Raw genomic sequence first — 106,644 nt, 5'->3', positions numbered from 1 at the left:
TCTTTATTCACTGGTCCAATAGCTGAAGCTAACATCAATTCTGTTGAGACCAGATTAAAAAATATGAGAGCATCACACAGCCAGCCGCTCACATTGATTGTCTTCTCCATCCCCCAGTAATTCTGACATTCCAATTGAGTTTCTATTTTGGCAACACAGGAATTAAAGAAAAAAAAAAGCAGTTTGAGAAAATGTGTTTGATTGCATGCCCCTGCAAAGGAGCTGTGCGTGTAAGTTATTTTTAAAATTCAAAGCATTAATTAACAAGCAAGGCATTCTTAATTCTTTTGCACTGATGTTATGCATCTGGTGTGTGGGATAAGGCAGGCGTTACAATAAAATAGAGAATCACGATCTTTTTATAAACTTATTATTGGCTTTAATGCATTTTTTAATCCAGAAAAAACTTGTGCACAAAACATATACGCACACAGCGCATGCAAACACGCGCACACACACACAAATAAGAAACACGAAAGGTGTATGGACATTAAGCATACACATAACAAAACAGAAACATCACATAGTTAAATGTACATACGTAGAAGAGAAACCTTGTTCTCTGTGAGTGGGGAGAATAAAACCTGCTGCAGGCGAGGGGTGGAGAGGTGACAAATACACAGAATTAATGAATAATGTGTTGACCATGGGGCTTTGGCTTGCAAGGCAACCTCTTGGAAAATGCCATCGCAGAACATCTGCCATCGAGAGAACATCCTGGTGTGACAACGACATCCAGGAGATACAAACTGAAACTCTAGCAGTTTATGGCATTATCTATATTATATGTCGTGGTCTCAGTTAAGTAAAACCAGTGGCAACAATTTTTAATAGAGACCAAATTGTTGGAGGGGGCGGGGTGGAATAACAGAAAAATGCTGCTGCTGGGGGAAGGTGCAGAGACAAAAACGCACAAACCATACTGAACAAAGCCATAGAAAGATGAATAGGGACCATGCTGAGGAGGGAATGAGAGAGACATACACAAACATCCTTCTGTGTGAGTGTCTATGGATGTGTGTGTGGAGGAGTGAGGGTGACGAAGAGAGAGGCAGAGACAACCTGTTGGGGAGAAAGTGGGGTGAAAGAGGAGACCTCCAGATAAGGGTGGGGGGCACAAAATAAGCACAGAAAGTGGTGCTTCATCTGGAATATTACATTCTTTAATTTTTAATTTAAAAAAAATTCATTCATGGGATGCAGAGCCAGCATTTATTGCCCATCCTTAATTGCCCTTGAGAAGATGGTAGTGAGCCGCCTTCTTGAACCACTGCAGTCCGTGTGGTGAAGGTGCTCCCACAGTGCTGTTAGGGAGGGCGTTCCAGGATTTTGACCCAGCGAGAATGAAGGAACGGCGATATATTTCCAAGTCGGTAATGTATGACTGGGAGGGGAACGTGCAGGTTGTGCTGTTCCCATGCGCCTGCTGCCTTTGTCCTTGTCCTTCAAGGTGGTAGAGGTGGCGGGTTTGGGAGGCGCTGCTGAAGAATTAACCATTCTTTATTACTGATGGGATATTAATGAAAAATGGGGAACTGAGTGGTAAATTGAGTCAGAACACTGCCCTTTCAGCTCTGATATCTGGCTTTGAACCTAGCTCAAAACAAATGGGACCAAACTTTACTCTCTGCTGACTCGAATGGTACGAAATGCAGTGGCTTTGGATAGTCTGAACCCAGATCTCAGTGGTGACTTGGAGGGACAAAACATAAATTGTGATTAAATGTGACTAAATCATCAATTTGTTTCAGAAATGCCAGGAGGATGGGTAGTGTGAGAAATGGAAATTGCTGTGTTACGGGTGCAGTCTTGGAGTTCGGAGGGGACCAAGGCACATTGTTGGAGCAGTCATCATCATCATAGGCAGTCACTCGAAATCGAGGAAGACTTGCTTCCACTCTAAAAGTAAGTTCTCAAGTGACTGTACAGTTCAATACGGGAATCACAGTCACAGGGGGGACAGACAGTGGTTGAGGGAAGGGGTGGGTGGGACTGGTTTGCCGCACGCTCCTTCCGCTGCCTGCGCTTGCTTTCTGCATGCTCTCGGCGATGAGACTTGAGGTGCTTAGCGCCCTCCCGGATGCTCTTCCTCCACTTAGGGCAGTCTTTGGCCAGGGATTCCCAGGTGTCGGTGGGGATGTTGCACTTTATCAAGGAGGCTTTGAGGGTGTCCTTGAAACGTTTCCACCTGGGGCTCGCTTGCCATGTAGGAGGTCCGAGTAGGGCATTTGCTTTGGGAATCTTGTGTTGGGCATGCGGACGATGTGGCCCGCCCAACGGAGCTGGTCGAGTGTGGTCAGTGCTTCGATGCTGGGGATGTTGGCCTGATCGAGAACACTGATGGTCTCCTGCTGATTCTGTGAGCAAGTGTAACAATCCAGTTGTGGAGCCCACTGTCGGACACGTGGTGCGGGTAATGGCGGGGGTTGGAGCAGTGCAGAGGCAGCTACTGCACCCAACCATTAACCTTGAGAACACTTTGTGCAGCCACTTTGAGGTAAAGAGAGGTTAATGTTCCATTCACCAACAATGACAATCATATCATTAAAAAAAAGTAAATGCGTGAAAAAAAATGGAACCACTTCATATAAGTGCATAATTCAAATTATTGTCAAAATATGGAAATTGGTCAATAGAAAAGCGACCTTACAAGATTCATGAGATTCCCGTGAGCGGACACTGAAATTCAGCTGCTTCATGCAAGGTTTTCTGTTCAGTCATTTGTATCAAGATAGTAAGTAGATTCTTAAGAACATAAGTAATAGGAGCAGGAATAGGCCATATGACCTCTTGAGCCTGCTCCACCATTCAATAAGATCATGGTTGATCTGCTATATCTATTTCACTTTCCCCATTCCTTTGATTCCCTTAGTGCCCAAAAATCGATAGAATTCAGTCTTGAATATACTCAACGACAAAGCTGGGCTAGAGAATTCCAAAGACTCACAGCCCTTCTTGCATTACAGAAACACAACACAAGATGATCTTTACCTGGTCTGGGATACTCGCGAAAGATGCAAGGAATTCACAGGTGATTGATCAGCATGTGAAATAGAAAAATGGGTTAACATTTCAGATTCGTGAAGGAAGGGCTCTGCCAGAAACATCTTTCTCTTTCAGACACTGATTAACCTGGTCAATAAAAGCAAATGGATGAAATGCAGCACTAGCAAGCCTGAACATTCCGAATTTTATTATCTTTTCTACAATTGTAAAACGCGAAGCAGATCAATGAAAATTGCAATCCAAAGTAGTTTAACCCCCTCACCCTTCCCCCCGATCTTATGTAATTTTTTCTCTCTGTTTCCCATGGTAGCTGGTAATTATTCTGCCCTATCTAGACTAATTTTTTTCTAACTCCTGCCATTACCATCTCAAGTCGGCCCACCATCCCTTTGTCTCTCTAATCTCGCCTGTCTTCCACCCTTTCACAAACCTTCCCTTTTGTTCTTTCCTCCCCTCCCCCTTTCAGTGCTCCTTAAGAATCTGTTCATTTCGAACATTCGCCAGTTCTGACGAAGGGTCATCGAACAGAAACGTTACTTCTGTTTCTCTCTCCACAGATGCTACCTGACCGGCTGTGATTTCCAGCATTTTCTGTTTTTACTTCAGATTCTAGCATCCGCAGTATTTTGCTTTTGTAAAAAAAAAATTAACCTGGTGATATCATTCAGTCGATTTTCAATGTAAACCTGTACATTCTCGTTCTGCTCCATTTGCTTTTATTTGGGATTAGTCTTTTGAATGGAGGGGGTGGTGTGGGCAGAGATAATAAACATAACCTTCCTGGGAAAATAACGGCATGTTAACGATGCATGACGTCATCAATCCTTAAGTTGGCTAAAGTAGACTGGAAACACAGACTAAACGGTGGCACAATTGAGGAACAGTGGAGGACTTTTAAGGAGCTCTTTCACAGTGTTCAATAAAAATATATTCCAGTGAAAAAGAAGGGTGGTAAGAGAAGAGATAACCAGCCGTGGATAACCAAGGAAATAAAGGAGAGTATCAAATTAAAAACCAATGCGTATAAGGTGGCCAAGGTTAGTGGGAAACTAGAAGATTGGGAAAATTTTAGACGACAGCAAAGAATGACTAAGAAAACAATAAAGAAAGGAAAGATAGATTACGAAAGTAAACTTGCGCAAAACATAAAAACAGATAGTAAAAGCTTTTACTGATATATAAAACAGAAAAGAGTGACTAAAGTAAATGTTGGTCCCTTAGAAGATGAGAAGGGGGATTTAATAATGGGAAATGTGGAAATGGCTGAGACCTTAAACAATTATTTTGCTTCCATCTTCACAGTGGAAGACACAAAAACCATGCCAAAAATTGCTGGTCACGGGAATGTGGGAAGGGAGGACCTTGAGACAATCACTATCACTAGGGGGGTAGTGCTGGACAGGCTAATGGATCTCAAGGTAGACAAGTCCCCTGGTCCTGATGAAATGCATCCCAGGGTATTAAAAGAGATGGCGGAAGTTATAGCAGATGCATTCGTTATAATCTACCAAAATTCTCTGGACTCTGGGGAGGTACCAGCAGATTGGAATGCAGCTAATGTAACACCTCTGTTTAAAAAAGGGGGCAGACAAAAGGCAGGTAACTATAGGCCAGTTAGTTTAACATCTGTAGTGGGGAAAATGCTTGAAGTTATCATTAAGGAAGAAATAGCGGGACATATAGATAGGAATAGTGCAATCAAGCAGACACAACATGGATTCATGAAGGGGAAATCATGTTTAACTAATTTACTGGAATTCTTTGAGGATATAACGAGCATGGTGGATAGAGGTGTACCGATGGATGTGGTGTATTTAGATTTCCAAAAGTCATTCGATAAGGTGCCACACAAAAGGTTACTGCAGAAGATAAAGGTATGCGGAGTCAGAGGAAATGTATTAGCATGGATAGAGAATTGGCTGGCTAACAGAAAGCAGGGAGTTGGGATAAATGGGTCCTTTTTGGTTTGGAAATCGGTGGTTAGTGGTGTGCCACAGGGATCGGTGCTGGGACCACAACTGTTTACAATAACATAGATGACCTGGAAGAGGGGACAGAGTGTAGTGTAACAAAATTTGCAGATGACACAAAGATTAGTGGGAAAGCGGGTTGTGTAGAGGGCACAGAGAGGCTGCAAAGAGATTTAGATAGGTTAAGCGAATGGGCTAAGGTTTGGCAGATGGAATACAATGTCGGAAAATGTGAGGTCATCCACCTTGGGAAAAAAAACAGTAAACGGGAATATTATTTGAATGGGGAGAAATTACAACATGCTGCGGTGCAGAGGGACCTGGGGGTCCTTGTGCATGAAACCCAAAAAGTTAGTTTGCAGGTGCAGCAGGTAATCAGGAAGGCAAATGGAATGTTGGCCTTCATTGCGAGAGGGATGGAGTACGAAAGCAGGGAGGTCCTGCTGCAACTGTACAGGGTATTGGTGAGGCCGCGTGCAGTTTTGATCACCTAACTTAAGGAAGGATATACTAGCTTTGGAGGGGGTACAGAGACGATTCACTAGGCTGATTCCGGAGATGAGGGGGTTACCTTATGATGATAGATTGAGTAAACTGGGTCTTTACTCGTTGGAGTTCAGAAGGATGAGGGGTGATCTTATAGAAACATTTAAAATAATGAAAGGGATAGACAAGATAGAGGCAGAGAGGTTGTTTCCACTGGTCGGGGATACTAGAACTAGGGGGCACAGCCTCAAAATATGGGGTAGCCAATTTAAAACCGAGTTGAGAAGGAATTTCTTCTGCCAGAGGGTTGTGAATCTGTGGAATTCTCTGCCCAGGGAAGCAGTTGAGGCTAGCTCATTGAATGTATTCAAATCACAGATAGATAGATTTTTAACCAATAAGGGAATTAAGGGTTATGGGGAGCGGGTGGGTAAGTGGAGCTGAGTCCACGGCCAGATCAGCCATGATCTTGTTGCGTGGCGGAGCAGGCTCGAGGGGCTAGATGGTCTACTCCTGTTCCTAATTCTTATGTTCTTATGTTATGTTCTTAAATTAGCTTTTAAGCAGTCTTTAATTTGTTGATAGTAACTGGATATGAAATAATAAACAATAGGGAGTTGGATAGTAAAAGTAATTCGAACATGTCCTTTCACCTCTGTGACTTGAATTTGAATTCTCCCATCGTTAGTCCAAAACGCACACATTAAAACGAAGTAGTTGTGCTGAACACCGATCTGGAACAACCTCCATCTCCAGACAGACGTCAATGCGGTGTAGCGCGAGGGTAGAAATGTTTTATGGATCAGACATTAGTGAGCTCCAGCTAACTGCAAGTGCAAGCGGAAAGACTGCTCTGTTGATGTTTATACATGGGAGATTTGACGGCTATGGCAGTCGGATACATGCAGGAATTTGTGGAATTTATGAAACAGCTGGTTCAGATAAAGAGTACATCTGCTTTCTTTCATCCGTTGCCTCTTATCACGTTAATTAGGAAGAGTTTCGCTGAAATCCACCTTGGACACATGGGGTCCATTTGGGATCATTTGAAATTGAGCTGAAACAGAGCACTGGCAAAAGCTCAACTTTCAGACAATAAAGCAGCATGATATCCCTCATCTTGTGCGCAAAATTGAGTAGAATGGGCCTATACTCTGGAGTTTAGAAGAATGAGAGGTGAACTCATTGAAATGCATGAGATTCTGAGGGGAATTGACAGGGTTAATGCTGAAAGGTTTTTCCTGGCTGCAGAGTCTAGAACTAGGGGGCACAGTCTCAGGATAAAGGGTCGGCCATTTAAGACTGAGTTGAGGAGGAATTTCTTCATTCAGAAGGTTGTGAATCTTTGGCATTCTCTGTCCGAGAGGGCTGTGGATGCTGAATCAGTGAGTATATTCAAGGCTAAGAGAGGTAGATTTTTGGACTCTAGAGGAAACAAGGGATATGGGGATCAGGCAGGAAAGTGGAGTTGAGGTCAAAGATCAGCCAGATCTTACTGAATGGCGGAGCGGGCTCGAGGAGCCGTATGGTCTATTCCCGCACCGAATTCTTATCATCATCATCATAGGCAGTCTCTCGAAATCGAGGAAAACTTGCTTCCACTCTAAAAGTGAGTTCTTATGTGATTGAACCTGTCACAGGTGGGACAGACAGTCGTTGAAGGAAAGGGTGGGTGGGAAGACTGGTTTGCTGCATGCTTCTTCTGCTGCCTGTGTTTGCTTTCTGTATGCTCTCGGCGACCGAGACTCGAGGTGCTCACTCCCGGATGCACTTCCTCCACTTAGGGCGGTCTTTGGCCAGGGACTCCCAGGTGTCGGTGGGGATGTTGCATTTTATCAAGGAGGCTTTGAGGGTGTCCTTGAAACATTTCCTCTGCCCACCTGGGGCTCGCTTGCCGTGTAGTTCCGAGTCGAGAGCTTGCTTTGGGAGTCTTGTGTCAGGCATGCAAAAAATGTGGCCCGCCCAACGGAGCTGGTAGAGTGTGGTCAGTGCTTCGATGCTGGGGACGTTGGCCTGATCGCGGGCCTAACGTTGGTGCGTCTGTCCTCCCAGGGGATTTGCAAGATCTTGTGGAAACATCGGTGGTGGTATTTCTCCAGCGATTTGAGCTATCTACTGTATATGGTCCACGTCTCTGAGCCATACAGGAGGGCGGATATCACTACAACCCTATAGACCATGAGCTCGGTGCCAGATATGAGGGCCTGATCTTCGAACACTCTCTTTCTCAGGTGGCCAAAGGCTGCGCTGGCGCACTGGAGGCAGTGTTGAACCTCGTCGTCAATGTCTGCCCTTGCTGATAATAGGCTCCCGAGGTATGGAAAGTGGTCCACATTGTCCAGGGCTGCGCCGTGGATCTTGATGACTAGAAGGCAGTGCTGTGCGGTGGGTCAGGTTGGAGGAGGACCTTTGTCTTACGGATGTTTAGTGTAAGGCTCATGCTTTCGTATGCTTCAGTGAAGATGTTGACTATGATTTGGAGTTCAGTCTCTGAATGTGCGCAGACGCAAGCGCCATCTGCGTACTGTAGCTCGACGACAGAGGTTGGACCTGGCCTGGAGACGATGAAGGTTGAACAGGTTCCCACTGGTTCTGTAGTTTAGTTCCACTCCAGCGGGGAGCTTGTTGAGTGTCAGGTGGAGCATTGCAGCGAGGAAGATCGAGAAGAGGGTTGGCGCGATGACGCAGCCCTGCTAGACACTGGTCTGGATGTGGATATTCTTATGTAAAATGCAACAAAAAAATATATAATTTTAAAGGTCCTCTGCCACAATGGGTGAAGAAAGTACAAGACGGTAAAATAAAAACAGAAAATGCTGGAAATACTCTGCAGGTCAGGCAGCATCTGTGGAGAAGAAACAGAGCGAACATTACAGGTCGGTGCCCTTTCATCAGAACTGGAAAAGGCGAGTTTTAGACGATACCAGATCAAACACGAGAAGGGAAACAGAGAGCAATGAAAGTGAACAAGATAAAAGAGGCAAACAGAAATCCTGTCGGAGAGAAGAGCAGGACTTCTTCAAGGTGGGCATTCCTGGAAGAGAAGTGACAGTGTCAGGGTTACCGTTTCAGGTCGGTGACATAGAAACAAGATAGAAACTAGGTGCAGGAGTAGGCCCTTCGAGCCTGCACCACCATTCAATAAGATCATGGCTGATCATTTCCTCAGTACCCCTTTCCTGCTTTCTCTCCATATCCCTTGATCCCTTTAGCCTTAAGGGCCATATCTAATTCCCTCTTGACTATATCCAATGAACTGACATCAACAACTCTCTGTGGTAGAGAATTCCACAGGTTAACAACTCTCTGAGTGAAGAAGTTTCTCCTCATCTCAGTCCTAAATGGCTTACCCCTTATCCTTAAGACTGTGTCCCCTGGTTCTGAACTTCCCCAACATCGGGAACATTCTTCCTGCATCTAACCTGTCCAATCCCGTCAGAATTTTACATGTTTCTATGAGATCCCCTCTCATCCTTCTAAACTCCAGTGAATAAAGGCCCAGTTGATCCAGTCTCTCCTCATATGTCAGTCCAGCCATCCCGGGAATCAGTCTGGTGAACCTTCGCTGCACTCCCTCAATAGCAAGAACATCCTTCCTCAGATTAGGAGACCAAAACGGAACACAATATTCCAGATGAGGTCTCACCAAGGCCCGTACAACTGCAGTAAGACCTCCCTGCTCCTATACTCAAACCCCCAGCTATGAAGGCCAACATACCATTTGCCTTCTTCACCGCCTGCTGTACCTGCATGCCAACTTTCAATGACTGATGTACCATGACACCCAAGTCTCGTTGTACCTCCCCTTTTCCTAATCTGCCGCCATTCAGATAATATTCTACCTTCGTGTTTTTGCCCCCAAAGTGGATAACCTCACATTTATCCACATTATACTGCATCTGCCATGCATTTGCCCACTCACCTAACCTGTCCAAGTCACCCTGCAGCCTCTTAACGTTCTCCTCACAGCTCACACCGCCACCCAGTTTAGTGTCATCTGCAAACTTGGAGATATTACTCAATTCCTTCATCCAAATCATTAATGTATATTGTAAACAGCTGGGGTCCCAGCACTGAGCCCTGCGGCACCCCACTAGTCACTGCCTGCCATTCTGAAAAGGACCCGTTTATCCCGACTCTCTGCTTCCTGTCTGCCAACCAGTTCTCTATCCACGTCAGTACATTACCCCCAATACCATGTGCTTTAATTTTGCACACCAATCTCTTGTGTGGGACCTTGGAAAAAGCCTTTTGAGAGTCCAAATACTGGTTCTCCCTTGTCCACTCTACTAGTTACATTCTCAAAAAATTCCAGAAGATTTCATCAGAACTGCAAAATATTCGAGAGGTAAGTGAGTTTTAGTAGGCGGTAAACCGTTCTGCTTGCTGCTTGCAGTCTCCTTCTGACCCCATTTTCTGTTGCTAGTTTACCTCTTTCAATGAGGATCCCTGGATGTCTTCCGTGACTGTTGGTCTCTATCCGACAGACTTAGTATTATTTCTGCTAATTTTCCTGTTCTAATAAAATTTTTTGGTATTGTTTTAGAAAGAAAGAAATAATGTGCATTTATATAGTGCCTTTCACAACCTCAGGACATCCCAAAGAGATTTACAGCACTTTTAAAGTGTAGTCACTGTTGTAACGTAGGAATCATCATAGGCAGTCCCTCGGACTCGAAGAAGACTTGCTTCCACTCTTAAAATGAGTCCTTTGGTGGCTGAACTGTCCAATACGAGAGCCACAGTCCCTGTCACAGGTGGGACAGATAGTCGTTGAGGGAAGGGGTGGGTTGGACTGGTTTGCCGCATGCTCTTTCCGCTGCCTGCGCTTGATTTCTGCATGCTCTCGGCGATGAGACTCGAGGTGTCCAGCACCCTCCCGGATGCACTTCCTCCACGTAGGTTGGTCTTTGGCCAGGGACTCCCAGGTGTCGGTGGGGATGTTGCACTTTATCAGGGAGGCTTTGAGGGTGTCCTTGTAACGTTTCCGCTGCCCATCTTTGGTTCGTTTGCCGTGAAGGAGTTCCGAGTAGAGCGCTTGCTTTGGGAGTCTCGTGTCAGGCATGCAGACAATGTGGCCTGCCCAGCGGAGCTGATCAAGTGTGGTCAGTGCTACAGTGCTCCAATGTGGTAGCCACTCTTAAACAAACTCCCACAAACAGCAATGATAATGACCAGATAATCTGTTTTAGTGATGTTGGTTGAAGGATAAATAATGACTTTGACATCGGGGAGAATGCCCCTGTTTTTCTTTGAATAGTGCTGTGGGATCTTTTACGTCCACTTGAGAGAGAAGGCGAGGCCTCAGTTTAATGTATCATCTGGAAAAGGGCACCTCTGACACTGCAGAGCTCTGTCAGTGCTGCACTGAGATGCCAGCCTAGATTATGTACTCAAGTCTCTGGAATGAGAGTTGAACCCACAACCTTCTGGCTCAGAGGCAATAGTGCTACCCACTGAGCCACGGTCTTGGCCAATATCAAGCCACGCTCCGTGAAGAACACTAATGGTAAGGGATGGGAAACATTTGTAATTATTGGCATCCTCGCTGCAAGAGGAGGCAATTAATGATGTACCCCTGTAGGATTGTCCACTTAAAAATAGGATTTCCTTCAAGAGGTTATGACAAATTTGTAGAGATTATAAGAAACTTGTGCAAGGCAATGGTTAGACTCAGAATGCTGTGTGCAGTTTTGGAGGCTGCAATATAAAAAGGACTTCATAGCCATGGAGAGTGTACAGTGCAGATGTGCCAGAATGATGAGAAACTTGTTATGAGGAATTGAAATACTGGGCCATTATCCATTGGAGCAGGGAAGACTAAGATTTAATAGATGTTTTTAAAATGATTAAGAGTTTTGATAGGGAAAGAATTTTGAAGTATACGCAGCCAAAATGTCGATCGTCTGTCCTTGCCACAGGTGCGTAATGATCTGCTTTCAGATTGCCAGAATTTGCAGTATTTTGCTTTTTACTAAGACTACCTCCTCTGGCTGGAGAGTTCGCAACAAGTGGCCATCTTTTTGTATGTCTCTTGGGTTCGTTTTATGGTTGAGTATTACACGTTCTCTACTTTGTATGAAGGTTATGACCTGGAATGCCTGAAAGGGTAGTGGAAGCAGATTCAATAGTAATATAGGGCCCATGTTTCCACATGATTTGCGCCTGATTTTTAGGAGCAACTGGTGGAGAACGGACTATCTTAGAAATCGCAATTCTCCACATTTCTTTTTCTGCAGTTCTAGTCAGGTCGAACAGTTCTACTTTGGAACAGAATTTTTTCTTCAAAAGGGGGCGTGTCCGGCCACTGACGCCTGATTTGAAAGTTTCCACAGTGAAAATGTACTCCAAACTAACTTAGAATGGAGCAAGTGAAGATTTTTGTAGAACTGAAAAAACCTGTTCTACACATTAAAAAATCAGGTGCAGGTTACAAATTAGGCGTCCAGAACGAGGTGGGGGGAGGGGAAGGGAAGTCATTAAATTCTATAATAAATCCTTATTTATACTTCTACAAATATTATACAAATAAATCCAACCTGAATAAATATTTATAAGCAAAGAAAAGATTAAATAAACCATCTTCCTACCTGTGTGAAAGTGCTTCAGGCAGGCCTTTCGGGACCGAAGGCTGAGTCTTCGGGCAGGGCCCGTCCCCAGCACCAGATTTACAGGTAGGTGGCGTTGGGTCGGGTCGGGGGGAGGGAGGGAGAGAGAGGGGGGAGGGAGGGAGAGAGAGGGGGGAGGGAGGGAGAGAGAGGGGGGGAGGGAGGGAGAGAGAGGGTGGGAGGGAGGGAGGGAGAGAGGGGTAGGTCAGGTTGGGGAGGGGGAGGTCAGGTCGGGGAGGGGGAGGTCAGGTCGGGGAGGGGGAGGTCAGGTCGGGGAGGGGGAGGTCAGGTCGGGGAGGGGGAGGTCAAGTCGGATCCAGTCCGGGGCGGGGGAGCGGGAGTCGGGGGGGGGGGGGGGGAGCGGGCGCAGGAGCGTGGGTCGGGTCGGGTCCAGTCGGGGGGGGGGGGGGCGGAGCGGGAATCGGGTTGGGTCCAGTCCGGGGGGGGGGGGGGGGCGGGGAGCGGGTGTCGGGTCCGGTCCGGAGGAGGGGGGGTGGGGTGGGGAGCGGGTGTCGGGTCCGGTCCAGAGGAGGGGGGGGGGGGCGGGGAGCGGGTGTCGGGTCTGGTCGGGTGGGGGGGGGAGCAGGAGCTGGCCGTGGGAGGAGCTTTATTCACGCAGCCCCAGTGACGCCATTCGGCCAGGGCTAGGGGCTGCGTGCTTCGGGCCCCTCCCACACAGTTTCAGGCGCCTGGAGCTACTGCACTTGCGTGCCCACTGCAGCGCGCATGTGCAGAGGTCCCGGCACTGTTTTCAGCGCAGGGACCTGGCTCTGGCCCCCCACAGCTCGTGCTGCGCTGCGCCGAGGGCCAGAGGACCTGCAGGGAGGTGGGGAATACGGAGGATTTTTTTAGGCGCACTTTGTGGCGCGAAAAACGGGCGTCCAGGGCGGGACTGCGCCGTTCTAGGCGCGTGTGGAAACTTGGGCCCATAGAGTTGAAAGGGAAAAAAAATTGCAGGGCTGTGAGGAAAGATCAGGAGAGTGAAACTAACTGGATGGCTTTTGCAAAGAGCTGGCACAAACAGGATGGGCCAAAAGGCCTCCTTCTATGCTGTAAGATTCTATGATTTTAAAATTGTCAGCGGGGGACAGGTTAGGAGAAATTTCTTTAAGCACAACATTGTTAAGAGCATGGAATGCTTTGCCACACAAGAGTAGTTGAGGCAGAGACGGTTACATCTTTTATGATTAGATAAATAATTGAAGAGGAGGTACAGCACTATGGGGAGAGAGCAGGATAGTGGGATTAGTTCTGGATTGCTCTACCAAAGCTGGCACACACACACACACACACTGTAATGTATGCACCTGTGAGCATGCTCACAGGTTTGTGTGGAGCTGTTGCTGTCCACCGGTACGCTCGCGGCCTTCCGCGAGAGGTGGGTGCCGGAGGGACTGGAGTGTATTATAACCCCCGGCAACCAAATTTTAATTTGATTTTATTTATTTTACAGTTTAATTTGTTTTAATTGCCGGTTTTAGTGTCCCCCTCCCCTTTTATAGGGGGCACTTGTAAATTATATGATTTTAATGCCCCCAAAAAAATCACAAAAAGGAAAAAAACACAAAAAAAAAGAGGGCAGTTATAAGTGTCTGGAGTGTCCCCCAGATCGGGGCGCACTCGATCTAATGTTTATGTTGTCTCTCAAAAGAGTTGTGGAGCTGTTGCTACGTTCGCGCCAGGGTGTCCCTGGAGATGGAGCACGCGGTGTTAACCGGTACGCTCGCGGCCATCTGAGCGAGATAGGCACCGGAGGGACTGGAGTGCATCATTTCAACAGGGAACAAAATTTTAATTTAATTCGATTTGTAAGGTTCCCTTTAATGGTCATTGGTTAATTTGTGGATTTTTGTGCTCTTACAAAAGGGAGCACTTGATTTAAAGTTATGTTAAAATAGTTGTGGAGCTGTTGCACTGTGAGTGGCTTAGCCAGTCATATGATGTTCACAAGACTCAATAAAACCCCAGTTAATTGAGTTCAGGTTCTCCACGATGAGGTGTGCAGTTGTGAACCTGGTGGATGAACTGATGGGGTTCAGTTTGATTGTTAAACCTTTGCTAATAACCTAGCTAGTTCTTTACAGCAAATGCGTAGCTGTGAATTCTTAAGCAAAGAACCCATGAAGTAAATACACTACAGATATGATGGGCTGAATGGTAAACGTCTATGATTGTAAGGAGCAAAAATACGAACTTTCTTACACTCTTGCTAATTGTGGAGGCAGGAATCATGATTATAAAATGCTAATCTAGTCAGTGTCAGCCATGGTAACACACTTCGCCTCAGAGTCAGAAGGTTGTGGATTCAAGTCCCACTCAGGGACTGAGCACCTAAATCTAGGCTGACACTCACTCCAGTGCAATGCTGAGGGAGTGCTGCACTGTTGGAGTGTGACGTCTTTCGGATGAAACGTTAAACCAAGGCCCCTTCTGCCCTCTCAGGTGGACGTAAAAGATCCCATGGCATTATTTCGAACAAGAGCAGGGGAGTTATCCCCGGTGTCCGAGCCAATATTTATCCCTCAATCAACATCACTAAAATAGATTGTCTGGTCATTATCATACTGCTGTTTGTGGGAGCTTGCTGTGCACAAATTGGCTGCTGTGTTTCCTACAACAGTGACTACATTCCAAAAGTACTTAAGTATAAAGCGCTTTGAGACGTCTGGTAGTCGTGAAAGGTGCTATATAAATGCATATCAGTGTTTTTTTTTCTAATCTAGGGGAAAACACAGTTTTCGGGGTATCTTGTAGAAAATAGTATGCACCTTCACTTCTCCCAATTCAAGTTTCTCTTTGGAGCAGTTGCATTAACCATCATTTTCTGAACCAGGGTTCCTGGACCATTAGGCTATGGAAAATTGGTGACTTTCCATTGCCACCTTAGTAGAATTTGTGCAGGTTTTTGTGAGCTTCCAGCAAGGACCAGGGACAAATTCCTGTCACATTTTCTTCCAGCTGCGCCCTACTGCACCAAAATAACTGCATGTACAGTATACAATTCATTTCAGCTTGACTGGTGGGAACAGATTTGCCATGGGCTAGAAAGCAGCTAAGGGTCTAGTGCAGAGAGATAACACTCAACAGTGTGACAGTAATGTGATGTACTGTTAAATAGCAGGTCCCCTGTTCAATCTGTGCTCCATGTTGAGCCAGCTAATTTCAGTTGGCCTCAGCAATCCTGGGTTAAGGTAGGAAGGGATGGGAATCAGCCAGATTTTCAGGTCTTAGTCAATCCCTCCTGGAAGTGCGCGTATCTGGACTTCACATGAGGACAGAATTAGGCTCTTTCGGTTGAGAATTTAAACCGATGCCCTGTCGGCTCTCTCAGGTAGACGTAAAAGATCCCATGGCATTATTTTGAAGAAGAGTAGGGGAGTTATCCCCAGTGTTCAGGCCAATATTTATCCCTCAATCAACATCACTAAAACAGATTATCTGGTCATTTTCACATTGCTGTTTATGGGAGCTTGCTGTGTGCAAATTGGCTGCCGCGTTTCCTACATTACAACAGTGTCTACAATCCAAAAATACTTCATTGGCTGTAAAGTGCTTTGGGACGTTTTGAGATTGTGAAAGGCGCTATAGAAATGCAAGTCTTTCTTTCTTTCACACATTAAGAATGTTCACTTGGGCAAAGTACAGGAAGGAGCGTCGCCTGTGGGAATGTGCCCCAGTGAGGAGTTGATGCATTAAGCAGACGGAAGAAAATTGATGAGGGAACCAGAGACAAGAAGAAAGTAATTCCAGCATTCCGCTTCTCTTTTGGAACTCAGAGATTATTTATTTTTGCGAGACATTAAATATTTTCTCATTTCCCCCTTTGTTGGGACCCCTGATGCCATCCAAGCTGAGGGAATAGAAAGTTGATCAGGCAGCAAATAAGGATTATTTGTCTTTTCAACATGCACATTTGTACATCTGAGCAAATATTACAGAGTCTCTTTGTAAATTTGCATAGTGGCTTGTAAGTCTTGAAGCTGACAGTGATTGTATTAATAAAGTAACTTCTTGTTTTGCAAATTTTTGTCCCTCCTGAAAGCACGGTGATGTATGTTTCCACGGGAGCTTGTAAGCCTCTCTTACCTTGCTCAAGCGAACATTTTTGCACGTTAGCCTAGACAGTGAGTATATGCAAGTTATTTGACAATGTGGGGCATCTTTTTTTTTAAATTAATTCACGGGATGTGGGACCAGTACAAACCGGACGGTCTGCACCTGGGCAGGACCGGAACCAATGTCCTAGGGGGAGTGTTTGCTAGTGCTGTTGGGGAGGATTTAAACTGATATGGCACGGGGATGGGAACCAATGCAGGGAGACAGAGGGAAACAAAAAGGAGGCAAAAGCAAAAGACAGAAAGGAGATGAGGAAAAGTGGAGGGCAGAGAAACCCAAGGCAAAGAACAAAAAGGGCCACTGTACAGCAAAATTCTAAAAGGACAAAGGGTGTTAAAAGAACAAGCCTGAAGGCTTTGTGTCTTAATGCAAGGAGTATCCGCAATAAAGTGGATGAATTAACTGTGCAAATAGATGTTAACAAATATGATGTGATTGGGATTACGGAGACGTGGCTCCAGGATGATCAGGGCTGGGAACTCAACATCCAGGGGTATTCAACATTCAGGAAAGATAGAATAAAAGGAAAAGGAGGTGGGGTAGCATTGCTGGTTAAGGAGCAAATTAAGGCAATAGTTCGGAAGGACATTAGCTTGGATGATGTGGAATCTATATGGGTAGAGCTGCAGAATACCAAAGGACAAAAAACGTTAGTGGGAGTTGTGTACAGACCTCCAAACAGTAGTAGTGATGTTGGGGAGGGCATCAAACATGAAATTAGGGGTGCGTGCAATAAAGGTGCAGCAGTTATAATGGGTGACTTTAATATGCACATAGATTGGGTTAACCAAACTGGAAGCAATACGGTAGAGGAGGATTTCCTGGAGTGCATAAGGGATGGTTTTTTAGACCAATATGTCGAGGAACCAACTAGGGGGGAGGCCATCTTAGACTGGGTGTTGTGTAATGAGAGAGGATTAATTAGCAATCTCGTTGTGCGAGGCCCCTTGGGGAAGAGTGACCATAATATGGTGGAATTCTGCATTAGGATGGAGAATGAAACAGTTAATTCAGAGACCATGGTCCAGAACTTAAAGAAGGCTAACTTTGAAGGTATGAGGCGTCAATTGGCTAGGATAGATTGGCGAATGATACTGAAGGGGTTGACTGTGGATGGGCAATGGCAGACATTTAGAGACCGCATGGATGAACTACAACAATTGTACATTCCTGTCTGTCGTAAAAATAAAAAAGGGAAGGTGGCTCAACCGTGGCTATCAAGGGAAATCAGGGATAGCATTAAAGCCAAGGAAGTGGCATACAAATTGGCCAGAAATAGCAGAGAACCCGGGGACTGGGAGAAATTTAGAACTCAGCAGAGGAGGACAAAGGGTTTGATTAGGGCAGGGAAAATGGAGTACGAGAAGAAGCTTGCAGGGAACATTAAGACGGATTGCAAAAGTTTCTATAGATATGTAAAGAGAAAAAGGTTAGTAAAGACAAACGTAGGTCCCCTGCAGTCAGAATCAGGGGAAGTCATAACGGGGAACAAAGAAATGGCGGACCAATTGAACAAGTACTTTGGTTCGGTATTCACTGAGGAGGACACAAACAACCTTCCGGATATAAAAGGGGTCGGAAGGTCTAGTAAGGAGGAGGAACTGAGGGAAATCCTTATTAGTCGGAAAATTGTGTTGGGGAAATTGATGGGATTGAAGACCGATAAATCCCCAGGGCCTGATGGACTGCATCCCAGAGTACTTAAGGAGGTGGCCTTGGAAATAGTGGATGCATTGACAGTCATTTTCCAAAATTCCATTGACTCTGGATCAGTTCCTATGGAGTGGAGGGTAGCCAATGTAACCCCACTTTTTAAAAAAGGAGGGAGAGAGAAAACAGGGAATTACAGACCGGTCAGCCTGACATCGGTAGTGGGTAAAATGATGGAATCAATTATTAAGGATGTCATCGCAGTGCATTTGGAAAGAGGTAATATGATAGGTCCAAGTCAGCATGGATTTGTGAAAGGGAAATCATGCTTGACAAATCTTCTGGAATTTTTTGAGGATGTTTCCAGTAGAGTGGACAAGGGAGAACCAGTTGATGTGGTATATTTGGACTTTCAGAAGGCTTTCGACAAGGTCCCACACAAGAGATTAATGTGCAAAGTTAAAGCACATGGGATTGGGGGTAGTGTGCTGACATGGATTGAGAACTGGTTGTCAGACAGGAAGCAAAGAGTAGGAGTAAATGGGGACTTTTCAGAATGGCAGGCAGTGACTAGTGGGGTACCGCAAGGTTCTGTGCTGGGGCCCCAGCTGTTTACACTGTACATTAATGATTTAGACGAGGGGATTAAATGTAGTATCTCCAAATTTGCGGATGACACTAAGTTGGGTGGCAGTGTGAGCTGCAAGGAGGATTCTATGAGGCTGCAGAGCGACTTGGATAGGTTAGGTGAGTGGGCAAATGCATGGCAGATGAAGTATAATGTGGATAAATGTGAGGTTATCCACTTTGGTGGTAAAAACAGAGAGACAGACTATTATCTGAATGGTGACAGATTAGGAAAAGGGCAGGTGCAAAGAGACCTGGGTGTCATGGTACATCAGTCATTGAAGGTTGGCATGCAGGTACAGCAAGCGGTTAAGAAAGCAAATGGCATGTTGGCCTTCATAGCGAGGGGATTTGAGTACAAGGGCAGGGAGGTGTTGCTACAATTGTACAGGGCCTTGGTGAGGCCACACCTGGAGTATTGTGTACAGTTTTGGTCTCCTAACCTGAGGAAGGTCATTCTTGCTATTGAGGGAGTGCAGCGAAGGTTCACCAGACTGATTCCCGGGATGGCGGGACTGACCTATCAAGAAAGACTGGATCAACTGGGCTTGTATTCACTGGAGTTCAGAAGAATGAGAGGCGACCTCATAGAAACGTTTAAAATTCTGACGGGGTTAGACAGGTTAGATGCAGGAAGAATGTTCCCAATGTTGGGGAAGTCCAGAACCAGGGGACACAGTCTAAGGATAAGGGGGAAGCCATTTAGGACCGAGATGAGGAGGAATTTCTTCACCCAGAGAGTGGTGAACCTGTGGAATTCTCTACCACAGAAAGTTGTTGAGGCCAATTCACTAAATATATTCAAAAAGGAGTTAGATGAAGTCCTTACTACTAGGGGAATCAAGGGGTATGGTGAGAAAGCAGGAATGGGGTACTGAAGTTGCATGTTCAGCCATGAACTCATTGAATGGCGGTGCAGGCTGGAAGGGCCGAATGGCCTACTCCTGCACCTATTTTCTATGTTTCTATGTTTCTATGTTACTGGCAAGGTGGTGAGCCGTCTTCTTGAACCGCTGCAGTCCGTGTGGTGAAGGTGCTCCCACAGTGCTATTCAGGAGGGAGTTCCAGGATTTTGACCCAGCGACAATGATGGAAATGCAATATATTTCCAGGTCAGGATGGTGTGTAATTTGGAGGTGATGGTGTTCCCATGCGCCTGCTGCCCTTGTTCTTCTTAAGTGATAGAGGTTGTGGGTTTGGGAGGTGTTGCTGAAGAAGCTTGTAGATGGTACACACTGCAGCCACATTGTGATGGTGGTGGAGGGAGTGAATGTTTAAGGTGGTGGATGAGGGGCCAATCAAGCGGGCTGCTTTGTTCTGGATGGTGTTGAGCTTCTTAGGTTTCGCAACGTACACCAAAACTATTTCTTCTTTTTCTCAAACTAACCGCAGTCTCAAATCATGTGCAGACTTCAGACTTTGAATCTGGTTCGAACTATACAGATGTACCAGTTCCTGGCTGTTATTCCATCCTCTTTACCCTGCAGGGTGGATTCACTAGAGGAAGGGAGGGGAGGGAGATAACATGTCCGTGAAGGCAAAGGAAACGGTTGCACCCATGACTGTCACAGGAGTTTCAGCACAGAAGTAGCCTTTCACCGATCAGTCCTGCACTAGTGTGTAATCCAAACTGTAAATTACTTAATGCAGTTTCCCTGCCTTTTTCCCCCTTATTTGCAACTATTTATCTTCTTCCAGTGTTTTTTGGTTCCCAATCACATGTGATCGATTCCATTTCAATAGCAACTTTTTGTAACACATTCCATACTCCATCTGAAAAGATATTCTTCAAACCTTCCCCATTATGTTTCTAGTACTAATCCTGAATTTATGCCCCCTTGTTATCGATTCACCAATGAGTGGAAATAATCTTTCATTACCCTTACATCACAACCCCCCCTTTAACCTTCTCTGTCATTCATAAGGGCAGAGTTAGGTAAAGTGGCTGGGAAAATATATTAAAATGTAGGACGGTTGACGAACAGTGGTGTACATTTAAGAAGATATTTCACAACTCTCAAGAAAAATATATTCCAGTGAGGAGGAAAGGGTGTAAGAGAAAAGATAGCCATTCGTGGCTAACTAAAGAAATAAAGGACGGTATCCAATTAAAAACAAGGGCATACAAAGTGGCCAAAACTAGTGGGAGAACAGAAGACTGGGAAGCTTTTAAAAGCCAGCAAAGAACGACTAAAAAAATGTTAAGAAAGGGAAGATAGAGTATGAAAGTAAACGAGCGCAAAATATAAAAACAGATAGCAAGAGTTTCTATAGGTATATAAAAAGGAAAAGAGTGGCTAAAGTAAATGTTGGTCCTTTAGAGAACGAGACCGGGGAATTATTAATGGGGAACATGGAGATGGCAGAAATTCTGAACAAATATTTTGTATCAGTCTTTACGGTAGAGGACACTAGCAATATTCCGACAATTGATAATCTAGGGCTATAGGAGAGGAGGAATTTAACACAATCACAATCACTCAGTAAGATAATGGGTCTAAAGGCAGATAAATCCCCTGGACCTGATGGCTTGCATCCTAGGGTCTTAAGAGAAGTAGTGGCAGGGATTGTGGATGCATTGGTTGTAATTTACCAAAATTCCCTGGATTCTGGGGAGGTCCCAGCAGATTGGAAAACTGCAATTTTTTAATGCCCCTATTTAAAAAAGGAGGCAGACAAAAAACAGGAAACTATAGACCAGTTAGCTTAACATCTGTGGTTGGGAAAATGTTGGAGTCCATTATTAAAGAGGCAGTAGCAGGACATTTGGAAAAGCAAAATTCGGTCAGGCAGAGTCAGCATGGATTTATGAAGGGAAAGTCATGTTTGACAAATTTGCTGGAATTCTTTGAGGATGTAACGAACAGGGTGGATAAAGGGGAACCAGTGGATGTGGTGTATTTGGACTTTCAGAAGGCATTGACAAGGTGTCACATAAAAAGTTACTGCACAAGATAAAAGTTCACGGGGTTGGGGGTAATATATTAGCATGGATAGAGGATTGGCTAACTAACAGAGAACAGAGAGTCGGGATAAATGGTTCATTCTCTGGTTGGCAACCAGTAACTAGTGGGGTGCCACAGGGATCAGTGCTGGTGTGGATATCTGAACGGAATATATGGAATTAAGGACAGTAAAGTAAACGGGATATATGAAAATGTATAAGCCATGGAAGAATAGCTGGGAGAATGTCAGATTGCAAATAGTGCAACATCAGCATAGCTAACAGTCTTTCTCAAGGTTTCAAGTCACTAATCCTGCCAATAATATATAATTGTAACATGAAATACATCTGCAGAATTGCAAGGTCTCAGTAAATAGTCACACCATTAGATTGAAACATTTGGAGGCAATACTTGAGCTTTCAAGAAGAACATCTCATATAGATTGACTAATGAGTGGCTGAGTTAGACTGTCAATCCATTTGTATTTTGTTATCTGATTTCAAAACTGTATAACTGTTAACGCTTTACGATGTAACTTCACCTATCCGTAGGGAGTGTGTACGCTCTATCCAGAGAGTATATCTTCTGTCTGATAGGTCTTACTGGCCGGTAATAAAGACTGCTTTGTTCAAAGCACAAGAGGTATTCGACTCAGTAATTTTACTGAACCAGATTGAGGTAAAAGAATCCGGGAATTAACACTGGGACCCCAACTATTTATAATCTATATTAACGACGTGGAAGAAGGGACTGAGTGTAACTTAGCCAAGCTTGCTGACGATACAAAGATGGGAGGAAAAGCAATGTGTGAGGAGGACACAAAAAATCTGCAAAAGGACATAGACAGGTTAGGTGTGTGGGCAAAAATTTGGCAGATGGAGTATAATGTCGGAAAGTGTGAGGTCATGCACTTTGGCAGAAAAAAAATCGAAGAGCAAGTTATTATTTAAACTGAGAAAGATTGCAAAGTGCTGCAGTACAGAGGGACCTGGGGGTACTTGTGCATGAAACACAAAAGGATAGTACGCAGGTACAGCAAGTGATCAGGAAGGCCAATGGTATCTTGGCCTTTATTGCAAAGGGGATGGAGTATAAAAGCAGGGAAGTCTTGCTACAGCTATATAAGGTATTGGTGAGGCCACACCTGGAATACTGCGTGCTGTTTTGGTTTCCATATTTACGAAAGGATATACTTGCTTTGGAGCCAGTTCAGAGAAGGTTCACTAGGTTGATTCCAGGGATAAGGGGGTTGACTTTTGAGGAAAGGTTGAGTAGGTTGGGCCTTTACTCATGGGAATTCAGAAGAATGAGAGGTGATCTTATCAAAACGTATAAGATTACGAGGGGGCTTGACAAGGTGGATGCAGAGAGGATGTTTCTACAGATGGGGGAGACTAGAACTAGAGGGCACGATCTTAGAATAAGGGGCCGCCCATTTAAACAGAGATGAGGAGAAATTTCTTCTCCCAGAGGGTTGTAAATCTGTGGAATTCGCTGCCTCAGAGAGCTGTGGATGCTGGGACACTGAATAAATTTAAGACAGAAATAGACAGTTTCTTAAACGATAAGGGGATAAGGGATTATGGGGAATGGGCAGGGAAGTGGAGCTGAGTCCATGATCAGATCAGCCATGATCTTATTGAATGGCAGAGCAGGCTCGAGGGGCCGTTTGGCCTTCTCGTGTTCCTATTTCTTATGTTCTTATATAAAAACAAAAGAAATAGGAACAGGAGTAGGTCATACGACCCTTCGAGCCTGCTCCGCCATTCAATAAGATCATGACTGATCTTCGACTTCAACTCCATTTTCCCACCCGATCCTCATATCCCTCGATTCCTCTAGAGTCCAAAAATCTATCTATCTCTGCCTTGAACATATTCAACGACTGAGCATCCACAGCCCTCTGGGGTAGAGAATTCCAAAGATTTACAACCCTCTGGGTGAAGAAATTTCTCTTCATCTCAGTCCTAAATGTTTGACCCCTTATCCTGAAACTATGCCCCCGAGTTCTAGACTGTCCAGCCCGGGGAAACAGCCCCTCAGCATCTACCCTGTCAAGCCCTCTCAGAATCCTATATGTTTCAATTAGATCACTTCTCATTCTTCTAAATTGTAAAGATTAATAGGCCCAATCTACTCAATTTCCCCTCATGGGACAACCCTCTTATCCCAGGAATCAATCTAGTGAACCTTCGTTGCACCCTCTCATCAGCAGTTTTAGTACTCACTGCTTAAAATCTGACTTCTCATCACCAATAATTCTGATTAAAGGAGGTGAAATCGCCTCTTTTTATAGCCCTGTTAGCGCCTCCATGGGGCGCCAACAGAGCGCAAGACAGTTTTCACCAGGGGGAGGTGGGCGCTACCGCTTCCTGCGAAATTGCCCAGGAGTTTGTGCATCCCGGACCACCGCGTAAGCAATGATGACATCATCATTGTGCGCGGTGACCCTTCACTGCCCAGCGCCGACCCCTTACCACCCCACGGGGGAAATTGACCCACGGGCGGCGCGGCTGGTGCGGGCGGATGACAACCATGGCATGGTCCGGACCGCCATTGTGCAGCCTGGCACTCCGTCTTGGGTGCCGAGCTGCTGGCACAGTCACATGCTGCCCGGTGGAGGCCATCAGAGGCCGTGCAGCGGCCCTCCCCTTTAAGCGAAGGCGAGCATTGAAGCGCGTCAGTGCTACGTGGAGCATCCATTCGTGTAGCGCTTGACTCCCTGCCCCAGTAGCACCCCAGTTACTGTCCCCCAAAGGAAGTGGTTAAACACAAGAAAAAACATTTTCATACATCATTTTCTGGGAAGTGTTTTTTTTTAAAACGTAAAATATAATCTTCATTTTACAGACCAGTGAGGAAACATAAAAAGGTCTTTGAGATTCCTTTCAGGAGCGGTAAGGGCAATTCCGTGGCCGGGGCAGGACTTCCACGCCGGGCACTAAAAGTCCCGACCCGGAAGGTTACTGTCCCCAATCGGGGCGCAGGGCAATTTCGCTCCCAAAATGATTCTACCTAGATTGGCTTTATCTTAAAGCTGGTGCTAACCCATTGGTTTTAAATGAATCAGCGCTGGCATTAAAATTATGCTGATCGAAAAATCCAGGTTGATGTTTCTGAAGAAATCCTATTCAAATTAAACGGCAGTCAAAGGCTACAAGAGAGGAAGCATGATTCTTTTGTCATCCCAAACTCACCAGCAGCTATAATGGTGGGAATCTCTCAATTTAGCCCATTTGGAATAAACAAAACGCACTAAAAAGAGACCACTTTCAATATGTTTACCATCACCGACAGAAACAAAGTCACCTAATTATTTTTTGCTGACTTGGTTCCTGTTTGCACCTATAAAAGGGAAGCATTAAATGCACTGCTCCCAACAATGCAACGCCAGCCAACTTCAAAGGAGTGCCCACCCTTCATCATCGCGATGATAATTCCATTTCTCACCCTTGGGAGCTCCGTGGCATTTTAAATGAGGTCGCCAATTTATGGCAGAGTTATTACCAGCTTCATACTGTGACCCAGGTCCATTCAGGAAATGGACTGAGGCTGGCCCCCAACTCATTTCACACAGCAAAGGCTCTTGCAACCAGTAAAGCAAGATGATTTTCTGAACCCTAGTCCCGGTGCAGAAAGGACAGCATTCCAACATATTATACCATCCAGGTCCACTTCCTTCAAGTATTAATATAAAGCAAAGGATATTAAAAACAAATGTGTGTGGCAGATGCAGGACAAGGTTCAGTACTGGTGCAGAGAGAAAAGAGTTTTTGCAAAATGGTGTTTGTGTTAATATAGCAATGAAAAAACAAATACCGGGCATGTCAATCATACAAAACACGTCTATTCTGTGATCAATGGCTGCCCGCATTGTTGAGAGGTCAGTAAGCTTATTTTGGTAATTAAGTATCCATTATTGCAAGCTGTAACTTTCCAAAAACACATACATCAAAAACCTTTTTATGTTTCCTCACTGGTCTGTAAAATGAAGATTGTATTTTAGGTGGAAAAAAAACACTTCCCCTGAAAATGGTGTATGAATGTTAATTTATTTTTTTCTTGTGTTTAACCACTGTACTGTATCAGTAACAGCTCTCTGTAATTAGAACACTTTGCAAATTTCAACGTGAATCCAGTTGTTTAATGATGACTGAAGTTTTAATTAATTTCATTAGTATCAGCATTGATTTCCTGTGGTGTTGCTAAAGAGTGAAAATATCGGCCTTTTCATTGCTCGACTCCCACTCGCTAGTTTTGTCTCCTGTTCTCTTTCTATTTACCTTCCACTCTGTCCAGCTTCCTTTTTCTATCTCCATGTATAAAACTAATGCTTTCTCTTATTATCATGACTTTAATCTGTTTGTCGATGATTTTTTTATTCACTCTCCTATTCCAAAAAAACCCTGTTTTGCATTATGGCACTAATCAACGTAATTCGCTCTGTTCATTCAAAATGCATCATTACAGTTTTACTAATTGAAGGAACTTCTTTAAATCTCATCGCATTTTCAGTGAAATCTAAACCTTTACATGGAATCAAATATAATATTGAAATTTTTGGGATAGCTTTTCCAAATAATTGTACGGGCTAACATGAAGGGAAGATAGTTACAGCCAATTGGTTCAACGTGGTTTAGAGATGAGGTGAATATCAAAGCAAGCAAGACTTGGATTTATATAGTGTCTTCCACGATCACCGGACATCTCAAAACGCTTTACAGCCAATGGAGCACTTTTTGGAGTGTAGTCACTGTTGTAATGTAGGAAATGCAGCAACTCCCACACACAGCAATGTGATAATGACCAGCTAATCTATTCTTGTTACATTGAGGGATAAATATTGGCCAGGTCACCTGAGATAATTCCCCTGCTCTTCTTTGAAATAGTGTCATGGGATCTTTTGCGTCCAGCTGAGAGCAGACGGGGCCTCGGTTTAACATCTCATCCGAAATACAGCACCTCCAATAGTGCAGCACTCCGTCAGCACTGCATTGGAGTGTCAGTCGAAATTTTTGTGTGCTCCGGTCGCTGGAGTGGGACTTGAACCTACAACCTTCTGACTAAGAGGCAAGGGTGCTACCTACTGAGCCACAGCTGACATTTTCATTCAGAAGGCTTCGTAGCAGCACCTGTGAGCAGGACCAAGCTATGCAGTGGCGGGTTTCTAACGAAATTTGTGATTTTTTTTTAATGAATTGCTTATTTTTTTTGTGCACTTATTCCGTTATAAATTTTATTTTTTGAGAATACATAGTCAGCCAGGTGGGGAACTTTCATGGCGATTGCATGCGCCAGAAAATGTTTTGGGCAGAATTTGATCGGTCTTTTTTGTGACTGAAGAACTTAGCGATGATGGTTCTGTGATCTGATTGGCCCCGAGTGGCTTAGTTTAAGGGCCAAATTGGCTCATGTCTCAGCCCATCAGCAAATGGAACCCTCACCCGTGCTTTTCCAGCCTCAACCCTCCTCCTCCAGCCCCACAACTCTCCGAGATGTCTACGCTCCTCTAATTCTGCCCTTCTGAGCATCCCTGATTGTAATTGCTCAACCATTGGTGGCCGTGCCTTCTGTTGCCTGGGCCCCAAGCTCTGGAACTCCCTGCCTAAACCTCTCCGCCTCTCTATCCTCCTTCAAGATGCTTCTTAAAACATACCTCTTTGACCAAGCCTAATTTCTACTTATGCGGCTCAGAGTCAAATTTTTATTGCATAGTACTCCTGTGAAGCGCCTTGAGACGTTTCACTACTTTAAAGGAGCTATATAAATACAAGTTGTTGTTGTTGTTTTATCCAGATTTGACTATTCCAAGGCTCTCCTAGCCGGTCTCCCATCTTCCACCCTCCATAAACTTGAGCTCGATCATTGGTGTCTGTGCCTTCAGCTGCTGAGGACCTCCCCAAAACACGAACCAAAGTTGAAAATCAATATCTAGGCCCGCATTAATGCTGCTCTGAAATATCATTTTATTTCTATCCCCCTTCCCCAACTAAAGGCATTGACCACTTATCAAATGCAGTTCCAATGGGCCCAAGTTTCCACATGATTTACGCCTGATTTTTAGGAGCAACTGGTGGGGAACGGACTATCTTAGAAATCGCAATTCTCCACATTTTTTTTCCTGCAGTTCTAGTCAGGTAGAACAGTTCCACTTTGGAACAGAATTTTTTCTTCAAAAGGGGGCGTGTCCGGCCACTGACGCCTGATTTGAAAGTTTCCACAGTGAAAATGTACTCCAAACTAACTTAGAATGGAGCAAGTGAAGATTTTTGTAGAACTGAAAAAACCTTGTCTACACATTAAAAAATCAGGCGCAGGTTACAAATTAGGCATCCAGAACGAGGTGGGGGGTGGGGGGGAGGGGAAGGGAAGTCATTAAATTCTATAATAAATCCTTATTTATACTTATACAAATATTATACAAATAAATCCAATCTGAATAAAAATTTATAAGCAAAGAAAAGATTAAATAAACCATCTTCCTACCTGTGTGAAAGTGCTTCAGCCAGGGAGAATGCTGCGGGCGGGGGGGGAGGGAAAGGAGGCAGCCGTTCGTTCCCGCGGGGGGAGGAGGAGGAAGCTGTTCGTTCCCGCGGGGGGAGGAGGGAAACGGCTGCCTCAACTTTCTGAGGCTTCCTGCAGCCTTCTCACTGCTGCAAGAAGCCTCAGTGCTGATGAGCTGATGGCAATGTGCTTTTATTAAAAAATGTTCAAAAATTAAACAGCTACAAAGAACTACAAAAATGGCCGAGTGCCAATGTTTCCTTCACACTGCGCGTGCGCGAACGCTCCAACGCGCACGCGCAGCGTTGCCGGCAGGAAAAAAACTAATTTTATTGGCACCCGCCCCCTCCCACTTACAAAATCGGCGCGAGTGTAGGCTCCGCCCCCCTGGGCGCCGCGCCAAGCAGACATGGAGCTGCAGGGCGCTCCAGAATCGTGCGGTTTTTTTCCGGCACCGTTTTCGGCGCGAAAAACGGGCGCCCAGCTCGGAGGGGCGCCCGTTTTTATCGTGTAGAAACTTGGGCCCATAGGCTCTGTTCACTGTTTGGCACATCACCTAGGTGACCATTATTGACGTGCGAGCCTGAATGGCCAGCTTCAGCAGGGGGTCATCACAGCTAGGCATGATCTTGTCTTCGCCCGAGGTTCACACACGTGCGTTTCCAGCAAGGGCCACTAGACTCGCCAATTTTCCAGCACCCTAATCCTGAAGTGCTGCAGGCCTATTTTAAACACCCCTATTGCTAGCCTGGCAAAGATTAGCTAATATAACACAGACCAAGAATCAAACCGAGGGCCTTCTGGATCTGTACGGCTTTGTTACTCACTGGGTAAACTTGCTGAGCAATCAGAGAGACCTACTTTCAGTCAACAACAACATTTATACAGCGCTTTTAACATAATTTCCCAAGACTTTCACAGGAGCGATTATCAAACAAAATTTGACACCGAGCCACATAAGGAGATATTAGGACAGATGACCAAAAGCTTGGTTAAAGAGGTAGGTTTTAAAGGAGGAGAAAGAGGTGGAGAGGCTGAGGGAGGGAATTCCAGAGCTTAGGGCCTTGGTAGCTAAAGGCACGGCCGCCAATGGTGGGGCGAAGAGGGAGATGCGCAAGAAGCCAGAGTCTGTCAACATTTAACTGAGTGGTGAGGCACTGGCTTCACAGCTTTCTGGTCAGCAAACTCCTGAACTCAGTCAGGCCATCAGAAGAATCCAGCAGATGTAAGTAAACACGGCACTCTGTGAAAGGAAAGGGAATCGGAGGAAAAGCCAACCTTGATTACTCACCAACCCTAACCTCCCAACAGTTACAGAAAAGTAAATGCTGGAAATCTCAACAGGTCAGGCAGCATCTGTAGTGAGAAACAGAGTTAGTGTTTCGGGTCTGTGACCCTTTGTCAGAACTGGAAAAGTTCGAGATGTAACAGATTCTTAAGGAAGTGCAGAGACACTTGAAAGGGGGAGGAGAGGAAAGAACAAAAGGGAAGGTCAGTGATAGTGTGGAAGACAGGAGTGATTTAAGAGTCAAAAGGGATGATGGGCAAAAATGAGATGGTAATGGGACAAGTTGGGAAACAAAAGATGAGTCTGGATGGGGTGTGAATGGCGGAATCACCACTAGCTGCCCTGGGAAAAAGAAAAGAGAAGGAAAAGGGGAGGTGGCGGGGGGGGGGGTGCGGGGGCCTTTGTAAAAAAAAAGGAGAAAAGGGAACTTCCTTAAGAATCAGTTACATCTCGAACTTTTCCAGTTCTGACGAAGGGTCACAGACCCGAAATGTGAACTCTGTTTCTCTCCACAGATGCTGCCTGGCCTGCTGAGATTTCCAACATTTTCTGTTATTATTTCACATTCCAGCATCCGTGGTATTTTGTGTTTGAGTTACAGAACAGTGCCGTCTACCCGCCTGGCCTCTCAGCTGGTGAACATTGTTTGGCTTAGGCGATACCTGGGGATGGGGGGGGGGGGGGGAGGGGGGGAAGGTGGAGGGGGGGGCGGAGGGTGGAACAGAACATAGCTAAACATGGGGATAAAAGGAGCACACACCTTGTTTACAATTTGTCCTCATCAGTCATTTCCCTGGAACCAACATTACGAATAAAGCAGCCACCTGGTGGATAAAGTGTGACCAGCATCTCCAGCTAAAGCTAATGTTGCTTTTATGCCACTTAACACAATTTTCAAAAGCCTGTGGGTGATTTTTTTAAAATTCATGTTTCATTTGGAGTATTTTCAGATCAACTTCCATTAGTGTCATTAGGTAAGCTTCTGTGAAGCTCAACGTAGGTGCAAAAAGGAATTCCTGACAGTAATTTTATTTAAATTGCTGTCATTTTCATTATTGTGATACAGTTTGTAAATATGCCACAGCAGAAATTGCTGCTTTTGTCAAAAAACACTTTTCCAATGGACAGTTATTCCTTTATATCCTGGATTAGGCAGTTGGCGCACTTGTATTTATTTCTGTGCTTCCAAATGGTCGGCTTTTAACTGGTTGCTCTCTTTTTAATTGTGGCCTTCCCTTGAGGCATATTTCCAGGAGTGAAATACTGCAATAAATTGCCAAATGCAACAAATGTGACAATTATTTTTCTAATTTGCACATCACATCAGTTTCATCAGACACATCCTTGCAATACACATTGAAGAGTGACATCTGTTGTGTGATTCAAGTGTACTAGATGCGAGGCATATTTTTTTTAATTATTCGTTCATGAGGATGCAGGAGTCGCTGGCAAGGCCAGCATTGACTGCCCATTCCTAATTGCCCTTGAAAAGTTGGTGATGAGCCACCTTCTTGAACTGCTGCAGTCCGTGTGGTGAAGGTGCTCCCACAGTGCTCTTATAGAGGGACTTCCAGGATTTGACCCAGCAACGATGAAGGAACAGCAATATATTTCCAAGTCAGAATGGTGTGTGACTTGATGGGGAACTTGCAGGTGGTGGTGTTCCCATGCACCTGCTGCCCTTGTCCTTAGAGGTCATGGGTTTGGGAGGTATTGCTGAAGAAGCCTTGGCGAATTGCTGCAGTGCATTTTGTAGATGGTGCACACTGCAGCCATCGTGCGCCGGTGGTGGAGGGAGTGAATGTTTAAGGTGGTTCACACTCCTGCCTTATGTCTTGTAGATGGTGCAAAGGCTTTAGGGAATGAGAAGGTGAGTCACTTGTCACAGAATACCCAGCCTCTGACCTGCTCTTGTAGATGCATTTATGTGGCTGGTCCATTTAAGCTTCTGATCAATGGTGATCCGCAGGATGTTGATGGTGGGGGATTCGGCGATAGTAATGCCGTTGAATGTCAAGGGGAGGTGCTTAGACACTCTCTTATTGGAGATGGTCATTGCTTGGCAATTGTGTGGTGCGAATGGGCTAACACTCCAGTGCAGAACTTAGAGAGTGCTGCACTGTTGGAGGTATCGTCTTTTGGATGAGACGTTAAATCGAGGCCCCCTCTGCTCTCTCAGGTGGACGTAAAAGATCCCGTGGCACTATTTCGAAGTTAAGCAGGGAAGTTCTCCCCGGTGTCCTGGCCAATATTTATCCCTCAATCAACTTCACTAAAACAGATTATCTGGTCATTATCACATTGCTGTTTGTGGAAGATTGCTAAAGTACTCGTTGGCTGTAAAGCACTTTGGGATGTCTGGTGGTCGTGAAAGGCGCTATATAAATGCAAGCCTTTCTTTTTTTAAATATATATAGGACTGCAACTCAACTGTTCAATATATTGAATTATTTCATGTAAACTCCCAAACCTGGCACCTGCTCACTCCCAGGGCCTAGACACTCTGCTGCCCACTCCTGAAGCCCTGGTTTGATTCCTCTCTTCCTACCCAGGGAGGGACTGGATTATTTTTGCCTTGAAAACTGTGCTCTTTACATCAGAAGTACTCAATAAATACTGCTGTACGCTTCTCACAGGCAGCACACAGTCCCTCGAGTTTCAGGAAGTTTAATACCGTAATATTTGTCAATTCGTCCAACAATCACTAAACATTATAACATTCATCGATAAATTTCAAAGGGAGCTCTCCCACTCCACGCCACTTGTGACATACGTAACTTCATAACTTTATTAGTCAGGGAAATTGATGGGATTGAAGTCCGATAAATCCCCAGGGCCTGATAGTCTGCATCCCAGAGTACCTAAGGAAGTGGCCCTAGAAATAGTGGATGCATTGGTGATAATTTTCCAACATTCTATAGACTCTGGATAGTTCCTATGGATTGGTGGGTAGCTAATGTAACCCCACTTTTTAAAAAAGGAGGGAGAGAGAAAACAGGGAATTAGCCCAACATCGGTAGTGGGGAAAATGTTGGAATCAATTATTAAAGATGAATTAGCAGCGCATTTGGAAAGCAGTGACAGGATCGGTCCAAGTCAGCATGGATTTATAAATGGATTAATCATGCTTGACAAATCTTCTAGAATTTTTTGAGGATATAACTAGTAGAGTGGATAAGGGAGAACCAGTGGATGTGGTGTATTTGGACTTTCAAAAGGATTTGACAAGGTCCCACACAAGAGATTAGTGTGCAAATTAAAGCACATGGTATTGGGGGTAATGTATTGACATAGATAGAGAACTGGTTGGCAGACAGGAAGCAAACAGTAGGAATAAACGGGTCCTTATCAGAATGGCAGGCAGTGATTAGTGAGGTACCGCAAGGTTCAATGCTGGGACCCCAGCTATTTACATTACACATTAATGATTTGGAAAAAGGAATTGAATGTAATATCTGCAAGTTTGCAGATGACACTAAGCTGGGTGGCAGTGTGAGCTGTGAGGAGGATGCTAAGAGGCTGCAGGGTGACTTGGACAGGTTAGGTGAGTGGACAAATGCATGGCAGATGCAGTATAATGTAGATAACTGTGAGGTTATCCATTTTGGTGGCGAAAACAGAAAGGCAGAATATTATCTGAATAGTGACAGATTAGGAAAATGGGAGGTGCAACGAGACCTGGGTGTCATGGTACATCAGTCATTGAAAGTTGGCATGCAGGTACAGCAGGTGGTGAAGAAGGCAAATGGCATGTTGGCCTTCATAGCTAGAGGATTGGAGTATAGGAGCAGGGAGGTCTTACTGCAGTAGTACAGGGCCTTGGTGAGGCCACACCTTGAATATTGTGTACAGTTTTGGTCTCCTAATCTGAGGAAGGACGTTCTTGCTATTGAGGGAGTGCAGCGGAGGTTCACCAGACTGATTCCCGGGATGGCAGGACTGGCATATGAAGAAAGACTGGGTGGACTAGGCTTATATTCACTGGAATTTAGAAGAATGAGAGGGGATTTCATAGAAACATATAAAATTCTGACGGGATTGGACAGGTTAGATGCAGGATGAATGTTCCCGATGTTGGGGAAGTCCAGAACCAGGGGTCACAGTCTAAGGATAAGGGTAAGCCGTTTAGGACCGAAATGAGGAGAAACTTCTTCACTCAGAGAATTGTGAACCTGTGGAATTCTCTACCACAGAAAGTTGTTGAGGCCAGTTCGTAAGATATATTCCAAAGGGAGTTAGATGTGGTCCTTACGGTTAAAAGGATCAAGGGGTATGGAGAGAAAGCAGGAATGGTGTACTGAAGTTGCATGATCAGCCATGATCATATTGAATGGTGGTGCAGGCTCAAAGGACCGAATGACCTGCTCCTGCACCTATTTTCTGTGTTTCTATGTAATAGGTGGACTTAGGCTCAAATCTGGGCGTCGTCGCAATGTGCGAGGCATAGGAAAATTTAAGAGGAAGATTGGGAACCGAGAATGAAAAAGGTGACAGCAGATGTGTAGATGAGAAAGTAAGAGCTCCCGGGGCACTATGGGGTGTGGCTGATTTGTGAAATAGATTCCCAGATAAATGTGTGTCAATTAATTTTCAATGGTTAGGGATAGGAATGAGGATTATAAGGACCCCAATGCTGTGCGGTTGGTGAGCTTCTAAGACTATGTAAATGTCACGCCAAGAAAGGCAGCCAATCAGTGATGAATAATGTACGATGCAAGGTTAGATAGCAATGATTGAGTTTTGCAGCTGGGCAAAGGTCAGGAGAACTTGCCCTCAGATTAAATGGGGTTGGTTAATGATAGAGCAGATTATTAATGGTGTGTGCAAAGAGCAAGATGAATGGATCAACTGGCTTTTTCTTATTTTATGCTTTACAGTGAATAATTAACAGACCACGCCACATCACCAAATGTCTTTGCGTCATCTTACATTTAGTCCACTTGTGGAGTTGGTGAATCATACAATAGTACAACACATGAGGAGGCCATTTGGCCCATCGAGTCTGCGCCGGCTCTTTCGAAGACCAGTCGAGTTAGTCCCAATCCCCCGCTCTTTCCCCATATCCCTGCAATTTTTTCTCCTTCAAGTATTTATTCCATTAATTTTTGAAAGCTACTTGTTAGTTTAATAAATTCAAAGGACAACCAGGCAAAGAACCTAATGGTTTGATATAAAGAGTATGCATTTATACAATGCTTTTCCCATCCTCGTTCCAATGGTAAGACAAGGCTAAAGCGTTTGCAACCATCTTCAGGCAGAGGTGCTGAGTGGATGATCCATTGTGGCCTCCTCCTGAGGTCCCAGCATCATGGACGCCAGTCTTCAGCCAATTCTATTCACTCCATGTAATATCAAGAAATGGCTGCGCGCACTGGATACAGCAAAGGCTATAGGACATGACAACGTCCCGGCTGTCGTGCTGAAGACTTGTGCTTCAGAACTAGCTGTGCCTCTAGCCAAGCTGTTCCAGTACAGCTACAACACTGGCACCTACCTGACAAAGTGGAACATTTCCCAGGTGTGTCCTGTCTGCAAAAAGCTGGACAAATCCCAATCCGGCCAAATACCACCCCATCAGCCTCCTCTCAATCATCAGTAAAGTGAGGGAAGATGCTGTCAACAGTGCTATCAAGCGGCACTTACTCACCAGTAACCTGCTCACTGATGCTCAGTTTGGGTTCTGCCAGCATCATTCAGCCCCAGATCTCATTACAGCCTTGGTACAAAAATGGACCAAGGACTGAATTCCAGAGGTATGTTGAGAGTGACATCAAGGCAGCATTTTACCAAGTGTGGCACTAAGGAGCTCTAGTAAAACTGAAGTCAATGGGAATCAGGGGGATAACCCCCTACTGGCTGGAGTCATACCTAGCACAAAAGGAGATGGTTGTCATTAAATGAGACCAATCATCACAGTCCCAGGACTTCACTGCAGGAGTTCCTCAGGGCACTGTCCTTAGCCCAACCATTTGCAACTGCTTCATCAATGACCTTCCCTCCGTCATAAGGTCAGAAGTGGGGATGTTTGCTGAAGATTGCAGTGTTCAGTTCCATTCACAATTCCTCAGATAATGAATCAGACAGTGCCCGCATGCAGCAAGACCTGAACGACATTCAGGTTTGGGCTGATAAGTGGCAAATAACATTTGCACCACACAAGTGCCAGGCAAAAGCCATCTCCAACAAGAGTCTAACCACCTCTCCTTGACATTCAATGGCATTACCATTGCCAAATCACCCCACCAGCAACATTGACCAGAAACTTAACTGGACCAGCCATGTAAATACTGTGGCTACAAGAGCATGTCAATGGCTGGAAATTCTGTGACGAGTGACTCACCTCCTGACTCCCCAAGTCAGGAGTGTGAGGGAATACTTTCCACTTGCCCAGATGAGTGCAGCTCCAACAACACTCAAGAAACATGACACCATCCAGGAAATAGCAGCCTGCTTGATTGGTGCCCGATCGACCATCTGAAACATTCACTCCCTCCACCACTGGCTCAACATGGCTGCAGTGTGTACCATCTACAAGATGCAATGCAGTAACTCTTCAAGGCTTCTTCGACAGCACCTCCCAAACCCATGGTATCTACCATCTAGAAGGACAAGGGCAGCAAACGTATGGGGACACCACCATCTCCAAGTTCCCCTGCAAGTCACGGGGACACCACCATCTCCAAGTTCCCCTGCAAGTCACATAGAATCTTGACTTGGAAATATATCATTGTTCCTTCATCGTCGCTGGATCAAAATCCTGAAACTCTCTCCCTAACAGCAATGTAGGAGTATCTTCACCACACGGATTGCAGCGTTTCAAGAAGGTGGCTCACCCCACCTTCTCTCGGGCAATTAGGGATGGGCAATAAATGCTGGTCTTGGAAGCAACACCCAAATCCCATGAATGAATAAATTTTAAAAAGTGCACCAAGTAAAAACATTGGCAGATTTACTCTTTTTCTCATAAATAATTGACATTTGACTGAACTCCAACAAGTACATAACTGTGGGTGGGGAGGCAACACTGGCTAGTCAATCACAGAGCCTGCATCAACAACTGGTATTCATATAGAACCGTTAATGCATAAAAATGTCCCAGGCACTAGACAAAAATAGATGCCAAGGCAGCAAAGAAGGCATTAGAAAGAATCGCCACAAACTTGGTCAAAATTGATACGTCCTTACTATACAGGATAAATGCACACGAGGCCCATGCTTGAGAGGTCAGTCTGTGACCTGTCCTTTATTCCTTAGCACTCAAGTGATGAAGGTGGGCGGAGCTTCCCCTTTTCTACCCGAAGGTCCAGGTTAGGAGTGTCTCCCACAAGTTCACCACCTAGTGGTCATTGTTCTCACAGTATACAACTTAGGTCAGATTATACATGGTTACAATGCTGGTTGAATACATGACATCACCTCCCCCCCAAAGTCTTATTGGGATCACAGGTTGAGTCTCTCTGGTGGTTTACGCTCTCTTGTAGAGCGCCTGAGTTGGGGCTCCGGTTGTTGGGCGCTGGCCTGAGTGTCTGCTGTTTGCAGTGCCTCAGGCCTATCCGGACTGCCCACAGTGACTGGGCTCTCCTCCCTTTGATTCCGGTGTTCGGTCACCTTTGGTGGAGTGAACTCTATGTCGTGTTTTTCCTCTGCTTCTTCTACAGGGTTGCTGAACCTCCTTTTTGTTTGATCCACATGTTTGCGGCAGATTTGTCCATTGGTAAGATTAACTACCAGAATCCTATTTCCCTCTTTGGCAACCACAGTGCCTGCGAGCCATTTGGGTCCTGCAGCATAGTTGAGGACAAAAACAGGGTCATTTACATCAATACATCGCGCCCTCGCATTCCTGTCATGGTAGTCATATTGTGGCTGGCGCCTGCTCTCGACAATTTCTTTCATGGTGGGGTGTATAAGGGATAACCGGGTTTTGAGCGTCCTTTTCATTGGCAGCTCTGCGGGTGGAACTCTTGTGAGCGAGTGTGGTCGGGATCTGTAGGACAACAAGAGGTGTGATAAGCGCCTTTGTAGGGAACCCCCTTGGAATCTGAGCATCCCCTGTTTGATTATCTGCATTGCTCGTTCTGCCTGGCCGTTTGAGGCCGGCTTGAATGGTGCCATTCTGACATGGTTAATTCCATTGCCTGCCATGAAGTCCTGGAATTCAATGCTTGTAAAGCACGGGCCATTGTCACTGACCAAGACGTCCGGTAGACCTTGGGCGGCGAACATTGCCTGTAAACTTTCTACCGTGGCAGAGGATGTGCTTGAATTTAAAATTTCACACTCGATCCATTTGGAGTAGGCGTCTACTACAATCAAAAACATTTTTCCCATGAAAGGACCTGCGTAGTCCACATGGATGCGTGACCAAGGCTTGACGGGCCAGGACCAGGGGCTAAGGGGGGCTTCCCTGGGCGCATTGCCCAGCTGGGCACACGTGTTGCACCTGCGAACACAAAGTTCCAGATCTGCGTCTATCCCTGGCCACCAAACGTGTGACCTGGCAATTGCCTTCCTCATGACAATGCCCGGGTGCTCATTGTGGAATTCTCTGATGAACACCTCTCTGCCCATCTGGGGCATGACTACGTGGTTTCCCCACAGTAGGCAATCGGCCTGAATCGAGAGTTCATCCCTGCGCCTGTGAAATAGTTTAAATTCCTCAGGGCATGCCCTGTACGTGGCTGCCCAGTCCCCATTCAGGACACATTTCTTGACTAGAGACAATAGCGGGTCTCTATTTGTCCAGACTTTAATCTGACGGCTGGCACGGGTGAGCCTTCGTTTCCGAGAGCTTCAACAGCCATGACCATCTCAGCAGCATGCTCGGTAGCCCCCTCAGTGGTGGCTAGTGGAAGCCTGCTGAGAGCATCGGCACAGTTTTTGGTGCCCGGTCTGTGCCGAATTGTATAGTCATAGGCGGTTAACGTGAATGCCCACCTCTGTATGCGGGCCGATGCGTTTGCATTTATGGCCTTGTTGTCGGCCAAAAGGGACGTTAGGAGTTTGTGATCTCTGTCTCCAGCTCAAATTTCCTGCATTTGCTTTACCGCATATACACATGCGAGCCCCTTTCTGCCTGGGACAGACTCCTGGAGGCATAAGCTACCGGCTGTAACTGACCCTTAGCATTGACATGCTGCAACACACACCCGACACCATAGGACGACGTATCGCACGTTAACACAAGTTTCTTACATGGGTCATATAGTGTTAACAGATTGTTGGAACGTAACAAATTGCGTGCTCTATTAAAAGCCCCTTCTTGGCTGTCCCTCCAGACCCATTCGCGACCTTTGCGTAGGAGCACGTGTAGCGGCTCTAGCTGCGTGCACAATTTGGGAAGAAAGTTACCAAAATAGTTCAGGAGCCCCAGGAACGAACGCAGCTCCGTCGTGTTACGGGGTCTGGGTGCTCTCTGGATCTCTTCCGTCTTGGACACAGTAGGGCTGATCCCATCTGCTGCTACCCTCATCCCTAGGAATTCTACCTCTGGAGCTAGGAAGACGCACTTCGCCTTTTTCAGTTGCAGCCCTACCCGGTCCAGTCTGCGTAGCACCTCCTCCAGGTTGTAGAGGTGTTCTTCCGTATCGTAACCCGTGATGAGGATGTCGTCCTGAAAAACCACCGTCCCTGGAATCGACTTGAAGAGGCTTTCCATATTTCGTTGAAAGATCGCGGCGGCCGAGCGAATCCCGAACGGACATCTGTTGTACTCAAACAATCCCTTGTGTGTCGTGATGGTAGTCAGCTTCTTCGACTCACTCGCCAGCTCCTGGGTCATGTAAGCTGAGGTCAGGTCCAATTTTGAAAAAAAGTTTGCCACCGGATCGCAAAGAGGCTCTCCGCTCTCGGTAGCGGGTACTGGTCTTGGAGTGACACCCGATTGATGGCGGCCTTGTAATCACCACATATCCTGACCGACCCATCCGCCTTGAGCACCGGCACAATCGGGCTCGCCCAGTCACTGAATTCGACTGGCGAGATGATGCCTTCCCTCAGCAGGCGGTCCAATTCGCCTTCTATCTTTTCCCGCATCACGTACGGCACTGCCCTGGCCTTGTGGTGTACTGGCCTGGCGTCCGAGTTTATGTGAATCACTACCTTGTCTCCCATGAAAGTGCCAATGCCGGGTTGAAATAATGAGTCAAATTTGTCCAGTATCTGTGAGCATGATACTCGCTCCACAGAGGAAATTGCATTGACATCGCCCCATTTCCAGTTCATGACAGCAAGCCAACTCCTCCCCAGTAGTGCGGGACCGTCCCCCGGGACAATCCAGAGTGGCAACCTGTTCTCCGAATCTTTGTGGGGCACGACTACCGTGGCGCTGCCTAGAACCGGAATGATCTCCTTTGTGTATGTCCATAGCTGTGCGTCAATCGGCGATAATTTTGGCCTCCTGGCTTTGGACGCCCACAACTTTTCGAACTGTTTGATACCCATCAGGGACTGGCTGGCCCCCGTGTCTAACTCCATTGATACTGGGATGCCATTGAGGAGCACTTTCATCATTATCGGTGGCGTCCTGGTGTATGAACTGTATACGTGCTCCATATGAACTCGCTGAACTTCAACTTCCAGCGATTTCCCCCAGCGTTCATTTCTGCAATTTTTGCAGGTATTTTGCTCATCTCTGCAAACTCCGGCTCAGTGTGTGCCTCCACGCCTCCAACATGAGCTGCTGTTGGAAACAAAAGGACCCTTGCCAGTCGATCGTCCCTGTCTGCCCCTGTTATTGTCCTTGAGTGCGCCATTAACAGGTGTTGATGGCCCCATTACTGGCCGCATTGTCCCTTGCAATGGCGTGAATCGCCGTTCAGCTTGCCATTGTCTCTGTCGAACTCCCCCTCTGGGTTCGACTACATGTTGGGGCATGCCCGATTGCCCTTGTCTGCCTGGAGAACTGTGTGCTGCTTTCACAATGTTGAATCTCTGTCCCACCCATTCCTTTACACAGTACCTCTCGTCTGTTCTGCTAGTGGCCATGCTCGCGTGGTTTAAATCCCAGTTTCTCGTCACCATTGATACGTCCTTACTATACAGTATAAATGCACATGAGGCCCATGCTTGAGAGAAGGTCAGTCTGTGACCTGTCCTTTATTCCTTAGCACTCAAGTGATGAAGGTGGGCGGCGCTTCCCCTTTTCTACCTGAAGGTCCAGGTTAGGAGTGTCTCCCACAAGTTCACCACCTAGTGGTCATTGTTCTCACAGTGTACAACTTAGGCCAGATTATACATGGGTTACAATGCTGGTTGAATACATGACAAAAATGGTGGGTTTGAAGGGGGGTCTTGAAGGAGACGTGAAGAGGTGGAGGTGCTTAACGGAATTCCAGAGCCTGGGGCCTAGGTGAATGGCAGCATGTCTGTCAAATAGTACAGCAAAAGTGGAGTGAAGTGGAAGCTGGAGTCAGAGGAACAACGGGCTCGGGGGAAGGCGTTGCTGTGTTGGAGGAGGTTCCAGAGATATAGGAAGAAGCAGGGTAGGGAAGGATTTAAAGAATTGGTAACGATTGTCCTGGAATCTCCAGGAATTAAAGATTAATCTCCTGGACACTGCTGACAACAACCTAGGAGAAAGGTTATAGAGGCGTTATATAAAAATGTGTTTTTCATTTTCTTTGTACACTTTTGTTTATTTATCGTGAAGAAAATATTGGAGATGGGGAAAGACTGTTTTACTGTGCGTGTCAGGAGGTCATGTGTTGAAACCTCCAGAAATACTTCCAACAAGAGTTGGGAACTCTAATCCTTGGGGGACCAGGAGCCAAGGTCAGCAAGGGTGATGGATGAGCCGAACTTGGTGCAGGATAGGATAGGGGCAGTAGAGTTTTGGATGAGCTGACAATTCATATTTTTTAAAAATTAGCATAAATATATACAATCCACACTAAAACTGTGTAGACCCTGGTCAGGTCAAACTTGTCAGCTATGGCTCAGTGGGTAGCACCCTCACCTCTCAGTCAGAAGATCGTTGAAAGTTGGCATGCAGGTACAGCAGGCGGTGAAGAAGGCAAATGGCATGTTGGCCTTCATAGCGAGAGGATTGGAGTATAGGATCAGGGAGGTCTTCCTGCAGTTTTACAGGCCCTTGGTGAGGCCACACCTTGAATATTGCATTTAGTTTTGGTCTCCTAATCTGAGGAAGGACATTCTTACTATTGCAAGAGTACAGCGAAGGTTCACCAAACTGAATCCCGGGATGGCAGGACTGAAATATGAAGAAAGTCTGGATCGACTAGGCTTATATTCACTGGAATTTAGAAGAATGAGAGGGGATCTCATAGAAACATATAAAATTCTGATGGGATTCGACAGGTTAGATGCAGGAAGAATGTTCCGATGTTGGGGAAGTCCAGAACCAGAGGTCACAGTCTAAGGATAAGGGGTAAGCCATTTAGGACCGAGATGAGGAGAAATTTCTTCACTCAGAATTGTGAACCTGTGGAATTCTCTACCACAGAAAATTGTTGAGGCCAGTTCATTAGATATATTCAAAAGGGAGTTAGATGTGGCCCTTACAGCTAAAGGGATCAAGGGGTATGGAGAGAAAGCAGGAATGAGGTACTGAAGTTGCATGATCAGCCATGATCATATTGAATGGTGGTGCAGGCTCGAATGGCCGAACGGCCTACCTCGGCACCTATTTTCTATGTTTCTATGTCATGGGTTCAAGTCCCACTCCAGAGACTTGAGCAAAAAAATCTAGGCTAACACTTGCAGTGCATTTCTGAGGGAGTGCTGCACTGTTGGAGGTGCCATCTTTTGGATGAGATGTTAAACCGCAGCCCTGTCTGCTCGCTCTGGTGGACATAAAAGATCCTATGGGACTATTTCAAAGATGAGCAGGGGGCTTCTCTCTGGTGTCCTCGGCCAATATTTATCCCTCAATCAACTAAAATAGATTATCTGGTCATTATCACATTGCTGTTTGTGGGAGCTTGCTGTTAGCAAATTGGCTGCCACGTTTCTTACATCAAAACAGTGATTGCACTTCCAAAAAGAAAGTACTTCATTGGCTGTAAAGCGGTTTGGGAATGTCTTTGAGGTCGTGAAAGGCGCTTTATAAATGCAATTCTTTATTTCACTTAGAATGTTGTGCACAGTACTGGTCTCCATTACTATAAAAAGGTCACTGAAGAAAGTGCAACAAAAAAAAGACTGACAAGAATGGTACCAGAACTGAGAGATGGGGAAAAGATAGAACAGATTGAGGCTTTTTATTCTCTCTTCAGAACTCACCACTCCGACCTGGCGTCGAGCAAAGCTCTCACCCAGTCTCTTCTCCACCTCCTGTTGCTGAAACGTCATCACGCAGTGTACGTCCCTCTCTCTTTCCCCTCCCAGTACAGGCACTGCACATGCGCACTGAGGGAAATGAAGCCGACCAAGCGGATGAGAAGGCCCAGTGCGCCTGCGCGTTGCTAGCGGGAGCGACGCCGGACGGCTCGAGCGCGCGCGCCGCGGCAACACTTTTGGCGCCAGAGTAAAAGCGAGAGCGGCTGGAGCGAGAATTGTCAGTCGGTTTGGAGCGAGAGGAGGTTCAAAGCGGGCGAGAGGATGGCCATCAGACTATCGGAAGGGGCCATAGCGGTGCGTTCCGTCAGCATCAATTTGTTTTACTTTATAAAAATCCAGTTCGGTTTTTATTTCCGCCATTACCTCGTTATATAAACCTGCCGGTGTCGCAGTTAGTATTTCTTATCATTAATACTCGGTCAAATGTGCCAGTGTTTTGAGGAGGGGAGGGAAAGAGGGGGGGGGGGAAAGCACAGGGACATTATAAAATGATGCAGTTAATTGTTGCTTGTTGTAAAGGGTAAGTGGGATACCGAATGAAGCCTCTGCACCGGGCCCCAGACGTTTGCCTACAGCCACACCAAGAGTTTAATTTTGGCCAATGCTTTTTTAAAAAGCCTTTAAAACCTCACTTCTACCTCTCGGCTGCTGAAATAAAATAAAATCTAGTTGGAGTTGAGTTAGGTTAACCTTTCGGGTATAAATCCTATCTTATCACGTTGTTGTTTGTGGGAGCTTGCTGTGCGTAAATTGGCTGTCCCACATTACAAGAGTAACTGCACTTCAAAAAGTACTTCATTGGCGGTAAAGCGCGTTGGGACACCTGGTAGTCGTGAAAGGCGCTATATAAATGCACGTCTTTTTCATTTTTGCACTTGCTATGAATTTCCTCTTTCTCCTGGTTAAACTTTAAAAAAAAAACACCAGAAAATATGCAATATGATAAAGGCCCCAGAATGCAGGGAATTTTTGGTAAATTACAACCAATGCATCTGCTATCTCTGCAGCCACTTCTCTTAAGACGCTAAGATGTAAGCCATCAGGTCCAAGGGACTTGTCTGCCTTTCGTCCCATTATTTTACCGAGTACTATTTCATTAGTGATTGTATTAAGTTCCTCCCTCCCTATAAACCCCTTGATTATCCACTGTTGGGATGTTTTTAGTGTCTTCTACTGTGAAGACTGATATAAAATATTTGTTCAAAGTCTGCCATTTCCCTGTTCTCCATTATTAATTCCCCAGTCTCATCCTCCAGGGACCAACAATTACTTTAGCCACTCTTTTCCTTTTTATTTACCTGTAGAAACTCCTACTATCTTATATTTTGTGCTAATTTACTTTCATAATCTATCTTCCCTCTCTTTATCATTTAGTCGTTCTTTGCTGGCTTTTAAAACATTTCCAAATCCTCTGGCCTTCCACTAGTCTTTGCCACATTGTATGCCCTTGTTTTCAATTTGATGCCATCCCTTATTTGATCAGATCAGTCATGATCTTATTAAATGGCAGAACAGGCTCGAGGGATCAAATGACCTACTCCTCCTATTGTGTTCTTGTGACCAACAGCTTGGTCAAATAAGTAGGTTTTAAGGAGTGTCTTAAGGAAGGTAGCAAGGCCGAGGGAGGGAATTCCAGGCAACTGAAGGGACACTGTTCATTAGCCTATTCAGTTCATTTTTAGCTGAAAACATAAATTCATCTACCTGTTAAAGACATGGAGGTCACATGGTGGCATATGAATTATTCCTGTAAGCAGCAATATGCTGCAAGGGTTTCTATTAAAAATCTGGGTCTCATTACATTTGCCTAGACATTGGGCAGATAAAAACAGACACCAAGTAGGATATCTAGTGTTAAAAAAAAAACTGAAAATGTACTGAACATTGCTGTCAGGAAATGTCAAAACAATGCTTTGGAGACTGCAATCTAAATGGGAACCATAAATGTAATTTTAAAGTTCTAATTAGAGTATTTAGACACAACTTACTGAAGAAAACTTGTAACTTGATTTCATGCTTCTGTTAACAACAGTGACAATCCAGATACTTGTGAAAACGAAAGGAACAGTGGTTCCATCGTTTTAATGCCCTGATTTGCAGTGGGATGCAGTGATGAGACTCCGATTCATGTCTTCAAACTGAATTCTGATAACAGGGATTTGGGGGAGGTGCTATAGGGTGGGCCTTCTGAACTAGAAAAGAAATGCTGCAGCAACTTGAACACAGATGTAATTTTTGTGAATAATCTTGTGTTACAAACTCACTCCAATTTGAGCACAAAGTACCTCAGAACCTAAAGGCCCATCTTCATAGCGATTCAAAGGACTGTTAGTTAGTAATCCCTGTGAAAAGGATAACACATCTGTTGAGTAATAACTCTTCAACTTTGTTTTACAGTCAATAGTTCAAGGAGGAACACCTTCACAGCCACTTTTACAAGTTATTGTAAGTATCTTGTTTTCTGTTGTGTATAATTGTCAACTGACTTGGCATTACACATCGTGTAAATGTCTCCACTTGACTGTGCAACATAATTTGCAGCCTCCGTACTGCAGTTTTGCATAAAACCAAGCCCCAGAAACGATGAAAATATTAGATTCTGTGTGTGTGAGTGATAATACACTGCTCATCATGACAATTCATTTGCCCAATGTGTAACTTGCTGCTAACCAAACTTGCTTTTTGGTGAAGTGGACTTTAGTTCACGATGAAAAATGATTTGTCGTAAAATATTAAACAGTTACGCATTCTAGTTTCTCCCCCACCCCACCCCTCCATTTATGTGGTATCATGCTTTTCGTAGGAAAAAAGATGCGGAGGCAAACTACTCCCAGCCCACTGCCAATGATGTTCACGACGCTTGTACTCGGGGCTCTTAAGCAGCTCAACGTGATTTCTTCTTTAGCCCTATAGAAAAACATCCAGGTCTGCTTGCAATGTGCCATGTTAAAATGGTTTCAGTTGATCTCTGTTTAGTTGCAAAGTATATTGGAGAAATCCAGAGATTTAAATGTTTGGGATAGTTTGCGCTTGTTATTTAAATTTTTTTAAATGGTTTTGTCGCTGCAGATATTTTGTCGTCTTGTGGTCAATTGAACAGAATGTGGGTATTCTGTTCCTCTTTTTGTGGGAAGCTGTTCAGTTATTTTCATATTTCTCTGCTGGGCTGACATTCCAGTACGGTGCTGAGGGAACACTGCACTGCAGGAGGTGCCGTCTTTCAGGTGGATGTAAAATATTCCATGGCCACTATTTCGAAGAAGAGCAGGGGGAGTTCTCCCTGGTGTCCTGGCCAATATTTATCCCTCAATTAACATCACTTTTCATATTTTTAAAAAAAAAATTATCTGGTCATTATCACATTACTGTTTGTGGGAGCTTGTGCTCAAATTGGCTGCTACCTTTCCTACATTACAACGTTGATTACACTTCAAACAATATTTCAGTGGCTGTAAAACACTTTGGGGTGTTCGAAGGCCATGAAAGACACTATAGAAATGCAAGTATTTCTTTTCTTTGCCATCCTAGATGGCTCAACAAAGTGGGCCGGTTTAGAGCAGCAGATACTCAGATTTCTTTTCTTATCAGTGGGTAACGTTTGGCATTGTTTTGCAAAATTAAGTTAATTTAAGGGTTAAGTCATGGCAGGAGAGCCCAGACCCGTGTCATGCTCCTCCTGTACTATGTAGGAAGTCAGGGACACTGCTTCCAGTGTCCCTGACTACTACGTGTGCAGGAAGTGTCCAGCTGCAGCTCCTGACAGACCGCATTGTGGCACTGGAGCTGCGCATAGACTCACTCTGGAGCATCTGCGATGCTGAGGATGTTGTGAATAGCACGTTTAGTGAGTTGGTCACATCGCAGGTAAAGTTTACACAGGCAGATAGGGAATGGGTGACCATCAGGCAGAGCAGTGAAAGGAAGGTCGTGCAGGTGTCCCCTGCGGTCATCTCACTCCAAAACAGATGTATCGTTTTGGTTACTGTTTGGGGAGATGACTCATCAGGGGATGGCAGCAGCAGGCAAGTTCATGGCACCATAGATGGCTCTGCTGCACAAGAGGGCAAGAAAGAGTGGGAGAGCTATAGTGGTAGAGGATTCTACTGTAAGGGGAATAGATAGGTGCTTCTGCAGCCGCAATCGACACTCCAGGGTGGTGTGTTGCCTCCCTGGTGCAAGGGTCAAGGATGTCTCGGAGTGGCTACAGAGCATTCTGGAGGAGAGGGTGAACAGCCAGTTGTCGTGGTGCATGTAGGAACCAACGATATAGGTAAAAAAACGGGATGAGGTCCTACAAGCTGAATTTAGGGAGCTAGGAGTTAAATTTAAAAAGTAGGACCTCAAAGATAGTAATCTCAGGATTGCTACCAGTGCCACGTGCTAGTCAGAGTAGAAATAGCAGGATAGTTAAGATGAATACGTGGCTTGAATGGTGCAGAAGGAATGGATTCAAATTCCTGGGACATTGGAACCGGTTCTGGGGGAGGTGGGACCAGTACAAACCAGACGGTCTGCACCTGGGCAGGACCGGAACCAATATCCTAGGGGGAGTGTTTGCTAGTGCTTTTGGGGAGGGTTTAAACTAATATGGCAGGGGGATGGGAATCTATGCAGGGAGACAAGGGGAAGTAAAATGGGGGCAGAAGCAAAAGGTAGATAGGAGAATAGTAAAAGTGGAGGGCAGAGAAATCCAAGGCAAAAATCAAAAAGGGCCACATTACAACTTAATTCTAAAAGGACAGAGTGTTAAAAAAACAAGCCTGAAGGCTCTGTGTCTCAGTGCGAGGAGCATTCGTAATAAGGTGGATGAATTAACTGCGCAGATAGCTGTCAACGGATACGATGTAATTGGGATTACGGAAACATGGCTTCAGGGTGACCAAGGCTGGGAATTCAACATCCAGGGGTATGCAATATTCAGGAAGGATAGACAGAAAGGAAAAGGAGGTGGCATAGCATTGCTGGTTAATGAGATTAACGCAATAGTAAGGAAGGACATTAGCTTGGATGATGTGGAATCTGTAAGGGTAGAGCTGCGGAACACCAAAGGGCAGAAAACGTTAGTGGGAGTTGTGTACAGACCACCAAACGATAGTGAGGTTGGGGATGGCATCAAACAGGAAATTAGGGATACGTGCAATAAAGGTACAGCAGTTATCATGGGTGACTTTAATCTGCATATAGATTGGGCTAACCAAAGTGGTAGCAATACGGTGGAGGAGGATTTCCTGGAGTGTATAAGGGATGGTTTTCTAGACCAATACGTTGGGAGATCAATTAGAGCTAGCCATCCTAGACTGGGTGTTGTGTAACGAGAGAGGATTAATTGTTGTGCGAGGCCCCTTGGGGAAGAGTGCCCATAATATAGTAGAATTCTTCATTAAGATGGAGAGTGATGCAATTAATTCAGAGACTAGATTCCTGAACTTAAAGAAAGGTAACTTCGATGGTATGAGACTTGAATTGGCTAGGATAGACTGGCGAATGATACTTAAAGGGTTCACGGAGGATAGGCAATGGCAGACATTTAAAGGTCACATGGATGAACTTCAACAATTGTATATCCCTGTCTGACAAAAAATAAAACGGGGAAGGTGGCTCAACCATGGCTAACAAGGGAAATTAAGGATAATGTTAAATCCAAGGAAGAGGCATATAAATTGGCCAGAAAAAGCAGCAAACCTGAGGATTGGGAGAAATTTAGAATTCAGCAGAGGAGGACAAAAGGTTTAATTAGGAGGGGGAAAAGAGAGTATGAGAGTAAGCTTGCAGGGAACATAAAAACTGACTGCAAAAGCTTCTATAGATATGTGAGGAGAAAAAGATTAATGAAGACAAATGTAGGTCCCTTGCAGAATCAGGTGAATTTATAATGGGGAACAAAAATGGCTAATGAATTGAACAAATACTTTGGTTCTGTCTTCACTAAGGAAGGCACACACAACCTTCTGGAAATACTAGGCCCTAGCGATAAGGAGGAACTGAAGGAAATCCTTTATTAGTCAGAAAATTGTGTTAGGGAAATTGATGGGACTGAAGGCCATTAAATCCCCAGGGCCTGATACTGTGCATCCCAGAGTATTTAAGGAAATGGCCCTAGAAATAGTGGATGCATTGGTGGTCATTTTCCAACATTCTATAGACTCTGAATCTGTTCCTATAGACTGGAGGGTAGCTAATGTAACACCAGTTTTTTTTTTAAGAAGAGGGAGGGAGAAAACGGAATTAAAGACCGATTAGCCTGACATCGCTAGTGGGGAAAATGTTGGAATCAATTATTAAAGATGAAAAAGCAGTGATAGGATCGATCCAAGTCAGCATGGATTTATGAAAGGAAAATCGTGCTTGACAACTCTTCTAGAATTTTTTGAGGATGTAACTAGTAGAGTGGACAAGGGAGAACCAGTGGATGTGGTGTATTTGGACTTTCAAAAGGCTTTTGACAAGGTCCCACACGAGATTAGTGTGAAAAATTAAAGCACATGGTATTGGGGGTAATGTATTGACTTGGATAGAGAACTGGTTGGCAGACAGGAAGCCAAAAGTGGGACTAAACGGGTCCTTTTCAGAATGGCAGGCAGTGACTAGTGGAGTACTGCAAGGTTCAGTGCTGGGACCCCAGCTATTTACAATCTACATTAATGATTTTAGACAAAGGAATTGAATGTAATAACTCCAAGTTTGCAGATGACACTAAGCTGGATGGCAGTGTGAGCTGTGAGGAGGATGCTAAGAGGCTGCAGGGTGACTTGGACAGGTTAGGTGAGTGGGAAAATGCATGGCAGATGCAGTATAATGTAGATAAATGTGAGGTTATCCACTTTGGTGGCAAAAACAGGAAGGCGGAATATTATCTGAATGGTGACAGATTAGGAAAAGGGGAGGTGCAACGAGACCTGGGTGTCATGATACATCAATCATTGAAAATTGGCATGCAGGTACATCAGGTGGTGAAGAAGGCAAATGGCATGTTGGCCTTCATAGCGAGAGGATTTGAGTATAGGAGCAGGGAGGTCTTCCTGCAGTTGTACAGGGCCTTGGTGAGGCCACACCTGGAATATTGTGTACAGTTTTGGTCTCCTAATCTGAGGAAGGACATTCTTGCTATTGAGGGAGTGCAGCGAAGGTTCACCAGACTGATTCCTGGGATGGCAGGACTGACATATGCAGAAAGACTGGATCGACTAGGCTTATATTCATTGGAATTTAGAAGAATGAGAGGGGATCTCATAGAAACCTATACAATTCTGATGGGATTGGACGGGTTAGATTGGCATGAAGAATGTCCCTGATGTTTGGGAAGTCCAGAACCAGGGGTCACAGTCTAAGGATAAGGCGTAAGCCATTTAGGACTGAGATAAGGAGAAACTTCTTTACTCAAGAGAATTGTGAACCTGTGGAATTCTCTACCACAAAGTTGTTGAGTCCAGTTCGTTTGATATATTCAAAAGGGAGTTAGATGTAGCCCTTACGGCTAAAGGGATCAAGGGGTATGGAGAGAAAGCAGGAATGGGGTACTAAAGTTGCAAAAATAATCAGCCATGATCATATTGAATGGTGGTGCAGGCTCGAAGGGCCGAATGACCTACTCCTGCACCTATTTTCTATGTTTCTATACATCACTGAGGAGAATAGTCCTCAATCTGTGACGTAGAGTTTCCGCTTTGGGCTCAATCAGCGATCCGGGTGCAAATTGTGTTCAGAGTTGCGCTAGTTTTGAGAGGTGTTTTTTGTTTCTCGAGTTTTGTGCTCAAACTCATTTGCATATTGCCAAATGAAAAATCTGCCATGAACCAGTGCAAAATACAATTTAAAAAAAATTCTGCTTCAAAAAAATATTTCAAGTGGTAACTCTGAAGTTTGATACAGCTGAAAATAGATTCATCACAAAACATAAGCATGTTTAATCAGTGTCAGTCCAGCATCTGTGAATAACCTGATTTTTAAATGATTGAAAATGGACTTTAAAAAAACTATACAGAACCATTTGTTACTTACATTGGAGTACAGTACGTCAGTTTCTTAGTAAATTTAAAACAAAATTACATTGAAGGCTGTTAAAACGTGCCTACTTGTGTCCTTGCGCCCAAAAGAACCAGCTTTATTTTTAGTCTCTTCAAAGGCCCACAAACGAGTGCAGTTAGCAGAAACTTCCAATGATGATTAATTCATCCTGGGGGCGTGGCCAAATTTGTGGTCGGGCCGGCTTCTAGCGAGATGGTTTTTAAATTAGCACAAAAGATTGAGGAAACACTTTGTCCTGAATGTAATTTGCGCTTAAAATTACGCAATCTTTTGCCAGTGTTGCACTGACTTTGGATGAATAGTAATCTCCAAGTTTGCAGATGACACTAAGCTGGGTGGCGGTGTGAGCTGTGAGAAGGATGCTAAGAGGCTGCAGGATGACTTGGACAGCGTAGGTGAGTGAGCAAATGCATGGCAGATGCAGTATAATGTGGATAAATGTGAGGTTATCCACTTTGGTGACAAAAACATGAAGGCAGAATATTATCTGAATGGCAGCAGATTAGGAAAAGGGGAGGTGCAACGAGACCTGGATGTCATGGTATATCAGTCATTGAAGGTTGGCATGCAGTGTAGCAGGCGATGAAGAAGGTAAATGGCATGTTGGCCTTCATAGCGCGAGGATTTGGGTATAGGAGTAGGGAGGTCTTGCTGCAGCTGTACAGGGCCTTGGTGAGTCCTCACCTGGAATATTGTGTTCAGTTTTGGTCTCCTAATCTGAGGAAGGACGTTCTTGCTATTGAGGGAGTGCAGCAAAGGTTCACCAGACTGATTCACGGAATGGCAGGACTGACATATGAGGAGAGACTGGATCGACTTGGCCTGTATTCACTGGAGTTTAGAAGAATGAGGGGGATCTCATAGAAACATAAAATTCTGACGGGACTGGAGAGGTTAGATGCAGGAAGAATATTCCCGATGATGGGGGAGTCCAGAACCAGGGGTAAGGGGTAAGCCATTTAGGACCGAGATGAGGAGAAACTTCTTCACTCAGTTATTAACCTGTGGAATTCTCTTCCGCAGAGAGTTGTTGATGCCAGTTCGTTAGATATATTCAAGAGTGAGTTGGATATTTCCCTTACGGCTAAAGGGATCAAGGGGTATGGAGAGAAAGCAGGAAAGGGGTACTGAGGTGAATGATCAGCCATGATATTGAATGGCGGTGCAGGCTCGAAGGGCCGAATGGCCTACTCCTGCACCTATTTTCTATGTTTCTATGAATTGGGCTGAAAAAATCAGCGGAAACTCTACCCCTGTGATTCTGGCTTGTGGACTCCAAATTGGGGCCCAATGACTTCAGTTGCTTAAATTTTGGTGATCCCAGTTAGTTAATATGAATGTGCAAACTGGAAAGGGCCCCTTCTGCCTACTGTCACGTAAATCTATTGTAATATATAATTGTTATTTACAGCCAATATTGCTTCTGCCATATAAGCAATTTATCTTGTTTTATAGAGTATCCGAAAAATTACAAATGGCCCCCCAAGGTATCGTGTACTAATGAGTGATGGAATCCATACGCTGTCATGTAAGTATTGCTGAACAGAATTTGTTTGTATTATCTAAATAAGAATGATTTAATTCTTCAACCAATTCATTGAATTTTATGCAACATATTAGCATGCTAATAATGGATTTGGTCTTGCAATTTTAAACTGGATCTACTACTACTACTACCACTACCACCACTTACATGGTGCTTTTAACATAATGAGAAGGCGCCTCACAAACACAGAGCAGGAATTGACAGATGATTGAAAGCATGCCTGCAGATATAGGTTTTGAGGAGGCTTTGCAAGAATGGGAGAAATGTGCCAAGCTCGCGTGTATTTTTTTTGTGCAATTTTGAGTACAGAGCAGTGATTGACTGCTTGCAGTGGAGCAGGGTGGAGGAGCGGAAGCACACAATAGTACAAACCTAAAAGAATGGATGTTGAGCGTTGGAAAATAGGGCAGGCACGGGTTGCAGATGGAATGTGGAAGGATTTGTAAATGACAATTTTGAAATCATTGCACTGGAGGATGGTTAGCCACAGCTCAACAGGGAAGTTTCAGCAATGGTGGGTGCGCAATAGGGACGGAACAGGTGATATATTTTGGCAGTGGAAATAGAGGGTCTTGGTGATTACTGGATGTTTGAAACTCAACTCCCAAGTCGAGCAGAGCACCTGGTCAAGTTCAGCCTAACTGACTGACTTACTGGGTGTGGACTTAATAGTTTGAGCTAATTAGCTTTGAATGACGAATGTTTAGCTGGAGGAAATTCTGGCTTATCCACAACTTGATTGGCGAGTGGCAGCAGTTGTATAGTTGGGAGTCGTCAGCATACATATGGAAGGGAACACCATGTTTACAGGTAATGTTGCTGAGTCAGTGAACTCCCAGTCTTTGCCAAAGATAAAATCAATCTGCATTGCTCATGTGATCTGGTTCAATGTCTGCGTATAAATGGAACATAGAAATTTACAGCACAGAAGGAGGCCATTTCGGCCCATCGTGTCCGTACCGGCCGACAAGGAGCCGCACGGCCTTCGGTCAGCAGCCCTGAAGGTTACATATAAACCTATGAACAATGGCGGAAAAGTAAAGAGCACACAGCCCCAACCAGTCCGCCCCACACAACTGCGACACCCCTTACACTGAAACATTCTACACTCCACCCCAACCGGAGCCCTGGGAGAGGCAAAAACCAGATTTAAAATCCTAGCCGGGTGGGGAGGGGGGGATCTGAGATAATTCTGCTCCGACCCATCCAGGCGACCAAAACTAGTCCAGGGGATCACCCTGGCCTTATTTGATTCCCTGCAGTACTTACCATCGTATCTGCGCCGGCCAACAAGAGGTTACCCAGTCTCACCCCAATTACCAACTCTAGGTCTGTAACCCTGCAGGTTACGGCACTTCAAGTGCCCATCCAAGCACTTTTTAAATGTGGTGAGGGTTTCTGCATCGTACCACCCTTCCAGGTAAGTTATGCAAGTCGTAATTGTTTTTGCCAGCCTCTTTAGTTGGAGATTGGTGCTCTGCAAGACTCCAGAGAAAAATAGGACATTGATCATTAACATGTATCATGATAACCAATACTTCTAACAGAAATACTGCATGGAGCAGTTTGCATTGTTTATAAGTTTAATTGTTAATGAATTGCATTAACTTTTAGCTACTCACACTTGGGAATATTTTATGACCAATAGTTAGTCAAAATCTTCCCAATTCTGTAATTATATTCTTAAAAAGTCTGTCTAATAATTACTTGAAAATGGTATTAATTAGCATTTGATAAAGTGATGAGTGGTCAGAGATACCCCTGAAATATTGGTGTGGCGGCAGCTTTTACAATGTATTGGGACGTAAGACATTAAGCATTGGTGTGATCGATTGGAAAAAAAATCCTTGTTTGTTTTTTTAGCTTTCCTTCTTGCAACTCAACTGAACTACATGGGCGATGAGGGCCTTATTGCAATAAACTGCGTCTGCCAGATCAACCGGTTCATCTGTAATACAATGAAGGATGGAAGGTACAATGCACATGTCCAGTATTTGTGAGCAGTGAAAGATATATTTATGCTTAAAATGGTAGAGGCTTTCCCTATTTAATATGGAGTACTTCTCACCTGGGCTGGAGGAGGAGAAAATTGGAGGTGAGTGATGAATATACTTCCTAATGTCTGATTCAAGAAAAGCAAAGAAGATTGGCATAGACAATGCATCTGGATCTAATCAGAGAGCAAGTTTAAAGCAAGAACTTGCATTTATTGGGTATCTTTCATGTCCAATACGGGAATTACAGTCTCAGGTGGGACAGGCAGTCGTTGAAGAAAAAGGGTGGGTGGGGAGTCTGGTTTGCAGCACGCTCCTTCCGCTACCTGCGCTTGCTTTCTGCATGCTCTCGGCGACGAGACTCTAGGTGCTCAGCGCCCTCCTGGATGTCCCAAAGCTCCATCGTAGCGCAGTCGCTTCTGAGAGTGGTTGTGGCTTCAAGTCCAGCTCCAGGCACTTGAGCACATAATCTAGGCTGATAGTGTAGTACTGCACTATTGGATGTGCCGTCTTTTGGTTGGGACATTCAACTGGCTCTGTCTGCCCCCCTTGGGCAGATGTAAAAGATCCCATGGCACTATTCGAAGAGGAGCAGGGGAGATCTCCTTGGTGTCCTGGCCAACCTACTCACTAAAACAGATTATCTTGTCATTATCTCGTTGCTGTTTGTGGGAGCTTGTTGTGTGTAAATTGTCTGCTGCATTTTCCAATATTGCAACTGAGAGTGCACTTCAAAAGTACTTGAGGATGTAAAGTGCTGTGGGACGTCCGGAGATCGTGAAAGATGCTACATAAATGCAAATTCATTCTAGCCCGTTATGCAGGCAAACACAACAGCCATTTTAAACCGAGTAAGGCCCCACAAATGTAAATAACCAGTTAAACTGGTAGTATTGCTTGACCGATAAATATTGCCCAAGACACTGGGAGAATGCCCTTGTTGCTCTTTAATAGAGCCATGGAATCTTAACCTGCATAGGCAGACGGTCTTTGGCACCTCCGACAATGCATGAATCTTTCAATGCTGCACCGACATGTCAGCCTAAAATACACGCACAAGATTTGGATTAAGCCTTGAATCCACGGAGAGGTAAAATTTAAATAATGTTTAGTATAAGTGCTGAAAAATAATAAAACGGTGCATGCTCTGTGCCATTGGAAGTGCTGAAGAGATGTGCCACTGTCCATTTCTAATATTCAAGTTTGAATATACAATCACAATTTGAAATGTCAGTTTCTCTTTTTTTTAAGCTGCCTCTCAAGAGTTAAGAATATTTTAAGATGGGAACCATGAAGTATTATAAGATACAGTGAGCTGGCCTTACAGCAGATGTGGTTTATCCAGACGTTTGGATAAACTGGAGAAGCCAATGAAGCTCTGTCTGAAACCAATAGATGAAAGTAATTGCGTCTGTTTCCGGAGGCAGCTTTATCAGTTTGGACATAGCAATGAAAACAAACTTCCTCAATACTGTATTTTAGTTGGCTCTGGAAATATTCTTGGCCGAACCACTTGTGGCTCTCAAATAAAAGGAGAAAATTATTGAACCAGTCCTAGCCAACTACCATTCATGTGTATATGTATATATTTTTTAATGAACAGTTTTCTGAGTAACTCAGAATTAGCGCACAGTGCAAACGTTATTTTAGCATCCATAACTGATCTATCATTTCAGTGAGAAATTCCCTGGAGCTGCTCGAGTGGAGGTTGGACTTTTCCAGCCCCAGATAAATTGAAGATGGGTCTGGCTGTCTGCAGCAGACAATCTACAATGGAGGAATTGTTACGTACAGCAGGAATTAATTAACCACAGCAAGCATGACATTGATTTTCTTTTTATTTCGCTGTATTTCACTGAACAATTTTGCAGTCCATTTGGACTTGTGCTAACATTCATTTGTAAAGGAGAACACTCCTGTCCACTGGTGGATTACTTGTGCCAGTTGATAATGGGAGGGTTGCAACATAACTTGCCGTAAGTGAACTTCTTATATTGCTTTCCTACTGTCTGAACCCTGTTCTTCTATTTACCACCACCCACGCAATGTTCCCTCTAAAAAAAAATTTCTGCGTAGTCCCTTCAACTGGCTGTGTGGCTCATTCAAATTTTCATGCATGCGCGCTTTCTTCCGTGTAAGAACCAGTGAGCGGCCTGCGCGGGACCTCCAGTCCGCTACGCAGCTCAGCGGGAACATTGCACCAACCCCCAACCAAAATAAAACTTCCATACCTATTCCCACACTCCCAAACTACAATGTGATTATTCAGTGTGCAAAGGACAGACTTCAGTTCTGCAGCATTTCATCTTCAGAGGTTGACACTGGCTCAACTTCATAACGCAACACCTGTCTTGCTGCATTTAATGTACAATATCCAGTCTTGTAATGGGGCAAGATAACTTGGGCTTGAAGGAACCACCAGCATGCAGAAAGAGTAGAAGTAGGCCCTGGCATTAGACTACAAAAACCTACTGACAGTGGAGACTGCCTACTCTTCCCACTGCAGTACTGAATTAAGCCATGCACATAACCAGCTCTAATATACACTGTACATATGAACAAGTTTGTGCTGGATCCAAACTCTTTGAAACATGATAAAAGGATTGTATTCTCTTTTTAGCTCCCACGCACCATTCCACACACAGCACTTAACCTAGCATGCACCATAACGATGAAATACACGTTGCTCTATTTAACACCGTAAGCTGCTTTTATTTACTGGTTGGATAACCTGTCTCTATTTTGTGGCAAGTTTGTCCTGCTTGATCACAAAGGTTCCTTGTGTAATTAGGTGTCGCCAATATTATACACAATCTAATGATTCCTCTTCATGAAAATGGCTTCTTAACTGTCCTGTTCCAATGCTTGCAGTTGCATATTTACAGAAGCACTCAAGTGTACAGCACTGAAAAGTCAAAAAATAATTCCACTAAACGAGAACAAACATGGGCCTTGATTTCAAATGGTATTTTTAAAATAATGTGGATTAGAAAAATGAAGGCGAGTGAGTCAGACAGGGTCAACAATGAAAAATAAAAGTTAAATATAAACTGAATTGGTCATGTCTGCAACTTTTATAAATCTATTTTATTCTCTCCCATATCAGTTATTGCATCAAGGACTAAAGGTCTAGTGCTAGTCAGGACAGTTTAGCACCCCCAGCTCAACACATAATCATGGCTCTAGAACAGCATTTACTATTAATTGGTCTTGTATCCAGTATGAAACATTCCCTATTGGGCAACAAACACAAAAGTAGAATACACCCTGCGACCGGAATGAAAATAGTCAAATCCACACGGGAGAAGTTTTTCAGTGTCGTAACTCATTTGTATTTGGCTCAGCATTGGCTGAATACAGGTTGAACCTCCCTTGTCCAGAACCACCCCTCGTCCGGAACCATTCCCGGCCACCGTATGCGCAGAACTCCGACATGAACAAATTGAAGTCCTTCCTTGATGCTGACTCCTGCAATCGCTGGCCTGACCCTGCGATCCACCGCCACCCCCCCCCCCCCCCCCCCCATTATCTCTCTGCTGCACTCCCAGCCCCAAGTCAGCCAACCCCGATATACCCTTGCTCAGTACCTGTACCATCTAATTTAATGTGACCATCCCTTGTCTGGAAAAATCCCTTATCCAGAACAGGCTAGGTTCCAGATAAGGGAGGTTCACCCTGTACCTGAAATCCAATGTTCCAGCGCCAGTTACAAGTGGTCAGGTTTGGATCAGTGATCATACTTTTGCTGGTGAGTTAGAAGAATGTTGGCTCAAGTCCCACTCCGGGACTTGGAGTAACATAACCTTGGCTGACACTTCAGTGAAATAGTGAGTAGGGCTGCACTGTTGGACGTGCTATCTTTTAGCTGAGATATGCCCCCTCTGTTAGCACTGAGGATGAGCAGGAAGTTCTGCAAGTGTCCTGGCCAGCACCATTGTAAAACTGATCAGGTCATTTATTTCATTGCTGGGTATAGGATCTTGCTGTGTGCTAATTGGCTATGAAGTTCTTTGAAAATTCCTAGCATGGTGAAAGGCACAATGCATGCAAGCTCTTCTTTTTTTTTTTACTGAATCTTTCATTTTCTCCCTTTTCCCTCTTTTTAAAAAAAAAAATATATATATTTAAACATCTTGGTATCCGTGCACACTTCCTGTTAGCCTTTTTCATTATAAATTCCTATGACTAGACTTATAATGGAAAGCTTGCCACATTGTAATTGCACCTTGGTGCGCACAGGAATCTTGAGGCTGGCAGCGTGTGGGTGATATTGTAGGAAAGAATATAATGCTTGTGGGGCAGCAGTCAACTAGCTCGGCAGTGGTTGAATGGAATGGTGCAATAGGGCAGTGATGTCGGGGAGGGAGCAGTAGACGAGTGTGCATTTAATGAGCAAAGCAGGTGGCTTCAACAGGGCGTTCTGGGCGCACTCATGATTGACTGTCCTCTGATTTACTGTGGGCACAACCATCATCATCATCATGGGCAGTTCCTCAAAATGAGTAAGACTTGCTTCCACTCCAAAAATGAATTCTCGGGTGACTGTACAGTCCAATTCGGGAATTACAGTCTCTGTCACAGGTGTGACAGACAGTCGTTGAAGGAAAGGGTGGATGGGGAGTCTGGTTTGCCACACGCTCCGACCGCTGCCTGCGCTTGTTTTCTGCATGCTTTCGGCGACGAGACTCTGCTCAGCGCCCTCGCGGATGCTCTTCCTCCACTTAAGGCGGTCTTGGGCCAAGGATTCCCAGGTGCCGGTGGGGATGTTGCACTTTATCAAGGAGGCAAGCACAGGACATTTCTGAACTTAAAGCAGAAAACCAATTTGGGAGCAGCAAAGCAGCTCTACAGGTGGCTGATGGCTGAGGTCCAACAAAAATCTTGCGATCTAAAGAATAGATGGTGGGTGGAGAAAGCACAGGAGATTCAGCAGTTGGCCGTCAGCCATGACATGCGAGAATTCTTCACCCGCAGTTAAGTCCACCTACGGCCCAATCACCCCCAAGGCCAAGAACGGGGAGACTCATTAAGGATACTAAGGAAGTCAGGGCCCGCTGGAAGGAGCACTTCGAAGATCTCCTTAATCGAGACTCTGCCTTTGACACGTGTCCTCGACTCCATCCCGCAGCATGCTGGGCACAACCATCTGGGATTTAACTGGTATGGGGTTCAGTTCTGAAATGACTTTCCTCCAATTCGTTAAACCTATTCCATTAGGTTGCTACCTTGCTTCCTGCAAAAAATCTACTGTCTCAGTGCCAAGTTTTATTTTAAAAATTCACATTCCTCCTCTAAAGTAGATATAAAAAGGATTTCAATCTTTTGCTGTAGATTGGACTGTCTCACCTCTTGCTGGGAAGGTTTCAAAATGTGACCAAGTGTGACTATCCATATAATTAAAATATTTGCAATTTAGTAGGCCAAATGAGGGGTCATTAATATGCTTGATTTGTTTCCATTCTAGACGTGCTGTGGTGATCGTTGACTTGAAAGTTGTTAAAACAGCCGATCAGGTGAATGGGGAGATTGGTCATCCAGTGCCAATCAATGAAGGTAAGTCTCATATAATAGAATGTTTTTCACATAGTTTAATTTGTATTACAGGTGTATATGTATGCAATTAAGTTGAGCTCTTATTTTTCTCTCTCTCGAATATAGTTCCCTCCCCATCTCTCTCTTGAAAGCACTGACTCCTTGCCGGGTATGGTTCTGCAGATTCCTTCTGCTGCTTCACCCAAGTGGCTAGCCCAGACCCTTGAGTGGCAGCAGGCTATTTATGGAGTTATTACAGTCAAGCCAATCCCTTTTTTTGCACAAGGTCCACACCCATTCAGGTGGTACAGAATTTTCTGGATGGTGATCAGGAGTGGACCATTTTTTCCCCATTCATAGAACATAAGAAATAGGAGCCAGGAGTAGGCCATTTGGCCCCTTAAGCCTGCTCTGCCATTCAATACAATCATGGCTGATCTGATGTGCTCAGTTGCACTTCCCTGCCCGCTCCCCATAACCCTTCGCTCCCCATAACCCTTCACTCCCCTATCGTTCAAAAATCTGTCTACCCCACCTTCAATATATTCAATGACCCAGCCCCCACAGCTCTCTGGGGCAGAGAATTCCACAGATTTACGACCTCGGAGAAGAAATTCCTCATCTCAGTTCTAAATGGGCGACCCCTTATTCTGAAACTATGCCACCTAGTTCTAGATTCCCCCACGAGGGGCAACATCCTCTCTCTATCTGCCTTGTCGAGCCACTTCAGTATCTTGTGTTTCAATAAGATCACCTCATTCTTCTCAACTCCAATGAGTATAGGCCCAACCTGCTCAACCTTTCTTAAGTTAACCCCTTCATCTCTGGAATCAACCTAGTGAACCTTCTCTGAACTGTCTTCAATGCAAGTATATATCTCCTTTAAATACGGAGATTGTACACAGTACTCTAGGTGTGGCCTCACCAATACCCTGTACAGTAGTAGCAGGCCTTCCCTGCTTTTATACTCTTTTCCCCCTTGCAATAAAGGCCAACATTCCATTTGCCTTCCTAATTACTTGCTGTACCTGCATACTAACTTTTTATGTTTCATGCAAAAGGACTCCCATGTCCCTCTGTACTGCAGCATTTTGTAATTGTACTGCAGCATTTTGTAATCTCTCCATTTAAATCATTTGTTTATTTTTCCTGTCGAAGTGGATAACCTCACACACCTTCCCACATTATACTCCATCTACCAAAGATTTGCCCATTCATTTAGCCAATCAATATTCCGTTGCAGATTCTTTGTGTTCTCTTCACAACTTGCTTCCCCCCCTCCCATCTTTGTATCATCAGCAAACTTGGCTACATTACACTCGGTCCCTTCATCCAAGTCATTAATATTGATTTTAAATAATTGAGGCCCCAGCACCGATCCCTGTGGCGCCCCACTAGTCACTGCCAACCGGAAAATTACCAATTTATCCCGACTCTCTGTTTTCTGTTTGTTAGCCAATGCTAACATATTACCCCCAACCCCGTGCGCTCTTATCTTGTGCAGCAATCTTTTATGTGGCACCTCATCGAATGCCTTCTGGAAATCCAGATACACCACATCCACTGGTTTCCCCCCCTTATCCACCCTGTCCTCGGGATACTAATTCCAGTTGTTGTATCCCTGGCACCTCAAAGCACTGGAGAAGTACCACCAACACTGCCTCCGCAAAATTCTGCAAATCCATTGGCAGGGTAGGCATATCAACGTCTATTATCTCAGGCCAACATCCCCAGCATCAAAGCATTGACCACGCTCAATTAGCTCCGATGGGCGGGCCACGTAGTCAGCATGCCTAATAAAAGACTCCCAAAACAGGCACTCTCCTCCGAGCTCCGTCACGGCATGCGAGTCTCAGGAGGGCAGAGAAAATGCTTCAAGTACACCCTCAAAGCCTCGTTGGAAAAAATGTAACATCTCCACCGACTCTTGGGAATCCCTGGTCCATGACCGCTCAAAGTGGAGAAGAAGCATCCGAGAAGGCGCCAAACACTGAGTCTCTTTGTCGGGAGCACGCAGAAGCCAAATACAAACAGCGGAAGGCGTGAACGACAACCCAAGCACCCCACCCACCCGTCCCTTCAACCACCACCTGCCCCACCTATGACAGAGTCAGTATATCCCACATTGGACTCATCAGCCACCTTAGAACTCATGTTCGTGTAGAAGCAAGTCATCCTCTACTCCGAGGGACTGCCTAAGAAGATCCCTGCAGCCACTTGGCACAGAACAGAGATGAAACCTGGAATCTGCCAAGTCTGTAAGGTTCAGCTACACATTTAAAACAGCCTGGCATTTTTAGAAACTTATGTGATTGATGTAACGGTCAGACGTGTGTATTCTATCTTTCTTTGCCATGTTTTAGAAACATAGAAAATAGGTGCAGGAGTAGGCCATTCGGCCCTTCGAGCCTGCACCGCCATTCAATGAGTTCATGGCTGAACATGCAACTTCAGTACCCCATTCCTGCTTTCTTGCCATACCCCTTGATCCCCCTAGTAGTAAGGACTACATCTAACTCCTTTTTGAATATATTTAGTGAATTGCCCTCAACAACTTTCTGTGGTAGAGAATTCCACAGGTTCACCACTCTCTGGGTCCTAAATGGCTTACCCCTTATCCTTAGACTGTGACCCCTGGTTCTGGACTTCCCCAACATTGGGAACATTCTTCCTGCATCTAACCTGTCTAAACCCATCAGAATTTTAAACATTTCTATGAGATCCCCTCTCATTTTGTCCTTTTACACTCTTGTGAAGCACCTTGGGATGTTTTACTATGTTAAAGACGCTATATAAATACTTGTTCGAGTTAAACTGAGGTAAATCTATAGTTAGTAGCAAAATGCTTTCTTTTTCTTTAAGTTTCACATCCAAAATGGTTGGTGACGCTGAGAGAACAAGTGTTTTCTTTCATAATTGATGTAGATCACCAACATTTACAGTTTTTACATTACACAGGTCAGACACAGCAGTCAGCTGCTGCTACCAATCCGTCAGCAGTCAAACCAGTACAAAATGGCTATGCATCTGATGCTGCTTCAGGTGAGAAATTATAGTGTCAAACTCCTACTTTTAGGCATATATTGGGTGCAGTACAAAGCTTCCTTAATGGTTACTCAAGCATTTGCTGCTCTACTGGTATAATATTTCCAGTTGCCACGCTATCTATCCTGGCCTGTTCATGAGGTTTAACTGGCTTACGCTAAATTAATGGGTAATGCAATTGGAATAATTGACTCTTTTATACTGTAAGCTCATTCCCAATGTAATTTGGGTTGAGACTGCCCACCTCTTCTAACTTAGTACCTGACGCATGGTTGTTTTTAAATAAATGCTGACTTGTGATTGTAATAATGCACATGTTGGAACTGCTTTCTAATAAGCTTACTGAACATATTGGAGCCTAGCCCAAATAAGTACAAAACTCCTCACTTTAAATGTTTTTTTTTAAAAGATAAAATTAAAAGGGCAGAGAATGGTGGTAAGTGCATAGCTCTTTGAGAGTCGGCATAACAGGCTGAATGGATGCCACCTGTGCTGTAAAGTGCTATGATTTAATTAGTAAATGATGAGGCAACCTCAAAAGGAAAGTCTTGACTTGCTCTGATTCATCCAGCTGTTTAGCGCACTTCATTTCGTTGAATGAGAATTTTAAAAATCAACCAGGAACACAGCCCAGAGCCTTGTATAAGTATCATCTTTCAAAAGGAAAAAAGGGATGTATTGGTATGCAAAATATTGTTCCTACATTACAATTGTGACTACAAACTTCATTGGCTGTAAAGCGCTTTGGGGTGTCCTGAGGTCGTGAAAGGTGGCTATATAAATGCAAGTCTCTTTCTTTTATAGCCCACACTAACCCAGCAAAAGGTGAGAGCAGGATATTTGGCAAACCTGGTGGTATCAGAGGACTGCCTAGCAGCAGTGGAGGATCACAGGCGAAAGTGGTGCCCATCGCCTGCCTTAACCCCTACCAGTCCAAGTAAGTGAGCTCAACTTGTTCTAGTTGCGTCCCAAATTGAATGATTGTGGGTGGGTGGCTTTGTCCTACTTACGAGTGTACTGGTAAACCACTTGGGTTCAGTTTATCTTGAGGTTAACGGTGCTTCCACATTTCTTCACAGTAAATACAAACTGGTTGATAGCAAGTGCATGATTAATTTGGCCTTCAGTTTAGATGATAGATGTTTAAATCCCACTTCAGTACTTTTCTACATTAAAATTGTAATCTCTTCAGATATGTAATTCTCCACACGTTTCTGCTTTGAAACACCTATGGTTTTAGTTAACAATAGCTGTTCAGGTTGTCCATGGTACAATATCCTGCATACATTGTAAGTTGCAAAATCTATCTCCATAAATAAAAGCATAGGACACTAATGAAGGTTATTTGGCTCAACAAGCCCATTCTTTCAATAGCTCATATAATTTGCTATTTCATGGACTGTATGCTAATTATTTAATCTGAGGAATGTGAACAAGTTTTTAAAAAAAATTGAGAGATCAATATCTGTGGCTAATCCCCAACTCCCAAGGGTAATCTTGCAGAATTGTAGGATATCAATATGGCATTACATTATTCAAGTTGACAAGTTGCATTTCATAGATGACATTTCCATGGTCCCAGCAGTACAAGAATGCATGTATATGATCACCTTTGTCTGCACTTGGCCCTATAACCTTCAAACTGTCTTACTCAAATATTTATCCACTTAAAAAATCAAATTAGCATTAGCTGTTTTTTGCTGGGAGTCCTTTCTGTATTTACTACTTGAGCAGAGGGAGATTTCATGTAACTTTTTTGTCTCGGGTCCTCTAGACCTATAATCTCTGTCTTGTCACATGCGTCCTGCACTATTGAAAGTATCGCATTTGATATTGGGGCCAAATCAGGCATTCGTATAACATGGCTACAAATCACAATTGAAATTTTTTTTAAATGGAAGAGCCAATTATTTGCTCTTGGTTTCTACTTGCCTCAGCCCAAGGGGAGGCGCTGAGGATTTACAGGCAGCTACTGACCTCGAGCATCAAGGGTCCAATGCGCGAACCCCTCCTGCTGACTCAGGAGGAAAGCAGGAACCACTGCTGATTTTTTTTTTCTAAACACACACTTCCCTCTGTAATTTAATTAACCTTGGGATTAATGTTCTCTTTAGGCCGCGTAGCTATCTAGAGCTCCCGTGCAGGCGGCTTTACAATGGGGAAAAAACCGCACATGTGCGACAATTTGAATGGGTCGAGCAGCCCATTAAAGGGGCAGCGCACCCAAAAAAGGGAACATTGCTTGGGAAGTGTCTGATTTGAAGCATTTCTACACTGGGAGTAATATGGGCCCCAAGTTTCCACAAGCGGCAAAACAGGCGTCTCTCCGAGCTGGGTGCCCGTTTTTCACGCCAAAAACGCGGTATTCTCGAGCGCCTTGCAGCTCGATGTCTGCTTGGCGCGGCGCACAGGGGGCGGAGCCTACCACTCGTGCCGATATTGTAAGTAGGAGGGGGCGGGTACAATTTAAATGAGTTTTTTTGGTGCCGGCAACCCAGCGCGTGCATGTTGGAGCGTTCGCACACGCGCAGTCTGAAGTAAACGTTGGCACTCGGCCATTTTAAAAAGTACTGCAGAAAAAGTGAAAATTTGTTTATTGAACCCTTGCAAAGGCTTGTATTTTAATTTTCTTGATATTTCTGTGTGTGAGGGAGTGCATTCTGTAATTAAAGATAGACAGTGATAAACGAGACACATGCATTTGTTTGAGACTATTCAAATTCTTTGTAGCTGTTCAATTTTTAACATTTTTTAATAAAACCACATTGCCCTTCCATGATCAGCACTGAGGCTTCTTGCAGCTTTCTCCTCCTGCCGTCGGTCGGTCGGTCCCGACGGCAAACGGCTGCCTGAAGCACTGAGGCTTCTTGCAGCTTTCTCCCCCTGCCGTTGGTCGGTCCCGACGGCAAACGGCTGCCTGAAGCACTGAGGCTTCTTGCAGCTTTCTCCCTCCCCCTGCCGTCGGTCGGTCCCGACGGCAAACCGCTGCCTGAAAGGCCTGCCTGAAGCACTTTCACACAGGTAGGAACATGGTTTATTTAATCTTTTCTTTACTTATAAATTTTTATTCAGGTTGGATTTATTTGTATAAGTATAACTAAGGATTTATTGTAGAATTTAATGACTTCCCTTCCCCCTTTCCCCCCCCCCCCCACCTTGTTCCCGATGCCTAATTTGTAACCTGCGCCTGATTTTTTTAATGTGTAGACAAGGTTTTTTCAAGCGTACAAAAATCTTCACTTGCTCCATTCTAAGTTAGTTTGGAGTACGTTTTCACTGTGGAAACTTTCAAATCAGGCGTCAGTGGCTGGACACACCCCCTTTTGAAAAGAAAATTCTGTTCAAAAGTGAAACTGTTCTACCTGACTAGAACTGCAGAAAACTTAAATGTGGAGAATTCCGATTTCTAAGATACTCCGTTCTCTACCAGTTGCTCCTAAAAATCAGGAGCAAATCATGTGGAAACTTGGGGCCAGAGTAGTTCAAAGATCACTTGTCTGGTCTGCTGTGCTCCTGCGGCACTTTGTAACCTTAAGGGAATAGGCCAAGTTAAACACGTTTGCAACAGACAGCTATCCTCAAAGCAGTCCCTTTTCATGCCCGTTAGGAAAGGGTTATCAAGACAAACATGTATCCTTTGTTATATAATGCATTGTGTGGAATTTGACACAATGGTCCTGTCACTTATAAAATAGTGCAGGCAACACCATGGGAGATTGCTAATTTAAATAAATTAACATCCGTATCACCAGATAATGTAATTACTACTACATCATCTTTGCCTGTCACTTTGAAGGTCTGAATCATGCCTCCCCTCCAACATTATGCAATATTTCCCCAGTGATGAAATTTGTTTCATTCTCATGGTGCCCTGATTCATAAATTCTTTGCCATTCTTTCATGAATCTCCTCTAATACTTTGGTGTAACTTTTGAAGATAATGGCCCCTATTTTGACCAGCAGCGATTTTTCTGGCGTTGAAGGTCAGTTAAAAGTTTCCCCAATATTGGGGTGCCGTCTTGACTACTAGCGGCAGAATGTTTGGCGTGATACATTCTGGCGTTGGTGTACGCTAAAAAGCAGTATACGCGCCCTTTCTGGCCATAAGGCCACTTTCCCCAAATAATGTTTTTTAAACCGCAGACACATGCAACACCGTATGAAATATCCTTACCTACACTTAAAGAAATCGGCGTTGGCCCGCTCCTATCCCTGGCCGAAGGGCTACCGTGGGTATTTTCTATCAACTTAATGCAGTTTGAAAATAATTCAGCTTAAATAAAACTTACATTTAATGCTCCTCCTTGGTTGAGCAGGCAAATTAAATCAATCTGCACCACTCCTTTTCCATTGAAGTTCCAAGTGGCTAAAATTTTCCAAAGATACTCCAAAAGTGCAAACGGCAGCCAAAGTCAGCACATCAACAGGGGGCATCCTTCAACAAATACCCTGGGCAGCCTTTTCCAATTCTTCTATGCAGCCACTGCTATCCCCGGCCAAATGTCCTCCACGCACGCAGCTGGGGTTTTTTTTGCGCATGCGCACTAAGTTTTTTTTTAAGCGCCTGCACAGTGCATTTTAGGCGCACACTGTTAGCCCCCCCCCCCCCCCGATGACTCGGTTAACGCCGGCGCTACATTTAGGTTTCGTTTACCGGAAACTTGCAGGGTTTTTTTCGGCACTGACTGGGTTGAAAGAAACGTACAAAATAGGTTCAGGAGTCGACCATTCGGCCCTTCAAACCTGCACCACCATTCAATAAGGTCATGGCTGATCATTCACCTCAGTACACCTTTCTTGCTTTCTCTCCATACCCCTTGATCCCTTTAGCCATAAGAGCCATATCTAACTCCCTGTTGAATATATCCAATGAACTGGCATCAACAACACTTTGCGGTAGAGAATTCTACAGGTTAACAGCTCTCTTAGTGAAGAAGTTTCTCATCATCTCGGTCCTGAATGGCTTACCCCTTATCTTTAGACTGTGTCCCCTGGTTCTGGACTTCCCCAACATCGGGAACATTCTTTCTGCATCTAACCTGTCCAGTCATGTCAGAATTTTATGTTTCTGAGATCCCCCCTCATCCTTCTAAACTCCAGTGAATACAGGCCGTCAATCCAGTCTCTCCTCATATGTCAGTCTTGCCATCCCGGGAATCAGTCTGGTGAACCTTCCCTGCACTCCCTCAATAGCAAGAACATCCTTCCTCAGATTAGGAGACCAAAACTGAACACAATATTCCAGGTGAGGCCTCACCAAGGCCCTGTGCAACTGCAGTAAGACCTCCCTGCTTTCTATACTCCAATCCCCTAGCTATGAAGGCCAACATACCATTTGCCGTCTTCAATGACTGATGTATCATGACACCCAGGTCTTGTTGCACCTCCCCTTTTTCCTAATCTGCCGCCATTCAGATAATCTGCCTTTGTGTTTTTGCCACCAAAGTGGATAACCTCACATTTATCCACATTATACTGCATCTGCCATGCATTTGCCCACTCACCTAACCTGTCCAAGTCACCCTGCAGCCTCTTAGCATCCTCCTCACAGCTCACACCACCACCCAGCTTAGTGTCATCTACAAACTTGGAGATATTACACTCAATTCCTTCATCTAAATCATTGATGTATATTATAAATAGCTGGGATCCCAGCACTGAGCCCTGCGGCACCCCACTAGTCACTGCCTGCCATCCTGAAAAGGACCCGTTTATCCCGACTCTCTGCTTCCTGTCTCCGACCAGTTCTCTGTCCACGTCAGTTCATTACCCCCAATACTATGTGCTTTAATTTTGCACACCAATCTCTTTTGTGGGACCTTGTCAAAAGCCTTTTGAAAGTCCAAATACACCACATCCACTGGTTCTCCCTTATCCACTCTACTAGTTACATCCTCAAAAAATTCCAGAAGATTTGTCAAGCATGATTTTCCTTTCATAAATCCATGCTGACTTGGACTGATCCTGTCACTGCTTTCCAAATGCGCTGCTATTTCATCTTTAATAATTGATTCCAACATTTTCCCCACTACTAATGTCAGGCTAACCAGTCTATAATTACCCGTTTTCTCTCTCCCTCCTTTCTTGAAAAAATGGTGTTACATTAGCTACCCTCCAGTCCATAGGAACTGATCCAGAGTCGATAGACTGTTGGAAAATGATCACCAATGCATCCACTATTTCTAGGGCTACTTCCTTAAGTACTCTGGGACGCAGTCTTATCAGACCCCGGGGATTTATCGGCCTTCAATCCCATCGATTTCCCTAACACAATTTCCTGCCTAATAAGGATATCCTTCAGTTCCTCCTTCTCACTAGACCCACTGTCCTCTCGTACATTCGGAAGGTTATTCGTGTCTTCCTTCGTGAAGACAAAACCAAAGTATTTGTTCAACTGGTCTGCCATTTCTTTGTTCCCCCATTATAAATTCACCTGATTCTGACTGCATGGGACCTATGTTTGTCTTCACTAATCTTTTTCTCCACATATCTGTAGAAGCTTTTGCAGTCAGTTTTTATGTTCCCAGCAAGCTTCCTCTCATACTCCTATTCTTCCCCTCCTAATTAAACCCTTTGTCCTCTGCTGACTTCTAAATTTCTTCCAGTCTTCAGGTTTGCTGCTTTTTCTGGCCAATTTATATGCCTCTTCCTTGGATTTAACACTATCCTTAATTTCCCTTGTTAGCCATGGTTGAGCCACCTTCCCCGTTTTATTTTTACTCCAGACAGGGATGTACAATTGTTGAAGTTCATCCATGTGATCTTTAAATGTCTGCCATTGCCTATCCACTGTCAGTCCTTTAAGTATAATTCACCAGTCTATTCTAACCAATTCACATCTCATACCATCGAAGTTACCTTTCCTTAAGTTCAGGACCCTAGTTTCTGAATTAACTGTGTCACTCTCCATCTTAATAAAGAATTCTACCATATTATGGTCACTCTTCCCCAAGGGGCCTCACACAACAACGTGCATACAGGTAAGTGGGCGCCATAATTTTTGATTGGGAAAAATAGGGGCCAATGTGCCTGCCCTACCATTGACCTACTAATGTGGTCTTATTAATGATAATCAAATGTCTTGATGCATTTCAGTCTTGAAAATTTCAATTGACCAAGCATTCACGGCATTTTGGTAAAGCGTGTTCCAGATTTCCACTACCATTTGTGTGAGAAAGTGCTTCCTGACATCAACCCTGAACGGCCTAGCTCTAATTTTAAGGCTGCGCCCCGTTGTTCTGGACTCCCCAGCAGAGAACATCGGGTGGACACAGCAAAGCTAGTAAATCCTTTTATCATTAGACGTCGATTAGATCGCCTCATCAAACGCAAGGAATATGAACCAATTTATGCAACCGGTCCTCATAATTTAATCCTTTAAAGGCTGCTATCATACAGGTGAATCTGTGCTGTAACCCTCCAAAGCCACTACACCTGTCCTGAGGTTTAATGCTAAAAATTGAACGCAGTGTACCAGATGGGAATCTGACAATGAGTCACCTGTGCTTGCTGATCTACATTGGCTCCCGGTTAAGCAACGCCTCGATTTCAAAATTCTCATTGTTGTTTACAAATCTCTCCATGGCCTCGCCTCTCTAATCTCTCTCAGCCGCACAACCCCACGCGATGTCTGCGCTTCTTCTTCTGCCCTCTTGAGCATCCCTGATTATAATCGCTCAACCATCGGTGGCCGTGCCTTCAGCTGCCTGGCCCTAAACCTCTCCGCCTCTCTACCTCTCTTTCCTCCTTTAAGACGCTTGTTCAAACTTACCTCTTTCACCAAGCTTTTGGTCATCTGCCGTAATTTTTTCTTTTGTGGTTGGTGTCAAATGTATTTGTTTATAACACTGCTGTGAAGCGCCTTGGGACGTTTTACTACATTAAAGGTGCGATATAAATAAAAGTTGTTATGGACAACTGAAGCATGACTTCCTCACTTTTGTATTATACTCTCCATTTTTTGTTTATAAACAAAACACAAGCCATACAGATGAAGATTTTTTTTAAAGTTTCGTCACTTTTTGAATCCTATTAAGCTAGTCTTCAGTTCAATTAGCTGATTTTCTATTAGCCTCAGTCTTGCATGTGGATTTTTATCAAATGCCTTTTAAAAATTCAAGTCTCGATAGTCAACTGCTAATTTGGTTGCCACCTCAAAGAATTCAAGTAAATTTGAGCCATGATTTATTGCTTTTAAAGCCACACTTGTAGATAAACATCAGTGGCACCTCACCTTGAGAAGTTATTACTTTGTTGTCCTAATTGTTTAATCTGTCCATTTTGCTTCTGGAGTCTATCCTTTTTGAAAGATGTGCTGTTGCTTTTCATAATGTCACTCCTCTGCTAATAGGTCTCTATTTTCACATTCTGTGCCATGGTTCCTTTTGTCCTTCTTTACAGCCATGTCTGTGATCCCATTAATATCGCTGCCAGTTACATGAACCTAATTCCAATAGTTCATTGAAATACTTTAAAGCATTGAATCTTGCCCTTCCCCATCTTGTTATTTCTATTTGAAATCTTTTACATTGTGTTACTTTTTTTACTTTGAACTTTTTCCTTCTACCATGTGGATAGCAATAGGCATCTGTTAAAGAAGGAACTTGCAGTTATATAACACCTTTCACCACTCCAGGGCGCATCAACGCTTTACGTCACTGTTGCAATGTAGGAAATATGGCAGCCAATATGTGCACAAGGTCCCACAAACAGCAATGAGATAATGAACAGATAATCTGGGATTTTTTTTTTGTGATGTTGGTTGAGGGATAAATATTGGTTAGGACACCAGGGAGAACTCCCCTGCTTTTCAAAATGGCACCATGGGATCTTTTACAGAGGATAATACGGCACAGAAACAGACCATTCGGCTTCACTCGAGCCTCCTCCTGTCTTTCCTCCTCTAATTCTGTCAGCATAACCCTCTATTCCCTTCTCCCTCATATGCTTACCTAGCCTCTCCTTAAATGCATCTATACTATTTGCCTCAACTACTCCCTGTGGTAGCGAGTTCCACATTTTCTCCACTCTCTGGGTGAAGAAGTTTCTTCTGAATTCCCTGTTGGATTTCTTAGTGAATATCTCATATTGATGGCCTCTAGTTCTGCTCTTCCCCACAAGTGGAAACACTCTTCAATGCCACTATCCTTTTTATAATATGGCAACCAGAATTGTGCGCAGTACTCCCAAGTGTGGTCTAACCAATTTTCAGTACAAGTTTTACTGACACGTGAGGAGAAATGGGACCTCAGATTAATGTATCATCCAAAAGACTGCACCTCTGACAATGCAGCACAGTGGAACAACACTGGAATATCAACCTAGATTTTGTGCTCAAATCTTTCGAATGAGACTTGAACCCACAACTTTCTGACTCTGATGCAGGAGTGCTACCCACTGAGTCACAACAGACCCAAATCAAAAGATTAGCTCCGTCCAAATTTCTCAAATTAATTGATTCATGGTTTTGTGCCTTTTGTGTTAACCGCTTAGCTTCCCATATTGTCTGTATACCACCCTTCCCTAAAAGGTTCCTTCTATCCAATGTTTCTTCTATCCAAATGTGACCTTAACGGGTTGTATTTATATAGCACCTTTTAATGAAGTAAAACAAGACTATTCATGAGCATTATCAGACAAAACTTGACATTTTATAAGGTGCTATTGGGGCAGATGACCAAAGGCTTGGTCAAGGAGGTAGGTTTTAACCGGTGTCTTAAAGGAGGAGAGAGAGGCCGAGGTTTTCAGAGGGAATTCGAGTTTGAGGCCTAGACAGCTGAAGGCCCGGCTGCCAATGGAGGGGTGAAATAAGTAGGGAATGCAGAAGAGGTCAGAGTTGGAGAAACACGAGCACTTGGAGGGTTGTAGGGCTGGAGGACGTTGGGGGTTACAGGTCTGTTGCTGGTAGTGGTGGAGCATTTTGAGATGATGAATTAATAGGAATATGTAAGGAAGTATATTGGAATGACAATGAATGTTGCCTTGTGTATAGCATAATACAGTGATACCACGAAAAGCTAGAACTAACGCACTCAATCTAGCCAATGGTATTGCTTTGCAGTGAGCAAGGGCTGCACTTTTCCACAGCAGCTGAAAATGGCAGGGCAGGTCACCTTGCTTGCCTCTGTATATTTCCATGTGGCTGTTTTTAGAAGCCTTAACATATATCATCTGGCCCTTTTTGCTGAAAGACAGGTACATGATGGAGGAGAGAAATGTCAAACAAAGACAAATTGTAAGAAGGGACAGGAGAAGCGAGTGAGTGAACTACTCGAATAATGGGCGTAATCTTTGCCTTTAAGCCCTGTGTTGAAGTTTGTCCAAAACCGAGGTGATTGAGCCACTTACTTTCAAGATCAAGGAGGACTCTTCTTATATCGTAACAAAAGGGCTGTCGTTCTTCAATTTAAGACTAAAATGACAATGCAGGGAGAAGAGGAGGAAGGTTTTTTGAGGTGTCTCTCAATCCTATTCTTCTGATTTGATTAAGGCAGGAGACCTGTTCTCGGGTAAATGTTTCTTGGCTCGTTGCTTGGATGTGTGCAATTTCCATACAAATTGGTTGTCACTTTATAAAATATAAATAATTAAAAAATCATTTCCCTCTGAAAAATTCATTCTCAACTGGATATTTGGGGTGGGGGGGGGGGGGCGGTGACAGTGGTGAAAGAAAGAGACTGGAGTTGAGGACACCTGTGGATCTATAAATTTGTGCAAGTACTTCACAGCAGCCACTGGCTTTGTCACTAAAGTGCAGTGATTCTTTGGGTAACACTCTGGATGGGGTGGGGGTGGAGGGGGCGGTGAAGTCAGTATATTTGCTACCTTCATTAATTCGGATACAACGTAGAATACAGCAAATACTACACATTTTATGTGTAAGAATGTCTCTGAACATTAAAGCAGTTCTGCCAGGAATGTCGCTGCTGACTTTGATCTGGACCTGAACTTGGGGAATTTTCAGATGAGCAAATAAAATGGGTGTTTTTTTTTTAAAATGTAGCCAGTACTTGGGCAGAACAAAATTCAAGATTTGGTCAGTCTTCTCACATTTGTCTGTCTATTCCAAGTTCTCCCTGGGGTGGGAGAAAAAAGTATTGGCTGAGCAGAGCCCCCCCCACCCATTGCTTGTAATTGCAATGCCGTCAGTTCAGACATCTTTAAAATACATAAATGTTCCAAGAGTGCTTTTTCATGGCTAACTTTTGAAGAACGTTTTCAAGATGTGCGACACAGAAGAAATAATTTCTATTTTGTCTCCTGAGAAGTCCTGGTTCTCGTGTTGATTGCATTAATCCATTGCAATGTTTCACAAGTAGCTAAACATTTTAGAATATTCTACAAAATTGATTTTTGTCTGTTGTGCCATAGTATTAACAAGGTTGTCTGGCATAATCTCTGCACAGTCTATTCTGTTGAATTGGCTTTAAGTTGCAAAATAAAAAGGCTCTATTAAATCTCGCCTTTTCCCCAGGTGGACCATCCGGGCTCGTGTTACCAATAAGAGTCAGATTAGAACATGGAGCAACTCCCGTGGAGAGGGGAAGCTATTTTCCATCGAGCTGCTGGATGAGAGTGTAAGAATCCTTCCTGAATGTTTCGGTGCAGTCAGTTTTTGTGCTTTGTTCACTCGCCACAAGGGGGTGTTTCCAGTAAACGGCTTCATCTTCAGTGGCAAACCTTGTGTTGGTCAGCAGGGGGCAGTCTTCAGTTGTTGCTTGACTGGGCCTTAAGGGGAGATGCTTATACAGGGTGACCTAATCCAATCCATCTTTGTTTGGCCTGTTTATACTTGGAGCATTTTTAAAGTCAACTTATTGATTGAGTTGATGGACTTATTTTTTTAAACCTTTTTAAAATTGTGTATTGATTTGTTTTAATTTTTTTTATTAGCCATGTTTGGTTTATCATTAAGGCTTTTCAGGGGGAATAAAATCCAATATACTATTTAAAATGATTTGTTAAGTTTCTCAAATACTTGTTTGTATGTTAGAGCACTGCGCAGGTCAAAAATTTCACAGCGTGGCACCAGACTGTCCCATGGTTTCTGAAGACCTGCCATGATCTAATTTTCTGTGGTCGGCACAACCAGTACTGATCCAACATTAGGTTTCAGACCATCCTGATTATTGCACTTAACGGAGAGATTTAGAGCTACTCTCTAATTGATTTGACAAACCGCCTTCAGATATCATTTTCATATTGCCATGCCAAAAATATCTGCAAAAAAATCGAAGCATCTTGTTAGCTGATCTAGTGCTGTTGCCTACCTGTTAACATTTTCCAACATCTCGAGTACACTTGCTGAATTTATACATCCCTCCTGCTAATTTGCAATTTAATTTTTGCAGCTGCAAAGATGTGTCACAATCAAATGCAGCTATTTTATGCAAATGAGGCTTTTGGCCCTTTTGCTAATCAAGAGAGGTTTCCAATGGTGTAATTTACGATGGCCCTTCACACCATTTTCTAACTAGTGGGCTGGTGAATTGTTCCCAGCTGCTAGGTCTTCTGTGGATTATGTGAATGTTTCATCCGTTAACTGACTTCAGTTCGGAATGCATGCAGTCGCAGAAATGTGAACCGTTGTAAATTGCGTGCTTACCTCACCTGCAATTGCAACATGCAAGACCAATTTTACAAATGCAGTATTAATAAAAAAAAATTGTATAATTATTTGAAAATTATTTTTAATGTTATGCCCCTTTTTTTTTCCTCTCAAAATCCTAACTCATTGTGTGAATATAATTGTGGCAAATACAATCGCCTTTTGGTGCTTCAACCAATTACCTATGTATAACTGTAGTGAGTGTAAGCAGGCTTATTTGACCAGGAGAGACATCACAGTTGAGCTCAATCCTGTCCTTGCCTTGGGTAAGGATTAATCGTGGAAATACCAGGGTCTCTTCGCCCCGCCCCCCGCCCTGCCCCAGGAGTGTTGAGAATATTTGAACTGTACTGACTGAGAACAGAACCTGCCCTGTGTGGCTCGCATACATGAGTGTAATCGCTGAATTGCCATTAGTGCCAATTGTTCTTATCTTCAACTCCACCTGGCCTTCGATTATTACCCGAGGTGGCCCATCGGGTCAGGCACTGGAATCCTGCGCAGGCTTTCTGACAGAAAATTACAGGTAGGTAAATTGATAACTGCCCGATGTGTGTCTTTATGTGACTTATCACAGCAATATGAGAAAGGATGCCCCGCTGGAAAGATCCCAGCCCCTCTGTTCAATTCAATTTTAACTGCAGAGCAGTGGCAGATAGGCTGCCCATTTTACAGCCGGCCAGCCCAATCTTTTCTTGATGATAAAGGAAATGTTGGGGATGCTGTCGCACGGGAAAGTTCCCAGGCCGGGTTTATTGGTCACTTGTTTTGGGCAAACGGGCAAGGAGCTAAACTTTGCAAACCAGTCTGGTGATACTTGAGTTTTTTTTTAAAGCAACAAAATGTTTTAAAGTCCATTCCTGCATGTAAAGGTTTAAAAGAAAAGAACCGTTGAACAATGCAGTTAGAAAAAGATAATCTGCAGCTTATGAGGTTGGTGGTGAGATGACAGTGACTGCCCATTGCTATGGTAACATGCGGCATGGCTAGGTATGTAGCTGTGCTTTACCTGTCGGAAAGATCAGCATCCACCACTGATTGTTACAATCCTGGAGCACTGAGACTTGTGGCTGGAGATACCGCAGTTTGAACAAACGCTGCAGCGGCAGTCTGCATCCAGACTGCATCCCTTGCCAGGGGGCATTGCTCAAGTTGTTGCCCAGGCATGACTGCCCTTTTCATTTTTCCTTCTTGCCTTCCCCCTGTTTTTCTCCCCACCCATCGGAGATGCTGAGCCTGTCTGCAGCTTGCAATAAGAAATAAATGGAACAATAATCAGACCCATATCCCACCCACACTGCACTGAGTACTCTAATCCTTAGTGGTTGTGCACCCCAGGTATATTGTGTTCCATGTCTACACTATAAACTTAGAGGTTCTAACTATCAGGAAAGGTTGAACGGCTGAGGCTATTTTCTCTCAAAATGGGACGGCAGAGGTTTGAACTAAGAGGTCTTTTAAAATTATGATGGGGTTTGATCGGTTAGACGTAGAGATGTTTCCACTTGAGAGGAGACTGAAGCTAGGGGCCATAAATATAATATATTGGCAGTATTTCACACATGTTGTGTGGCCATAAATATAAGACTGATGAGACTAATAAATCCAATTGGGAATTCAGGAGAACCTTCTTTACCTAGAGTCCCAGAGTGGTTAGAATGTGGAACTCGCTACCACAGACAAATAGCATAGATGCATTTAAGGGGGAGCTCGATAAACACATGAGGGAGATCGCAATAGAAAGGTAAGCTGGTAGGGTGAGATGAAGAGGGGTGGGAGGGGGCTTGTGTGGAGCATAAAGATTGGCATAGACCTGTTGGGCCGAATTCTGTGCTTGTAGACTCGATGTACTTTCTAAGGATCTGTTGATCCAGTTTAGCCATTTGTTCCAAATTCTTAGCCAGCTACCACTCCTGCCAGCACATTGTGTCCAGAACTGGCAAAAATCTTCCCCTCAGCTGTTGAAGCCTTAGTGCGAATGCTGCTCAAACAAGTGGTTAGTTGCCTCCAGTTCAGAGTCCCAGTGCTGCAACATGGAAGCTATCTGGCTGCTTTGAATGCATTTCCAAACACATTTTGATAAAACTTTTAATGAGAAATATTGAACAGAAACTATATATCCAGCAGAGTAGGCACTTAGTTAACAGTGCAGATCACGATCTGCATTAAGCAGTTGACCTCGGAACTTGAGAGAATCGTATGAGATGCATTTCGTACCTGACTCTTCATGATTCCAATAATTTTGTCTCAATTTATTATTTAAATCCCTTAGCATAATAATGTGTGGTTTTGCTGGGTCATCTAACCAGAAGATATAACAGACTACAATGAATTGTATAACAAAATCTAATGTTTCCCAGAGTAATTTGAATGTTAGCACATACAAGCTAAAATGATCTAGAGTGCAGCCATAGTCTTTCTATTGGGAAGGTAACTCTGAGTAGGATAATCCTTATAACAATGCAAGATTCTGGAATTTAGTTTGCAGTGTTTTGATTAATGAAATAAGATAAGAGGTTGGCATAGAATTACATGCATAGAATCTACAGCACAAAAACAGGCCAATTGGTCTATGCAGGTGTTTATACTCCCCATATGCCTTCTCTCATTCTAATTATCTTTTTCCACCCTACTCACACATATTCCTCTATTCCCTTCTCCCTGTGTATGCATCAAGCCTCCCCTCAAATGTCTCAATTATCTGTTTCATTCATTCCATGTGGCAGCAAGTTCCAAATATTCACCACTGTGTGTAAAACAATTCCTTTGAAATTATTTATTTGATCTTCAAGTGGCTGTCTTTGATATTTATGTCCCCTTGTCCTGAAGTCCCCACCTTCTTGGCCTCCGACCTGCAGACTGTATGCTTCATCCTGGACCAGTTGATGTAACACAAGTCACCACTCGTGCAGAACCTAAATAACGTAGCATATTTATGGTGTGCATCTCCTCGAACCAAAGTAGGCCTGAAGCAACTCTCCCCATTAAGGCTCTGAAATGTGTTCCACGGTAGTTAATACTTCTCCCTGTAAGGGCTCCATGAGCTGTGTTGCTTTTTACCCTTGCTGTGTACGAGTTTGCCATTTAAACATGTGAATTTTCATCTTCATTGCCTGGGCTGTAATCTGGAAGAATGGATCGCAAGCTCTTCATCGAACCTGCCTGATTTTCAGGACTTGTTGCCATGATGTAATGTCATTTGCTTTAACCTGATATTTTCAATTGTTCCTGTTTTTTTTTTATTATGGCCTCCTTAAGATTTCTCTGGTAATGCATTTAGCTTTACATCCATATATGTTCATCTCCATATGACTGCAGGCTAATTTTGCATCTGCAAATTCGTTCATTTCTCTTTGTGACAGCAATTTGTGTATCTGTCTATCATGATGAGCACTGTTTTGTTCATAATCCATGTTTGTCTTTTCTTGCTACTTGAGCGTAATATTCTTGCCTTACCTAGGTGCTGTTTTTAAAGGTCTAATACTCCTTTTGGATCACTTTCCATACAGTTGTGGATCCATGTGACACTGCCTGTGCATAGAGAAATGTTGGTTTGGATCTGTATAATACAGTAATGTCGTCTTGCAGCTATGAAGACCCTTCTTTTCTCCCCACCCTTAAATAAAAGCTTTTAAGAGGAAGATTCACTAAGGCCACTTCTGAACTGTGTCCTTTCACTAACGTAGCAGGATTGGCGAGTGTGAGGTTGCGGGATTTTTTGATTGAAACTTGGTGCATATAATTTCAGCTGTCTATTTTTCACAATTCTTCTGATAACTATTTGTAATTCTTAATGTTCTACAAACACTGTAAAACGGGGTCTTGTATTTTTTTTCTGTTCTTTTAATTTTTTTCCAACAGATAATCAGGAGATGTTTGGTTGAAAGAACAGCAATATCTAAAATAGATTCCACTACTGCTTGTTGAAATGCAATGAAGTTCCATTTAAAAAGTAAATGGGAGCAATTTTTCTCAAAGCCGACTATTTAATGGAATAGTTTGGTAGCATTGATTTTTCATAAGTTCAAAAAAAACACAAGTTAGACTGTCCCACTGACACACAGTTGGAACATGGTTTCTCACCTGCGACTTCCCTGCACACTAATTTCTTAATCTCGGCGGAGGTCCTCTGGGACAGTTCCTGATGAAGTTGTTGTGTTCTGTACACCGAATGAGAGGAGGGATAATGAGATCAAGTGTCACCGTGCTTGCTGGTGGTGATTGCTGTAATAAAACTTACTTCATTTTATTTTAAATGCAGAAATCTTCCTTGAGTAGATGCAGAATTCCTATTGATTTGAATTCCTTTGGTTTTTCAGGGTGAAATTCGAGCCACAGTTTTCACTGAGCAGGTGGATAAGTACTTCCCACTCATTGAAGTGAATAAGGTAAAGAGACCCATGACATAGTTCCGTAGAAATACACCACAGCAGTTAATGAAAGAGCATAATCACTAGGCTGTATTCCGAAAATATCTTTCTGCTTAAATCATGAAATATTTTCAAACTTGTGTTCTAGTCTGGAGAAACTGCAGATTTTTGTGTAGACAGCTTGCTTCCAAAGTAAAGGTGACCTTGGCAGGGGGAGGGGTACTTGTATATTCAATGTGAATTCTATATAATAGTGTTATACTATGGTGGTGTTTACCTTTATTTAGATGGAGCCTGGAACATAGTCGTTTATATAAAAGAAAATAGCTTTAATATTGTGGAATGCATTTACACGATACTGAAAAGTAGTTTTGCTTTGCAACAACTCTTAAGGTATAATGTAAATCTGGGTTCACCTGACTCCAGTAGTCCCTCGCCTAGAGTGAGAATCTCCACTTCACTTTGGAGTCTACTGGGACCTTGACCGTGGACTTGCACCATAACTTTAGCATCACTGGAAAGTCAAACTCCTTAGCACCAGTACTACAATTGTGTTGATTGACTTACTCGGAAGATCAGAGGTTCAGGATTAAATGACTCTTCGAGAGAAGACTTTGTGTCCCGACCCCGTAGATGCTCCTGTCTTGTGTCCTAATGTCTAAATGTGATCTGAATGGGGAAAGAAGAGGGTATGGTATAGTATGTAGTGGGTAATGACTATTTTAACAACATAATTAAAGTTGAGATTGTGGGGTGATGTTTTGAAGCCGTACTACTGATGCCTACTTTGGAGTCCTTATTCGAACTAGCATATAAATCTAATCTATCATGAAAGGTCTTGTAGCTATCTTCTTAGGCGGTCCCTCGATTCGAGGATGACTTGCTTCCACACCAAAAAGGAATGAGTTTCCAGGTGTTTCAATGAAGGACCTGACATTCCAGGCCCTGAACTACATATTGAAGGATGGAAGATGCCTGTGCGTGGATTTTTTTTAACGTGTGGTGGCCGTTGCACACCAGTCACCACATGGGCTTGACAGAGCTAGGTCTTGTTTCAATGACATGGATTAACCAAGACGACTGGAGACCAGCTCTGCGCTATACACTTCGTCGATATTTTCTATTTCGAATGTGCATGCAAGAATTTATAATGAAAACTGCCTGTGTAAACTTTCCACGTTGTAATTGCACCCTCTTGGCAGAGGAGGTGCTGCCCTTGTGGACAGCTGTTTGATTTTCTTTTAACCACCTACTTTTGTCGAACAGTGTTGCCAACGAACCGGAAGCTGCACAGAAGCATTCTGCGCATAAATGTTAACCATCATAAGCCGATAGAAACGCCATAAGCCGATTTTAAAAACACCAATTCAACTATTAATTTTTTATTTTTATTTTCGGCTCAGTTTGGCAGCACATAAATATTATTATTCATATGCTAATAGAAACAAGCAATCAACTTTTCACTTTTATTTTCTTCTCCTGATGCGACTCAGTTCAGCAGCAACAATCAATTTTCCCCATTCCCTCCCCTCCTTTTTCACCAATCTCTGGGAAGTTGGCGAGAACAACCAAAACAACCACTGCAAATACCCATGCGCATATACTAGACGGAGAGTCTATGTAGCGTCGTCCTCCGTTTTGGATGCCCCCAAAAGTTTGTCAACATCCTTCGCCTGCTTCACAACGACATGCAGGCTGTGATCCTTACCAACGGATCCATTGCAGACCCAATTGGACTGGGGTCACAGGGCTGCGTCATCGCTCCAACCCTCTTCTCAATCTTCCTCACCGCCATGCTCCACCTCACAATCAACAAGGAGTGGAACTAAACTCATCATCATCATAGGCGGTCCCTCCAACGAGTATGACTTGCTTCCACAAGAGTTCACAGATGTTTCAGTGAAGGACCAGATATTCCAGTCTTGAACTCGAGGTGGAAGATGTCTGTGCATGGATTTTCTTAACGTGTGGTGGCCGTTGCACACCAGCCACCACACAGGCTTGAACAAGCTACATCTTGGTCCAGTGGCAAAGGGTTAACCAAGACAACTGGAGACCTGCTCTGCTGCACGGACCTAGTGTACACGCACATCGCAGTGTGGGCTGGGCCCTTGACTCCTCTGGGCCCCGTATCCTCATTCGTCGCACTATGCCCACGATGTTCCAGGGCCCGGTGTTCGAGCTCTATTTATAGCCCCGACCTGCGGTGGTGTTCTCACAGGTCGGAACCTGTGGGCAGCTGTTTAACCTACGCCGCCAAGTCCAAGATCATCCCAACCTCTGTCGTTTGAGCTGCAGTACGCGGACGACGTCTGTGTCTGCGCACATCGTGAGGCTGAACTCCAGGATATAGTCAATGTATTCACTGAGACATATGAAAGCATAGGCCTTGCGTTTAACATCCGTAAGACAAAGGTTCTCCACTAGCCTGCCCCGTCGCACAGCACTGTCCTTCCATCAAGATTCACGGCGCATCCCTCGACAACGTAGACCATTTCCCATATCTCGGGAGCTTCTTATCAACCATGGCAGACATTGTTGCAGAGATTCAACATCGCCTCCAGTGCGCCAGTGCAGCCTTCGGCCGTCTGAGGAAAAGTGTTTGAAGACCAGGCCCTCAAATCTACCACCAAGCTCAGTAATACCTGCCCTCCTGTATGGATCTGAGGCATGGACGATGTATAGAAGGCACCCCAAGTCGCTGGAGATGTATCACCAACGATGTTTCCGCAAGTTCCTACAAATCCCCTGGGAGGACAGGCGCACCAACATCAGTGTCCTCGACCAGGCTAACATCCCCAGTATTGAAGTACTGACCACACTCGATCAGCTTCGCTGGGCAGGCCACATAGTTCGCATGCCAGATATGAGACTCCCTAAGCAAATGCTTTATGCAGCGCTCCTTCATGGTAAACGAGCCAAAGGTGGGCAGCAGAAACATTACAAGGACATCCTCAAAGCCTCCCTGGCAGTGCGACATCACCACTGACACCTGGGAGATCCTGGCCGAAGACCACCCAAGGTGGAGAAAGTGCATCCAGGAGGGCGTTGAGACTCGAAGAGGTCAAGCGGAAGGAGCGGGCAGCAAACTAGCCCCATGCACCCCTTCCCTCGACGAATGTCTGTCCCACCTGTAACAAGGTCTGTGGCTCTCGTATTGGACTGTTCAGCCACCAAAGAACTCACTTTGGGAGTGGAAGCAAGTCTTCCTTGATTCTGAGGGACTGCCTATGATGATACTTGATTTCATAGGCAGCAGTCGTGATCTTTATTGAAAGCCAAAGATTACTAAGAAAATGCTTCAGACATGATATCTGTCCAGAGTCTATTTATTATCTGCTTAAATATAGATTGGCAGTGAGAAATGCTAAATATATGAAGTGGCAGTGAGCATGTTACAGCACAGTGTTGTGGTGGTCACTACTTGACCGTTTGCTTCTTATTTCCCTAACACCCAATATTGGGTGAGGGTTGGGCATCTGCTCACTAGGGGAGGTGGAACATAGGAACAGGAGTACACCATTTATCTCCTCTAACCTGTTCTGCCATTCAATTGATCAGGAAGGGTGTCTTCTTTGAGCTGTTGCATTGTGCCTCTTGGGAAGGCATTTTTGGCCAGAGGCATGTTGGGGATTGGAAGGATGTGTGAAGTACTCTCTCAATTTAAAAAAAAAAACAGTAGTGAGGCCTGTAGCAAGCATGTGGCAAACTTCACCTCATCATTGAGCTGTTTTATTTATATGACTTCTATGTTTTTAAATGTGAGATTTGGTGTAGGGAAAAGAGATCAAACTTTATCAGTGATATAAAAAGCAGTTGAGTGAAATGCCACATCTGTTTTGTCTTTCCAGGTATATTTTGTGTCAAAAGGAACATTGAAGACTGCCAACAAACAGTATACGTCTGTGAAGAATGATTATGAAATGACCTTTAATAATGAAACCAGTGTGATCCCCTGTGATGATGGTGATGACTTGCCCACAGTCCAGTTTGAGTTTGTACCGATAGATCAGCTGGAAAGCAAGAACAAAGATACAATGCTTGGTGAGGGTTTTTTTAGGGGGAAGTTTGGTACTGGACAGTAATTTGCAACGTATTGCTATAGTACTGCTACTCACTGGATGGTGCTGTCTGGAAACAAGTTAACAAAAGGATATGTGTTGGATGTCTCATCTCCTGCTCTTAAGTCTTGCTAGTACAACTTAATTGGGGGGAAATTGCGGTTGGAGGCTTCCTTCGGACGAACGCCTCCAACCCGAACAAAATCTACGAAAATACTTGGTGGTCCCGGAGGAACATAGGATTTCAGTCGGAGGCCTTCATTCGCTATACAAAAATCAATTTTCCAGATACGTAAATGTATCCTGGAATCACATGGGCCTGGACCACCAATCACTATCTAGTATTCACATTGATAATGGGAACTCTGTTTGTGCGGGCTCCCATTACTATCAATGAGAATACCCCCCAAAACACGAAACACAACACAATAAATAAAAATAAACAACTCCCCTATTTAAAATTAATTGAAATTGAATGTAATTAAATGTTTTGGGGAAAAAAAATATTTTGGGGAAATTTTTTTTTTTAAATTGTTTTAATCGGGTTAAAATTGCCTAATGGACAGGGTTCTTAATATAAAAATGAAAGACAAATTAAATTTAATCAATGTTTTAAAACTCTTACGCTGGTAAAAGTAAGCTGTACAGGCATAAGTGTTTGGAGGCTATTCACTGGGCACATAGTACAATTTCTGTCCTTCCTGTGGGGATGGGTGCGCTCTGTCAAGCGGAAAAAAACATTCTTGGCGCATGTGCATTGTGTGCCGAGAACCAGCTTTTGCAAGGCCTCGCCAGGTGCGTGCGCACTTCATACATACACGGCAAGGCTGCAATTTCCGGCCCAATATCTGTCCACTAGGACGTTGGCAGCTTTTTCTGTAAAATAAATTAAAAATGAGCACCAAAAACTTTTTTTTAAGAAAAAGGAGGCCACTATTGTGATTCGAAATTGGGGCGAGCAGCTTTCAACCAAGGTTAGTCCTGGGCTACTAATTGCTGGGCATTTCACTTGTTCTTGCACTGAATTTTCCAACACATTTGTGGGAATTTGTGTTCTTGTGCTGTTCTGATATAGTATATCCTTTGTATCCATCTTTTTTCCCCCAATGTTCTAGATGTTATTGGAGTCTGCAAGTCATTTGAAGAAGTCACTAAGATAACAGTGAGGTCAAACAATCGAGAGGTATCCAAGAGAAATGTTTATCTGTTGGATATGACTGGGAAAATTGTCAGCACTACGCTGTGGGGTGAAGATGTAAGCACTTTTTTTTTCAGTTTTCTTTTAGATCAATGTAATAGTTTTTCAATACTTGAAATTGTGTGAATATTTTTGCAGTAGAGTTCATGCTAATCAGTTATATTGGCTATTGACTAAATTCTGATAACCATGCATACTTCTGTGCTGCAACCTTTTTTGGGAGGGAAGCAATGAGCACCAGTCTTCTGATCATGGCTTACAACAATACTGCGATCTACTCGGAGGTGCAGTTGTGATAGATTAGGTGCAGCTGCTTGTTCTGGCATCGCTTTCTTCCTTGAGCCCTTCCCAGTGAAATCAGTCACTGGAAGTTAACTTCACACAATTTCAGGCAACTATTGACCTTTATAACTGCTCCTTTTGTGTGTGCCTAAGTAAGTATCCTGTCCTGCATCAATTTAAGCCCAAGGGTAGGAGGCACCCAACACTGTATTCACATCAGTTCAGCCTTGATTTGTGTATTGCATCTCATCTTGTAGGTTCTGTGCTATAGAATTAAATACAGTTTGAAGGTTGTCATCCTTTTTGAAATAGATGGCTATAAAACCAATTTGCAACTACAATATCAGGACAAATTAATTTGTTTTTTAGGTAGTGGTGCAGGAGACTATTAATGTATAGATAAGCTGTACTTTGGAATTGAGTGCAATATCAAGACTTTCTGGTACCAATTTAGGGTATCATAGATTGTGAAAGACTGCAGGAGCACATGGATACGCAAGCAATATGGGCAGAAAGGTGGCAAATGCAGTTCAAAATGGGGAAAAAATTGAAGTAACAAACTTTGAAAGTAAAAATGGGCAAAGGAAGTAAGTACACACTAAGATTTTAAATGGAGCAGAGGAACCTTGGTATCCAGATACCCAGGTCTTTAAAGATGGCAACACAAGTTGATAAGACCATAACGGCAACCGGAATCTTTTGGTTTGTTTCTGGAGCCATAGAATATAAAGCCAAATTAATATTGAACTTGTTATGCTGCAGTTGTTTGCAGTTTTTGGTATGGTGTTACAGCAAGGATATAAAAGCAATAGAAAAGGTACCGTGTAGATTCACTAACATGTTGCCATGGGTGAGGGATTACAATTGAGAAGAAAGACTTAAGTTGGCTTTTTGTTGGAGCTGAGAAGGTTACTGAGTGACCTAATAGAGCCCTTCAGTGATGGATTGTTTCCACTGATCAGTGAGATTGTAACAGGGCACTAATTTTAAAATACTCTCAAGTGAAAGTTGGAAGGAAAAATTGAGGATGGTTAGAATGTGGAAAACTCAGCCACAAACTGATGAAGCCGTGCCCATACATACTTTTAAAGGGGTATTAGATAATTGCTTGAAAAGAGGAATGCTGAAGGGTATGGTTTTCCTGCAAGAGAGCGAGATGAAGTTAAGTGGATAAAAACACTGGCACAGACTGGATGGTCGGTTGCTGTATTGTTCTATTTGCAGATGGGATTGTATCTGATTCCTAACGTGGCAAATTTACAGGAAGGGGAAAATTCTCATAAGTGCTGCCATTGGCCATTTTATCACTACTAACTGGTTCAAGGCCACCAGTGCCAGAAGCACTGGAATAGTTACTTGTCTGCTTTCTATGCCAGAGAATGCTGAAACTTCTTGCCTTAATTGGTCTTTAGTAAAAAATTAAAGTAGTTCCAACCTTGTCTCTTATTTTCTGTTTCTAGGCTGAGAAATTTGATGGATCAGAGCAGCCAGTGGTGGCTATTAAAGGAGCCCGTCTTTCAGATTTTGGTGGCAGATCTCTCTCTGTTTTGTCATCCAGCACTGTAATGATTAATCCTGATATTCCAGAGGCTTTCAAACTGAGGGCTTGGTGCGTTAAGATTTTGGTTTTGATTTTTGTCCTCCCTGAAACTAACCAATGCATAGTGTTTGAATCTTAAATGTGCTCTGCATGTATGGACACTACAACTACAGAATACTTATGACAAAACGTCATCGACCTGAAGCATTAACTCTGTTTCTCTCTACACAGACACTGCCTAACCTGAGTGTTTCCAGCATGTTCTGTTGTTACTACAACTATAGTCTCTTCAAAGCAGTCATGGTTTGCACCAATGTTGCAGTTACAATATAAACAAAACTTGAATCTGGCACTGGAGTGAGACTCACTCGGTAGTCAGTTTGGGCTGTAACACCTGATTTACACAAGTTTAGCGCTGGTGCACTGTTGAAACTGTTTCGCACAGACGCTTACCTGTATGAATAAATACAAGTTGTTGAATGAACATGCGATTATCAGTATCTGCAAGTGCTCTCGTGAGACGCAGGGTGTACATAACTCAGTCACCTCATAAAAGGAAGAAAAATAAATTGCACATCCCTAACTTATTGCTGTAGGATACTAGAGATGTGAGCAGATCTCATGCCTATTCTACGCAATGTACAACACATGATACCATGTAGCAGCTGTTGGAAACAGTTTGTACGTTTAACTGCAGCACCCCAGTTGCCGCATTGATTTTACTGACTGCTACGTTTGAAGGTAAAGCAGCAGTTGCAGAGTCGTTTTGAAGATGTTAAAAGTTTTTCTGCTGTACAAGATTAATTTTCAAGGCATGCGTACTTGCCCTATTGGCCTCAGATTTTCGCCCTCAGGAGCTGGTTTTAGTGACTAGCAGGGGCCGAAGGACAGAAGTCAGCAACATACACCAGCGCACATTTCTGAAATTGATCTCTCATTTCAGAGTGAATGGTACTGGGAAGAATTTCAAAAAAAGTGGTGCATTATATACAAGTCTATTTTTATACTTTTGCAATAACTTAGGAAAATTGTTTAAAGCTGCAATGAGTGAAGAGAAATTGATTTTATTCTCTGAAATTCTGTTTTGGATTAGATGTATATTAATCTACAGTAGACCTATTTGTCTTGCCAGTAAGTCTAAGGAAAATGCCGCCAACTGACGGTTGGTGTCAACAGTAAAAATATTTCTTGTAGCTTTATAGGATTCCTATCAATAATTCAGCTTACAGACACTCAATGCAAACCTGTTTTTGATCCATTGCTTGCGTGCAACGATGGGGGCAGTAAGATTGTTGTTTTCAGTTTGGGTAATAGATGCTTATATTGACGGATGCGGATACGGAAACCAAAGACAGTACACGCAGGAGCATCTGTGAAATTGTGTTATCGTATTTGAGAAATTGCGCTGAAAGAGAACATTAATACACCTGAGCCATCAAATTCAATATTTAGATGACCCCATTGTGAACCTAGTTTCTTTGCAGAAAACAAACTTGTAACCGTGGAAGTGTGATGCAGGTTTATCCACCAAGCTGTGCCCTTTCCCTAAGCTTTTTTGTGGACTTTCTTTTGGAATTAAGTAAACTGTAGCACACAGGTTACATATCAAATTAATTAAGCTTTTTATAGCTCTGAATATCTTGTACTTAAAGATGTTTTTCTGTTATTTGTATGTTAGTCAAGGGTTGGTGGTAGGTGTTTCAGTTTGTACCCATTAACTTGGAGCGCTCCCAGATCAGGTACATAAGAACATACGAAATAGGAACAGGAGTGGGCCATTTGGCTCCTTGAGCCTGCTCTGCCATTCAATAAGATCATGGCTGATCTGATCTTAGTCTCAACTCCACTTCCCTGCCCGTTCCCCATAACCCTTGACTCCCTTATTGTTCAAGAATCTGTCTATCTCCACCACAAATATATTCAGTGACCCAGTCTCCACAGCTATCTGGGGTAGAGAATTCCAAAGATTCACACCCCTCTGACAGAAGAAATTCCTCCTCATCTCCGTTTTAAATGGGTGGCCCCTTATTCTGAAACTATGCTCCCTAGTTCTAGATTTGCCCACGAGGGAAAACGTAATCTCTGCAGCTACCCTGTCCAAGTCCCCTCAGAATCTTATACGTTTCAATAAGTTCACCTCTCATTCTTCTAAACTCCAATAAGTATAGGCTCAACCTTTCTTTATAAGGCAACCCCTTCATCCCAGTAATCAATCTAGTGAACCTTCTCTGAATTGCCTCCAGTACATCAAATGCTGGATCCAGGGCAAAGCTCTCAGTACAAAAGTGCTTGAGGCACTGCCCTCAATAAGCAAGACCAGCTGTACCGTTCTTTCACACATCAGTCAACCCTATGCCCTCCTCGGGAGATTTGTGCTGAGTCCTGGGCAGTTTTATGTTGTGGACTTTCAGGAATTGGGTGAAGCTCCCCAGACTCATTTTGTGCCACCTGACCTGACTTCAAGTCCTCTCTCCCAGAGGTAAAACACCTTCTGTTTTAACTGCTTATGCCATCAAGTCTAACGTGTTGAATCAGAACATCTGGTTCTGAGAGAACTTTGTTGTCTGCTGGGCAACGTATTTGAATATCTCAATGTTGAATACCACAATTTATGCTGGTAGCTTATGTCTCTCAAGTCATCTCTCTTCTTTCCCCCTGCCCCCACCCCTCCCTTTATTGGATCAGGACTGGAATGGCTTAATATTTTGTATGCTAATTTACTCCCAGCATGTGTTCTGTTTTTTTCATTTTTAAATGTTTTTCTCGGCCCCTCTATGTGTGTTTCCAGAATGAGTTACTGAATTGTACACAGCAGGAATTTTTGGCTTCCATCCCCCAGACCATGCTGATTCGACTGATCCCAAGAAGAGTTGACTGTACTGAGCAGTTGCATGAATATCCTTGGTTTAGCTGGGGGGGAAATCCCCTGCATTCCTGTTCTGATTGCTATTTGGAGGTTTGGGTGTCGAGTGAAGACTGAATTGGGCACCACAGTGAGGTTCCTGATGTCGAATAGGCAGTTGGCCTTTACTGTCTAGGCATGCACATGAATGTCTGCTTAGACACTGTATTGAGTCTGTAGAATCATGCCCCAGTAAGGAGTCAGTGTTCAGAAGGAAGTGAGAAAAATAAGATGTTTTCCCCCTCCCCCGGAATCTGGTCATGTTAATTACTTTTGACTTCACTAGCCCCGGTGGTAAGTTGCCTAAAATTGCTGGAAAAAATAAGATAAGTTGCCTAAAATAAGAAGAAATAAAGTGTCACGCCCATCCATGTTTACCCTTTTTCTAGCAATCTGATTTGGACTGTGGAAGCCTGAGAGTGCCGAAGCTCCCGTTCCTTATAACCTAGTAATTGGTTTCCACTCCTTCATGAAATATTCTCTGATTGCTGCTAAAGCTGTTGTTCTCTATTGACCATGTTCAATTCCACATTTAGTGCTGCCAGACATAGTCTGTGCCCAGCAATGATCTCTCTAAACTGCGTGGCCATGCAGTAAAGGGAAAAGTCCCGCACAGGGCACTCGCCGATTTCTCCATTGGAAAATACTGCGCATTCACGGAAATTTAAAGAACAAGGCATAGCTTGCAGGGATCACTGGTGTCCACCCTCTCTCTACTTTCAGCCAAACTGCCAAAACTCGACCAGAAACTTTTTTTCTCCCCACCCCCCTGACTATCGAGTGCAGCTTGAGCTTGACCATGCACTTCACCCATCTGCCCCCATCATAGACCTGCCATGCCCAATATTTGACCCAACACCAGCCTGGGGCCTGCTGTCTGCATCTGACCTGGATGGCATAAGTGATTTAGAAATGTTTTTGCTATGGAAGTTCATGTATATGTTGTGATGTTTGTGTCACACAGGTTTGATACTGAGGGCCAAGTGATAGAAGCGACATCCATTTCAGATGTAAAAGGTGGTTCCTTCGGTGGAGGGAGCACAAACTGGAAGATGCTGCTTGAGGTTAAAAATGAGAATTTGGGTCATGGAGATAAGGTGAGTTCAGATTCCAGGCTGATCATTGACATGTAGCCCAGCTGGCCACAATGGCAGTGCAAGCTTTACAGTATCAATGAATTCATTTCACTTAACGATTTCATGCTGAGAATATTCCCCAGGATTTCTGTGGACTTGTATAGTGTAATAGAGGATTGCGCTTGTGCTTTCTAATAACATTGTTGTCCAGCTACCCCCCCACCCCCCAACTTTTTTTGTGCCCTTTTCTCCCTTCCGAAATGCTTGACTTGTTTGTGGGGTGCATTTCCATGGATGTCTGGCAAATGTTGGTGACTTGCCCAAGCGACCATGTGAATCTCAACTGAGTGTTGCAGGCTATTTGACTGACGAGCTGTAGAGTCAAACTGCGTCATCTTTATCTGATGTTTGCTTCCAGCAGGAGTTTGTCCGCATTGTAGGTGAGGCAGATTATGGCCTTGACAGCAACTAGATGGAGGGCATCCCATGGCTGACAGCCTTAGTTTGTGACTCTCTAAGGGAGCTCTGTAAATATTGAGCTTGGTCCATTATGATTTGTTCCTCTCTGTCTCTCCCACTGCCTTGACAGCTGTCCGAAAATATAAACATGGCTGGCAGCCTTAATTTGTGACTTTCTAAGGGAGCTCTGTAAATATTGAGCTTGGTATGTTGTGATTGGTTCGTCTGTATCTCTGTCTCGCTGTCTTGACAGCTGTCTGAAATATAAACATTTTAATTTTATCAACAAAACATGATAATTAGAGCATTCAAGATTCAACCCTTTGTTTTTAATTTGGGGGAATTAACTCAAATTAAGATGAGGAAAGTCTTGCTCTGTGCATGGCAGCTGTTGGTAATTAGATTATTTACATTTTCTAGCATGAACAAAAGCCAAGTGACTAAAGGCTCCTTCAATTCAACTAATTTACGCTTGTGTGCGTGTTGTCTGTCTCTATCTTGCTATCACTCACTGGATCTCGCGTGCTTGTCTGTCTCCAGCTCTCGTATGTGCTTTTGCTCACTCACTCTCTCAGCTTAATGCACTTTCTGAAGTTTATAGAATTCAAATTTATTTTGAATAAACCCTTATTTAGGACAGCTTTTAAGGCAAAAGGTGGCAGATGGATATTATTAATGGCATGGAATTTGCAGTCAGAAGTGAAGCGACCTCTAAGAAAGCTACCCACATGTGTAGGCATGAATTTGAGCTCTCCTGACCTTGGTTTGAATCTGGCACCGAATCAAGTGAATCACAAGCGTCCAGCAACAGTGATGTCATTGAATTACACCAAATCCAAGTGAATCCTAAGCTTCCAGCAACAGTAATGTCATCATGCTGACTAATCATATTGAAGAATTCTCAGACAGCAAACCAGGAAGTAAAAAGTACAGATTATAACTTTTTTAATAAATTTCAGAGCGAAATAAAAATTGGGACACGTACATGTGATTAAGGTAGAAACTGAAATATCATAAACTTACAAAAATATATTTAAAACTTGTAATTAATCATATTAATGGAAAATTTTACATTCCACAAATATAAAATTAGTTTCTTCAGGGCCAGAACGGTTGTTCAGTCAGTATGCTGTTTAAAAACCCAGTTACACATCTTGCAACAGGGCTTAAAATTTTTGATTTTTAAAAAAAGTAGCGATTTTCCATCAAAAGGTGATGATTTCATCCTTGTATGTTGTTTCAATTGATTGTCAGCTCTGGGGAGTTTCACAGTGTAACCTGAGGCACAGCAGCCAATGACTGACCACACATTAACGATTTCCTCTTGTCTGTGCATGCGCTAAATCCTGAAGTTGTGGTCAGTTTTGGAGGGGTGTTGATATTACCACTGTAAAGTCTGGGCGAATATTTCCATTTTGAGTGACTTGTGGGGGGAAAGGGTAATACAGTAATAATTAGTGCATGAGAACAGATTGCCTACCTTGATCTCAGTTGTCCAGGAGAAGGTGGGAAAGGAAAACATTCAAAAATGAAATGGAAGGAAAGGGAATGCAAGAAGGAGGCAGCCATTGAGCATGTGTATTTCCACTCCAAAGACCAGAGTTTAAATCCAGCACTGCTGATCCAAGCTGAGCAAGTGTGCACAACTTGCATTGACTGCTATTTGAAGTGTTACACCAGGATGTCAGACCCTTGGAACTGTGCCTCTCCTATTGGTCCATACTGGTGTCACGATGGAGGCCTTAAACTTGACATTTAAGCATTTTGTAGCGTGCAGTAACTTTGTCAACTTGTCATTTCTACTTTGAGTAATCCGTTACCTGAATAACATCTTTTCTGCAGGCTGACTATTACACCACTGTAGGTACGATTGTGTATCTGAAGAAGGAAAACTGCATGTACCAGGCGTGCCCCACTGCAGAGTGCAACAAGAAGGTTGTGGATCAACAGAATGGCCTTTATAGGTGTGAGAAGTGTGATCGCGAGTTCTCCAACTTCAAATATCGTATGATCTTGTCGGTAAGTACAATCTGAGAACATGGCAGAAGATTTAGTTTCAACTGTCGTACTAAATATCTTACTCCTGTGATGCACAGTGCCCAGCAGGTTCTGAACTTTCCAATCTGTTGCATCCTGATGGATGTACAGAACTGAAAGGGATGCCTGTCATTAGTGGAGTGTACAGAGCAGCTTGGTGACTTCACTCATGACTTATGTCATTTTAGAGCCAAACTGTTGTGTTTACGGCCTGGATTGGAAAGTCTCTTGGAGGCTGCAAAAAGAATAAACCACAGTGCCCTTCCCACGCAGCTCCTGAGCGCTTCTAGTCTTGTAATTTTGTTAGTCCAGCAGAACCACTGCTGGAAGCTGCATTATTAAGACGGGCACAAAACAGTTCAAACCAACCAACAAAGGATCTTTATGTTGTAATTTTTTTCTCAACACTTTTAAGGTTTTAATTGCTGAGAATTAGACTTGTGAAACTTCATCTAAAGCTTTATTTTACCATTTTCTTTTTGGTAATGTTTTGACTTTTTAAACTTGCTCAATTTTGTCGTCCTAGATAAATCTCGCAGACTTCGGAGAAAATCAATGGGTAACTTGTTTCCAGGAGACCGGCGAGGCAATCCTTGGTCAGAATGCCAATTATCTTGGAGAGCTGAAGGACTCCGTGAGTGGTTTATTAGCTTGCTTAAACTTGTTGCAGCTTCAGGTTTGGACAGGAGCAGTTGAACTTCTCTACTATTTTTGCATCTTTAGTCTTCCTTTCCACCTCCCTAACTTCTGTAAAATTGTCACAGACCATTTGCTGCCAGCAGATTTGCTGTCCCCAGGGAACAGTTAAATAAATACTGTTGTTGAAACTTTGTCTTTCTAATTACTATTCAGTCTCAAAATGTAGTTAAGTGGGGTTCTTGAAATAATGTTTGCGTTTAAAAACTACTATCATTGCACTAGAGATAATTGATTTTGACACTTCTGAGGTTTGTCCAGATTCATCTCTGCAATTTTTAGATACTTTGAAAGTTGAGTTTTACAGAAATCAAGTGCTGTGGGAAAAAAATATGTAAATGAGAGTATGCAGGTAGCGACAAGTGCAAGTTATCACAAGACTTGCTTGCAAAAATTCCCTCAAGTGTATATTTTAAATGCTGCGTGCTTAGTATATTTACGGCAGTATTTCAATTTGTGGCTTCTGATTAATACTTGAGCATCTCATTATCTGAACCCCTTGATTGGCCATTCACCAACGTGAATCTGCTTTGTCCAAGCTTTTGTCTTTATGGACTCCTGGGTTGAATGCCATGGAGCATCAGGTGCTATATTTTCATGTTCACATTAATTTGCATATAATCTCCAAGATGCTGGTACTAACTGATATTGATGTTCTAATTGAGCATTTATCCACTAGTGAGGCAGCAGCCCTTTCCAATCCTCCAGGCCCATAAAATTCAAACAATGCAAATCAGCACAAATAAGACTGAATTGCTTGGTCTTTACGGCCTGAACTGCCAGGGCTTGGGGACTACATAATCTGGCACCTGTGCTGCACTTGCACTGCATTTACCTCCTGTAAAATGGTGTTCATTCTTGGTAATCCTCCTTTTTTTTAATATTTTTTTTCCTGTCAACTAACCCCATGATAGTGCCCCCAATCCAGTTCTCTTTGTAAAACATTCCTCCTGGTCACATAGCTAAGTAGAATAACTAATAGTAATGAAAATGGAAGCACTGCCAAGTGAACAGTTTTAAAAATTGAGTGTAGTCAAGGCTCTACCAGCGAAGGGTTCCACGTTGACCTGTCGTTCTTTTTCACGTGATGACTAACCTGTGTTGCATTTCTGGCACTTTGTTTTAATATTTCCGAAACCTGGGATTTTTCTTTTTAACCTCGTCTTGGATGATCTTGTAACGTCAGTATTGTTTGAACAGCTCTCAAACTCACATGAGCCCCCTGTCCAAAAGTAACAAACATCATAATTTTTACAGCAGCTAATGTGTGTTGAATTTTGGGGTGTTCTGCACCCTCGCTATGTTTTTCCTCTTTTTTGTTTAGATCTACCCACTGTATGATCTTGTTTTTGTAGTCTTTCAGGTGTGTGTTTGCATTTTAGCAGCATGAAGGTAGAACGGGTAAGAGGTGTAATGGGCCAGAAAGGATTCAAGGTGAGGAATCAGTAATTGATCTAAGATGGAGGGAGAAGCCCACATTGCTTGCTAGCTAGTGAGTTACTTTGCCTTCATAGCTGAGAAAAACTGGAAAGACAATTGTGCGAGTGAAACTTTCTCGCCCAAGTTGTATGTTACATTCCCTTCGCCGATTTGAACAATCGGGAGATGATGTTCAGTGCAGTTTACTAATGTTCATGTGAGCGTTTAGTGTTTTAGCTCCGTAGCAGTACTGTATGGAATAACAGACATCAGTGTGATCCTGAATTATAGTTTCTGCACTCAGCACTCGTGCTCATATAAACACAAAACCAACGAGGCAGAAATGACAAATGGCAATAAATAAAAAACAATTAAAGTGAAATATGATTGCATTGTAGTACGTGCCTGAGAAACGTATGCAGCTGCTTGGTTATAGCTTGCTGGTTTAGGGCTGAGGTGTTAGTTTTTCTAACAGTGTATAAAAATATAAGGTAGCCATATGTTGTTACTTGTCCTGAGTGGATGGATAGGTGGGCCTCGTGTTTTTGAGCAGATTTACACGGTGCAGTTTCCCATGTGGTTCGGGGAGTGGAAGGGGAACAGTGTTAAGCCACATTGACAATGAGAAAGTTAGAGAACTCATTGTGTTGGAGTTTTGCTGCCATACCTAAAGTCTTTAAAGACACGGTTGAATGAAGTAACCTTTCTGCTCAACTCACTGGGGGTTGCTTGTAACCTGTAATGGCATGCTTTGGATCAGCAAAATATTTGAGCGTTTTTATTTTACTTTTTAAAAAAAAAAAAAAAAATTATTTGTGGCTTTATTCTTGTTTTCTTCATAGAACGAATCAGCCTTTGAGGAAATTTTCCAGAATGCAAACTTCCAGTCCTACACCTGCAGGATCCGTGTCAAACTCGAAACATACAATGTGAGTGTTTTGATCTAGAATAGGTTTTATATAATATGGACAAGTTTTTTTTTCTTTCAAAGAAATGCACCAGGGTAGGTCACCTTATTCAGTAATTATGCAACATAAACACTTAAAAGGTGCATCAATTCTTGCAGCTGATGTTTAGCTTCCCAATTGAGATTGCAGCCTGGCATTTGTGAGGATGTGGTGTCTAACATTTCAGCAATCTGCATTAGATCCAGGCCCCATCACTGTTAAGCATCCAGTGGTGCAACAAGGGGTCGTGTAGGCTGAAGTTGATTCATGAATACTCAGCATGTTGCCATCTTTGACTGCTCGTGCTACTCCTTTAAAGTCTGTCTTGTCTACTGACTTCCCAAACCCTTTGACGCTTTCATTGCTGAGATCTCTTTCATTTAGCCTCATTGTCCATGATTCTAGTCTTCACCTTGATTTTGTCCCTGGTCCTGTCTCTTCCAGTTTTTATGCCCTCCTGTCCTTGCTCAGCCTCATTCTGCACAGTACCTCCGTACACCTCGTCACCTTTTGAGGTTTCTACACTGATCAGTCTAATCACTTCCCTGTCTCCCTTGTCTGTCTGTGCCCATCTCCAACCCCACTAACCTCACCCTAAACCATGGATGGGAGGGAGGAAGAACACTTCTTTTCTCTCCCCTCCCTGCCGTTGCCAACCAACACCTGCCACAACATCACTGTCTCTATAGAGCTGCTCAATAGCTTCCTTGGTTCCATTTTTAACATCTCTCCCTTGATTGGTACCACTATTCTCCTCCCTTTTTCTTCTTCCCCTGGCCTACCAGACTCAACTTCGACCCAATTCATGACTGCACAAATACCTTATTCTTGCTCATTTGACATTGTTAATGACTCCTTTCACATTTCAAAAAGTCCACTGTTGACCTTACCATGCTCTCTAACCTTGCTTTCCTATCTTCAATGCGCTGTCACCATCCAGCTCCGCAATTACCTTTCCCACATCCCCTACTGGAATCCCACTAGCTCTGTTTCCATCCTGACCGCAGCACCGAAACCATCCTTGCCAAAGACGTGTATTTGGGACCGTGATTATGGTTCATTATTGCTCTTTGCCCTTTGCTACGATTATGGCCAGCTGCTCCATTGTATGTTGTGAGGCACAAGGTATCACAATGGTGTGGGACAGGCTGGAGGGGCCAGAGGGCCTTTTCCCATACATCATTGTTCGTATTTCTACTCAGTCTCTTTAAAATGGACACTGAAAGTAGTGGCCTTTTAAATGAAGAATGCCCCACTCTCGTGATAATTCTAAGAGAGAGATCCCAAAGTGCCCAGCTTCTTAACGGTAGATCAAGTGGTGGTTAGATGTTCTTTTATGATCCATCTCTACAGTGGTTCCATCCCATTGTAGACATTGCATCTCTTACAAATATTTTCCTTCCTGTTCTTTGCTTGATTCCACAGAGTACCTGAAGGTTCTATCCTCCATCGTTGGAAGGCCTTCATCTGTCTTGGGACTACTTTCTCCCTAAATTTCACTTCACTTGTCATTCTGCCTCTTTCCCTATCTTCAAATGCTTTTTAAACCCCATCTGTTCAACCAAATGATAGGAACATTCAGCCCCTCGAATCTGTTCTGTGTTTTATTAGATCATGGCTGATCTGCACCTCAACTCTATCCACCTGTGTTCCAGATCCCTTGATACCAATGTTCCCTGTAAGCTGTGCTTTTTTCTGCATGGCCTGTTTATTTTTATGCGCATGCACGGTATTTACAATCTGAGATTATTGCGCAACTGCGTACCTTAGCGAGAACATTGCTTGCTACCCTTGCCCAACAAATATCCGTAGATCTTGAAAATTTCAATTGATCCCATCGGCTACATTACTTTTAGGAAGAGAGTTCCAGATTCCCACTACCCTTTGTGTGAAAGAAGTGTTTCTCAACTTTACTCCTAAATGGCCTCTTCCCTGACTCTTCAACTGCTCGGTGCTGGTTTCTTCTATTTGCGCCTCCGAGCATAATTTTATGCTAAAGGTGCTATATAAAGCCGTTGAACTTGGCATTTTGATGGGGTCGAGATCATTTTAATTGTGGTACAGGTTATACCTCTTGGCTCCAGCAATATCCCTGATCCGGCATCATTCCCGGCGGGCGGTCACGACCCGCACTCTGCCCTGGGGCTGGCTGCTCCTCTTCCTGTTGCCTCTGGTGTTCCCTCCTTGGTCGGGTCAGCGAGGAGCATGGCGGCTGACCTGAGGTGCCGAAGCTGGGTCTGAGAAATGCTGCATAGTAGGCTTCTGGGTCGTTGTCAGCAGTACCCGGTCAGTCTCGTCGTCATCATAGGCAGTCCCTCGAAATCGAGGAAGACTTGCTTCCACTCTAAAAGTGAGTTCTCAGGTAGCTGTACAGTCCAATACAGGAATTACAGTCTCTAACAGGTGGGGCAGACAGTGGTTGAAGGAAAGGGTGGGTGGGGAGCCTGGTTTGCTGCACGCTCCTTCTGCTGTCTGCTTGGTTTCTGCATGCTCTCGGCGACGAAACTCGAGGTGCTCGGCGCCCTCCCGATGCTCTTTCTCCATTTTGGGTGTCTTGGGCCAGGGATTACCAGGTGTCAGTGGGGAAAGTTACACCTTATCAAGGAGGCTTTGAGGGTGTCCTTGAAGCATTTCCTCTGCCCACCTGGGGCTCGCTTGCCGTGTAGGAGTTCCAAGTAGAGCTTGGGGAGTCTCATGTCGGGCATGCGAACTATGTGGCCCGCTCAACGGAGCTGGTCGAGTGTGGTCAGTGCTTCGATGCTGGGGATGTTGGCCTGAGCACAACACTGACGTTGGTGCATCTATCCTCCCAGTGGATTTACAGGATCTTGCAGCTGTTTGATACACGGGTCAACATCCTGCAGTGGTACTTCTCCAGTCTCGGGTACTGCCGAACACACTAGGGTCGGCGTGACCTCCCGTGGTTGGGAAAATTCTCTTGTGCCAGACTGGAGAGGTACAACTGTACTCTTGTCTGCAACCATCATGAATGTAGAATATTTGCAGAGGTCAAGCTGCACAAAAATCACATGCCTTACCAATGAAATGTAATTGTTTGCCTCAGGTAAGTTTAAACCCACCCTGCACTCCCATTAGGGATTCATTCTATTTGAAAAGGGACATCTTTGAAATGACATGATTTGTGAAGCAAGCACAGGATACATTTCTGAATATCAACCATAAATGCATATCTTGCAAAAAAAAAATCATTTAATCTAAACTACTACACTGTGGAAATATATGAACTGCTGTTTCTACCACCTGCTGCGAAATCTCTTCCTTCTCCTGTTGGATTGTATTCAGTTTACTGGCGAGATCTGCTGAATGTTTAGTGTCTGCAGCTGTCCTTGGAATTGCCCTTGAACAGAATTTAACGAAAAGAAAAAGACTTTAGAATCACATTTGACCTACAATGTTGCCCCATTCAGAGGAAGGCAGCTGTTTGATACACGGGTCAACACCCTGCAGTGTGTTTTCCACTGCGCCCACAGTGAGCGCTGATCTGGCTAAAGTCATTAATAACACCCTCTGATTTTGATTGCGGCTGTCATTCCTTATCCTTTATCTCTCGCTGCCTTTAAATACCATTGATTGTTCCATCTTCTTCCAGTGTCTGTTCTCAGCAGTCCACCTATGTGGTGCTGCTCTCTCCTGGTTCTGTTGCCTGCCTCGAAAGTGACTTCCAATGGTTTTTGTCCCCCTGCCTGCACAGTCACCATAGATGCACTCCAGGTTTCCGTCTTTGGTCTCTGTTACATTCTTGGGCTTTTACTCTTAATTTATTTGTCGTTTGGATTCAGTGTCTTCGACCCCTCCTGGGTAAGAATGCAGGTTAATTGAGCAGGGAACCCTCTTCACTGTAGTTTTAGCTTTCTAGTTTTATTGTGCCCTCGAGTGATCTTCCTTGACATTATAAGGCAGCATAATAACACTACAGTAGACCATGACTTGAGCTTTAACTGTCAAACATTTATTGAGCAGTTACAATCACACAACATAGATTTTTTACAGTAGTTATTAAATGTAACCATCTCCTTCACAAATAGAAAATATTTGTGACTGCGGCACCAAAATATGTATTAAGTGGCAGTTCAGTTCTTTTTTGCTTTTCTATGTTCACGGAAGCTATCTTGCCCAACTATCGTTCTCATTTGAACCAGCCAGGCTGAGAATTAATTTCCAGAAAACCAACTGGGATCGAGCAGATTTAAATAATTGTCTGTTAAGCTTCAAAAATGTGGCAATCAAACACCTATTTGAACAAATCCCACATGGTGTTTGTATTTGAATTAAAAGGTTTAGCCCCTCCTTCAGACGCCTGGTTGAAACAAAATTACGAAAATCTGTAACATTTGATCAAAATAACTTGGGATATGTTAATATGGTTGAAGCTGGTTTATAAACCCCTTGTGCACTTTGAAAGAAAGAAGCCAAAGCCATGATGTATATTGTACAAAAGTCCTTCATTTTTGTCACTGGTCCCTCCTCTTCATACAAATGCACCCTCTTGGTGATGGCCAGAAGCATGAGATTGGGTTCCAGATTTATACGGATGCTCATTTTACCTTTCTACCTGTTTTGATTCAAAGGCTGCTCCTTGACTCTCCAAATGCCTTGGGTGAATTAAAATTTCTTCCAACTCAATTGTAGGCAATACTGAAGCTATCCTGTTGCCTTCTGTCAGCTCCTACATGTGTCTATCCTTAAATGCATCCGCGTCCCTAATTGCTATCTCGGACTAAGCCCATTCGTTTGGGACCTCATTGTTTAATCTGGAGCTTAGTTTCCTTCCCCATATCTGCTTAATCAGTGCCCTTTTCAATCTTCGAAAGATTGCCTGTCTCTACTCCTATATCTCCCATTCCTCCTCCTCTTCTCCCCCACCCCACTGCAGCTAAGCCTCTAATCCATGTCTTTAGCACCAAGATTGTTTCTCTAATGCTCTCCTAACTAGTCCCCCTGCTTCCACCTCCATAAATAGCAATCCATTCCAAATGTTGTTACCATCGACATCCTTACTCAAAGCCCTGCATTCCATCTCATTTCTGTATCAGTTTCAAAAAACATTTCTTTCCTTCAAATCCCCCTATGGCCTCAAACCTTAACCTAGCTTTCTGATTTAATTGAGCCCAATGCCTCCATTAGTGTTTCTGACACTGATCTGCTGTGTTCCCTGTTCTCCATTGATCACCATGCCTCTACCCTCTGGATCTCTCTCTCTCTCTCTCTCTCTCTCTCTCTCTCTCTCTCTCTCTCTCTCTCTCTCTCTCTCTCTCTCTCTCTCTCTCTCTCTCTTCCTTCCTTCCCACCTTGCATGCATTTCTTTGCACTTGAAGCTTTCCCAGATGTCTTTCCAGCATATGGAGTGCTCTATAAATGCAAGTTGTTTACTGTGTTTCCCCCTATTTCAACAGCTGGGAGGTGCTTTTTGACATGTACTGGATATAAGATAACTATTTCCAGGGCTTTGATCATTGTTTATTATTGGAACCTTTTCAAAGTATCTGTCCAGAATATTACTTGATTATGTGCAGGCATTGCTGTACATCTTGTACTACCTGGGTGCCTTAAATCATCGTTGTTTGGATTACGGAAGATTTCTGCGACAGTGATCGGTTCTGCTGAACGAATCTTCACCAAGCGCTTAAATAAGAAAATACGTTGGCAATTAAACTCGCAACCTATTCCTATAGCATGTTCCCAAACCAGGAGATGAGACTTTAAATCCCCATTCTAGCTATTCACTTGCTAATGGAGTCCAATTGTATTCAAGTGGAAAAATTATTCCTTCAGCCGTTAGATTGTGATGAGTCATATAGCCACTCAGAACAATAGTCAGTTTGTACAATTGGATAACACTACATAAAGGCATGTAATTGGTATCAATTATTTTGGACCAATCTGTGCAGGCCAAGCAGAACAAGAATGACCGGCTAGAGAGGAACTTGGAAAGGGAGGAGGTAGATCCAGTTGTCATGGCCCATGTTGGAACAAACGACATAAGTAGGAACAGGGAAGAGGTCCTGCTGAAAGAGTATCAGGAGTTAGGCTCTAAATTTAAAAAGCAGGACCTTAAGGGTAATACTGTCTGGATTATTGCTTGAGCCACTTGAAAATTGGCATAGAAACGGACAGATCAGGAGAATTAACACATGTATAAAGGGCTGGTGTGGAAAGAGGGTTTCCTTTTCATGGGACACTAGCATCAGTTCTGGGACAGGAAGGAGCTGTGCCAATGGGACAGGCTCCACCTGAACCAGGATGGGACCAGTGTCCAAGCGGAAAGCGTGAATAGGGATGTGGCAAAGGCTTTAAACCAATAAAATGGGGGGGAGGCTTCTACAAGGAACGTAACCAGCCTAAATATAAACAAAACAGAAAAAGAGAACATAAGAAAGAATAAAGTAAGGGAGGACATTGATGGCAAGTGAATAAATAGTTATACAACAGGAGTCTAAAAAGATGGTTAAACATAGTGAGGCAATCCTATTAAAAATAAGTTAAACTGCCTGTACAACAATGCACACTGTCCATAATAAAATGGGGGAGCTGGAGTCAATCCTGCATTGCGAGGACCAGACATAGTGGGGATTATGGAGACATGACTACAGAAAAATCAGGACTGGGAATTAAACATTGCAGGGTATAATATATTTAGAAACGATAGAGGGAAAAGGGGAAGTGGTGTAGCTGTACTTATTAGGGATAACATAATGGCAGTAGAAAAAAGTTGACGGGAAGACAAAAATAGAATCCATATGGATCAAGATAAAAGGATCAATCACACTAACAGGTGTAGTCTACAGAGCAACTAATAGTGGAAGGAATATGCAGACCAATTAGGGAAATTAGTTAAAAAAATAATAATCATGAGGGATTTCAATGACTGACATTAATTGGACGGAAGAGGTAGGTAAAGGGGATAAGGGAATGGAGTTCCTACAATGTGTACAGGATTCCTTTCTAACCCAATATGTAGAAAGCCCAATAAGGGAGGATTTGCTAATGGATCTAGTAATGGGGATTGAACCAGAGCAGATGAGAAGTAAAAGTAGGGGAACATCTATGCAATAGTGACCATAATATAATACACTTTAAGATGATAATTGAGAAGAACACAAGAATGACGACAACCTGGGTAACAGATTGGAGAAAAACTGACTTTGAGGGGCTGAGCATAGAACTTGGGAAAATAAAATGGACAACAATATTGGCAAATGACGATGTAAAATAGCAATGAAAAATATTTAAAACCATGTTCGACAGAGTGCAGGAACAATGTCTTCCGCTAAAAGGAAAGAACAAACTAAACACTAATGAGACTCCATGGATGAATAAAGCCATAAGGGAACAATTGAGGGTAAGGAAAAAGGTATACATGGACAGCAGGGGAGAGTATGATAAGGGAGAATACAAAGAGATTAGGAGAAAAGGCAAAGAGGAACTGAAATTAAATTATCAAGGAAAATAAAACAAAATTATAAAATATTTTACAGGCACGTCAATTAATGAAGGAAGGAAGGTTGGGATGGGAAGATGGCATAAATATTAAATATTTTGCTTCTGTATTTACCAGGGCGATAGAACAGATGGACATGACATTGGATGATGAGATTAGTAACGAGGAGAAGTTTATTTAAAATAGAATGAGGGGATATATTAAATAGACTAATCAAACTCCGAGGATACAACCCCTGGTCCGGATGGATTGCATCCAGGCATTTTAAAAGAATCTAGGGAATAGATTGCAGAGGCATTCCTCCACCCATTTAAGAACAACATTTAGAAACCAAAAATAATAATGGTCAGCGTGGATTATTTTTTCTGTTCTAAGCATTGACCTGGCTGGGTTGAGTAGTAGGATTAGCAGGTGCGAATCAGGCAGAGTGGCTATTTTAACTTTCCAACTCGAGGCTTGCTTTATACAGCACATACTGCAGCTCGCAGTAGTTCCATTTTTAACCATGTGTGTGTACAGTATGGCAAAGAGGGCAAGATTGTGCCACAGTTTTGGGTATACATCCCACAGCTCACGAGAGCTTTGCGAGCCAGCATGTTGATTGTGCCATATCACAGGTCGCGCCTAAGTATAATGGTGGTAGAGGAATAGACTTGGTTCCTGTGCCCTCCAGGGACTCTGTCCAGAAGGCCGATTGATGGCATTCCTGGTGTCTGCATAAAATTCTGAATGGGTGGAGTCATTCTCGCTAGTGAGTTAGAGTATGGATACAGGAGCTCAAACTTAAAAGGAATAAGTCAAAGTGCAGAAATGATAGAAGTTTTTAAGATGAATAGTGATTTAGGTCAAACTTATTAAGCTGTTGCAGATTGCCTGAACATTTTATACCAGCAGCCATTCTTTAGAAGTAGATTGAGTGGGACAAGAAAAACTACCACTTGTTATCTTTTATATGCATTAAGAAGATTTTAATGCAATTTGAACAACTGGAGGTGATCTATGATAATAAGGCAATGAGAGAGAGCAAGTCTGTGATACAGATTTTAATTGTTTCTGGTTCATATTTGCAGGATGAATCGCGCATCAAAGCGACAATGATGGATGTGAAACCAGTGGACCATAAGGAGTACAGCAAGAGACTGATAATGAATATTAGGAAACATGCAGCTACACAAGCTTGCTGAATGCTGAGTAGACGTGAAGAATGAGCACTGGAGGAAACTGGGTGCTTTAGATCTTCAATTAAAAACACTTTCTATCGTGCTTTGAAAACTTAAGATGTTTTTAACTTGGAATCAGTTGCAGAATTTTGCATTTCAAGAGCTACTGTAGAAATGCCACCCCATGAGGCTTAGAGAGCTAGAGATGTTGAATTCTGATCAACATGTGTTGAATGATGAGACTGAATACAAGTGTGTGTCTGTATATTGGCTTTCTTACCAAGGTATGGTTTACCTATGTGCAGTAACATTGTAAATCACTGGGTGGACTGCAAAACCATTCTTCTTATCTCCCTCCCACCCCCACTCCCCCATACTTGTGCAACATTTCACTGCTTCATTCTAATAAACATTGACAATTAGCTTATGAGAATTGAGTGTATTTGTTGGAATGATTCTACATCAAAATGACAATGTAATGATGAACACCATCAGGTTAATCTAACAGCCTATTTTAATACGTGCAGTTGATTTCCTGTGGCATTGCTTAAGTCTTGCGAACCAGTCAAGTGAAGCTTCATGTTCTGATTGAGACAAAAGCCTGTCCCATGACCTGGTAACTTACTTCATGTCTTTTTGCCAATGAGTACATGGTGCCTAGTGCTTAATGCAAAGACATTGCGACATGCTGGAAGCCATCCAAGGACAGTAGACATGGGTCAATTGTAACCTGAGGGGGCACTTTATGGGATTGAAATGATTCTATCCTTGTATCTAAGTCAACAGGACAATAACCTTTGTTGTATTGATTTTAATGATTTTCCTGTTTCTTGGATAAGCTACCAGTAAAGAGGAGGTTCGAACTCTTTTCAAGGTATAGAGACCTAATATCAGCAGCACTATTTTTTCTTGGTGCCCAATTTTTATTTAAAGAGGAGACAGAGTATCTTTTAATTATGCATTAATAAAACCGTACATATCGAGATGGATTTCAAAATTAACTGAGTTAGATATAAAACTGCTAATGGCAGTATATTAAGATGCAGGTCAGAGATTCAAATTCCAAAAGTGTAAAACTCAACTACCTTTTTTGTTTTCGAAGTTTGGGTGTTGAGCTCTGCACTTTTGATGGGGGCAGCAAACTGGTTTACAGTGAGTACATTCTCTCACTTTAAGCTAGGTGCAGAATTAGATTAGTCTTCAGGATGTCAAAGTATAATGTGAAAGTGAGAGGAAAGGTAGTGAAAAAATCAAAATTAAGATTGATGATTTTTTTTGCTGTGCAAGTGTATTTAGGGATCTGGAACCAAGGTGGGTAAAATGGAGTGGAGATACAGATCGTCTATGTTCTAATTGAATCACCTACTTCTGTTCCTACGTTCACTATCTTTTCTCTTGCTTTCCTATTGTACTTGCCATTGTCGAGGATCCTTAATGAAGCAAGAATGCTAAAAGATCTAGTTCATATTTTCAAATCTCTACATGGCCTCGCCCCTCCCTATCTCTAATCTCCTCCAGCCCCACAACCGGCCCCCCCCCCACCGAGATGTCTCTATTCCTCTAATTCTGCCTTCCTGAGCATCCCTGATTATAATCACTCAACCATTGGTGGGTGGACATGCCTTGTGCCTAAGTTCTGGAATTCCCTGCCTAAACCTTTACACCTTTACACCTCTTTCCTCCTTCAAGACCCACCTCCTTGATCAAGCTTTTGGTCACCTGCCCTAATTTCTCCTTTTGTGGCTCGGTGTCAAATTTTTTATCTCATAATACTCCTGTGAAGTGCCTTG

At 43.7% G+C, this 106,644-nt stretch overlaps 1 protein-coding gene across 1 annotated transcript; it reads left to right on the top strand.

The window, feature by feature from the left end:
* The first annotated feature begins 42,639 nt into the window (after positions 1–42,639).
* On the top strand, positions 42,640–105,276 carry rpa1 (replication protein A1). Its single transcript, XM_070856972.1, has 17 exons — positions 42,640–42,793; positions 44,897–44,944; positions 51,980–52,052; positions 53,934–54,042; positions 59,529–59,617; positions 62,555–62,638; positions 63,446–63,578; positions 74,115–74,217; positions 79,568–79,636; positions 83,470–83,662; positions 84,795–84,934; positions 86,620–86,768; positions 90,566–90,698; positions 92,979–93,155; positions 93,700–93,807; positions 96,131–96,217; positions 104,765–105,276. Exons 1-17 carry the CDS (start codon positions 42,761–42,763, stop codon positions 104,876–104,878), a joined length of 1,842 nt encoding a protein of 613 aa, XP_070713073.1. The 5' UTR covers positions 42,640–42,760; the 3' UTR covers positions 104,879–105,276.
* Positions 105,277–106,644: the final 1,368 nt, after the last annotated feature.

Source organism: Pristiophorus japonicus, chromosome 16 (assembly GCF_044704955.1).
Source record: "Pristiophorus japonicus isolate sPriJap1 chromosome 16, sPriJap1.hap1, whole genome shotgun sequence".
Taxonomy (NCBI): domain Eukaryota; kingdom Metazoa; phylum Chordata; class Chondrichthyes; family Pristiophoridae; genus Pristiophorus; species Pristiophorus japonicus.
The sequence above is the reverse complement of the archived record's forward strand: the minus strand, read 5'-3'. Positions and strand labels throughout refer to the sequence as shown.

Bases quoted from the DNA above. Each gene is read 5' to 3' on its own strand.
- rpa1 (XM_070856972.1), top strand. From the start codon at position 42,761: ATGGCCATCAGACTATCGGAAGGGGCCATAGCG. The intron at 84,935-86,619 runs GTAAGCACTTTT...TTCTGTTTCTAG, and splicing joins CTACGCTGTGGGGTGAAGAT to GCTGAGAAATTTGATGGATC. The intron at 90,699-92,978 runs GTGAGTTCAGAT...TCTTTTCTGCAG, and splicing joins ATTTGGGTCATGGAGATAAG to GCTGACTATTACACCACTGT.